The sequence below is a fragment of the Gallinula chloropus genome (genome assembly GCF_964237585.1).
Source record: "Gallinula chloropus genome assembly, chromosome: 10".
In the NCBI taxonomy this organism is placed as follows: Eukaryota; Metazoa; Chordata; class Aves; order Gruiformes; family Rallidae; genus Gallinula; species Gallinula chloropus.
Window position 1 is genome coordinate 22,972,705 of NC_140095.1, and position 111,894 is coordinate 23,084,598.

General features: G+C 42.8%; 4 protein-coding genes across 4 annotated transcripts in view; 3 read left to right on the forward strand and 1 right to left on the reverse strand.

Moving 5' to 3' along the window:
- The window catches only part of GFRA3 (GDNF family receptor alpha 3), a gene marked incomplete at both ends in the record, with an annotated part of 8,192 nt that extends 1,470 nt beyond the window's left edge, over positions 1-6,722 (reverse strand). The window contains 6 exons of the mRNA XM_084268920.1: positions 61-195; positions 1,420-1,529; positions 1,608-1,953; positions 2,363-2,455; positions 3,152-3,427; positions 6,680-6,722. Of these exons, the coding sequence (XP_084125046.1) occupies positions 61-195; positions 1,420-1,529; positions 1,608-1,953; positions 2,363-2,455; positions 3,152-3,427; positions 6,680-6,722 (1,003 nt within the window). The remainder of the gene's footprint in view (positions 1-60; positions 196-1,419; positions 1,530-1,607; positions 1,954-2,362; positions 2,456-3,151; positions 3,428-6,679) is intronic.
- An 8,968-nt stretch (positions 6,723-15,690) lies between these two features.
- On the forward strand, positions 15,691-23,292 carry LOC311195255 (C-terminal-binding protein 2; the record flags this gene model as incomplete). The annotated part of the gene is made up of 9 exons (XM_084268627.1): positions 15,691-15,751; positions 16,427-16,581; positions 16,686-16,830; positions 19,088-19,294; positions 19,902-20,116; positions 20,896-21,026; positions 21,187-21,314; positions 21,843-21,963; positions 23,121-23,292. The coding sequence occupies exons 1-9, from the start codon at positions 15,703-15,705 to the stop codon at positions 23,290-23,292; spliced, it is 1,323 nt and encodes a 440-aa protein (XP_084124753.1). The 5' UTR covers positions 15,691-15,702.
- A 5,487-nt stretch (positions 23,293-28,779) lies between these two features.
- Positions 28,780-84,532, forward strand: KDM3B (lysine demethylase 3B; the record flags this gene model as incomplete). Its single annotated transcript, XM_084268452.1, has 24 exons — positions 28,780-28,950; positions 43,932-44,099; positions 45,452-45,565; positions 46,025-46,130; positions 47,571-47,695; positions 49,110-49,178; positions 50,065-50,643; positions 53,709-54,954; positions 55,312-55,513; positions 56,855-57,069; positions 59,014-59,166; positions 60,647-60,754; positions 62,248-62,375; positions 62,985-63,255; positions 64,213-64,469; positions 66,320-66,586; positions 74,147-74,318; positions 77,301-77,391; positions 77,478-77,608; positions 79,356-79,475; positions 79,924-80,063; positions 80,376-80,552; positions 81,088-81,222; positions 83,186-84,532. The coding sequence occupies 24 exons, from the start codon at positions 28,780-28,782 to the stop codon at positions 83,264-83,266; spliced, it is 5,226 nt and encodes a 1,741-aa protein (XP_084124578.1). The 3' UTR covers positions 83,267-84,532.
- A 5,773-nt stretch (positions 84,533-90,305) lies between these two features.
- On the forward strand, positions 90,306-98,125 carry REEP2 (receptor accessory protein 2; the record flags this gene model as incomplete). The annotated part of the gene is made up of 9 exons (XM_084268503.1): positions 90,306-90,337; positions 90,739-90,811; positions 92,999-93,075; positions 94,490-94,558; positions 94,766-94,886; positions 95,452-95,565; positions 95,924-96,071; positions 96,384-96,541; positions 98,051-98,125. The coding sequence occupies 9 exons, from the start codon at positions 90,306-90,308 to the stop codon at positions 98,123-98,125; spliced, it is 867 nt and encodes a 288-aa protein (XP_084124629.1).
- Between the last annotated feature and the right edge of the window lie 13,769 nt (positions 98,126-111,894).

Here is a 111,894-nt window from a genome sequence, read left to right on the forward strand (position 1 = left end):
GGATTTGAGTTTCCCTGTGCTGAGCTGTTTCTCTGATTCTGTGATATGATTGATGCTTACCAAGGCATTTGTTGCTCTCAAACATGCCAAGTATCTGGTCACACTTCTCCTTCTGGTTGCCGCTGCTCTCACATGTACACCACAGGGAGATCTCCACGCTCGAGTTACTGATATAGTTGGGTGTCATGGGTGTGCCTGTCCCAAATCCCCAGAAACTGGAATCAGGATTTACTTCACCAAATGAAAGAAGCATAATGAGTCCTGTTACACTGAAGGGAACACTGTCATGGAGGCAGAAGCCTTTGACTGTGACATGCATCTTACACAGGGGAGGTCAGGAGCACCTGCAAGGTGACCTAGGCCTGGTGAATCTAAGTGAAGTCTGCTGGCTGTGAGAAAGTGCTTAGATTGCTACCCCTGACTCAGGCCATCTGATGGTGAGGTATGCTGGTAACTGAAGCTGGTGCAAGCATTAGATTGAAGAATGTGAAGCATCTGCTGGGACTGTACTGGCATATGGCAGCAAAAAGCGCTCTTTCCTGTGCAGTTGGAAACACTGTGTGGCCAAATGCCTTCTGCCAAGTGAGTGCTGCACACCTGCAGTGTAACATGCAGCCAGAGTCCATTGAGCACAAAACCAGCACAGACCTCTGGAAAACCAGAGGGCACAGTCTGGATTTGCAGCTGCTGAGCTTTTGCTCTGCTTGACAGCTCCTCTTTTGAGCTGCTCTGAGAAAGTACTAGTAGGTTGGAAGTGAATGCCTAAAACAAAACCAACCTTCCTTCCAACAGCTGGTAGTGGCTCTGAGAACATAGTGTGCACAATGCTAACAGACTATCAGGAGGCCAGAGGTCAGGCAGAGGGAATGTGTTTCATCCCTGCTGTGACTGGAATGTAGTTCCTGCAGCAAGAATGACAGGTTGCCCAGAGAGGCTGTGAAAGCCCCATCCCTGGGCACTTGTTCAAGGCCAGGTTAGATGGGGCTTTGGGCAACCTGATCTAGGGAAGGTGACCCTGCCCATGGGAGGGTTGGAACTAGATGATCTTGGAGATCCCTTCCAACCCGTAGCATTCTATGATGTTTCCATGACTCGGTGCATACAAACCCAGAGCACCCAGCTGGTCTGGTATTTAGAGCACTTTGCAGCAGTTGATGATGCAAATGTGTGTTCAGAAATCTCAAGCAAGTGCTGCTGAATTGACAGCAGATAACGGGACAAAGTATAGTGATAAATGCCATGGAAGAGTTGCCTTTGAGCTGCATTTACCTCAGAAGCAAGGGTGAGCACTAGCATCAATTAGGCTAAGGCATAATCCTTGGTATACTGAGCACTGTCTCGTGCAGGAGAGCAAGACAGTCCTTCACAGCATCAGAGTATGCCTGCGAGCTTGTGGCCTGAAAGCATCACGTCACTTACCGATCATCCCCATGTAAGCCTGCAGGCACGCAGCATGGTTGTGCTGAGAGCAACCATCTGGAGACATGTCTGCAGGTTGACAGTTTTGTTGGAAGTCAGCCAGTCGGGATCTGTAGGAAGGAAAATGAGACTATCAGTGTCTATACTGCTCTCTTCTTTCGGCTCATGCCCGCTGCTGCCAGACCTACTTGCAGATATGGTCTTCTAAGCAGGAGTCCAGAAGCCAGAGGCAGTTTGGTTTGGTGTTAGACTGAAAGGAACAGTCGGGAACAATAGTTTTCCGGCGGCGTTCTCCACAAAGTTCATCTTGACAGGGACAGAACAGGATCCTTTTGGTGAAATCCTCAGGCACTTTCTCAAAGAAATTTCTTAGCCCTCGGTGGCATTTGCGGCGGTCACAGGTGTCCTCATTCCCTGCTCCCCTGGTGCAGATAGAGGCGTAGTCGGTGCGCAGACGGACACACTTCTTGCTCAGATTACAGACGTGAGTTGCTTTCAAGCATGGATTTGTTGCATCTGCTGCTAACTGTGAGCCTAAAAAGCCAAAAGAAAACCAGAAAACAATGAAACGAGCCTCCAGAAGAGATTTTGTGTGGAAACAGGCATAGCCTTTACTTGATGGTCAGATTTGTCTAAAAGAACAAAGCAAAACAGTCCCACTATCTGCCTGTAGTATGACACTGCAGTTACATTAGTTACAAAACTGTATTTTTTATTGCCTCATGTTAAGGTGTTTGTTTCAGAGAGTGCATTGTTGTGGGTTACTCCCTGTTTCCTGGGCCTGGATCTGTGGCTTGGTTCAGGGGACAAATACAGGCAGGTATCCAGAGCAGGCATTCCTCCCATTAAAGGGGCCATTACCCCAATTTGTTCTTAATAATTTTCAGCCCCTGAAAAGATCAGAAAGGGCAGCATTATGTCATGTAACCATTATAATCCTTACCTGATAACAGAGCTGCCAGTTTATTATAATCTGTCTTCCAGTGTTCTTCATTTGCTGGATTCTCATAGGGAGAGGTCTCCAAATTTAAATAACCTGTGCAAGACACAAGGTATTTTATGCAGTGGCAGAAATGCTTTGTGACCAGGTTTTTTTCTTTTAATTGATTTTTTTTTTTCTTATTTGTGCCTGGCTGTTTCCTCAGGATGGGAGTTCAGAGATGCTCTGTCTTGCTCAAAGCCAATGCCAGGAATGGTTCTGCTGGAGATGCAAAGGTATTACTGTACAAAGACATTACACTTTGTCATCAGATTTCCTCTCGCTGGAACTTGGTATATGTTGTCATTTGGGGTTTTTTAGCATCAGTACTAGTGACAAGAAGGGTAGCACAGGTCGTCTTTAGTGGGAAGCCAAGTAGAAGCATCCCACTAAAGCTGGAAAGGACCAGCATGCTCAAGGATGCCATTGCAATGTGTCTAATAATCACATGTCTGTTTTCAGTGATGGACAGACCATTTCAAGGTAACTTTCACAGCAGTTTCCCCTCACAGCACTAACCATCTAGGAGTATCTATCTTTGTTTCTTAGGGTCCCTGGTGTATATGGGCTGGTCCCAAACCAGATCAGTTTTCTGTTTATCAAACAGAGCAGTAATGACTCCTCTTCATTAGGAGATGCGTTTCCAAAGCAATGCCTGCAGTGTTGGGAGGTGGCCTTTCATGGTTGTTTTCAGGTGAGGGGCAGGGCTGAGCCTTACTTAGAACCTTGTAAATTCGTATTATTTCATCTCACCATCTGTCATGCTGGAGTGAACGGTCCAGAACACACGTAAGCAGTGCTCCTGCCTCCTCATGCGCCGCTGACACTTGCAGTGCAGCAAAGAGCTGTTTCCTAGGTCTAGCTCTGCATTCAGACATCTGACCCTGCTATCTTGATCCAGTGGAAGAAAGCGAGTCTTGGCAAGGGCACAGTTTTCCAGGGTTCTGTAGGTGGCATTGCAGGTGGGATCTGAGAGGCACAGCTGTTCTGCTGCGATGCAGTCGCTCCTTGGCAGAGCCAGGAGGTCTCCTGGTCAAGGCGAGAAAAGGTTGTTAGGATTGCAGTCACAATGAATGCCATTACAACACCTTGTTACTGTCCTGCAGGCACCCTATAATCAGTAAGGACCCCTCTCAAGAGGCAGAACTGGTTGGGGTCCTTGCTTGGAGTAGCAAGGAACCAGAGCTGTCTCTATGTAGAAACAAAAGGATGAGTATTAATGTGAGAAAGAGGGAACAAAATGTTAAAGTCTAAAAAGTAATTCTGTTTAATAAAGCCTTTTTTTATCATCCTTAACTCTGAAGTTGGTCAGGATCAGAGATGGCTCCATATTTCATGGAGGAGTAAATCCCTGTGGAAATGTTGGTGTTGCTGAAGCCTGTGTTGAAGCTCTTCTGTCTGGGTAGTGAAAACCACAGTGCAGTAAGCACAAAGCAGCACCGTACTGTGTGCTGTGAGTCAGTGCTGCTGAAGTATATGCTGATCATTAGGAGATGTACTGAGAAAGCCATTTGTAGGGTGTAAAAACAACCACTTCACTGAGCCTGGAAACTTAAGAACGCGTGTTTTTTGCATAATAGAAAACCTTAACATAAGATGCAAGTAGTTTCATTTAGAAGTGCTGGTATGCAGCCAATTTAAGTATATAGAAACCAGTTTCTGAAATCCCTGCCAAAAATGCTGGGATGCAGGCTTGGCCTGCCAGCTTCATCTGTTGGTTGATTGTAAACTCTGACTGTATCTGTGTGTCTGTATTTGCATAACATATCCACTGATTTTATATATATATATATATATGTATGTACACATACACACACCCCCATGTGGAAGTGTTAAATAATCTGATTTAACAATATAATCTTTAAAACTAGACTTTTCTTCAGCTTTTTAATATTTTTCTATGGACTGTTGTCTTGTAAGGGTAATACAGGCACAATGCCTATCATTGTGTGTCACAGGTAGATGAATTCAGTCTGTAATTTATTTTCATTTCTGTAGTATGTGAATTTATGTTTACAGTACAATTACAATGAAGACCTGGCACAGGACTGTTTGCTAACAAAGTGTATATATATAAGCTAGTATGTTCCCTTCAGGACAATATGACTTGGCTGGTTTTAGGAAATGACTATGCTGAGCCTTACTTCTGCCTTCAATGTCATGATGGTATCTATCACTCTCTTGTTCAGCAGAAGTACTGTTTCAGTCTGCCTTCAGTGCAGATTAGGAAAAAATCTTGTGACAGCTCATATTACCTGGTACACCATCTTCAGCATCTGATCTGTTCTCTTGCTTCCTTCACTTATCAGATTACTTGCTGTAAGCAGTAGCTTCCATGATTCTATGCTACTCTGCTTCTCAAACTTCCTACTTTTCATACAGCCCAGTAATACCACCTGTGTGTCTCTGTCTCGCTTGTACAAAGGTCTTTGCTTTTCTAACAGTTTACTGTACTTTGTTGTTCTTCTGTTACCTGGAGACTGAAAATCAGAAATGCTTTGTCCCCAGCACAGTGGGGTTTGGTTATCCATCACACCTAGGCACAACCTTAATGAACACTCCCAAGCATGATTACATTTGCACTGGTGTAAGGTTACAACCAGTGCAAGTTCCACAGCAAATTGTTCTATTCTCTCCAGGTGTTTCTGGAACCCTAAACTGAGCAAACTGTTCTACCCCACCAGGCCAGACCAGAGTACCATCTCTCCAGTATCCCATCCCCAGTGGAGGCTTGCAGCAGCTGCTGTAGGAAGTTCATACAAGGACAGGACGTAGCTTCCTAACCTTAAGAATTCAGCTCAGCAAGCACCTGAGATTGAAGTGACATTTAAAGAATTTCAAAGTGATATGTTAATAGCCAGGATAGAGGAGAGCTGGGTGTGTGTCTCTGCCACATCTCTGTACCAGATGCTTCAAGTGAAGCTTCTGTAAATCTCAAATTTAAGACAGTCCTCCTCTACAGATATCATTTAATAGCTTTGCACTGTCTTAAGCCCTAATACTTGACATGTTCTTTTGTTTTAAAAACCTTGTCCTAGTATTCCAGATGCTAATGTGAAGGAATGAGAAAGCTAATTCCTTCCTAGACCTATGGCCTGAGATGCAGAACATGTTAAAGGTGCATGTGTTGGGAGTCCCTTCTGTAGTGTAAAAATGAAGGTTAAAATAATCCAGACTATGATTATTTACACATTAGAAAAAAAAAGACATAGATAATACAATACCCCTTCATCCTCCCTTTTCACTCCATGTCCTCCATATGTGTATATATATATATATATATATAAAGTATACATATTATTTTGATGCCCTGGTGCACCAAGCAATTATGGAGAGGATGACTGCAAAAAGGAAACCTTTATTAAGCACAGTTATCAAAGAGGCATTAGTATTTGGACGTGGGTAATTGTGGGAAACGTGGCTGCCAGAGCTCCTGAGGTCTCAGTGCAGTGGTCTGTTTTTGTAGCAGTCACTGCAACATTCAGCAGCGGCAGCATTTGGAATGTAAAGCACTGACATCCCACAGCCAGGGTCTGTGAGTGCTTCAGCCCGGTTGTGCCGTTTTTGCATCTCTAGTCACATCGGCCATGAAGACTGAGCAGAGGTGAACTGGGGAAAGGAGGGGTTTCTAACCTCGGCTCTTGTGACTTAGCAGGCGTGGATGGCAGAGGAGGACAATCAGCTGCATCTTTGCAGGAGTTTCTTGGGTTCGTCTCTGCAAACTGAGCCTCAGGAACACCTCAGCCTGAAGCATCCCGGAGGGGTGAACGCGTGGAAGGCAGGTGCCGAACCAAGCTCCCCCGAGTCAGGGTGAGGGGTCACCTCCTTGAGCCTCCAGGACAATCGGTTCCCCTCCCCAGCGCGTCCCCCGGTTTGCTCGTAGCCACGGCTGCCGTTCGCGTTCTAGGGCGAAGCGGCACCAGCACCCCGGTCTGAACAGCGGGGTCGCCCCGCCGCGCGCGCCCGGGGCAGCCGGGAGACGCGGGCAGCGGCCGGGAGCCCGAGCTCGGGACGCAGCTGGGCCCGCCCGGCACCGCGGGAAAGCGCCGGCCGGCCGGACGCGAGGGGCGCCGACCCGCGACCCCGGCGCCGCCTCTGCCCTCCGCTGTCGTGCCGCGGCGGGCACGGGTCGCGGGCGTTCCCTGGGGGCGGCGGTGCGGGTGCCGCCCTGCGAGAGAGGGACGGGGAGGGAGGACGCGCCACCCTGCCCCGCCGCACCCCCCACCCGTCCCGACCCCAGCGCCTGCCCCGTCCGCCGCCCCGCGCTCCGGGCGCTGTTACCGGCTCGGGAGAGGAGGAGCCCCAGGAGCAGGGCGAGCCCCATGCTGCAGCCCAGCGCCGGCCGTCGGTCGGTCGCTCCGTGCTCTGGGACGGCGGCTCACATACTGCGCGCTGCCCGCCGGCGTGTGAGCGGCCGCCGCCCCGGCCCGGCGCGGCCCCGGCCGGCCCGCCCCGTCGAGGTGCGGGTGGCGAGCGCCGCCCCGCGGCTCCGCCCACCCCCGGGAGCCGGCTGCGGGGGCCGCGCTGCCCCGCCGAGCGCTCGGTGCTCCCGCCTGCGGGGCCGCGGTCGCACTCCTGGCCGCGGCGGGCGGGGAGGGGTCACGGCCGTCGGGCCGGTGGCGGGATGGGGTGCGGCGGCGGGGCGGCTGTCCCCGGGGTGTCCGAGGGAGCGGCTGCTCCCCGCGGTGCAGGGACACGCTGCCCAGGAAAGGTTTGTGAGGGCGCTTCAAAAAGGGCGCTGTCGAAAGGGGTCGTAGAGGAGTTGGCTGTCTCGGAGGGCAAGGCGGCGACTGCTCCGTGAGGAGCACCCGCGGAGGCGCGCTTTGGTGAAAGAAAGGAAGCCTTAAACAGGGGGTGTTCTCTAGGGAACAGGTGCTGAACGGCTTTTGAAGAAATTCCCTTGGTGCTTCTTTCGTCTGCAGGAGGGATGAGCGAGCTTCTGGCTTCTTCCTATTGACTTTGTTGTGAAAGGTCTTATTTCAGTATCTTCCCTGTTGCTGGCTCCGCCTCGGTTGAGCTATTGGCTGTATCCACACTAGGCTGGCGTTTCTGAGAGCCCGTCCAGCATTTAAGCAGCTCAGCTTCTTTTCGAACAGACCCTTCTTTTTCATTTGCATCCTAAGGTCAAATTAACAAATGCAAAAAAATAACAGCCTGACATGCACATCAAACCTCAGTCCATGACAACGGGGCAAACCTGCTGTAGGGTGGTTGTTTGCACAAGTTGGGCCACCTACCCCATCCGCCCAGAAAGCCCAACAGAAAGGGTAATAACTGCAAACACATTGAGTATTCACAATCCAATTCAGTGGTGCCCTCCTCTTGTTGGGGTTTAAAAACCAGCACTCCTTCAGCTTACTGCAGGGAGCTGCCGTGAGGGAACTCTGATTGGGAACAAATTGTTCATGAACACCAGAGGTTCTTCATACTTAATGAGGAGAGAAAAATAATTCTTACCATGACTCAAAGTCTAATCAAAGTTTAATATTCAGAGGAGTTTAAGGGAAATGGTGGATGGGATGCACCATTTGGGAGGAAGAGACATAGTTAGATTGAAGAAAATAAAGGACCAAAAAGGTTTGCTTATAATGAAGACATGAAAAAACAAGAAGTGTCTTGATCCTGTGAACTTCTCTGGTTTTGTGAGAAATTACAAGAACAAAGAAATGGCACAGTAGAGACCTGATTGGATTATCACTATGTCCAGAATATTAATACAGTAATGTACAATTTGCAAGAAACATCCGGCAGAAGAAGAAGAGATGTGGCCTTCTATGTCATGGATTTGTATACTGTCTTTGAGACTGTAGGAGGATCTTTTCTAAGCAATTTGAGTGACTGTTTAAGGGGAAGAAAACTGTTTATGTTCCAGGCTGCCTGGCAGTAAAACCAAGCAGAATCATCCAGGATCATAGAATCATAGAATAGAATAGAATCACAGACCGGTCTGGGTTGGAAGGGACCCCAAGGGTCCCAGCGCTCCAACCCCCTGCCACAGACAGGGACACCAACCTCCCGGCCTGGAGCTACACAAGGTTGCCCAGGGCCCCTTCCAACCTGGCCTTGAACACCCCCAGGGATGGGGCACCCACCCCCTCTCTGAGCAGCCTATTCCAGTCCTTCATCTCTCTCTCTGTAAAGAGCTTCCCCCTAATATCTCATCTCACCCTTCCCTCCTCCAGCTTCACTCCATCCCCCTTGTCCTTCCAGTCTCTGCCCTTTAACAAGCTGATTCCCCTCCTGTTCCTCTGCTCCCTTCAGGGATGGGAGGCTTCAATGAGGTCCCCCCACAGCCTTCTCTTCTGCAGGCTGAACCAGCCCAGCTCCCTCAGCCTCTCCTCACAGGGGAGCTGCTCCAGCCCTCTGATCATCTTTGTGGCTCCTCTGACCCCTCTCCAACAGCCCCACATCTTCCTTGTGTTGGGCCCCAGCTCTGGACACAGGACTCCAGCTGGGGAGGGCAGAGCAGAGAGGGACAATCCCCTCCCTGTCCCTGCTGCCACCCCTCTGCTGATGAAGCCCAGGATCCCATCACCTTTCTGAGCTGCAAGAGCACACTGCTGCCTCATGTTGAGTTCCTCATCCTTCTCAGCAGGGCTGCTCTCAAGGATCATCCAGTGCACAGTGGTGGGAGATTGCAACTGCCCCAGCATCCCTTGCTACAGGAGTACTGGTGCTGTGGGAAGTTTGTGGAACACAGTGCTGACTGTCTCAGTACAGAAGATGATGACAACCACAGGAAGGGAAGCTCCACTAGACCTGATGGTAGCTGACAGCTATAGCTCTTTGAGAATATTAAAGGGTGATTTGGATGGTAGTGGTTGTCAGTCTGTGATCCTTATTCTGCTGCTCCTAAGCAAAGACAGATTTCACCAAACTCCGTGAACTGACAGGCAACATCTCACAGAAAAGCCTGGAGAAGAGAAAAAAGTGTGTGTGCCTTGAGAAAGAGTGTAAACAAGTAATCTTAACTTCAAGCTCTAGGAAAATTCTGGAACGCATAAACTGTTACTGTGTGGAAAATAGCAGGCCTGCTATTTGTCTCCCAGATGGATTTTTCAAGAACCAGCACAATTTATTCTACAACAGGATTGCAGCTTCTGTGGGGAGAGGAAAAAAAAAAAAGCTCATATGTACTGGGAATCTGGAAGAACAGCTCTACACAGGTCAGTCCAGCTTGCTATGAGAGAACAGTTTAGAGCATCTTCCAACTTCTTTTACGCTCTTTTTTTCTGGTTTTGTGATTAGAAAACTTTACCCAAACCCCACTGAAATTATTCATTAACTCAGCTTTGAATTATGCTTTGCTGCAGATTGAAAAAAAGTAAAACTCTTCCATGTTGAGGCTGAATGCTGTAGCAGTGTGTGCAGGCTGCCTGGCACATGGCCATTAATGAGGGGCTGGCCAACTCATTACACTTCACTAGCCAGCAGAGCCAACAAATGCAGTGGAATGGTCCCTTTCTCGATTTTTGCATACTAGTCTGTATCTTTGCCTGGGACCCATGGAATACAAGGTTATCTGGTTATTTCCCCTCCCCCCACACAGGCAGAGGAGCACTGTAACCTCATTACATGTCTCAGAGTTGGATAATTACCAGACTCTCACAGAGCTTTCATCACTCTTTCCATTTGAAATTGTATAGGCCAACTCTGACCTGTGGAGATCATCTACCAGTGTCATGTATGAGATCTCAGGAATCAGTTTCTCTAATTCCATGCAGGGTCCAGGCCTTTGACCTTCTCTAACAGCTGCAGAAACTGTGATCAACTCTGATCTGATTTCCTCAGCTTTTAGCACCAGATCTGTGGTCTGTGTTGGCTTTGTTGCTCTTTGCAGGTTCATACAGATCCTGGCTGATTTGGGGTTAGTGTTGTCAGCAGGTTCTGTGATGAAATAGATATGTGACTAAATTCTTGACAGATATTTTGTCAGTACCTTGTTTTACCCAAAATTGAAGTGTTAACCTTGTGCATGAAGGTTGCATGGAGTGTAAACACATACAAAAATTGGACACCTTTTTCCTTTCCTCCCTGCCCTGACAGATGTGTCCATAGCTTCTTGTCGACACCTACTGCAGTCAGCACCATTCTATTCACAAGGCTAAGCAGCACCTGCATCACCATTTATTACTTAAACACAAGCTCCTGAGAACCGTTACCATTTACATGTGGGATCTTGAGGCACAGAGTTTCCCAGTCTCATCAAGGAAGTCAATTTGCATGCAGATTTTCTGAGTCCACAGCTCTGCAGTCACATTATGTGACCACACTCTTTGCCTAGCATCTAAAGAGAGTTTCCTCCACAGCAACTGGTTGGAGGGTGTCACTCCTGCACATGTATGATGTTTGTTCCCTCAAAACAGCTGAGGGAGACATTCAGTAAAGTAGTCTGTCATGGTCAAGTATGCAGTTACCTCACAGAACCAGAGCCAATGTTATTACAGAGCTGCCCTTCCTTCCTGCTGAATCGCATGAAGATAGAACCTGCGCTTTCATTCTGGTGTGAACCATATTCCTCTGCTTTTATTCCCTGAGCTAAATGCTGCTCTGCCTGATGTGCATTCATTGACAAAAGCAGCTGTGTGCAAGGTGATCAGGCATCAGGTTTGCATTGTCTGCTTCATTATTTCATCCTTGTCGTGTAGTTTTGACAGGTATGCTAAGACTCATCAGCCGAAGGGAGCAACTGCTTCTGCAGCAGCCATAGGAACAGTCTCTTCCTCCCAGTACATTACAAGCAGCATGACCAGTACAGATTTGTACACTTCCTCCCCTCACTGCTCCCCCCTCCCCACCCATGGAAGATGGCCTTTACTTTTTGTTCTATCATTCATCAGTCTAACTCTTCTGGTCCTTGCAATGCAGAGTGCAACCCAGCTGCCTCTAATGAAAAAGACTGGCACCAAACCAGATGGTCTTGAAACTCACCAGAGCCATTGCAGTTCATATTGCTTTCAAGCTAGGAAGGACTTGATACAGTGCATGCCAGTTTTTTCCTCTAGCACATTAATAATTCACTGGCCAGGTTTGGACACATGGCAGGCCACATCTGTGCGATGTCTTAGCAGAGCTGGTGTGGGAGGAGTATGCGGAGTCCTCTGTGAAATAAGAAATCCTTTACCATGATGGTGCTCTTTCATCATACGTTGTTCTGCTCTTTGGTGGAAGGAAGATCCCTACAGTATCTGCAGGAGGATGGTTTCAGTTTCCTCTTCTGTTCCAATCAACAGCAATGGATAGTCATTTCCATTACTGTGGAGCCTTTCAGAACAAACCAAGAGCCCAAAGCATTAGTTTCTCTCTGAAACGATTGTATGTCACTGTATTAAAGCAAGGAATGGTTCCAGTGATGTTCTAGGCACTTCTCTACACCTGTGACTGCCACAGCCAGTGAGGAGTAGGTTTGACCAAGCAAGGATTTTGTTTGCAGTATGTGCTGTTACTCATTTGTACCTTATCTTGAGTAGTACTGAGCTTATGAAGATTATAGCACACTAGTGCTTCTGCTGCTTTTTTCAGGATTTGATCACTACAACCCTTCCTAAGTCAAAACCACAGCACGTTATTGAGCAATGCAGAAGGTTCTGAGGCTGTTACTGCTGCGCCTGGGTCATTTGTAAGGAGTACTATCAGAGTACTACTGCAGGAGGCAGCACAGAGGAGGACTGTGCAAACACTTCCCTGCCTGGGCTAATATTTACAGCGCCACACTCCGCTCTTTACAGGGCTGGAGACAGACAGCGGACACTCATGCCTCATATTAACACCTGTACACTACAGAAATATTAACCTAATGCAAACAGCCCAGCAGAAGTTAATGTCTATATTCACAGAAAACCAAACAAAACCCTCTTTCATTTCCTAGCATGAGTGCTAGTGCCCTGAACAGCTCTGGCTGCTCATTGCCATAGCAGCTTCCCATAATATTTGGCTACTTCTGGCTCAGTTTTATTCCTCTGTTCCTATGATTAAGCCTGCTCTTGTATTTTAGCCTCAGTGTGGTTTGCAACAGGAGGATCAGAGACATTTAGGTGTCTGGATAGGTACAGTCATATAGCTTAATGAATAGACTGTATCTTTGGTAAGAATAACTGTAAGTCATCCTACAGAAAAAAGGAACTAGTAAATTTATAATGGTGAAAATTTAGGGTGAGCAATTGACATGCTGAAGAGCTTCAATCCAGAGGGACTCTAAGAAATGACAGGACTCGGTCAACAGGCACTTTATGAAGTTTAAGGAGGAGAGTGGAGTTCTGTAACAAGGCAAAGTGGCCCCAGGCATCTGTTCTGGCTGGGGGCTGACTGGCTGAGGAGCAGCCCCACTGAAAGGACCTGGAAGTTGCTGTGGATACCAGCAAACTCTAATCATGGATAAGACAACCCACACACCCCACCGTATTAGGAAGAACATGGCCAGCCAGTGAAGGACGTTATTCCTGTCTACTTAGCAGTGGTGTAGCCACACCTGGGCTGCTGCGTGCAGCTCCTGCCCCTGAAGTTCAAGGGGGATGTGGAGGAACTAAAGAGGATCCAGTGGAGGGCTACCAAGAGGGCAGCACGTGGTCTACAAAGAAATTAACAGAGCTGGGCTTGGTTGCTTGGCAAAGAGAACGTTCAGAGGCAACCTCTTACCACCTCTTACCAGTTTAGAGCTACCTGAAAATGAGTTGCAAAGACGACAAATCCAAGCTCACGTTGGCAATGGCAGATGACATGAAAAGTGATGATGGCCACAATTTCTGCCTTGGGTTGTTCAGGTTGGAGACTATGAAAACAGTTTCACTAAGAAGTGGGTGCAGTGCTAGAACAGGTAATCCAGACACGTGTTGGAGTCTGTATCCAAACTTTTAGAAAGCCACAGTTGACCCACTTTTGTGTTGGTGGTAGTACTGCCTACCAGTCAGGTTTCACGTTAGAGACTCTCTCTTCCCACCAACTAGTCAAGGCAATGGTTAGCGTGCCCATGCTTGGATGACAGCTTCAGAAGCAATCCGAGTCACAAGCGGCTTAGAAGAAAAGTTATTTGGAAAAGGAAAGCCAAAATATTTCTTGAAGATGAGAAAGGAGGAGCTCCTTACAACAGCGCTGCTCTACTACCTCAAGTCTAGTTTTTTTCAGACACAAGAACATAGCAAAAGTAGCTTTAATAATGCATGAACATTAGATTTTGATTCAAAGACATTGAAGTGATGTGAGCACATTGTTCTGATCCTGGTGTACCTATGATGCATACTGTCAGAGCAGCTACTTGCTCTCTCCTTGTCACATGAAGCTGAATTGGCATGCAGGACAGTGGGTCTGGCAGTGGCAAGACAGCCCCAGGCCTTAGGGGTAGCAGCTGTTCAGAGGCAGGTACTACACTGAACGTGGTAACAGACATAAAACCTATGAAACAGAAAACAAGACCCTACTGTTCCTGAAGGTTGGCAAGGTGCTTGAACAGGTCTGAGAGCAATCCAGTTACAGAACGTGCATCAGATTATTTCCCTTTGATTCTGCAGCAGCCCTAAAGCTGTTCTCCACAGTGAAATGGGGTGGGTTTCCCTTCATTCAACCCATGATACAGAGGTCTCTGGGGCACACTGGGCAGCAAAAATCAGTGGTCCCTGCTGCCACCTTCACTACCTTTCAGTGCTATGGAAGACAGAGCTGGAGGCAGTAGGCTCCAGCTGCTTGCAGTAGTTTTTTATTTTAATCCCCTCCTTGTACATTTTCTCCTGTTTGCTTGTAAAAGAGATGGGCACATGGCTGGGCAGCAGCATAGGGGCTGTTTACTTTACATCTTATCAGCAGCATGAGGTGCTTTAGAGACTAACAGGAAAGACCCAGGTACGAGCTGCTCCCACATGGCAGGACTTTGGACCAAAGCATAGAGCTTCTGTATCCAGATGGATGAGGCTTTCTCTGCTGCTTCTGCCCCTGGCAACAAGGTTTCTAGGATTTCCAGTTTCTTTGTCCTCAGAATAACCTTCTCTTCCTGTTCTTTTTAAGCATCCAACAAAGTACTTGCCTTAAAAGCCATCAGGAAGATACTGTTGACTGTCCAGGATACCTCACTGTGCTTAGAGAGGTTTTAACTGAGGCTTTTATACAGACATTAAGGTCAGTTGCCATAAACGTAAAGGGAGACTCCATGTGCCACCCAGAGTTGTGCTCTGTAACACTAAGGCTGTTTGGCTAATAGATGGGAAGGTAAAACTTGCCTCTGAGATTTTGCATGCAAGACAAATGGGTAAAGCTGCCTCCAGTTTGGTGTTTTGGTTTTGTTTAGGTTTGGTTTTTTAAGTAGCAGTGTACAGACACTGCTGTGGTGGTTTCTCCCAATTTTCATAACTCATGCTTAAGGGAAGCTTTGCCAACAGCAGAGGCACCTCACAGGTGTGCTCATGCACCTCTTCTGAGATGAGATCATGATTGAGATAATTTGTAATAAAAAGCAAGATGTTCTAGCTAGATCCCCAGGCCCTGCTCTGTGGTAGGTCACGTGGTTGGGGAGGCAGAATGGCTGGGAGTTACACAAAGGAGTACAGCATCATCTCTCTGCGATAAAGTCATAGACAAAGGGGCTACCGTACTGAGTCTATGGCCCACCTAATACCCTGGGGTGATAAAAAGAAACCTTCATGCAGGCGTAAGAAAGCTCAGGACCATTAGATACTCTGCAGTGTCTGTTCGTGCCACCCCTCAGGGGAGACCTGTCCTAATCCCCTTTTCCTCGGATACAGATGTGCTGGAAAAGCAGCTTGTAGTACCAGGCTGTGGCCTTGGTGCCTGGTGGTGCTGCAGGAGTGGCACCCAGTGTGTCCCCTCCTCACACCATGCCCTGGAGAGACCCCCGGGGCACGGGGGATGCACCCTGTCTCACCGCTGGGCCGGCGCGTTCGGCCCAGCTCCGTGCCCCCTCGCTGCCCGGCAGCCCTGCGGAGGAGCGCAGAGCCCGGCGCGGCGCCTGCAAGGGCACGCCACTCCCGCAGGACCCAGACTGCCCGGATCCGGCTACGGCCAAGGCGAGCTGGGGCCCGGCGGCCCACGGGAGGATCGAGAGGCCCCAGGGCGGCGGCCTCCGGCTGTCCGACTCCCCGCCAGCAACCGCTGCCGGGCCTCGCTCCCTGCCGCGCCGCAAAGGCTTGTGGGGCTGGGCGGAAGCGGAAACGAGCGGCGTCCCAAGCTGCGGCTGCTCGGTGGCGGCTGGCCCGCTCGGCGCGGGGCTGCAGCCCGGCCCTTCCGCTTCCTCCGGGAGCCGGCGGCGGCGAGTGACGGCGTGTCCCTCCGCAGCGCTGAGGGGCGGCGCGGCGCGGCCCATGGACCGGCACAAAGTGAAGCGGCAGCGGCTGGACCGGATCTGCGAAGGTGAGGCGGGGCGCGCGCCCCTCGGCCGCGCCGCGCGAGGCCGCGCCCAGCAGCGGCCCAGCGCCCGGGCGGCGGCCAGCGGCGCCCGCCGCGGCAGCGTGCCCTCGCGCGGCGGGGACTCCGGGCCGGCCGCTGCTCGCCCGGCCGAGCCAAGGCGCCCGTCCAGCCGGCTGCGAGCGCACCCGCCGCAGCCCGCCCTGGGCTTCCACCCAGCTCCTGCGGCACGCCGCCCGCGGCCCTGTTGCTGGGGGCTCGTTCGTCCGGAAAGGGCCGCTGGCGGAGACTAGCAGGAGCCCTGTGGGGGTGCGAGCTCCCTGGTCGCTTAAGGAGGAAATAGGCTTCGTATCTCGGCGCGGGGGGCGGGGGCAGATAGGCCTGAAGTGGCTTTAGAACTCGTCTGAGCAGCCCGTGGCCAGCCGGTACGCTTCTGAATAGACCGCATCTATTGTTTCGTTATTTACAACGAGCTTTATTTTTCTTTACGTAGTGGTGGCAGAGAGGAGCTTTTTCCCCCAGCTTCATTTCTCTGTGTTTGTTTCCTGTTTGTTTCTGATTTGACTAATTCCATCCTAAATGCTGTAGAACTCTAACAGAACTAGTGGCTTGTTGAACTAACAAATGAGGGTCCAGAATTCTTGTCTTTCATTTAATTGCTCATGGTGACTTCCTTACTAGGCATACGTCCTCCTATTGTGAATGGCCCGATGCCAGCACGGCCGCTGGTTGCGCTCCTGGATGGACGGGATTGCACTGTGGAGATGCCCATCCTGAAGGATGTTGCTACAGTGGCATTTTGTGATGCTCAGTCAACTCAGGAAATCCATGAAAAGGTAGGCAAGAAAACATGCAGGCACTTGAACACAGAGTTCTGCCTCTTAGAGTAACCAAAGCAGAGATTGATTTGGACTGGTTTTGGGTGGTTTTTTTGTTGTAGGTGCTGAATGAGGCAGTAGGAGCCCTGATGTATCACACCATTACCCTTTCTCGTCAGGACCTGGAGAAATTCAAAGCCCTCAGGGTCATTGTGCGTATTGGCAGTGGCTATGACAATGTTGACATCAAATCTGCTGCAGAATTAGGTATGATGATGCCGTTAAGGCTTTGTTGCGATGAGAACTGAATGTGAAGTGGAACACTGCACATGTTTTTCTGTTGCATACCTAAGTGCTGTTAAAACCTTTTAAGTAAAAAGATCTGGAGCTGCTTAGTATCAGGCATCTTTAGGAAGCTGAGTGATATGGGAGCTGGTATGTGGCTTGATTCTCAGTTCTCACGTTACTCTGCTATAGGTGTCAGTGTCTTTGCTATTGTTTGGGATTCAGAAACCTGAACGTGGTGTCTAACTTTTGGTGAGGCGACTGTGAGTTGTTCGTGGGGAAAGAATTGAGCCGACTGATGTCTGAAAGTAGCTTGCAAATGCTGATGCAGGATAAACTCACTGAAAATGATAAGTTTTTCTTGTTATTTTTTTTTTATGTACAGTTAGGTTGTCATTCAACACTTTATTGATTCCTTTAGAGCCCTAGGTGTGTGAAGAGTCTCTGGATCAGGTTACCACAAGCTGCTCTTTATTAAATATATAACAGGGAGATTTTTTGGACCTTGGAGTCTCCTAGGTGAGGTGGATCATCCAAGTGCTCTCCCCTTTGTTGTTGTTGATGAAGTTTAAATCAAATGCAAGTATTTATATATAAAATTTAAATAGTCATCACAATTTCCAGATCTGTAAGAACAGAAACAGTGCAAATAAATGAAGAGTGCATATTTATCTGGTGTTTGAATTGGGTCTAAAGAGTCTTCTCATCTGAATGATTCAACAGGATAGTCTCAAGAGTTCCTGGCAAGGTCCTTGGCTCTCATTCAGTCATTGCATTTTTGGGCTGAATTGGAAACTACTCTACTCTAGGGTTCTCCACATAGTCACCATCCATGGCTTTGACTCAAAGCTTTCCCTTTCCCTTTCTTTCCCTTTCCCTTTCCCTCCCACTCCATACTCATTAACCCAAGGAGGTTAACCATCAGGCTGCTGCTTGCAGCTTTTGCTTTAGAGTAATAGTAGGATGACCCTCACACATGGCCAGATGTGCTTTTTCATGGACAATTAATTACTATTTTCATGCTTAGCCAGGCTCTTTAATTTTGAGGTAAGATACTGTTTCTTAGATGTTCCAAGTGTTCAAATCAGACCAAAGGGCTGTTGTGTGGGTTTGTGTTTTCTTACATTTAGGCACAATACTGCGTGTATACACAAATTTGTGCCTAGTTGTGTCAAAGATGAATACATGTGGCTTGTCTGAAGTTGAACGAGATGGTAACCTGTGAGATGAAATGAAGTTAGGTTCCCTTGTCTTCCCATCTCACATCTTTGAGTTGTGTGTGGCATTGTGGCACAATTGCAAAGGATTTGGTGGAGAAAAGGACTAAGGTATCTGGGATTGTGTGTGGCCATTGCTCTCCTAGCTCTCTGAGTTTAGTTGAATGCCTCTTACAAGAGTAATGCGTTGCTGAATTTTATTGCTTTCAACCATTGCTTAGATTTTTTTTTCTAGTTTTCTGATAGGAGGAAAGTTTTCCTTGGTTTTGCAAGTGGCTTAGGGTTACATTTAGGAAGAGACCAATTTTCCATCTTGTTACTCTTACTTCTTGGCTGGTTTGTTGACTGACAGAAAGCAGCACTGAAAAGGTATATTCCCAGCCCGCTTGCCCCCCCACTCCCTTTATTTTGTTTTTAATAATGGGCTGATCAGGAATTACCAGATTTACTACAGTGTTTCATCTTTTTCCTGACAGTAATTTGTGCTTCCAGGACTTCAGCTCTGTTTGCATGGGCACTATACCTGAGAATTCTAGCCCAGGGTTTTATAGTCCCTTAGTGGTTGCCCGTTATTCTAGAGTGGGACTGTTTATGTGTTGTTATTTTAAAGTGTAACTTCAGATGGATTTAGAGAGGCTTCCGTGGCTTCTCTTTGTGTTCAATGAGTTAATTACTTATTGTTGCTCCTGGGAAAGCTGATGCTTGCAGTGAGCATCTGGACTGTGAGGTATGAAAGAGCTCAACCATCTGTCTTAATTCTTTTACAGTCTGCCAGTTAATCTGTCAGGAGTATCTCTGGGATGAGTGGTTGGTTGGTGGGTTTGCTTTTTTTTTTTTTTGATGCAGATATTCTAAACCAGTCAGTTTCTTGGATCACTGGTATGACCCAGTTTTCTCATTTCAGCCTTTTTTTTCCCCTTCCATGTAGTATGTCAATCAAATGGGTATTTATGCAACTGAAGATCTATGTTGGTTTAACGTTGTGATGCTAAAAATCTTCTATGACCTCTATGGCTTTGTAGGCATTGCAGTTTGCAACATCCCTTCCTCTTCGGTAGAGGAGACTGCTGACTCCACCCTCTGCCACATCTTGAACCTTTACCGCCGTGTTACTTGGCTCCATCAGGCTATGCGGGAGGGGAACCGCGCCTCCAGCGTAGAGCAGATTCGGGAGGTGGCTGGAGGCGCTGTGCGTATCCGTGGGGAGACTTTGGGCATCATTGGGCTCGGTAAGTGGTGGGAATTGCTAAACTGAAAAGTAAACTGGGAGCATAAGTGTCACAGGCTGAAAACAGCGATAACTTTACAGCTGTACATTGTGAAACACACTGACTCATAAGGAGTGCTAGTGCCCTATTCTGTGATGCTGGATATCTTCAGGAGTTGGGTTTATGTCATGGGATTGGGGACTTTTTTTCCATATTCAAGTAGCTAGAAGAATTGGAACATTCAGACAGCTCTTCTTGGTGACTGTTGCCCTGTGTGCTAGGCTCTGTATCAGTAACAAAGCCGCCTGAAACATACAAATTCCTTCTCCCAAGTTCTCATAATCAGATTATTACTGCCTCTGACTCAGGATCCAGATTTCATTTGAAAAAGCAGAGCTCCTTCTAGGCTAAGCTCTGTCTATTGCATGGGGAAGGACTAGAATTAGGAACGTGGGATCAGCATTGAATAACCTCCTCTGGATCCCTATGGCAATCCCAGGGGTTTCGAGGGCTGCAGTACCTTGGGCCCTGGCAGTAACACCAGTGTAGGCTCCCAGTCTACCCCAGTATCTTGTCTTTAAAGTTTGTTTTACCTTTCCTTGATGATTGTGGGTTTTCTTTTGTGAAGGCCGAGTTGGACAGGCAGTGGCTCTGCGAGCCAAGTCCTTTGGCTTCAACGTGATTTTCTATGATCCCTATCTGCCGGATGGAGTGGAGCGATCCTTGGGTTTACAACGAGTAGGAACCCTGCAGGATCTACTAATGCACAGCGATTGCATCACATTGCACTGCAGCCTGAATGAACATAACCATCACCTCATCAATGACTTCACTATTAAACAGGTGCAGCAGGAGCTTGATTTCCCCCACAGAGCACTGTGGAAATGAATGCAAACAGAACTGCTGCTTTCACAGAGGCTGAGAGCGTGTGAATCCTGCTGCCTCTGTCGTGTGCCTCCTGCTGCCTTTGGAGGCTGGGAGCGTGTGGATCCGGGTGCCTGCGCTTTGTGCTGTATAGAATTTCATGTTGAGAGAAGAGTAGGATTGGCTCTTTTTGCCAAGTAATTTCATTTATAAAGAATGTTGTAAGTGATTCAGTAATGTCAAATTGCCTTAAAATGCATAATTGACTCTGCTGGTTAAAGCCAGGTGTGGTGTGGCTGAGGCTGTGTAAGATTCTTTACACAGCTCTGCCAAAACCTCTCTGCCCAAGCCCACTGCAAAGTCAGTCTCGGGCTGTACTCTGCTAGTCTATGAATACTTTTCAGTGCTTTCGTTAGAGACATCTGGACGTTGTAGTCCAGTTTTGTATAGCTGGATACTTGGTTCATGTCCTCTTTCTTTTTTAATATAGTAGGATGAATATGGAGTGCAGAACTTGAGAGTTCCACTTTTGCCCTTGTTGTCTTGTGGTTTTGTTTGTTCATTTTTAAAGCAATTTCTCAAGCATCACTTGCAGGCATTTCCCCTGTGGTTAGCTTTGCAGTGAGAGCACTCCTAGTTCGTCCAGGCCTCATCTAATCACTGCAGGCTCCTGCTTATTTCCAGTAGACTTCCCAAGATTCACTTAGCCTCCATGAAAAGTCTCATTCTCAACCCACTTAATGTTTTTCTTCTTCTAGATGCGCCAGGGCTGCTTCTTAGTGAACACAGCCCGAGGAGGGCTGGTAGATGAGAAAGCCTTAGCACAAGCCCTGAAAGAGGGGAGAATCAGAGGAACAGCATTGGATGTGCATGAGTCTGAGCCTTTCAGGTAATGTTGCACCTGCATGTCTGCTCCTATTTGGAGTGATTCTTTGTTTTGGGGTTGTTTTTTGTTTCGTTATCAGAGTTACAGTGATATCTCACAGGACCAATGAAATTATCTCTTCTAGAGAGAAATAATGTTTTTCCCTCCTCCCCCCTCCCCACAGCTTTGCTCAGGGGCCCTTAAAAGATGCACCCAATGTGATCTGCACCCCTCACACTGCCTGGTACAGTGAGCAGGCTTCCATTGAATCCAGAGAAGATGCAGCTAAAGAGATCCGCAGAGCTATTACAGGTAATGAGGAAGACTGTGTGCTCTGCAGCTGTTGCAGAATTAGTATTCTGTTGTTAGTTCACTGCAAGGATTATGCTGATTATTCTGAAAACTTAGTAGCTGGTTTCTGGAACTGGAGTGTAAGTTGATAATTGCTCTCTGAGAATCTTGTAACTAATGCTAGAGTGGCACTTTTCCTCCCTGGGAAAGTCTTGTACCTGCAACATCTTCCAAATCCTTTGCAATAATTCTTTTGACAGTTATATTGTACACATTTTTCTGGAGTAGTACATGCTGTCTCTTGTGGAAGGTGATGCATAGCAATTGCAGTTTGTGGCCAGTAATTTGCACAGGATGACAGAAGTGGAGAAGAACGATCAGTTTCTTGTCTTCTACAAAGATCAGTTGGTCAGGGGAGTGTCTCCCCTATGCAGTGTTATCATGGAGGTAGATGGAAAGGTGTTGTGCTTCCCTTGTAAATGCTTCATGGAACTAGCCCCTCCTACTTGTGTCCTGGGGTGTTTTTTGTCATTCTTGTCACTCTTGCAGGCCACATACCTGATGCTTTGAGGAACTGTGTCAACAAGGAGTACTTGCTGTTAGCAGCTCAGTGGTCCAGTATTGATCCTGCAACTGTCCACCCAGAACTCAATGGAGCTGCAGCATACAGGTGAGATATGTAGGTTGTCCATGTTACTGCTTCCAAGCCTATCTTCCTACTGAAGTAGGCCAGCATCCCTCTTTAGGTTTGAGATCTGCCTGTACCTGCAAGCAGATGTTTCTGTTCCTACATACTCACCTGTGCTAACTCAGCTCCCCTGCACTGACTGCTTGGGGATGTTAACTCTGGCTTGGCCAGGACCAGGACATCTGTATACAAGCTCTTTACAGGAACTTAACTGCAGCACTGCTGAAGATGTACTAGGATTTAGCATTTACTTGGTCATGCTTAGTTCCAGCTGCATTCTGGTTATTTTTTTCCAAATCCTTGCAAGACCTGCCCAAGAGATAATATAAAGAGTCTGCTGGGTGCCTGAGAAGTTGGATCTTAACATTTAGAAGTTGTGAGTATGATTAGAGCTGTATAAACAAAGCACAGTTCCTATCTGTAGCCCAAGTATGGGCTATTAAAGAGACAGTGTCCAGTGGATTTAGGCAGTGGCATAAATAGGGTATATTTCAGTTTATGTGTCAGGTACAGACCTGCCAAGTGACTGTGGTCAGGTTGCTTCCCTTGTGTTTTTCTCCCGTTTGCAAAGTAGGAAATACCTTCTCTTCCCCCTCTGGGAGATCTACAGAGATTCAGATCTCTTTATGGAGAAGGCACTGGGGGACAGAATGGAAGTAATGGAAGAATGGTTCATTAGCAATTGATGAGCATTGCTCTCCTGTTTTTCATCTTACACGTAGCTGTTTTATTAGTTGAGCTCCTTAACTTTCTCTGTCTTAGAGCCCAGTGAAGGATAATTGGCAGCTTGCATTCCTCATAATTGGCAGCTTGCATTCCTCCTGCTGATGTGGAGGGAGTTTCCAGTCCTTCAGGGTATCTCCATACAGTGCCTCCCACTGCTTCCCACTGGAGATAACTTTGTGCCTTTTATCCAAGTGCTCAGTACGTGACCTGAGACACTCTCTGGCAGTCTGAGAACACCTGCTATTTGGTTTTGGGATATAACTGCTGCTCTTCAATTCTGGACACTTTGCCTGTGTTCTGTCTCAGAGCATTTCTGTCAGAAAGAGGGATTTGTCAGGTACCTAAGGGGCTCCCTTCCCCTTGCCTAATGCTTTTGGACAAGCTTTTAATTTCTGTGTTTCTGTTGGTTTTAGGTTTCCTCCAGGAGTAGTGGGAGTAGCCACCCCTGGGCTACCAGAGCCACCAGTAGTGGAAGGGATTGTAGCTCATGGGATCCCTTCTGTTTCTCACTCTGCACCACGTACCCCTTCCCCAGGAGAGACGAGCAAACTGGATGCAGACAGAGAGATTCCCGCTGACCAATAGCAGCATCTTTCTTTCCTCTGGCAGCAGATAAAGGAAGGGTATCTCCTCCTAGGACCTTCTTTAACACCCTACAAAGACTGTTTCCTGTTCATACAGGATGGGAGAATGCATTTCATTACGGGCAAACTTTAGCTCTTGCCTTTATTTTGTAACCCTTTAGTTTTAATCTCTCAATGAATCTTTCTCCTCCGGGGCAGGGCAGTGGTCACCTTGCCTCCCCTCAGAAATACTTGGTTTAACCAGTGACTTTTCCCATATATCTGCCTTGGGTGTGTGTGACAAGGAACTGTCCTTGTGCACTTGCAAACAGAAGTGCTGCCTGATCAGGGATGGCCCTCAATGTTCCTAACACAAGACTTCAGTGCACACTTTTCAGTTGTGACTTGTAGCTTAAATTTAATTTGGCTGAACCTTTCTAGTGTGGCCATGGGGAATATTTGAAAAACATTAGTGAACTGGAGAAGTTGTGACTGTTGTCCTTAATATGCCCCTGGTGGAATGCAGCCCAGGCTCAGCTCTGTGTATTATTTTCCTTGTTATTAAGGTTTCCTATGAGAACAGACGTAGCACAGGCATTGCTAGTTCTTGACCATACAAAGTTTTGTCTATGCAGTACTAGACCTGAAGGTAAAAGTAAGTCTCAAAGCCAGCTTTGTAAATAATTCAGAAGGGGTTCAGATGTCATCAGATGTGTTCTGGTGGCCACTGTGTGTGTGAGGATTTGGAACAGTCACCCGGAGTCTCTGTAACTTAGGGACAGCAAGTAGCAGTAACTTGCCGAGGCAGTTGCTGGTTCCTCACACGTGTACCTCATAGTCTGATGGTGGTGTTATCTACAAGGTATCTGTCATGTTAGAATTGTAAGCTTTGTGCTGCAGAATTATTTTTTTTTTTCTAACTGCATCAACCAGAGGTGGCACACCAGTGCAGGGACTTGTCTGTCCTGATGGAGAAGGCAGCTTTCAACAGTTGACCAAATTACTGTACTTTTGCTCTGCGAGCATATACTGCATCTCCAGTAGTGGGCAGGGCAAGGCAGTGGCTTTTTACATGAATAAGCTTTGTGATACTAAAGGAGAAAGAACATTCTTAGCTTGTCACCTGAAGCCAAGACGCGCTTGTTGCTCTCAAGTCATTTCCCATTCTCCAAGTGACTGAATATGAATCGCTGCTTTGAAGGGGTGTGGAGTCTTCAGCAAAATGGGTTCCACACACCTTCCTTAATCCCAAATGTTCCTTTAATCTGGTTGCACTTCAGTTAGAACCTTTCCATGCACAAGATGCAACGATTCCTTGTTGATCTATGTTGTGTGGATATATTAAAGTAGGTGCTATGTCGGAGGCACATCCTATGTGTGGGTTTGTCTGCCTGCCTCCACTCTTCCTTCTGTTATGTGTCTGTGACTGGAAGTTGAACAGCTGGGAACAGACTGGAAGTACACCTAGAGGTGTGGACAAAATCTTCTGATTAGGCTGTTTGCTGGGAAGCTGAGGAAAGCTTTTCTCCAATCCTGCCTTCATGTAATGGCTTACTACTGATACAGTGAAGTGATTCATTCCTTTCCTTCCCCTGCCTGTCCTGGCCTCCTCCCCACCCCTCTTCCCCAGCGATTCAAGAAAGGAAAATAGGCGAGAAGTAAACTTCAGGTGTTTTCTTACAGATTTTACACTTCAACTGTTTAGCATTAGTAAGATGATGTTAGTTTTCCAGTGCTGAGTGTCTTTTGGTAAGTTATTTGTCTTGGTGAAGGTTCTTGGCTTCTGTGTTTTCATGGATGATGCTGATTAAAATTCATATACCTCCTTGGCTGCTCAGGTTTAGCAGATCAGACTGGGACTGGTGGTAGGCACAAGTTACAGGAGAACTTTTTCTGAACAAAGCCCTAGAGCTTGGAAGGACTTTGACTGCAGCTGTACCTAAAATAACCAGCAGCACTTTCCAGAGTTCTCTAATCTCTAGGAAACCTAAATTTTACATGCTTCTCAGAAAGCTGGTGTTCTGACAGGTAGTTTCAGAGACTGAGAGTTCATTTTCTGTCTGTTGCCATGTTGAGGAAGCAGTCTGTCAATAACTACTCTTACGTGCTGCTGAAAACTCTTGCCCTGCTTAGAGGTTCAGGTCTGAGATGATTTTGCGGTAAGGGGTTTCTTGTTCTGAGCTTTGTGAATACAGAGGATCAGAGTGCATTGACCTTGTCTCTTCTAGAACACGATGCAAGATAGATTTATTTTTTTAAAAGAGGAAGCAATTTTTTTTTCTTCGTAACTGCAGGTATCTCTGTGTCTCTACCTGAGCAGAGGATGAGTGGAAGGGTCTCCTTTGGGGGGGATATTTCAGTTTCTCAGTTCTTATTTTGGTGCCTAGATACACGGGTGACTAGTAAGCATAGGAATTAAACTGCTATCGTCAGTTACGGGTACTAAGGAGTTGAAGCTTATGGCATTGGTAGTGGCTCTGTTCTCTCCAATACTGCTCCTGATTGGATATTTAGGCAATTTTCCCCTTGATTTAAAGCCACAGCAAAAACTGTTGATGTAAAAGTGAGCAGAACCCTTATCATGACCCCAAAGAAGGACTCTCTTTGTGCTTATAGGATTACTCTGCTTGTATGCCATTTGTATCTCTGCTTATAGACTGAACCTGTTATTACCAGATGAAGGCTGTTCTAAACAGCTCAAAGAAAAAATTACCAGTACTAAAGTACCCTGTGGTCTTCATCCCTTGAGTGCCAAGTCCTTTGTTAGCACTCTCTTCTGTGTGATACACTGACTTGCATCTCCCCCTCCCAAGCTTAGTGCAGTATACAGAAGTGGAAGGATTTTTTTTTTTAATGCCTTCCTTCAGAACTAGTGCAGAGCTTTAATCCCAAAGAACAGAAGTCTCCCAGGGTGAGGCAGGAGTGCCCTAGCTGCACTAATCTGCTTACAGGAGGTGCTTACACTGTCCCAAGGTACATTCTGTTTGTCAGGGTCGCTGCTGCTGACCAGCTTTTTTTAATAGAGGATTCAGAGTTTCAGAAATATATTTTTGTAGACGATGACTAAACTGTGAAACATTGAAATAAAGCATGTAAACAAAAACTTAAAGCACTGTCCTCTGTACAGGTGTTTTTCTCACTTAAGTTCTCTCCTCACTCATTCTAAAATGTTTGATTACTACTTGGATATATTTTAATAAAGTTCTCCTAAGAACATGGCTGCTGTTTATGGAAGGGGTGGCTTTAGATCAAACATTGAAGGGGAGGGTTGAAAAACTGTACAGGTGAGCGTCTGCGTCCGTTCTGCTTATCGGGTAAGTTGCATCTTCCACACATTCAGTCCCTGGATCAGCCACTCTGGCAAGTTACTTTGGATTCTGCAGCACTGACCCTCAGTCAAGGCTGTGAAGGTGGCAGACTGGCAGAAATGCTGTTTTCAAGGGGCAGCTTGGGATGTAGCCTGGCCTTTACTCGTGTGACTTCTCACAAGTTGAAATGGTGGTAACTGGTTTTGCAGCCTTTTAAATGGGTAGTTTAAATGTGAAAAAAGCATTAACTGTCTTTGCCTTTTTACAGTAAAACAGTAATTCAAATTACACACAAAATTAGCCTGTGAAACTAATTTAACATAGTAAAAGTCAGTGCAATAGAATTAGCATAGGAAAGTTAATTCATGTTTCATGCCCTGTGTTCCCTATGTCGATCACTAAGGAAAGTCAGGAAAAACCCTTGTATTCTTGGTGCATTATGTCACTGCTTGCAGAGCTAGTGCTGCACACGTTTGGCACATCTAGCAGCATGGTCAGGAGCTGGGAACTGATGGCCTGCTTTATCATGGCACTTTCAGTCTTGGAGCTGATGGAATGGGAAGGGGCTGTAGGACCCTATTGGACCCTTTCACATCATGGTACTATTTCTAATTCACATTTGATAACCTTACTGTTTCAGTAAAGGAATTTAAGACATTAGAGCAAACCCTGGTCTTCAAAGAATGTACTAATCATCTGGGATTTACTTTGGGAATCAAACACAAGATGTAACAGCTCTGCTACCCTTCAGTAATGTTTCATGCAGATACTGGCTCGTGGACCTTTTAAGAAAAACAAACGTGAGGGAGGGATTAGTAAAGCCAGTGGTGTATAGTGAATCAAAAGTCACAGAGGCTGCACAGCAGAGGAAAGAACAGAGTTCTAATGCCACTAATATTCTCAAGTTCTGTGTTCAAAAGGCAAAGCCTGCCTGCAAAAAGAAAAGAAAAAATCTTGAGCATCTGGATGTAATAATCTGTTCAGTATTTTGTGTGCCACCTTGGGACTAAAATCCCACCCAAAAGAGCAGAGATAAGGGAATGAAATGAAATGCACTTTTGAGGACAAGGCATATTGTACAAACTGGTCTTAGGCATTGCCCTACCCATCTCCAAGTCCAGTAAATTGCATGCATCTAACTAGAAAGTAACAGATTAAATGATGTCACCTATTCAAAACAACCTAGCACAGTCATTTTGAATAAATGAAAGTGAAAGCAAGTAATGTGCCTTGGCTGCTGCTGGTCAAATCCTACTCCCTCAGAGCAAACAGTACATGCACAAGAAGAAAAACCCCTTATTTCCACAAGAATATCTTTATTTTCTGGGTAGAATCTGCTCCTCATTTGAGGTTCTACCAGTTACACAGTGTCTTTACTGCACACTTCATTTCTCTAGCAGTGTAGGATTCTGAAGAGCTTTGTGGTTGTTCCAGCACAGTGCACAGGAGCAGGTTGAGGGCACTGCACCGCTCTACACGAGAACCACTCAGGTGTATCAATTAATCGTGACAGTGGCGTTCTGTGAGCACAATGACCGTGTGTCCTACCCCCTACCTAAACGCCGCCTCAGATCCGCCTCGCTGACAAGCAGAGCACCTACACCTGCGCCCTGCGTCCCCTCCTTTCAGCACGGCACTGAAAACCACCGCTCTGATCCTGCACAGCTCAAGCTGCCACTGCGCTGCTCTGTGTGTGTCTACCTCGACATTCAGGTCAGAACTCCTTACTCTTGGCGATGATTTCAGATCTTGAGCTCGGCGTCAATCACGAGCCCTGCCACGGGAGGCCCTTCTGCTCCCGTTCTCCCCCCACCGACCGGCTTCCCTGCCCCGTCGCGGGGCCTGTCCCTCCCGGCGGCCCCTCGGCTGTGCGACTGCTCCGGCTTCCCTTCGCGGCCGCCGCGAGGCTCGTCCCGGGGCTGCAGCCCTCCCAGGCCCGTCGCTGTCGTGCCCCAGGGCCGGTGCCGTACCGCTCCCCTCCTGCCCGCGCCTCCGCTGCTCACGGTGCCAGGCGGGACGGGCGGTGCGGGGCATTGTGGGGCAGAGGAAGGTGGGGGCAGACTGTGCGACGAGGTGCATGCCGGGATCGGGGCGGGCGCCGCTCGGAGGCCCAGCGCGGGGCAGTCGCTTGCTCGGTATCTCGGGGCGTCGACGGCGACCGGTGGGCTCGGGCCGGCGGCAGAGGCTCCTGCCCGTCGGGGATGGCGGACGCGGCGGCCTCCCCCGTGGGGAAGCGGCTTCTGCTGCTACTGGCGGCGGGGCCGGGCGAGGGCGAGGCGGCGGGGCCGGAGCCGGGGCCTGCGCTGCCCTCCCGGGCCTGGCGGAGCGGCACGGTGCGGGCCATGAGTGGAGCCGTGCCCCAAGACCTGGCGGTGAGGCCCCGGTGGCGGGAAGAGGGGTCGGGGGCTGGACGGGGGCGGCGGGGAGCCGGGGACGTGGGCGCCGCGAGTCTAGTCGCCCGCGTGGGCCGCGGCCTCCGGTGCGGGCCGCTGCCGGGCAGGGTTGCGGGGCGGCGGGGGCTGCGGGGCGCCGCCTGGCCCGGGCGGGTCGCGGCAGCGTCGTGTGAGCCACCCGCGCCCTCCCCGCAGCGCGCTGTCCGCCGCTGGGCCTGCCGGGACGCGCTCCGGGCCGATGGGTGGCGGGCCTGGCCTGCGGCGAGTGCGGTGCAGGAGCGGCCCGCGAGCTGCCGGGGCAGGGCTCTTCGGGGTCTGCAGCCGGAGGCGCGGCCGCTGGGAATAACTCAGGTGTGAAACTAACGCTTGCGGGACGTGTCAGCTTCCCGGCGCTGATGCGTCGGTGTAGAACTCCGAGTGCGTTAGGTGTTTTCTGGGAAGATGTGAACTGTTCCCAGTCAGTTGAGGGGTGCCCCGGTTGGAAGGCGTGATTCCGAGCGGGGATTGCCGATTTTATTCTGGTTTCGATTTTGGGTTCAGCTGTAGGAATCTGTGCTCCGTGTTTAAACACCATTTAGTATTTGTTTGGTTTATTTATAGTACAGGTTAGCGAGATGCTCGGGTGGAGATCTTAGAAAGAGCTCCTGAAAGATACCTGTGCTGTTTCTCTTTGCACGTATCAGTTCTGCAAGTGTTCGCCGTAAGTAATTGCACCCTGGGGAACTGATGGCATGTTTCTGAGAACGGCTACTGTTAAAAGGACCCATGTTACAGAGAGTAAGTTTCTGTATTGGTGAAGAGTTTTGTTAGTTCTCTTACTAATAGCTTTTTAAAAAAGATATTGTTGCTATGATAAATTCTTGGGGCTTCTTTGCAGAGTTCCAACTTTGAGAAGTTTCCTGCACAGTGATGCTGCTTTCTTTGGCCTTGCTGTAGAACTGCAACTGGCACTGACAGTATAAAGTAGCGTGCTGGTTTTAGCTTTGCAAACCCAGGTGCCCTGGCACCCCGTGTCTGCAGTTGAGACCTGTGGTGATGCACTCTAGCTTCTCCCTTATTTGTGTGAGGAGGAGGAAAAATAAACCAAAACCAACAACACACAGAAAGGGCATCTTCAAAAGGAAAACAGAACAAGTCTTTGAGACTCTTATCTGAAACATGGCAGTGCACTGGGGCCATCTAAGACCTTACGTGGAGAGCTACACTTGTAGCAGACTGCTTTTGACACGTATATCATCACCTTGTACCTTGCATTGTGAAATCCCCCACCTCAAATATGAGTATAATGTAAAAAATTTTTGGCATGTGCCTCATCTTAATGCTATTTTGGTGGTAGAACTGGTGGAGTGTTGCTTTGGGTTTTTTGGTTTGGGTTTTGGGGATTTTTTTGGTAGATCTTTGTCCAGTAGAAGGTAGTCACTTTTTTCCTTGCTACTGTTACTGTCCAACCATGACACCTGATAGACTAACAAAGTAAAAGGAAACTTCTGTGTTTGGTAGTGTGGGAAGAATAGGAATATTTTTGTGTGTGTGTGTAGTAATCACCTTTGCTCAGCACTGTGGTTCTCACCCCAGGTCCTTTCATCGATAACCTTCCACTTAGCACAGTTTCAGTGTTGCAGCTGTCTCTAAATGGTATATTTTCCAAATATCCACAAGAACTCTTAAGTGTGAACTGTTTAAAATACTCAAGGCAGATTTTGTCAGAGTCCTGTAATGTGGAATACTTAGTGTTGTCATGGAACCTTCCACGCATGATGAACACTGCTTTTACAATTGTAATGATATACTATCAGAAAAATAAGTGTTTTTAAACTCATTCTGCCAGAAGTGCTGGGTCGGCACCAGGCAGTCAACCACAGTTGAGAAAATACTCATCTAAGGTAAAGTAATACTGTGGACTAGGTCTGGAAAAGGCTAGAAAAAAAGTCTGTTTGGAAGTCTGTGCTTTCTAGTTGTCTCCTGTAAGGATGGTTTGTTTCATTTACTAGCCCATAATCTGATGTTAGGAATACAAAACTGCAGTCCAGTGTCTGCACCTTCCTGAGGCAGAAAACTGAAAAATAGACAAGAAGTATAGGCCTTAAAGTGTTTCAGAAAGCAGCTGAAATAGGTTGCTGCTTTTATTTTTGGGTTTTTTGTTAAATATTGAAATTCTAGGAGACTTACTTTTTCTGGTGGGGTAAAGCGTCTGAAAATGAAGGTTTTGCTTTTTTCCACGTGTAAATTTGCTTACAGACAGTAGCTGTTAGTCTTCTTTTGGTAAAATGTGGCACTACCAAATTATGATTAGTCCACACAAAATACATGTAATGGTCTGTCCTTGTTGTGCCATCTTCAGCGTGCCTAGAGGCAATCCCATGGGAGAAAATACCCAACTATGTTAAGAGAGCAGTTTTGCCCCTTCTAACTAGAAACAGATCTTACCCTTTTTCTCAAAGTGTCTATCAGGACAGAATCGTAAGAGACCTGTCAAGCTTTAGATCCGTATTGTCATAATATTGTAAAAGGAAACGTTAGAGGTTAACGTCAAAGTGTGTTGTTTGCAGGACAGTGCTCTTGTTTACATGAGATGACTAACGCATGGACAAACTGTATGAGTACCATGGAAGTTAGGAGGCTTGGGACACAAGGTATTTTGAGTAGGACTGTTTTAGAATAGTCCACACATACCTCTTTATGGTAGAAAAAGGGTTGTTGGTGTTTTTGTTTTGGGGTGTTTCTTTCCTCCCCTTTATGGATAGTAAGGTGTGTCACACACAAGTTTTTTTATGTCTGAGTTTTTAATATATTTCCTACAGCAATCTACATGTATAATTCAGTGTATTCTGAAAATGTTTTCACTTGAGCATGATACTTCAGATTGATGCAGCTTTTTGTTAAGGTGATAATCTACATAAATTATTCATAAGGGATTTAATTGAATGAAGTTGATGATTTCTAAATATCTGAATTGTGGAATCAGAACTGTGTGAGTTAATAAATTTCAGGGTATTTTAGCTAGTTTTTCCAGCTAGGTCCCATTGGAAAAGAACATCTTCCTGTCTGGAGTGTGGATGTAGTAGAAAAGGGTGCTAGAACCCTATGAGATTTGATTTTGACTTAGACTCACCAGGCAGTTTTTGGATGCCGCTTGAAAGTCACCTTGACAGTAGATGTGGGAAAATGTGCATATACTGTCTGTTTGGGATAGGGTGTTTGGAGGTTCTTGCTAGCTGTGCGTATGTGTCTGCGGCAGAATTGAAGTTATCTCTGGTTAGAACTCAATGGAGGTTATGTAGATGCTTTCGAAGAGCAGTAGACTTGGAAAGAGGAGTTTCCAGTCAGGGAGATGAAACTGGTAGCTGTGGAAGTTGTAGGAAGGTTCACAACAAGCTGAGGCTGTATGAGCCTGGGATATCCAGACTGCTTTCTGTGCAGCTCTGCTTGTCTTCATTACCATCTGACGTGCAGAGGTGATCATATTCTTCAATTACTCTACCTGTCTACAAGACACTCGTGTGCATTTGCATGTTGAACGCGTGTCTAAGAGAAATGGACCACAGAAAGTGGTCTAGGCTTTGTCTCACACCCTAAGTGAGTCCTATTGCTGCTCTTGAAAGCAGAATACTAGGATGGATGGATGGGGGTAAGGCCAGTAAACGTACATCATCTTGTTGTAAAGGAGATACTAAGAGCAAATAGAATGTTGAACATTTTTTTCAAATAATTTTTTACTTACTTTGCAAGTAAAACTTTTCTTTGACAGAGATCTGACTGTAAAACTAGTGGAAGTACATTTCTGCACTTAACACTGTGATAATTGATTTGTGGCCGAAGTACAAAGTACTATGAATGTTAGTTATGCCACAGTTTGGTTTTCATTTTTAATCCTTTCTGCCTTCCAATTCATGAAAGACAGACATTCACACTGACAAATTTGGATTCATACAGTGAGCAGTATCTTCTGTGGCTCCACTGATTACTTTTCTCAGGGCTCAACAGGGTCATGAGGGATTCTGTAACCGTTTCTACTGCTGAGGGACATGGAGTGGGGATGGCAGGAGGGGGATGGAATACATCTGGTTTTGTAGCTTATGTACATCTAAGTTTTTACGTGATTTGTTTAAATAAAAAAAAAAAAAAGTCTTGTTGGCTTTGGTGGTGTAACTGCAGTAGAGGAAATTGTGATTTGCAAAATTCTCAAAAGGATCTTGGCAGGTCTAAAGTGGCTATCAAGTTATAGGTGAGGAATAGGATGGAGACTCAGGCTAATGAGCCTTCCCAGTCTTGTGCCATCTCTGGTGTCCCTGTGTCATGCTCACCCAGTAGTAAGGGGCAGGGCTGGTGGTGGCCATGGAAGGAATTGGTAGGACTGATCTCAGCAGTGGTGTTTTCAGGGATGACAATGGCACTGGGAGGTGAAGGGCCCTTCCTCCAAAATACAGGTTATGGAGAAATAACAGTAGCAAAATTTGTGTAGTAGTATGAGAGGGAGGGTTATTAACCTGCATGTGTTTGGTTAAACCTTTTGCAGATCCGTCCTTACACAACGCTGATGGGGATCTTCTCACCCTTCTGACTTCTCTGTTTCTGTTAACCAAGACACTCCCAAGTTTCTATCTTTTCCTCCCTTTTCCTTCTTTGAGGATACTTGTTTTAATTTCTTAACACTTGGTAGCAATGACTGTACACGTGTAGGAGCTTCAGTTAAACTGCTTTATTCCTGGGGATTATGGAAATGCCACCTTTGTTCACTGTGCCTACATGTATGCAGTGTTTCTGATATTTTAGGAAGTGTCATGCTGTTGAACGTGTGCTATGCTGATCTGCACGTGTACAGTAATTTCAATATGTTTTAAACTTATTGGACTTGAGTAAAATACATTTTGGGCAGGTCAAAGTAGAAATATGGAAGTGCTAGATTGAGCAGGTAAGCTTCTGAGAGAGAAATGCTGCCTTTAATGCACCACTCCAAGTATTTTCCACTTGTGTCAGTAAAAACAGCTGTACTGGACAAGGTCAAAGGTCCACCTAGTCTCCTGTCTCCATCCATCCATGCCTTCATCCTGTCCTGCTCTGGTCAGATGTGGGTGTCCCTACACAGATGTTGAAGGAGTCATATTGTTAGGCCTTCCACCCGTCAGCTGCCTGGCAGGAGTTTTCTGAAATGCTGCTTGTCTGTGGAGTCACATACAACATGGCTGCTGTCTATTCGCATCAGGGAAGGGCTATGAAATAAAGTTTTGCTCATCTGATAGTGGGTGCTCTGTAGAGCTCACTGACTTTGGAGGGTCAGTCTCTTCCTCCTTCTCTGTGGTGTTTGATGCAGCAGAATCAAAAAGTTCAGATTCCCAAGTTCAGAGCTAGTGAGCCATGCTTATTTGACTTTGGACAATTCCTACTCAAATAGGCTTACTCCTTGAAATGTATGTTTGAGGAATATTTTACTAGAGTTAACCCATCTTCTTCATGTTTAGTGGTAATTGTGTCGACAAATTTTATTGGATATATGCGATGCAAAACATTGTAGTGTTCTTGCATGTGAAAACTGTGAAAGCTACTGTGTGCTGCAAAGTCAGTCGGCAGGAAGCTCCTTGGTGTTTGCCTTCATAAATCAAACTGTTTGCCTTTGAAGATCTTGAATGTTCCAATTACAGGTAGAAGAGATGAAGAGTTTTCATTAAAATTAGTTATTTTTACCTTTTTGAACATTGTTTTGTAGAGTTGAAGTATAGCTACTGAATCAAGAAAAAAAGGCTAGAAAAATAAAATGTACTTTGACAAGACCTTAAGAGTAGTTTTTTCCCTATAATTGTCAAAGCATAGCATATTTTTCCTTTGGCAATTTATTTTCTTGGGAGGACAGTGCTGACGTAGTATGTACAGGACTTTCTTTTTACCAAATAAAATGCCATAAGCCAGGGAAGTAGAAATCATATGCTTTTATTCTGACTGGTGAATATATACCCTGAATTTTTAGTTATGGCTGCAGAATGCCATCGTCTCAGTAACAGCTGTGCATTTAGAGTAAAATTTAGCAAGCTGAATACAGTTTATTTAATCTAGGTCCCTGTCTTGACACATTTGTTGGTGTGTTTTTCTGTATGACAGTTGTGTGTGTCACACTTCAAATGAAAAAGGAAAGACTGAATCATGTGCTGGTAAGGGCAGTAGTTCAGCGCTGTGACTGGGACGGTGTTTGAGCCACAGGTTGGCAGCTGGGAGTCCCTTTTGTCATCCAAACGGTTGCAGAAAGTCAGGTTTCTGTAATGTGTACTAAGATGTTTTCTCCATTTTCAGTAGAGATGCTAGAAGCTTGAAAGGTTTGTTTTGTTTCTAAGTGTGACCGCTGGGCCATGCCTGATGCAGAAGTTCCCTTGCAGTGCTGGCAGTTGCATGCTTTTTTGTATCAGGTTTCAAATGGAAGACTGACAGTTTTGTAGGAGGTGAAAACACGTGAACTTGTGTATATATGATTATGACAAAGTTGTTCAGGGTTTTTGTATTGAGTTATTACTGTTTTATATCTCCGCTTTGATGGCAGTACATTTCCTAAACATTTTGAGTGAAAAAGGTAGGCCAGTATTTTGACCCAGCAACTACTGCAAGAAATGTTTTGTAGTTTTCACTTGTTAAGGTACAAGGCACTTAGTTTTTTCTGTAGGAAAACAATCTTCTGCATGCAGTAGGTATATACATATTACTTGGGCGAGCTGTGTGAGCTGAGTATCTGGGGTGTTTTTTGGCTGATCTTGTCTGTGCTTCAGTGAATTCTGTATTGATTAGAGTGGCCATTCTTTTTCTTCTTCAAGGTCTGTCTTATGATTGTTCACATTTCTGAGGGTTTTTTTCTGTGCACATATTTTGACTTTTCCATGTTGCCATCACATGCAGGACTTTTTTTACATCGCTCCCCCTTTCTTATAACCAACTTGCAAGTTGATGGTGGCTTCACAAATATTTCTATATAAACACGTGTAACACATTTGGAGAAACATTTTGTCTTCCCAATGAGACTTAGCCAGTGTAATGAAAGTGTATCATGTTCGTTTGGTTGTTGAATAGCTCTTTTGTGGGGTCATAAAATGCACTCGGTCATACAGTTAGTTGCTTTCCTTGATAGTGTTAGAGTGCTTTTTGAATAGTCTTAATGCTTCCAGTTTGAACTGCTGATTACTGAACCAAAACAAAAATCTCTATGTAGTTATTGTCCAGAGGTCACTGTGACTCCAGTTACTTGAGCAATGCTTCATGCTTTTCCTGTGAAGCCAGTGGTGTCTGTATCTAACAAGTTGTGCTACCATGTCTTGGTTAGATACTCTTATCAAGGCAGCTAACTTTTCAATCTGTGGCATATTAATTTTCTTCTGTAGTTTCTAAGTATGTTTTGTTTTTAAACTGTTCTTATTGCAGGCTTATCTGCAGTTGGGAAGAATCTTACTACTTCTGTCTCGTTATCGTTGATTAACTGATCATGCTCTTCTGAGGTAGTGCAGCTTGGTAGCAACTGCCTTGTTGCTAGTACTCACTGTTGGAGTCCTGTTTTAGTATCTCACCTAGACAAGGTGGTGATTGCTCCGATTGCAAAACACAAAGGTGGGGAAGTTTTTCCTGTATAGTTTCAATATTTTCTGAAACAACCTTCCTCTTAAAAACAAAGCATAGCGATTTAAGGTGTTTGGCTCTGTGTGGTGTGAAGTACACCACAGTTACTGGATTTCAGAGCGTGAGGGATGTTTCCTCACTGGCTTGAGATACAGCTTGCATAAAAAGGTACTGTGTCTAATACACATGGCATTGGAGGTTGTGATTCACTTGGTGTCGGAGACTCATGTTTATGCTGCAGGCGCAGGGCTATGAAGTCACTGTTAGATCCCAAATTTGACTTGGATAGCATTTGTTATCCTAGAGAGATACACGGCACAGGCATTTTCTTGCTTGGCATAAACCAAAGCTGTCCAAATCAGCTCATGTCTGGAAGTATTCAGCTGCTTGATTGTTACCTTACTGGATAAAGTGGAAAAAAAGCAGCGCAACATGTGAGAGAGATGATAATCCAACTATATGTTTCTGCTCTTTGTGTGTAAGAAGAAACTTGTTGATAAAGACTTCAGTAGAAGAATTTGGTCTGTAAGTCAAGATAGTAGCTGTTACTGTCAAAAAAACCCCCACCCAAAATTCCCTTCCTATCTCTTGTGCATGGTGCTTTGCTTCATTGGACCCTTAAGCGAGCAACATGCAGGAAGATTGCAGGAAATTAACAGTTTTCAGGCCAAGTATTCCCTAGATGTACCCACCACAGTGTCAGCTGGGTTGGTTGTTCAAGGGACAGCAATGGGACTGTGTAAAGACAGTGGTGAGGCAACATCCTGGTGCTTTCAGTGAAAGCGAGCTGCTAGAGGGTGATTTGATCAGGTCTGTACTGATCTAAGGGCTTTTTCTGAAACACTTACTGCATTGCCTGACCACAAAGAATCTCCAGCATTTTCTCAGAGTGCTGTTTTGAAAGTAGCATCTCAAAGATACTTTGTATGCAGAATTAAAAGGCATGTTTTTGTTACTTGCAGTGTATATCAGGGATTTTGGATTATTGCTTTGCTTCAAGTAATGATCTAGTTTGCATGGTGGCTGAATCTCACAGGAAAGGGGCAGAAGCATCGAGGCCACTCTCCACCTGTCTTTTGCATTTGGGTTAAGTGGAGTGTTTGACATTACAGACTCAATGTAAATCTGCCTGTACTTTGTAAACAAAACTGTACATCTGTCTTGTTACAAGGATGGTGTAGCACTGAGCAAGGCCAAACTAGATTGCTGTCGCATCCATACCTGTGTAACTAAGGTTACGAACTGCCTCTGTGCCACAGAGGCACCATTGGGGCTGATTGTGCAGGGCTCAGAGTGTTCCTCCTTTGTGTTACAGCAGGAGTGTGGTGGCTGCAGTGCTGTAAAACGACTGGAGTTTGGTGCAAAATGGGGCAGGGCCTTTCCAAAGATGAGACTTCTTTCCTTGCCTCCTGTGGTTTGTGTGGAGCTTCCAGCACTGCTCTTGAGCTGCGATGGTCATATGATGCATGTGTGGCCAGCGCTAGGGTCAGTAGTGATACTGAAGCTGGAAATGCTGTAATACTGAAAGAAACAGGATACTGAGCGCTGTGGTGGATTCTGTTTGCTTTGGCACTTTGTTGTTCTTGCTCTCCTACCTCCTTAACCCAACTCATCTGAATACATACATACAATGCTGGCATGTCAGTATTTTCAGGAGTAGCTTTCTCGGCTTTTTTTTTTTTTTTTCTGTTAAATACTTTGTGCTGTGGAGAGAGGTTTTTTTCCTCTTTTAAAGAGCTTATTAAGCCAGGTCCTGCCTGGAGCTGTCAAGAATTTTAGGAGAATTACAGAATTTAACTATGGAGTTCTTGTTCTGCAGTTGTTCCTGATTGCCTCTATAGTTCTTTTACTTAGTAATCTTGCAAACCAAATCATCCCAAACCAAACAAGAAACAAACATAAAACCTATATCATCAATGTAGTGTCAAATGAATAAACTAAACAAACTCCTATTTTTCAGATACACTGTATCTGGGTACTTCAAGTTCCAGATTTTACTGTAGAGTTTGCTGTATTTCAGTGTGGTGTCAGACCATCACACAAACTTCAAATGCATTAATCATAATGCCAGCCAAGACAGATCTAAACTCGAGGAAGCTATTTTGATTCAATAGTTGTTTGACATAGCTGTACAACTTATTTCTGTATTGGCCCCAACAACTTGGTTGTATAAAGAGTGTCCCGGAAAGGCGCCCAACGTTGGTTTGAGTCTCCATATCATACTGTATTATGTCACTTTTTTTTGGTGTAAGTGATCGCCTTTGAATAATAATTATACATTCCTCCTGCTCTCTCTATGCAAGACTTGAAGCAAGTGTTACAAGTCTAAATTCAAGGTGAAAGCTGTGTATTTCTCTTCTTGGAAGACCCTGATATTCTTTCTTCAGAGAGTGCAGGCCTTTTAAATACATGATCTCTATCTGCCCATGAATGTTTTTAATTAACTTTTATGTAGGAAAGTTACAAGTTACTGCTCTTTCTTCACAGCAGTGGAGTAACAAAGCTTCAATAGTAAAGTGATGTGAAATTGTTATTTGTGTTGTATGTAAATGAAGATTATTAAAACTGTATTTTGCAAGAAAAAAGTTCTGTTCATTTAAAGTGAATTGCTCACATCTGTTGAATACTACAGATGCATTGCTTCTTAGGGTTTGTTCTGACTATGTTTAATATTTTATAACAAAGAAATAGGCTACTGATTTCTGACTGGCACCGATAGTGCTAAAAATGTATTTTGTGATGCCATCAGCCAACCAGAAAAAATGAGGTAGGGCTGTTACCTGGAATCTGATGATTCATAAACATGTTCATTTTTATTAAAATTGTTAAATATTGTTGTAGATTACTGTGCTTGTTAAATATTGACTCATGTGATACCAATGCTCCAATGCACATATTCAGTTGCAAGACAGAAATACTTATGATAACTATTTGTGACCATTTATGAGCAGCTTATTCTACTAAAAGTAATGGCTTTAGCAGAGTTATGATTTCTCTAACTCCTGCTGCTTTAGTACTATTTCTGCTCTAGATTCTGTCAGAGTGGTTTTGATTGTTTTGCTTAATTATCATTATTTGTTATAAGCATAGTAAAGTGCCAAGGAAATTCAAAAACTATATATATTTTCTAATTTTTAGTAATTTATTTAGTGTCTTCATTGAATGCTTAATCAGATCAGCCTTTAAGCATAATTTTCTGCCTAATAACTGTGGTTTCTTCCTTATATGATGAAATCTACCTTTTTGTCTGGCTTGATAGACATTATTTCATAGGAGGATTTTTTTCTCTTCCCCCTCCTCCTTCCCACCCCCAAATTTTTGTGGCTTCAGGAATCAGCTGGAGTAAAACACCTACTGTGCATGTATATATTTAAGGGTTTTTTTGCCTTTACTTGGAAGGAAGTTTGAAACATGATTGCTGGCTTGGAAGCTAAACGTTTTCTAAGCATTGGTGTGTTTGTCACACAGTGGATTCCAAAATAATACTTAGAATGCATTAGAAAAAAACATTAAGCTACAGTAGTTCTCAAATCTCATTTAAGGGTGGTACTAGCTGCATGAAGTCTCAGATGTGTATCTCCCAAGTTGAAATATCAGTATCTACCATCCCTTCTTTCAACATGAGTAAGAGGTCATGGACCAGTTTGTTACCCAGTTTTACTTGGCAGTCTGCAACAGATTCCTATCAGTGCCTCCTTTCTGGGCATAAGTACTATTATTCCAATTTACAGATGGGAAACTCAGCCAGTGAGATTAAATGGCTTGACCAAGGTCATGCAGGAAGCCTCTGATGAAGCAGGGAATTGAACCTGGGTCTCTGGCTACTCTCTAGCAACTGATGGACCATCCTTCCTTTCAGAACTAGCTAAAATTTAAGACCATTTTAAGGGATATCTTTGCACTTGGATTTTTTGCCATCTCTGCTTTTTATAATATATAAAACACTAAAAAGTAAACATTTTATATTCTTCGTAGATGGCATCTAAATTAGACCTTTGTGCGAGTTCTAATGCAATTGTAGTATTTTTTTTTTCTATTATAAATCGTGTTTAGAGCCTGTGTGTCATGTGGTGAGAAAGACAGATGTATCTGTCTTACCTACACTATGGTCTTCCTATTGTTGTTGGTTTTATATTGGAACTGACGTTGGAAAACTGTAGAGGAAGTTCCATTTGAACCAGACTATAATTTTCTGTAGTGTATTAAGGCCTGAATTTTAGGGTAGTAGTTCGACAAGAATGTTATCTACTGGGAAAAATGCTTCAGACTGTCTGTATATCAAATATAGCAGAGCAACAGTTCTGCTTTCCAGTGTTGCTTTTTATTGTGACAAGCAAAAAAAAGAAAAAAAGGGGTGGGAGTGAGAGGGGAAAATTACAGGTGTGTATCCACCCTCTATATTTTGTGTTGGAAAAAAACCCTGAGACCACCAAAATATATATTTTTAAAATATTGTTTACAGTTAGATATTACTTAGGGAATTGGAGGTTTTTTTTCTTATAGGAGAACTTGGGAAATCCCGCAGGTATGTTTTTGTCAAAGCATCATCATTTTTTAATATGATAGACATATCTGCACTAAGTATCTAACTAGTTGCTGTCGTCCATACCACTGTTCAAAAATGTTGATATTGAAAAAGCACCATTGCTGTTATTAATAGCTTGTCTAAACTGATTTTGAGCGATGTTACTGGATTGGCAGAAAATATAGTTGGTTGATGTGACTCTAATAATTGTAGGGCCATTGATATTTTTGAGAGGTAATTTTTTCTGATGTAGCCAAGGATTTAGCATACAGACATTTCCCTTTTGACTCAAAACTACACAATTTTCAAATTAAGATGAGGAAAAAACCTCAGGGAATTCTCACTTATAATGCAGCTCCTTTGCTTAAGGCTTCTGGGTTTTTCAAAAAAGGTAGAATATTTCTTTTACCACTTTAAGTATCTACAGGAAATATGTTTACTCTCAAGTCTGTTTCATCTTTCCTTGCCTTGAGGCATCTATTTCAGGATTACCTGTTTTCTCGGAGAATCTAAGCAGATTTGGCATCAGGTCATGAATATGCTGTAGTTATTTTCTGTAATTATACAGAGTAGTATCTGCACAAACACTTCGTGTGCTCTGCAAGTCAGCTTCTGCTTCTTGCACACCCAGGACACAAAGTGAAACTGAGAACATAGCTGCTTATGTTGAGGCTTTCGTCCTTTGTGTTGCTGTGCGATCTGTTGGAAACTACTGACAGTTCTGACAGTGTTAAGTGTGGTGGGGCCTGGATCTGGAACGGCTGCCCTACATGTCTCTGTGTAGGAAAATACTCTGTTGGGTATTGACTTAGAATTAGTAGCACCTTTTTTAATGGTTGTAAATCAAAGTTTGGCTGGACTCTGTTGCTGGTTATGCAAAGATGGAAGAAAACTGGATGTCAAGTGTATAAAACAAATTTGCCACGACTTCTCTGTTTAGCAGGGGAGAGAGATGATCTTAACATTGTAAGTATTTTCTCTCCTTTTGACCCACTTTGTGAGTCTGGGGTTTTAGAATGGAAAACTGTAAGGTTTTGTGAGTTCAGTGATGAAATGGAGTATTTCAGTTGAAAGGGACCTACAGCGATCTTCTAATCCAACTGCCTGACCACTTCAGGGCTGACCAAAAGCTAGCATGTGTTAAGGGCACTGTCCAAACGCCTCCTAAACGCTGACAGGCCCGGGGCCTGGGCCACCTCTCTGGAAGCCTGCTCCAGGATTTGACCACCCTCTCGGTAAAGAAATGCTCCCTCATGTCCAGTCTGAGCTCCCCTGATGGACCCAGCTTTGAGCCATTCCCAGGTGTTCTGTCCCTGGATCCAAGGGGGAAGAGCTCAGCACCGCCCTCTCCGTGTCTCCTCCTGAGGAAGCTGCAGAGCGTGATGTCGGCCCTCAGCCTCTCCCTCTGCAAACCAGACAAACCCTGAGCACTCAGCTGCTGTTCACAGGACATGGCCTGCCGGCCTTTTGCCAGCTTGGTTGCCCTCCTCTAGGCCCATTGAGGGCCTTCTTGACCTCCTTGAGCAGCAGGCCCCATCACTACACATGATATTCCAGGTGAGGCTGCACCACTGAAGGCAGTGAGCCAGTCCCCTCTCTGGACTGTCCGTGGTTGATGCCCCCAGGATGTGGTTTGCCTTCTGGGCTGCCAGGGTACACTGTGGGCTCCTGTTGAGCCTGTTGCCTCCAGGACCTCAGGCTCCATTCTAACGGGCTGCCCTCCAGCCACTTCTCTCCCTGTTTACACTTGTGTCTGATATTACTCTGTCCCCATTGCAGAACTGAGCATTTGTTTTTGTTAGGTTTTATACTATTGATGATTGCCCAGTGCTACAATCCATCTAAATTCCTCTACAAAGTCTCTTTTCCTGTGAGAGAGGGCCTCTGGAATGGAAAAATGTGTTCTGTCCCATTTCTGCTATATTGCCGACATTGATGAATTGGAGGAATGATATCTTGAGAGGTCCAGTGGTCTTTCTCTGTGGGGGAGCTTAAGCAGTAATGGAGTTCAAGAATTCATCAGGAGTGTTGCTTCATATTCTTCCCTTTCCCCTTGAAGCTTTTGAGTCGAGAGGAGGAGTGGGAAAGAGGAGTGTATGAGTGGTCTCTGATACCTCTTTTAATAAAGATGCTGGTAAAGCAGAGAGCTGTCTGTCTGTGGTTAATGCTCTGTTATCCTCAGCGATTTTGTAACTACATTACAAAAGTCTGTTTTGACTGTCCAAGGTTTTTCCTAACTTTTGAGGGATTTCTTGCCATGCATAGTAGATAAGTTCTGTAGATGAGAGGTTGGGATGCAACTGTGTTCTAATGTTTAATAGCCCTAGTTGTTAGGATGTGGAATGAGACTTGTAACTTGTGGTCTGTTCTTAGTATTATTGCTACATTATTTCAGGCAACTGTAGCACTTGTCATTTGTGACAGAATTAAAGAGGATACTTAGAATAGAGATTGAGAATTGTAGTGTGGTTTATATTGTCGTGCTTGGAAATAAAGTAATGAAAGAAATCTATTGAGTGGCTATTTCTGCATGATCTCGTGCTATCCAAAATGTTTGCATTTGGCCAGGGAGTTTAATAGTGTACAATACAGCACAAAAATTCTGATTTAGAGTCCATTTCACAGATGCAAGCTTTCTGGGCTGAAGGATTTAATTCTCTGAATGTCACTTAACTGTACTGATACAGGCCATCTGTTGAAGTGCCAAGTAAGAGTGTCTAAATTCTCTAGAAAATTCCCATCTTAGAATCACAGGGATCATAGGGATTGTAAGAATGTCTTTGGTTTTTTCTATTTGGTGTAGGAGAAGTGCTGAAATGCCTTATTTTATTTTTTCTTTTTTAATCAGATCTTTGTGGAATTTGATGGCTGTAACTGGAAACAACATGCTTGGGTGAAAGTCCACGCTGAAGAGGTTATAGTATTACTGCTGGAAGGATCATTAGTTTGGGCACCTCGAAATGATCCAGTTGTGCTTCAGGGGACTCGAGTCTCACTGGCACAGTGGCCTGCATTGGTGAGTATCTTCATATCCTCAGAGATTTGCATCAGCTCTACTGTGAAACACAAGGCTTGGATGTCATGCAGGGTACCATTATGCAGGTCTGAAAAATTGCTTGGGGATGTTGGTTTTTTTATGATGGTAAATAGGAGAGCGGTTAACTGGGTGTTCCAGTATCTTTGGAAAGGCATGAAAGGCTGGTTCCTGTCTCAGAAATTGAGAGCCGTTACCCCACAGAGATGAGATATTGTTTACCAATGGGTCTCTGAAGAAATGTGGTATGTATCTGAAAAGATTGTTTTTTCATGTCTTTTAACTTTGTGTTGGACTTTTCTGAATTGTGACAATAAGCCTTTTGGTCTTATGGATCCTCTAGAGCTCTCTACAGTAGAAGGTTACTGCATCATATTAACAGGTATTTCTGAAGGCACGTTGGGGAGAGAACAGACTGTTTGCTTTGCCTTACCTGTAAGCCATAAGTTGGCCACTCCTAATATAAACAAAAAATTCAATTTCAGTGATGATGTCAGCAAAAACTTCCTTGCATCCTTCTATTTCCTTTTCTGAAGAGGAATAGTTGTTACCTAATATAATGACATGATATAATGAGGAAAGGTCATTCTATGTAAGAAATATTACCCTTGTTTTCATGCTAATTATTGATTTACCCTTTTGTTTCTTCTCCTGCAGTCCTTGGAGTCTGCTTTTTAATAACACACTTTGTGCATGGGCACATTGAAATGTTTTTTTCCAATCAAGGACCTTGCGACTTGGTAGGATTTGAAAGTAGTGTTTTAAATTGACAGTTGGGTTCAAAGCAACAAATTCAGCACTGCATCTTTTTCTGAGAGATTCTTTTAGTTTTACCATAAAGCAGAAGAAACCCAGGATTTTACAGCAGAGAATTCTGTATAGAGTGCTTTTCCCATAGGTGGAGTTTTTCTTTAGTGTATTTCCACCTTGTCTCCAAGATTGAACTCCAGTTCACCTGACAAGCTGTTTTATATAATTTCTCTTAGATTATTTTCAAGTATCTTTATCTCAGTGATTTGGAGGTGTTACCATAGTCTGCACACACACCGGTTGTGTAATGAGTTGTGTCAGAACTTTGTTAGAGACTGTTGGAAGCAAATACTGAGTATTTCCACTATAACTCAAGCTTTTATCTGTGGACTTGCTGAAAGAAGTTTCCATCTCCTGAACTTTGGACAGCCACATTATCACTCAAGCTCAAATGACTGCATGGGAATACAGACTGCCAAAGCACCAGTACCTATGGGCAATGTGAACAGTACTAGGAGTAAACTGTCATTGGCCTGTATGTGTGCTCAGTCACTTTTATAACCTTTGTGTTTTGTTCATCACAGACCTTCACTCCCCTAGTAGATAAGCTGGGTTTAGGCTCTGTCGTCCCAGTGGAGTTTCTTCTGGACAGACATTTACGTTTCCTGTCTGATGCCAGTGGATTACGTTTGTTTCAGGTATTTGAACTGTATTCAGTTAAAGTGCAAATTTATCTTTATGCTATGATTGTCAATTTTTTTTTTTTACACTATTCCACTTCCATATCATTGCAGTCTTTGTTTCACTACCCTTTAATGTTATTTGTGTTTTCCACCCCCCCTGCTTTTCCAGGTGCTTACACTAACCTCCATCTGCATTTGAAAAAGTCCTAGTTGCTCTCTGCAGGTGAAGAGCTAGCCATCAAGCATCTTGTCCCTGATAGTTGCAATGGAAGATTTGCAACAGCTTTTGCATAGTTAGTTCTGTTCTGTTCTTTTTTTTTTTACCCCTCCTGGCTTGTTTGGCACTGCTTTTCTTAATTTTACTTTGTTTGTCAGTCTCTGAGAGCAGACAAAGCAAATCTGTCCCTTAAAAACTAATTATTTGGTTACCTTAAAAGACTATATTTGTGTGTTAAAACTGTTCATTCTTGGCAGGTGGGAACAGAGAGTCAAAATCAGATTCTGCAGGACCAGCCTTTACTAAGAGAATCTGTCAACACATTGATCAGTGACCAGAAGCTTCAGGAGATATTTAGTAGAGGTGAGACTGTTTTTCCGTCTCAGAGCTACTTTATCGTGGAACAATTAGACTATGCTGGGATTTGTGAAGGAGAATAGTAATACTATATGTTACTGTTTGATTTGGAAGGTGAATTTTCTGTATTGTTTTGCACATTCTTTACAAAGAAGCATTATTTTGTCAAGATGCAGGTAAGTGGATGCTGAGATAGAACCAGAAATACCTACTGTGAGTGATCACTGGAGATGTGGTTGAAGTAGGACAACATATTATTGATAATGTCCATGTATTTACAATTTTTTTTTTATTTTAAGGTTGGAATTTTAAAGTTTTGGTCCTGTCCTGTGGTTTTGTTCTATAGTTGAAGTGAGGTTACGCTGTAGTTACTGATCTTTAGAATAATTTCTCTTGCTATATCAAATTCAAATTTTGGCATTTTGATGATTAATACAGTAATAGTTTAAGTTGAAAATATGGTGTGGCCATGGGTGCTCAGCACAGGATTAGTATCTTAAGTGTTGTCTGAATTGTGCATTACAATTAAGCCTGATTGCAGCTTTTGTTGTCAGATTGGCATCTTCTAGTTCAACTGCTAGAACAGTTTTTCTGTCCAGAGTTTGGGTTTATGGGTTGGGTGACCACCCTAGAGGTAGACCACTGTATAGCATTTAAAGGATGATACAATTCTTAATGTGGATTTGGTGCGTTTTGGTTAAACAAAATGTTGATTGATAAAAATGCTTTGAGGACAATACTTTTTATGTGAGCAGGTAGCTTCAGAGAATTGTCCAGTGTGGAGCTGCCTTCTGAAGCACATAGTGTGACTTGGGTCAGATACAGGCTATTGCATCATGTGGATTTAGATGATCTAATATTAACAAAGTTGTTTTTGTCAGGACTTAGGGTAGGAGGAAAGCTCTGCATGCTGATGTGGAGAGTGAGGGCAGGATCACTGGACTGAGTCAGAGTGCTATAATTGCCCAGTGGACTGATGCTTCATAATTACTGAGCCATAGGTTAGAAAGCAAAAAAGCTAAGCTAGCAAGGAGCCTCTGTGAAGCTTTGATTTTTTTCTTTTTTTTTTTTTAACTTGTAAACTTTTTTTTTAAACTTGTCTTTACAGTACTTTTGAGTTACAGCAATGAGGGCTTACTGACTTTTTACAATAGCATGTTTGGCCTATGCAGGATGCGCAGCAGAAGCCTTAACGTTTTAATTTCTTTCCACCTGAAAGATGACACTTTAAGCCCTTATTCTGTGCACAGATCTCTTTGTGTGTGTGTGTGTGTGTGTGTGTGTGTGTGTGTTGGGGGGAGGATCGGTTGGTTGGCGTTTCTCTTTTGGTGGTGGTGTGTATGAGTTTGGAGGTTCCCCGCCTCCCCCCTTTTACTTATTGTATGACTGAACTAGTATGACATAAACCTTGTCTGGAAAATGCACTCAGAGTCCTCCTTTTTCCAGGTCCTTACAGTGTCCAAGGCCAAAGAGTTAAGATTTACCAACCAGAGGATGAAAATAGCTGGCTCTGTGGTGTTGTGAGCCATCAAGACCCGATAACTCGCCTTATGGAAGTGTCTATTACTGAGGTAAAAATATGAAGCACTGTTTTGGTATTCCTAAAATACTATTCCTCAATATCTTGCAGAGAATCTCAACTTCAACAGAATTTGAACATTTGGTTCTTTATTTTATGCTTTAAAATGTAATTATCCATGTTGTGATTTGCAGTATATTTATTTATTTTTCCTGTTATGGTGACTTTCCACAATAATTAGTGATAGACAAGCCACTTTTATAAAACAAGCTAGAAAAATTTCAGTGGACATGAGGCTACATGAAAAAATACTGGGAGTAGCTGTCTGAAGGAGAGAGTGTGCTGGTGTACAGAAAGCTGCCTTCTGAATCTGTTACGCTGTGGTCTTCCTATGCCTCCTGTCAGCTTCTATCTGACAGGTTATATGGGTGGTTTGAAGGAAGTGTAGCATAGAAGATGAAGTTTTAGTCTCAATGTGGCTTAGTCTAAATGTATTTTAGCTTGCGTTGTTTACTTTTGCCCTGCTACTGTCAGCTAACCTAGTAAGTCCTGGAAACAGCAGAGAAAGTCTGTGCACTGCTAGAGTTACCTGGTTTGTATTACAAGCTTCCATGAGACCTGAACAGGTAGTTTAGTCTTACCAGCAGCTTGCTGCTAATGACTTTCTCCTTCCGGAACAACTAGGAACAGGTTTGTGGTGCTGTATGTAAATTACTGTAATAGCAGTACTCTTCTCATTTTTTTGGGGCCTGTCCCATGCCCCTTGCTTTCATAACCTTTTCCATGTCCCATAAAATATGTGCCCAGTGAGTTCTGTGTACAGTAAACCCTGCACTCTTTGACTACTAGGTATGTTGCTGATGCTGAGGAAAAAAAAAAACAACTGTGTATGGTAAATAAGTATAGTACTTAGGAGAGGCTTTGATGTTTTAGAGTGTATGTTTTCAGCAGATACATGCCAGAAGCATCCAACTTACTGTGTGTCTACTGTGAAATAAGAATCTCCAAGTACAGTTACAGAGATTAGGTATTCATTCCTACTTCTGAGGAGACGCGGATGAGCATAGTTAGCGTAAATTGGTGTGCTTCCTTCCTGTAGTCTTTTCCACATCTAGCAGAGTGAATGTACAGCAAGTTAGAACAACAGTGAATCAAATTTAAGCAAAGCTGTGTTTAATGCAGTGAATAAATCTAGAGATGCTCAGTAGAACAAGCATACAAGGAAACAGTAGTGTGAATCAAATTTGAAAGTTTTTTGAAATAGAGAGGATACAGAAAGATAGAAGGTAAACTGGAAGGGTATAGTCTTACTAAGGAAGTGGAGCAGAAAGAAGATGCAAATGGGAGAGAGGCAGAAGAGTAACCCTGTGTTTATGGTCTCTTCTGTTGATTCTGTATGCTCTAAATTAAAAACTAACCTCTTTTCTTCCTCTTACCTCCTCAATATCAATCTGCATAAAAACTAGAGTGGTGAAATAAAGTCGGTGGATCCTCGACTGATTCATGTGGTGATGGATAACACTTCTCCCAGCGAGGTACTGCAACGGTTCAGGTCTTGTATATACAGTGTGAAACTTCATAGATTTAGATGTAAGCAATCTAAAACGTGGAAACAACTAAAAGGCAATGCTCTCTTAACTGGGAGCTCTTGATAATGTAAATAGAAGAGGGAAATTTTCTTTCCCACTTTGAGAGTTGGTCATAGCTTTCTTTAAACAATATATTCCCTTTTCGTTCAGGCTGGTTCTGTTGAGTTCAGCATGGCTCTTGCGGGTGGGCTCAATAAATGTGGTTGTGCTCCATATTAAAGCATAGTGCTCTGACAAAGAATGTCTCTGTGCTCAGTGCCTTTATATAACAAGATTGCTCTGTGCTGCTTCAGCAGTTGTCTTAAGCATTTCTAAAGCTTACCATCTGGCTTTTCTGAAGCAGGCTTGTATGCTTATGACACTTCATTGCTTCAGTTGAGAGGTTCAGTGATAACATCTGAACCTGTGTTTTACCCCAGGCTGAAGGGCAAGCTATCTCCTGTAGTTAAATATTGCAAGCTTTGGATTGTGGACAGAAAGTGGGCCCTTCAAGAGAAACGTGGGCATTAGACTTACAGTGAAAATTAGTGTGTAAATATAGTTCTTACAAGTGTATGAAGACTGTTGCAGTATGGCTGTTGCGTGTAGCTCCAATAAAAATCTGACTGTGCAGATTCTATCCTCATACAAAAAAGACAAGAATGCACTTAGGCTTGTGTTCTATATTCACATAGTGTTTTTCCTTAGATAATCTGTCTCAATTTGTGGTTAAAAGAAATGTTATTAAGCTTAAGAGTAGTGCAACGTATTCTGTGTTCTAAGAGAAAAATGTTCTTTGAGTGGGCCTTCCTGAGTGTTCTGTTTAGTGATTGCATGGTTTTGTCTATTATAGGGAGGGGGAATAAAAGCAGCGAAATCATCTAAAGGGAAAAAGAAGAAAGAAAGCGTGGAGGGAAAGGATGGACGGAGGAGGAAAAATGCTTCGGATTCTGGGTGTGATCCTGTAACAAAGAAGCTAAAGGAGAGGGGTGAGGTGGATAGCAATGGTAGTGATGGAGGTGAGGCAAGCAGAGGACCTTGGAAAGGAGGCTCCAATAGTGAAACAGGACAGGATTCAAGGGCCAAACAGTTGCCTTCATTCATTCCTCAGATTAACCGCAATATTCGCTTTGCCACTTACACCAAAGAGAATGGCCGAACACTTGTAGTCCAAGATGAGCCAGTTGGTGGTGACACACCATTGTCCTTCGCACCATTTTCCTCTGTGGCTGGACAAGTGTTACTAGCTGGATCTGGATGTAAAGAGGCAGGAAAATCACTGGAACAAGTTGGCCAAGGCACAGTGACTTCTGCAGCTGCAGTTACTACAACTGCTTTGACACCAACAACTATGAGAATCTCTGACACAAGTTTGCCAGCTCTTACTGGACAAGAGAAACTGAAAACAGGGCGATCACAAGCCCAGGGAGAGGTGAGTAGCTCGAGATCCAGCATATTCAAGACGTGTATTTACAACAGATGTTCTGCGACATGTTCCAGTTACAAAGTGTGTCCATGTAATTGAGAAAACTACTCTTACTCTGTTGAATCCCTCCTCTCCTGAAGGAAAGTTCTAAGACACAGCTCTTACTTTATTCAGCCGTAATCTGAGAAATGCAGCCTTGTCAGTACAAGCACTATGTATTAATATCAATCATTATGTTGTGTCAGAGTTGGGCTTTTTCAGCTTGGGGAAGAGACGGCTCTGGGGGGACCTCACAGTGGCCTTCCAGTCCCTGAAAGGTGCCTGTAAGAAAGCTGGGGGAGAGCCGCTCACAAGGACATGGATGAACAAGGCGAGGGGTGATGGTTTTAAACTAGAAAAGCTTTAGGTTGGATATTAAATTCCTCAATATGCGTGAGGGTGGGGGATCGCTGGAACAGGTTGCCCAGAGAGGTAGTGGAGGTCCCATCCCTTCAGATGGTCAGGCTGGATGGGGCTCTGAGCAACCTGATCTAGTGAAGGTGTCCCTGCTTACTGCAGGAGTTTGGACTAAATGACTTTTAAAGGTCCCTTCCAACGTTATACATTCTATGATAGAAGATAACCTCCTTAATATCTCTTGTCTTTGTATAATTAAATATGCATAAGAAAGTACACTGATTTGAGCATTTAAGTTACTTTAAAAAACAAAACCAGCATCAAAACCAGAAAACAATGAAGATATATTTCAAGGGCCTTTTATAGATGCCCAGCTTGTCTGTTACAGCCGGGATATCTCCTTAGTGGAAAAAATAAGCCACTTGTATCATATACTATATAGGGCTGAAAACGATGAAATAATTAATACATTTGAGATGAGTGCCTTTAGAACAAATTTTAGTAAAGACGACCTTTTAGTTGTGTCTCTGTTTTCAATGGAAAAAGCAGAAGGGAAAATCTGTTAAAATAGAAAACTCAAGTAATCAAAAAGGCTAATAAAGGCTAATAAAAACAAAGTCTCACCTCAATAACTACAGCAAAAATTAATAAACTTTTAGTTTACTGTTTATAAAAAGAAGTGGAGAAAATGGGAGATATGTTAGAGAGTCCAAGGTGATTGCTGGGAAAGTAAACTGATTACTTTCATCCCTGTCTTTTGTGTAGCTAGTGGAACAGGAGAGAAGGCAGGATGTTTTCCTTGGGATAAGGATTCCTAGATGGTAAGGTGTAAAGGAGAAATAGAATTGTGGAAGAAAGGAGTGTGTTACATAATGAAATTGTTATATAATGTTATATAACGTTGTATGATATAACCTGCTCTCTCTCTCACTTCACCTCAAAAAAAAAAAAGAGTCAAGTCAGCAACAACTGCAAATTGTTTAGGTAAACCATCAAAATTATGTCTCTCATCAATTGTATTAAGGAAGAACAAATTGTACTGAGAAGTTTTGGTACCACCTTTCCATCTCTTCCTCTCTGCAAGCCCACATCACTTCTTAAAAATAGTTTTTTAATAAACTGGCTTCAGAATTTGCAGGTGGAAAACTGTATTTTCCTTGAAGGAGGGAACCTGTCATAAATCCGTAAGTGTTCTAGATAGTTCACATGTGTTACTGCTTCAGACCGTCCACTTTATCGTAGTGTGATTTGGTCCTTGAGATTACTTAACACACATGGTTTGCATTCATAGGCATATGCTTTTTAAAGCCATTAGAACTCAGTTAATGAGAATTACTTTGGCTCTAAAAAGAATTATCTGAAATTCTAATATCTGGAAAACCTATCATGGGGGACATGATTATGTTGTTAAAGTTGTTACAGCTGGAAGGTGATAATGAGGAGCAAGCTAACCATTAGTTTGTGGTGTAGTAGGTGTGCAGTGACACTAAGGACCAGGAAAACGTGTTGCACAGAGATTGTGGCTGTATTTAACATGACACTGAAATACAAGTATATTAATCATGAGTATTCTTCATGAGAAGATTTCTAAGTGGAAACTCTTAAGGAATAGAATTGATGGGTTAGTCACAGTCTAACCAGCTACAGTAGGACAGAAAATTGGAAAATCTCATTAAGTATAAATTGATAAGAGAGCAAGTGAATATTCCATGTCACAGTTATGGGTCTAGTAGAAGTCTGCAAGTCAGAAAAATTTCTAGTATTTGAAGATAAGAAGAATTAAGCCCTTGGTGCTTAACTTCTATTGAGTAATCCCCTGGAAGGCACCACTACTTAGGCATCTGTCAGCAGATGTGACATGCTGTGATAAGGAACAGTTTCTTCACTAACTGATAGAAGGCTTTCTTTGTTTAATTAACTTTTCTGACTAAGTTAATTGGGGTGCTGGTTGGGTAGGAGAAGCTTGTCAGGATGATCACAGGTCATCTCTCTCTAGGAACCAGGGATAGGACCAGAGGGAACAGCAAGAATACGCGGCAAGGGAGGTTTAGGTTGAATGTTAAGGAAGAGATTCTGTGCTGGGAGGGGGGTCGTGTGCTGGCACAGGCTCCCCAGGGAAGGCATCACAGTCCCAGGCTGGGCTGAGGGCAAGAAGCATCTGGACAATGCACTCAGTCCCATTTTCTGACTGGCTGGGCCTGTGTGGAGCCAGGAGTTGGACTGATAATCCCTATGGATCCCTTCCAACTCAGGAGATTCGGTGATCTTGGAGAGAAGATGAGGGATGGGAGATTATTGAAAAGCAGTTTCTACCAAGGTTCTCTTCTTGCTGATTTGAAGTAAAACAGTCAGCAGTTTAAATAATTTTCTGTGACTTAGGTCACCTTGTCTTGTGTCTCACATCTGTTCTAAAGCAAAAGACATTGCGTTCATCTTCTCCATCCGTCTTTAGTATGTAATGGTCACTGATAGCTCATTAGTTTCAGTACCTTGTAGGTAGGAAAAATTAGTCTAGCAGAACCTTAAAAAAAGTTTCTTCATTGTAAATAATTCTGCTGAAAGTTTCTATTACAGGTGCATAAGTAGAATGCTAATTGTACAATTAGGTGAACCAGAGCACTGCTGAATCAAACAAGAATCCATTAATAGGCTAATGTTTTTTAATTTTGTTTCAGAATTCCCGAAATTCACTTTCGGCTGCTTCTGGATTTGGAGTCTCTCTCCCAAGTGCTTCTCAGCCCTTGGTATTTGGGGGTGGAAGAAGCCAATCAAATGGAGTAGTGACTCCAGAAAGCAAACCTTCTGGATTTCCTTTTGGCTATAGTACTGGACAAGAGGCTCAGAAAGATTCTGATCTGTCAAAGAACTTGTTTTTTCAATGCATGTCGCAAAATCTACCTTCCAGTAACTACTTCACAGTCATTTCAGAGAGCTTGACTGAAGATGCCTCTAGTCGGGACTCATTCAAGCAGTGTACAGAGAGTGTAGGAGCTGGGACCTGTAAAGGTAAAATTCTTTCAGCGGACACTAAACCAGGAACCCAGCCTGGCAGCTCTGCAGAGCGGAAACTGCCTGTGGAATCTATGCCTACCCTTACTCCAGCCTTTTCACGAAGTCTCTTGAATACTCGCCCCACAGATAGTCATGAAAACCTGTTTCTGCAGCCCCCAAAACTATCAAGAGAGGAGCCCTCAAACCCTTTCCTGGCATTTGCTGAGAAAGTAGAACTTAGTCCTTTCAGTGGCTTTGCATCTTCATCTCAGGCAGGGGTTTCTACTCCCTCTACACCTGTGGGTCATAAAGCCAATTCTGCCTGGCCAGAATCACTCACCTCTACAGACTCTTCGCTAGCTAAGAAGAAAGCCTTGTTTATAACAACGGATTCCTCAAAGATGATCTCTGGTACTCCTGGTTCAGCAGTTACTGTTGGTGTTCAGAGCCATTCCACTGTAGGGAATGGCCGTTCCACCTCACCGACCAGCAACCTGACACAGCCTATTGAGATGCCCACGCTTTCTTCCAGTCCAACAGAAGAAAAACCATCTGTTGGGCCTGGGCAGCAGGACAATCCTCTTCTGAAAACTTTTTCTAACGTGTTTGGCAGACATCCACCTGGCTTTTTCTCTTCACAGGCAGAGTTTCCACAGGAGAACAAAGCCCCTTTTGAAGCTGTGAAAAGGTTCTCTCTAGATGAGCGGAGCCTAACATCTAAACAGGACTCAGATTCTAGTACCAATAGTGACCTGTCAGATTTGAGTGACTCTGAAGACCAGTTGCAGGCCAAGGCTTGTATGAAGGGAATCCCAGACCACTTGATGGCAAAGCTGGGCCCCAATGCAGAGCGCAATGCTGAATTGCTGCTGGGGAAAGGAAAAGGGAAACAAGCCCCAAAGGGCCGGCCTCGCACAGCTCCCCTAAAAGGTGATGATTTGAATGCAGGGTGTCTTGGAAGCACAAGGAGGTGGGATACTGGGATATGTCCTGTGTGATGAACTATGTGAACTAACCATAGGTGTAAACAGCATTTATGCAGTACATGGGATATTTACAAGGCTAAAACTTAAACCATCTTGTATGTGAATTAAAATGTTCACTTTGAGAAATGTTTAAGCATATATGTGTCAGGACAAAAGTGTGGTATGCTACAGGTTTGAACAGTCTTACTGATTTTGCATGTGTGCAAGCATACAGATCTCTGACAACATGTATACTGGGGCCAGTATCCTTTTGCGGTTGCAGTTAACTAATGAATTTTTAATTCTACTTTGCGTCACCCAGTTGGCCAGTCTGTGCTGAAAGATATGAGTAAGGTGAGGAAGCTGAAACAATCAGGTGAGCCTTTTCTCCAGGATGGCTCTTGCATCAATGTAGCTCCACATCTGCACAAGTGCCGGGAGTGCCGTCTGGAGAGATACCGCAAATTTAAGGAGCAAGAACAGGATGACTCAACTGTGGCATGTCGCTTCTTCCATTTCCGGAGGTGCTCAGATCCTTCCTTCCTTCATATGTAGTCTGTGTGCAAAACTTGGACCATGTCCAAGCACAAAGGAATTGTTTTACTTATTTAACCTGCTTGTGTACCATTATGAAGGTTTGTAGTGTCCTGCATTTCCCTGTGTCACCTGACTGGATTTCTCTCACTGGGGTGGGAAGAGCTGTAGTTGGAAGACACAGCCCTATAATAAATAAGCCTCTGGGTCCAACTACGGGAGATTGAATTTTCTTTGAGTAGAACGTTACCACTGGAGAGCAGTTTGTATCTCATAACTGTTCTCTCCCCCTTTCATAAGGAGCTTGGAATAGAGATAAAATTTTTATTCTGTCAACAAGTAACTAAACGTTGCCAGCATGAGGCTAATGTTTGACTAGGTTTTGTTGAGTACAGAGCTGATTTCTAGGAGTAGAACACCACCTGTGTTTTCTCTGTGTTGTGTACACGTCTAAGTTCTCTGACCTGTTGTGCTTCCCTTCATCTTCCTTAACTGCCTGTTTTCTAGCAAGTGCTCTGCATCTTTTTCCAAAAAGATGTTTGTTCACTTTCTGGCACATAAAATATGAAGTGAATTTTTAGTATGTGCCACCAATTCAGTAAGGCTTATAGCTGCTTTTCCTCCTGACCTTGTGAAAAATTAATCCAGCTTTGAGATTAAAGACAAGATTGGTTTTGCTTGAAAATGAAGTTATCTTAATATTGGCGGGAGACATTCAGGGTTTCGTAGCTTATGGTTTTTTACCACACAAAGACTTGGAGGCTCAGCAGCTGCTGATAAAACAATTTTGACTCTTCTCTGGAGGACAGTGGCAAGGATAGTAGGTACAATAAGGAATTTTGTGTGTCTTGTAATGTGAACTGTTAGAAGAGTTGCCCAGTGCTAGCAGCCTAGCCAGAACTGAAATACCAGTTTCCTAACAGTTGGGGAATTACTTAGTTGGGGAGTTATAGAGAATGAGAACTGTGCACAGTATTACAAGCAGCATCATACAGCAGCCTAAATAATTTGAATTTTGTCATCTCCTTCTATTGATAGTACAGAGAGATGTGACCTACCAAGCTGTAGCAGTTTTCTGTATCTGGAATTTCCCACCAATGCTTACTGGGATGCAGGGATTCACTCTAGTGGATTTTGCAGCCATTGCTTTAGTTTACTTTATTTTCTGTGTTATTTGGATTTGCATAATCATAGTACGAACTGTGGAGTACAGCTCTCTAGCTCAAGCCTTTTTTTCCCCTTTCTGCATTTATGTTCTGACATAGATGGCTTTTTAAGTTGATCAGATGCAGTTGAGCAGCTTCTCAATTACTCCATCCTGTTTTCTGCAGGCTGGTATTTACCCGGAAAGGTATTCTACGAGTAGAGGGTTTCTTGAACCCACAACAGAGTGACCCTGATGCCATGAGTCTGTGGATTCCTTCCTCCTCCCCTGCAGAGGGGATTGATCTGGAAACTTCCAAATACATCTTGGCCAATGTTGGGGACCAGTTCTGCCAGCTTGTCATGTCAGAGAAGGAGGCAATGATGATGGTGGAGCCACATCGTAAGCTGGGCTTTTGATGTGTTTTCTTTTTTTGTCTATCTTCTCTGCGTAATGTGTGTACAATGCAGTGGAGTAGAGTGGAAAGTGTAATAGAATTCCTTGTTAAAATGCTTTTCCCTTTCTTCTGAGGAGAAGGCTATATTCACTTCTTTGGGGTGTGTATAACTGGGAGACCAGTGTTTGGGATTTTTATTTTGTATCAGTGCAATATTACTGCCAAGGAAGCTAACAGTAACTTTCCCAGGTGTGATTCAATTATTTTTTCAATAAATATAGCTGACCCAGGCTCCTCAGAAAAATATAATTAAGTCCAGCATGCTTTAATGAGCAGCTCTTCTTACATATTGCTCTCCTGTTATGCTCAAAGGGACATCATCCAAAAGCTCGGGGTTTTCTAGGGAGGGAGCAGCACCTGCATTCAGTCTTCAAGGACTCAGCTGAGGGACTAGTTTACAGCATTGCCACTACAAGAGGAGTGGGTTTGGAAGGAATTTTCTAAAGGTATCCAGTTCAGCTTTATCATGTGGATAGCTCTGACTGTCTGGTTTTACCCTTTAGCTTCTGGAATGTTCAGGGGTAGCCATCTGGAGAGGATTTCCCCTTCCTCAGTGGATGTGTTGATTTAGAATCCAGAGAGTTTACAAGCATGCAATTGAGAAAACTAAATATGCCCTCTTTACAGTTTTATAAGGTCATGTTATTTGTTAGCAGAAGTTTTTTCATTTTGCTCTAAGTTCCATAAATGCTTCTTGAAATTCATAGAATCATAGAATGGTCTGGGTTGGAAGGGACCCCAAGGATCATAGAGCTCCAACCCCCCTGCCACAGGCAGGGACACCAACCTCCAGGCCTGGAGCTGCCCAGGGCCCCATCCAACCTGGCCTTGAACACCTCCAGGGACGGGGAATCCACTACCTCTCTGGGCAGCCTGTTCCAGCACCTCACCACTCTTTCTGTAAAAAACTTCCCCCTAATATCTAATCTAAACCTTCCCTCCTTTAGCTTTAGTCCATTCCCCCTTGTCCTGCCATTATCTGCTCTTTCCCCTCCTGCCTATAAGCTCCCTTCAGGGACTGGAAGGCTGCAATGAGGTCCCCCCGCAGCCTTCTCTTCTCTAGGCTGAACAAGCCCAGTTCCCTCAGCCTCTCTTTGTAGGGCAGGTGCTCCAGCCCTCTAATCATCCTTGTGGCCCTCCTCTGAACCCTCTCCAACAGTTCCACATCCTTCTTGTATTGGGGGCCCCAGATCTGGACACAGTACTCCAGATGGGGCCTCACGAGGGCAGAGTAGAGAGGGACAATCACCTCCCTGTCCCTGCTGCCACTCCTCTCCTGATGGAGCCCAGGATACCATTGGCCCTACGAGCTGCCAGAGCACACTGCTGGCTCATGTCAAGCTTCTCATCCACCACAATCCCCAAGTCCTTCTCAGCAGGGCTACTCTCAAGAAGCTCTTCTCCCAGTCTGTATCTGTGTCTGGGATTCTTCCGGCCCAAGTGCAACACCTGACACTGGGCAGTGTTGAACCTCATTAGGTTCCCCCGGGCCCATCTTTCCAGCCTGTCAAGATCCCTCTGGATGGCTTCCTTTCCTTCTGGGGTGTCGACCACACCACTCAGCTTGGTGTCATCCGCAAACTTGCTGAGGGTGCACTCAATTCCAAAAATTCAGTTACTACAAAGCTCTCTGGGGTGCTCCATTTCCTTGTAGTGTGTGCATTTTGGGACTTGATCTTACCCACTTCTAGAAGTGGGGATTTTAATAGTGTCACACGACCGGCAACTTAAGCAACGTATCTCTGGATATACAAAGTATGTTTCTCTATATTCTGCCCTCAAGTCATGTTTCTGTGGATTGTTTCTTTATCAATGTTATTGTGACATTACCAGGTAGGAGAAATGCAGAATGTCAAAGCAATAATTCCTGATTTTGCTTCTGTTTATAGAGAAAGTGGCATGGAAACGAGCAGTGCGTGGCGTGAGGGAAATGTGTGACGTGTGTGAAACAACACTCTTCAATATCCACTGGGTTTGTCGCAAGTGTGGCTTTGGGGTCTGTCTGGACTGTTACCGGCTGAGGAAAAGTCGTCCACGTAGTGGTTAGTCCTGGGTTTTTCTTTCCCACTGCTGTGGTCTTTGCACTGGCTGGCTTTCAGCGGGGATATTTCCTGGGGAGTTGAACATTTTGTGGGAGAGTTAGCAAGTGTCAGTATGGGAGGCTGGAGGTTGAAATTTTGTCATTGTTGCCTTTCATGCTACTGTTCTGTTCTTTGTCCCCCCAGATACCTGTGTTTTATCTGTTTGGTTAAAATTTTTATGTTAGAATTACAACATCAGCAGGCACAGGCTGTGTACTGAGATAGACTATCATATAGTTCTATCTTTTCCTCTGAGTATATAAAAGACTTCTTAACAGTTTGGAGCCATCACAAGAAGAGCTAGCAGACATCATAGAGAACTCCTTTCTGTAGGAAGGAGGTAGATCAGAAAGTTTGTTTGGTTTTGGTTTTTTGGGGTTTTTTTATTCCTTACCACACTGGAGTGTGCGCTACACACTGTAGCACACGATGTGTTTGATAAAATCATTTGAGACTGAATATATCGCTGACAGAATATAGTATCAAGATGTTCATGAGTCAAGGGCAGTAGTCTCTTCACCCATTTTCTTCTCACATCAAGGAAATAAATATGATAGTTTTAACCTTGCATAGGTAAAGTTAAGAGATGTCCTGGGCATATGAGTTTTTACTCACTGGTGTACAGAGGAGGGTCAATAGTGAAAAGATTGGTATTTTACAATGTCAAATGCTACTGAAGTGTGTGTGAATTGCTTATCAGTGATGTCTTTCTGAAAATGATATTGTAATTATGAATTATTAGTCCAGTCTGAAATTTTGGAATGGGATGTAGAACCAAGGCATTACTTAAATACAATTACTTGCCTCAAGAGGCTTCTGAACTTTGTGCTATAGAAACAATCTATGCAGATACCAGCTCTAAAGCACCCTGAAATTAAGTTTTATATGATCCTTCTCATATTGTACTCCACTCATCCTCCTCCCCCCTTCCTTTTTAAACAAAGAGAATGTCACATAGCTTGTAGGCCCAACTGGATTTAAAATCTGAAGAAGTATAAATCGATCAGGCTACTTTTCAAACTGTTACTGTGCTGCTTGTTAACTGTTTAAGTAGATATGCTAGAAGGAGAGCTTAGTTTTCTCTTCCTGAAACTGATCTGCTGATGCTTACTGTTGAAAAAGCTTAGGAGATGATAAGAAATGGAAATATAATGAGAACAAGAGTATGATATTCAAAAATGGAGGCTAGAAGTTGAGATTTTTAGGTGATGAAAATAGCAAGCTAGTAGATATGAAGGGAAAATGACACTGATAGTTTTATAACCTGGAGGGAAAAAAATTGTTGTAGATCCTGTATTTCTAGTTTATTTCTGAGATCACCAGGTTAATTCCCTGTATTGTACAGGATCTAAAGAAACAATATTGATACAGAAACATTCTGTACTGTAAAGTTCCAGTGACTTCTGTTCACAATTTTACTTTTTTGGTGTCTTTATTCCAGAGACAGAAGAGATTGGTGATGAGGAGGTCTTCTCATGGCTGAAGTGTGCAAAGGGTCAGTCTCACGAACCAGAGAATCTTATGCCAACACAGATCATTCCTGGTACAGGTAATGCCTGAAACCTGAAAGGAAGAATTCCATGGGTTGAGGGTTGGGGTTTTTTTCCACCCCTCGATTTTGAGCAAGCAAGTGAAAAAAAAATACTAAGATTGTTGATGGGCTATGTTCTAGCATGGACTTTCACTTGGTTCAGTGGAAGGGTTGAAGAGAAGTCAAGCTGTGGGTTTGAAGTGAACACCCTTCTGATACTAGATATGACTACTTGTACTTAGTTGTTTTTAGTTGTATCAGTAAATTTGGTTAAGTTATGAGACCATCGAATCGTAGGGGTTGGAAAGGACCTCAGGAGATGATCAGATCCAACCACCCTGCCAGACGGACATCTTTTTTGTTAGGAAAGGGAAAAAGAGTGGTCAGTGCTGACCATTTACTTGATTCTTTTTTTTTTTTTTTTTTTTTTACATGACTGGTCACAAAATGAAAAATCACAGAATTATAGAAGGGTTTGGGTTGGAAGGGATCTTTAAAGATCATTGAATCCAACCACTAGACTAGGTTGTTCAAAACTCCAGTCACCATGACCTTGTACGCTGCCAGGGTTGGGATATCCACAACTTCTCTGGGCAATGTGCTCTGGAGTTTCACCACCCTCATCATAAAAAATATCTTCCTTATGTCTAATCTAAACCTACCCCCTTTCAGTTTAAAGCCATTGCCCCTTGTCCTGTCTCTATAGGCCCTGATAAAAAGTCTCTCTCTGCCTTTCTTGTGATCCTCCTTTAAATATCAACAAGCCACAGTAAGGTCTCCCCAGAGCCTTCCCTTCTCCAGGCTGCACCACACCAACTCTCTCAGTTTTCATCAGAGAGGTGCTCCTGTCCTCTCATTTTTGTGGCCCTCCTCTGGACCCATGGTAACAGGCCCATGTCTGGCTTGTCCTGGGCACCCCAGAGCTAGACACAAGGCTCCAAGGAGGGTGAGAGTAGAGGGGGAGAGTCATCTCTCTCGACATGCTGGCCATGCTTCTTTTTGTGCAGCCCAGGATACGACATGGCTTTCTGGGCTGAAGGGCATGTTACCAGCTCGTGTTCAAGTTTTCATCTACCAGTACACCCCAGTCTGTTTCCACAGGGCTGCTCTTGACTCATTCATGACCCAGTCTGTATTGATATTAGGGGTTGTCCCAACCCAGATGTGGGACCTTGCACTTGGCCCTGTTGAACTTCATGAGCTTCATGTGGGGCTGCTCCTTAGGCCTGTCAGGGTCCCTCTGGACAGCATCCTTTCCCTCTAGTGGGTCTAGCTTGGTGTCACCTGCAAACTTGCTGTGGGTGTACTCAATCCTACTGTCTGTGTAATTAATAAAGATAGTGAAGAGTACCAGTCCCAATGCAGACACAGCTCTCCACACTATTCAGAGAAGATTGTCTTGTAGCATGTGATAATAAAGATACTTAACAGTAATACTAAATATCTATAGTTAACGCCTCATTTTTAGATTTCTTTACATGGGTTATTAAAGATTTTAACTTTATTTCCAGCGCTTTACAATATTGGAGATATGGTTCATGCAGCACGAGGCAAATGGGGTATTAAAGCAAATTGTCCATGTATTAACCGGCAGAATAAATCAGTGTTGAGACCGGCTGTCACTAATGGAATATCGCAGGTATGCAATTTGAGGCTGAACTTGCCTTGTTTGACATGACTTTTTAAAGTTCTATTTAAATAGTAGATCCTTCAGATTAATCTGTGGAAAACAAACTATTTTCTCTGTATATATTCAGAGTGTTTTAGCTTAAAAATCTTCTGGGACAGTTTTTGAGGACGTGAGCTGCAGCTTTTATTTACCACGTGGATATTTGGGCAAATACTCTTACGTAGAAATTGGTAGGAAGCCATTCATGCTGATACTGTACTTCTAAAACAAACCACTGTGAGTAGATTACAGTGTATGCATTTATTGTATTACAGTTCCTAAATGTTATGCTCAATCTGGAGCAGTTCTGTTCACACAAAATGTCCTCCTGTAAAAAATGAAATCAAAAAGCCTGGGCCTGTGGTGAACATGATTAAAAGACTGCTTGCCAAGAGTTTACACCACAATGCAAGGCCTAATGTACACAGAGAAGAAACTCCTGTGCTAAGCTTAAAGGAGCTGTACTGTGTGCTTAAAGCAAATAAACAAGCTTAATGGATTGGATAACTACAATATCTCCCAAGTTTAACTCTTCTCTTTAATCAACATTTATCAGTTGTATTTTTATTTTTATTTAAGCTTCCAACTGTAAATCCTAGTGCATCAGTCTCTGGAAATGAGAGCACCTTTACCACTGGAGCAGGAATGGGGCAACTAGAAATGGACAGTGTTCCAAAATCTGAAACAACTGATAGCAGGATAGAAGAATCTGCAAAAACAGAGACATTACCAAACAATAACACTGGTGAAATAAAGACTAACAGACCACTTTGTCCAGAAACAGCTCCATCATCAGCCTTGCACTGGCTTGCAGATTTAGCAACACAAAAAGCAAAAGAAGAAACAAAAGGTGAGCAGAAGACATGCCCTCTGGGATTGGGATTAAATAACAACATACTGCTCGGTTGCTGTTCTTTGAGAGCGCCTAGCTCTAAATTGAAAAGAATGTGGTTGTTTTTCTTCTTCTGCCTCTTAGAACCAGTTCTCTTTTTACAGAATAGGAATATGCAAAGCTAGAAAGGTGATGATACAGCTGAAAATTAAAATACTGTCTTGTCATTCCCAGTTTGTTTCAGTACCAGTTCTTGTATTTATTTTCTAATAAGTATCTCATATCCTAATGTAAACTAATTATTTTAATTAATTTCAGGTACAGCTTTGCCACTTTATAATTATTGAAGTAAGTAAAGTCAGTTTGTGTGCTATGTGAAGAGTACATTTCCAAAGAATTGAGAAGGTAGAGCCTACTTGGAGGGTCAGATGAAAGCTTAGAACTTCTTTAATACTCAATAGTTTGAGTGTGATTCTCAATTGAAATAACTGCTTATAGAATACTCCTCCTCAGTTGTCAGAGGTAGCATGACTAACACAGGATTTTATTCTTTTCTGTATATTTAGCATGAGCCACTCCGTGTAAATGTTAAATGTTTGTTAATTTTTCACTAGTTTTACGGGCCTTAGCCACTTTAATATTTTGACTAGAGTTGAAAGTTGAATTATTTCATATTGAAATGCTAGTTCAAAAAGTCAATGAAATGTTTTTTAATCGAGTCTATTACAAAGTTGTGGTATCAAGGGCTTTCAGATCAGATGTAGTCAAAAACGTTAACTGACAGCATACTAAGGGTAAAATCAATGTTCCTTGTGTCTTTGATCCTCTTTGAGTTGCCTCATTCAGTGTTGCAGTGATAATTTATCTGTATCATGAGATCCTGTCGGTATCCCATTTAATGCAAAAGCAAATAATGTCAGAGATCTTTGTGATCATTTTAACTTTTTCCCCACAATATTGTTATTTATCTTGCAGAATCAGGATCACTGCGGTCAGTGCTCAATAAAGAATCCCATTCACCCTTTGGATTGGATTCCTTCAACTCTAATACAAAGGTTTCCCCACTAACCCCAAAACTGTTTAATAGCCTCTTGTTGGGCCCAGTGACATCCAGCAACAAAGCCGAAGGCTCCAGCCTCAGAGATCTGCTACACACAGGGCCAGGAAAGCTTCCTCAGGTTCCGTTAGACACGGGAGTCCCTTTTCCTCCAGTCTTTTCTGCAGCTTCTACGGTAAATAATTGGGTATTCTTGCAATGATATCTCTTCTAGAGAAAATAATTATTACAATCTAACAGTTTTCATCTAACTGTTTTTGTTGTATTGTGTCCTTGAATGTTGCATTTCTTGCAACATCTCACCAAAACTCACAATACCACAAAGTTGTAGAGAATTTTAATCACAGAATCATAGAATTGTAGGGGTTGGAAGGGACCTCAAGAGATCATCGGGTCCAACCCCCCTGCCAAAGCAGGCTCCCTAGGTCATATCTCTCAGGCGTCCAGACGGGTCTTGAATATCTCCAGGGATTTAATGCTAATCGTTAGTTTGTAGTTTGGTTTTCTACTGCTGTGGAAAAGCTATTCCTTGCAAGAGACCAAGAAGGCAAGCCTTTTGACAGATAATTGATAATCAGCATCCCTGTAAAAGTTCAATTTAAATTCAACACCTTTAAAAACATTGAAAGAGACATACCACAGAAAAAGACAAACAGCTCCTTAAAAAAGCTTACTTATACTTGAAAGGTATTTAAGATAAAATATGAATTTAAAAATGTAAGGTGTAGTTGCTATTTCTGGACACATTTTCTGGAATAACAATACTTTGTTTCTCTTTAATCCCTTATGGAGGAAATAACCTTAAAAAACCCCAAACCCTGGACAAATCAATGATACTTGAAATAGCTAAGAGCATTTAGTTTAAGAGAAGGATAACTTCTGTGAAATTTATCAAGGCTTAGCTACTCTTGGAGAATATTTTCTCCAAAAGCTTAGGCAGATAGAATGAAGATCATGAGATGGTTTCTCTTCTAACAGGTTTTTTTTTCATCTCTGTCAGGTGAAACCTTAATAATAGTTCATGTTGTTTGTTTTCACTAGAGGGAACTGTATAGGAAAATATGTTGCTGCTATAGGGAAATGAATACAATAATACTTCGCCCCCCCATCACTGGGAACAGGCAAAGAAATCTTGATCACTTGTTTTTAAAGCAGGTTATTCCTTTAAGGCTTGAGAGGGCTTGTCTCAACTTGTATCCAGTCCTTGGGTTTGGTTTGGGTATTTTGGATTTATTTTGGGGTGGAGATTTGGGTTTGTTGATTTTTTTTTTTTTTTTTTGGCTAGAATGAGAAGCTTCTTGTTACCAGAAATCATCATACCCTTGCCCCTCCATAGATATCTTGTGAATAATTATCCAGTTAGTGTTTATCTTTCGTTGACTGTATACATTATTCTCTTCACTGTCTTGCTACAGGCAAACATGTTTTTTTTTATTGTTAAGAGCACAATTTAAGATTGCATTGTGAATCTCTTGTGGACTTTAAACATCCCTTGAGGAGTTTTAAATATCCTTTGAGGAGCATGGATGCTACATCCAGAGAGGCTGTGTACTAATGGTTCTATGTATAATGTTATACATGTAGGAAGCACTTTGTCCTCTGTCAGTGTTTACTTAAAGTTCCCGTATTTGTCAGCTTACTCATGCTGGGGTTGAATTCACTTCCTTAGTAACTGAATGAGGGAAATGGGTAAATAAAGTTGAGATATTAATGAAATTAAGAAAAACTTTGAACCATTTTTACCATTACAGTAACAGATCACTTAGGTTTCCTATTCCATGATTGCCTCTGTGGTGTTTTTCTGGATAGTCTGTAGCAGGTGGTTTTAAATTTTACTGCTATAAATCAGGGGCACAGCTGTTTCTGTTCTCACTGGATGTGTGCAGGTCTCTGAGCTGATTTGTTTACTGTTGCATGTTCTTCTGATAGCAAGGTGTCTGTGACGAAAATCTGAATGACAGCAGATATGCATTAACATGTATGCCGTTGCAGGACTACACTAACCTCTGAATTTGCATCTTCCAGGGTGCCAAAGGTAAAGCCAGCCTGCCTAACTTCTTAGACCATATCATTGCTTCTGTGGTGGAAAACAAGAAGACTTCTGATGCTGCAAAACGAGCTAGTAATTTAGCTGACACACAGAGAGAGGTGAAGGAAATGGTAATGGGCCTAAATGTGCTGGATCCACACACTTCCCACTCATGGCTGTGTGATGGTAGACTCCTTTGCCTTCATGATCCTAGCAACAAAAACAACTGGAAAATCTTCAGGGAGTGCTGGAAACAAGGCCAGGTGGGTGATGACAACACTTACTGCTTTTAAGTCTCCTGAAGTTTTAACTTGTACCATGGTTACTGACAAGTCCATTCAAAGTTTGGCCAGTTGCTCCTGCATGAATATGACAAAGATCTCAGTGTAGCGCTATAAACAGGGGATGTAGTGTCCCTGTCCGCTCCATGATCTGCTGACTCAAGCCCATGTCTCTTGCACACTGAGCTTTTCCCAGCTTACCAGTATGAGGGTGTTTTCTGTCACAGCCTTTTTAGTTGTGTGGTTGGTGCTGAAGCTTCTGTACTACAGCCTAGTAGTGAATCCACTATGATTTCCTGCATGCATCCTAGCATCTACCCTGTACTCGGTGCCTTATATCCTTAAAGAAAAGATCCATTCCTTCCAGATGCAGCATGTAAGGAATAAAACTGCTGAATGCAGTAATTGCTGATGAATTGCTGCTGAAATTTTTGCATGTGCTTGATGCATTGTCTCATTCAGAGCCTACAACCTGTGTGAACCCAAGTATTGTTTTGTTTTGAACCCAGCATCTCATGTATTAAGCACTCTTCTGGCTTCTCTGAGGGGTCATCAACCAATTAGACTTTCAGTCAAGAGAGACTGGACTTTAGACCAGCTGCCAGTGTAGCCACTTTTTCAAATCTCAGTCCAGAGTGCTACAACTTCGGCTTCTCCAGAGATTCATAAAGATCGGTGTAGTTAGACAAGCTGAATCTTACAAGATAGGTAGCTGCTGTTTCTGCGGAGTAAGTGCACACATAACTTAACAGAATATGATGTCCTTCAGCATTCAAATTGTTCTTGGCACTTGGTGTCAGAAGTAACTGCAGAACCATTACCTTCACTGAGTACTCAGAATTGTGGCCAGGGGTGCTAGACAGTTATGTCCTTCATCACCTTTTCTGGAGAAGACCTTGTTGTCAGCTGTTCTGTTGTCATTGTGCCGATGCTTTTGGCAGTCACATTCCATACTTATTTGTGCTTGCTCACAAAACATTCAGAGTGCCACACTGTGGTGGAAGAACAGATCAGTCTATATGTTCCTCTTCTGGCATTCAGGGTCTGTTCCTGCCAGAAGGAGAGAGGTTTTCAGTTAAGTTTAGCATGTTCGTGGGACTGCACATTCTCTGAGTCCACTGGGCACAAACATAACTAACACGTAGCCTTGAGAACTGTGGAGAGGGTTGTGGCATCACCAACCACAGGGTTAACAGTCCCTGTTTCTGACTCCCCTAGCCAGCTTCTAGTGGGTGGAAGAGGTTACTACTGTGCAGCACACCCTGGCTTGTTTGACTAGAAACTTAGCTTGCTGCTGGTATTGCCAGCTTTCGATCTAACTGCATTTGTCTTACTGCTGTATCTTTTGAGTGCACAGGGGGTTGTTCTTCTTGTTGTGAGTTTTGTTTTGGGTTTTTTTAACCTGTTGCATCTTTGAAGATGATCAGAGGGCTGGAGCATCTCTCCTGTGAAGACAGGCTGAAAGAGTTGAGGTTGTTCTTCCTGGAGAAGAGAAGGCTCCAGGGAGACCTTATACCAGCATTCCAGTGCCTAAAGAGGGGGACCTTCAGGAAAGATGGGGAGAGACTGTGTTTCAGGGAGTGTGCTGATAGGGTGAGGGGTAAGAGTATTGAGTATTGAGAAAGGGTATATTTAGCTTGGGTATTAGGAAGAAATTCTTTACTGTGAGGGTGGTGAGGCACTGCAACAGGTTGCCTAGGGCAATTGTGTATGTCCCATCCTTGGCATTGTTCAAGGGCAGGTTGGATGGAGCTTTGGGCAACCTGGTCTAGTGGAGGGTGTCCTGGCCCAGTGGAGGGGAGTTGGAACTAGATGGTCTTTTAAGGTGCCTTCCAACCCACCCCAGTCTGTGATTCTGTCTTTCTGATTTATGAAGGATTTCAGATTGTTCTTACGCAGTGCTGTGGTATCAGTCATCTGCCTGACTTGGTAAAGAGTTCCTTAGTTTCTGGGCAGTATACTCTGATAATTTTCTCAACCCTCTCTGTCATCAAATAATACTGTCTCACTGAGAAGGATCCTAAATATTTTGGGAGCTATTTAGAAGAGATGTGCTTGTCAGTTTCTCTGCAGATGAGACTGGTTAGTCATCAGGTGCAAGATGCTGCACTTGGCCCTGGGGTTCTTAACTGTTAATGAATCCTATGAGGCTCCTTATGCAGTCCAGAGATGTGATTACCAGTCTTCTGACAGATGTGTAGTTTTCAGTATGCATTGCCTTCCAAGTTGATGCACACTCAGGCTCTGAACGCAACTGTCATGTTCATATACTATTTGTGACCCTCTTATTTTAGGCTTTGTCCCAAGATTTGCTATTGATGCTTTTGGATGACTTTGTCATTCAGAGGACCCCTTGTATAGCAACAGACTGGGTGAGTCCCTTGCTTATTCAAGGATTCTCCAGTGCTTTTGCACTCACTTGTGTTTCCTGATGACTTGGGGAAAGCATTCTAACTGAACCTTTGTCATTCCTGCATGAGAGAGAGCAGGTGACCCAGGCAGGCATTGCTATCTTGACAAGGCTGTTCTAAAGAGAATTTCTTCAAGCAGATATTCTTTTCAACATCCTTCGCTCTGTCATAGTTCTCCCTTGGCTGCTATCCTCGTGTACATCCCAGATGCACCTTTAAAAGTGAAGTCAAAGAACATTAATTTGGCCATTGTCTACCAGATGGTCTTCCCTCTCCCATTTTGTGGGCTGGAAAAGATTAGTTGGAAAGCTCCTAGCTACCCTCCCCAGCACAGTAAATGCTAGGAAGACTGCCAAAGCTTTTCTGTCACTCAGACATTTACCCCCTGCTGCTCTTCTGTGTCCTCCTGAACAGAACTATCAGGGAGACCCAGACAGTGTCAAGAGTGACTGTATGGCTCTGTGAATAGTGGTCAAGGCCATGGTGCCCATGTGGTTTTCTTAATGCTGCTGGTAAGGGGTAGAAGGATGACCTGCTTCCTTATGTTAGCCATTGTTTGCACAGCTGGTTTCCACAACAGGGGTTTAGGTTTTATGATTATGGGACCCTCTGAGGATTGAGGATTGCTTGGAAGAGGTCAGATCCATGTATATGATGCAATAGGCTGACTAGCATGACTTGGAGAACTATAAGGCAAGAACTACAAGGGAAGGAGAGTATGACTCGTGATCAAGAAAAGATTTAGTTCATTGGGTTGGCAAGCAATGGGGTTGGATGATATGAACAGGAGAAATCTCACTCTTGAGAAAACAGGGATGAAAGAATGTCCTCTTCAAGCATATGCACGTAAGCAAGGAACCATGTACCTGACAGCACTGTGAGGGACCTGCTCATACTGATTCTGGGAAATCAGCATGACGTATGTGCGTTTCTGAAGTGGCTGTACACTAATGCATAAAACACAAGGAGCAAACAGGAGCTGGTCTGCAGTTGCATGGCCACAGTCTCACTGGTGTGACGGAAGTGGTGCGATAGCTCATGCATCTGTAGTATGGCAGGGGATGGGTATAGGCTGTTCAGGAATGACAGGACAGGAGGGTGAGGAGGTAGCATTGTGGTTTACATGAAGAGCAGCTGGAATGCTTGAAACTATATGGGAACGGATGATGAGCCATTTGAGAGTTTGTGGGCCAGGATTAGCAAGCAGACTAGTGTGGGCAACGTTGTGGCGAGTAACTGCTACATACTACGTGATGAAGAAGCGATAAGGCCTTCTTGAGACAACTGGAGAAAGCCCGATGTTAATGTTTCCTGGGCCTCATGGGGCCACCCCGATACATGCTGGAGGACCAGCACAACAGGTAACAAGCACTCCTGTAGTTTTGTGACACAGTTTGCCAAGGAGTCAACTCAGGAAGGGTACTCTGCTAAAGATCATGCTAGCACACAAGGAAGAGCTGGCTGTTGATGTGAAGGTAAGGGGCAACTTTGACTACAGTGGCTATCAGATGGTGGGGATAGGTTCAGGAATATGAGAGGAGGAAACAAAACAAAAAAGCAATATTAGAAGCATGGGCTCCAGAAGAGCAGCCTTTCACCATTCAGATATCTACTTGGAAGAATCCTGTGGGATATGGTCTGAAGAAGAGGCTCAGAAATGCTGTTTGAGTCATGCTTAACCTGTTTCACAGCCTTCTGTGATAACTGATTTGGTGGATGAAGGGAGAATACCGGATGTTTTTATTTTTAATAAGGCTTTTGACACTATCATAATGTCATCAAAGTGATAAAGTACGGACTGGAGAAGTGTACAGTGTGGTGCATTTAAAATTGACCGAAATGCCATGCTCAGAGGGTTGTGATCACTAGAACAAAGTGTAGCTGGAGGTCGGTCACTGGTGGTGTACCCTAAGGGGTCATTATGGGGCCAAGGACTGTTTAACATCCTCATTAATGATCTAGGTTGGTCAGAGTTCATACACCCTCAGCCAGTTTACATATACAGAGAACTGTGGGGAAGGGCTGATAGACCAGATGGTTGTGCTGCTATTCAGAGGGACCTAGACAGGCTGGAACACTGGACTGAGAGGAATCTTGTGGTGTTCAGCAAGGGAAAATGTCAAGTAAGGCACCTCATGAAGCCTAACAGCTTGCAGTAGTACATGCTGGGAGGAGGAGGGAGCAGCTGGTTAGAAAGCAGCTTTGTCTGGAAGAACCTTGGGGTCCCTTTGGACAAGGAGGTGACTGAGCAAAGAATGCACCCTCATGACAAAAAAGGGCAGTAGCATTCTGGGCTGCATTAGGAGGAGCGTTTTCAGCACATCAAGGGAAGTGATCCTTCCCTTCTGCTTGGCATGAGCAGGGGCCTCACCTGAAGGACTATGTCCAGTTCTGTGGCCCCCCCACCGCAAGAAAGATGCGGTCTTATTGGAGCAAGTCCAGCGAAGGGCCACAAAGATGACTAAGGGACTGGAACATACTTCATATGAAGTGAGGCTGAGAGCTGGGACTGTTCAGCCTGGAGAAGAGAAGGCTTAGGAGAGTGTGTGTAGGAAACCTTACCAAAAAGTATAAATACCTGATGAGAGGGAATGAGGAAGGAACCAGACTCTTCTAAGCAGTGCTCACTGACAGGACAAGAGGCAAAGGGCACAAATTAAAACCAGGAAGTTCAACCTCAACAAAAGAAAACACTTTCTTTCTGTCTGAGTATGTCCCTTTCCACTCTAAATGGTTCTGTGAGGGGTTTAGGGGTTTTGTTTTCTATTTTTTTTTCTGAGGTTCAGAGGAGTAAAATAACCCCTTTTTGTTTGCTGAAACCTCACTCTCTGGAGTTAATATTTCATTGCTGCCTTCTAGAACATAAGGGCTAGGTTATGTTATATTTGAAAACCAAGGTCATTTCTGTTATCTGCAAAGTCATGTTTTGTTGGGGTTTTTTCCCTCTTTTGAGAGAATAGTTGTCCTCACTTGAGCTAAAATGGATATTGGTCCTGTTGGAGGCCATCGGGCAACTCAGGTGAAGCAGTGGTTAGTTACTGGAGTGTTTTTAAACAACCTAACTTTGGGCCTATAGCTACGTGAGAGGTGAGAGGTAATTTTGCCTAAGGATGCTGATACTGCTAGAACATCTAGGGGCTGTGCCCCCCACTCAGGGTTGTACTGAGCTGTTTGTGTGAATAAACACAAGATCCGCCTTCAGGTTGTTGTTAGGGCACAGCGTGGAATTGATTCAGACTTGCGGAGACATGTGAACTGTCACGTGAACATAAGTAGCAGTTACTGAATGTAGAGTTTTTCAGGTGGAAGAGTCCATGTGCAAGTTCCCTTTAAACCCTCTTCTCTCCAATCTTGTAACTCTCTAGAGATTGCAGAGTGAAAGGAACTGATGACAAGGTCTTGGCCAGCGTTGGGAGGATTATCCGGTATACCTTTTCCTTGTATTCTTAGTTTAGTAAGTGCTTTGAGCATTTATGGGGAGATGCCACTCTAATCTTGGTGTGCAATGTATGTATGTAGTTAGCCTAAACATCTTAAACACCTTAAAATGCCTTTTGCAAGGGATCAGTCACTTTTCTGCTTCTTGGTGTTTTGTTTTGGTTTTTTTTCTAGTTAATTAATGATTCTCCATAATTATACATAAAGAATTAGTGGAATAGCAAAAAATTTCGTAGGTGAATATAAAAATTTAATGTGAGAAGTCTTTACTACAAATGCTGTTTCTAATGTTAGTTACATTTGTGCTTAAAAAAAGGAGAGGTGATGAGACTGGACACCCACTGTACTTCCATAGACCCCTACCCAGCTGCTCTCTTGCTACCACATCTCAGTAGAACAGGGGGAGAAAACAAGGTGGAAAAGTTTGTGGGTCATGGTAAAAACAGGAGATCATTTGGCAATTGCTGTCACAGGCAAAACAAATTAAACTTTAGAAAAAGTATTTAATTTATTGCCAATTAAAAACAGAGTAGGATGGTGAGGAACAAGGACATCTTGCCCCCATCCACCCCTTCCTCCTCCTTTGTAATGGCTCAACTTTACTTCTTCATCCATGCCTCTGCTACATCCTTGCCCTGCTACCCACCTCGCCCTGAGTGGCATGCAGGGGATGGAGAATGGTGGAGCTTGTGGTCAGTTCATAACACTTTGTTTCTGCTGCTCCTTCCTCCTCATGCTTTTCCCCTGCTCCACTGTGGAGTCCCTCCCACAGGACACCATCCTTCATGAACTGTTCCATCTTGGGCCCTCTCCATGGGCTGCAATCCCTCAGGAATAGACTGCTCCTGATCTCAGTGGGCCACAGTTTATGCTGGAAAACTTGCTCCTGCGTGGGCTTCTCTCCAGGGGCCATATCTCCTGCCAGGAGCCTGCTCCAGCGTGGGCTCTCCGTGGGCTGCAGCTTCCTTCAGGGCATCTCTCTGCTGCAGTGCAGCATCTTCCACAGGCTGCAGTGTGGATATCTGCTCTATCATGGTCCTCCACAGGCTGCAGTGGATATCTGCTCTACCATGGTCCTCCACACAGGCTGCAGGTGGATATCTGCTCTACTATGGTCCTCCACAGGCTGCAGGAGGAAGCCTGCTTTTCCCATGGTCTCTTCCACATGCTGCAAGGGAATCTCTGGAGCACCTCCTCCTTCACTGACCTTGGTGCCTGCAAAGTTGTTTCACTTCCTCTCCCCTGCCTTCCCCCCTCTCCTAGCACTGCAGAGCACTTTTTATCCTTTCATATTGTCACAGAGGTGCCACCAGTGTCAGTTATGGGCTCAGCTTTGGCCAGCAAAGGTCTGTTGGAGCCAGGTGGAAACATCTGTGTCTAGCACAGGGGCAGTTCCCAGCCTCACCTCACTGAGCCCATCCCTGCTGCTAGCACCTTGCCATGTAGACCTTGTATGCTTGCCTTAGAAGTGGTATTGTATTAGACTTACCAAGGCAACTGCACATGGGCTGAGACTGAAGTTCGCTTTGACTCTGGTTATTTGTTTGATGTGCAAAAACCAGACATTGATGGAAACAGAATTGTGGTGTCTTTTGTATTATGGTAGCCAGGAGCCTCCGCTGTTACAAAAGTTTGGCTGCATGTGTAAGAAATTTGGTTATGGTGGAGTAAGCATTCATCTTTGTATTCTCAGCCCGTGCTGGTATCTGGTGTCCATAAGAAGTTGAAGTCAGAGCTTTGGAAACCAGAAGCTTTCAGCCTGGAATTTGGAGATCAAGATGTAGATTTGGTGAACTGCAGGAACTGTGCCATAATTTCAGACGTGAAAGTGCGTGACTTCTGGGATGGCTTTGAGATAATATCTAGTAAGTAATATCTATGGCTGACTAGTTTAACTGAGCAGTCTGTCTTGCTACTTTCAACTCCTCCTTTTCCACCTATTTTCTCAAAAAAAACCCAAACCCAATAATAAATAAAAAACTCCCAATACTGTTAGGCTCTCCCAAGGAGGCTGTTGCTCCCTAGATGTAGCACATTTTAGAAAATAACTTATTGGTGAAAATTAGGGTAGGGCTGTCCAAGAAAACTTCGTCTGTACTTACACTGTGTTGGTGTGTGTTATTTTCATATGTCAAAAGATGATCCATTTAACGGAATTCTTTTTAAGCTTTCCTCAATGAAATTAAGCATCAGTTTTTGTTAAGACAGTAAGTGATTTGACTGCCCTTACTCACCTTCCAACCTGAGCGTTGATTGTAAAACTAAAGGCAACCTGAAGAACTAAAACAGACAGGCTTTTGATCCTAAAATTCAGAATGCATCAACTAAGTAAACTTGACATTGCCAATTATAGTAGATCAGCTGCAAGTACAAATACATGTGTATGTGTATTATTAATAGTAATGCTGTATGTATGCCTCGTGATAACACATTGACTAATACTTCAGTTCTTTGAGAGAACCTCCTGTCAAGTGTGGCTGTGGAAGCTAGCCTATTAGAATTACTGGGGATATAACCGGTCAGATTATAGAACTTCTGAAAAGCAGAGTGCTCTGTTTTAGATTTTATATACCTAGATCAGAGTGGTCTTACACTTATGGATATTAGAGTTGTAATGGTTCATTGCAACGTTGCTGAATTTAGTGTATATAAAATGTTTTATGTTTTTATTGCTACGTGCACATAGCAGAAATGGTGAAGTATTGGATGACTTAATGGAATGTTTGTTCAACAGTGAAGAAAACTATAAATTTGTAGACCTAGAATATTTCCTTCCCTTCAAAGAGCTCTCAACTTTTGACTCGTTTTTATATGGTTCCAAATACAGTGTCTTGTATTTTACACTGTTAAATTTCTTACCATTTCTGTTATCACTAAAAAATAAATGGTCTGGAAGGATATAACTGTGTGGTCTTTCTGTGTATCAGCTGTAATTGGGAAATGTAATAAAGTCTTCGCTCCTGTGCTGGAGTCATTCATGGCAACAGTAAATTTGTATGGGCCAAGATATCTTTGAGAAATGTTACTTGTAGTTTGTCAACAAACAGATCTGCTTCTTTAGCAAAATGTCCTGCCTTTTCAACAATGCCTTTATTACACATTATGTGAGAAATGCTGGTGACCTACGTTGGAAAACCTGATCGCTTTTGCTAGTTTTTTTTTTTTTTTTAAATAAATTTTGTTTAATGTTCTTTCAGCCATGTGCAATCCTCAATTTAGAAGAGTATTATTTGCTGCTAGTCCTGGGTTTTCACACACTTACCACACATGAATACTGCAAATAACGTAATGACTGACTTCTCTGCCCTTACGCACCCTTGCATTAAGCTATTGAAGAGATGTAGAACAGCCACTGAATTTGGAGGTGATATTGAGATAATCTCTTAATTATTCTATATGATACTTTAGTTAATTTAAATCTTGTGCTGCTTTCTTCTGATGACTTTGAGCTATAAGTGGACTTTTGACAGGTCAAACTTTTTGTTTTGATCCTTCTTAGACCTGTTTTTCTTTGCCAGTTTCATGTGATTTCCTCCAGGTAGCTCTTCACTGTGTCCTTTCTGAACAGCCTTCCTACACGTTTCTTTTCCTTGCTTGATACAATGATCCTCGATGAGGTCAAAATCTTGACTACAGGAAGTTTTCAAACATCTTTAATTCAAGTCTTTGAGATTCTCAACTCGCTGCTCTAAAGTCCACAGCTTATCAAAATTTACTATCTTTAAACCAGTCACTTTGAATTACATATCTGCAGTTCTTAATTCCTTTTAATTTCAATAAAATGTTTTTTTGGGTTTTTTTATATTGCAAACTAAGGCTGTCTTCTGTAGCCTGTTGATGCGTAATGCAGATGCAGTTCACAGGTCTTCCAAGTCCTGGTTTCCTAGATACGCTTTCTCTTTTGGTGCTGTCAGCAGCTCTGTTAGATTTGTGTAAGATCAGTTGCTTTTTATTTGGCTGACAATCCTTGATGAAGTAGGAAGTGGTGAAGGATGTTGCTTTCTGGGCAAAAGGGGATGTGGAGGTGTCAGACTGCAGTACATCCCTTTTTCCAACTGATGGATTCATGTTGTTTTGAAGAATCTGATAGAAGAGTGAACTTTGTTCCTAAGTATTACGCTGAGTCTTCTAAACTCCTGCTTGTACAATCTCTGCATATACTCGCTCAGCCATTGTAACCTCTGAGGCACAACAGCAGTTGCTGTGGTTAGTGCTGTCATATCACACATCCACTGTTGTAGTTGTAATTTCATTTTTCTTGCTACCAGCTTTTTCCTGTTACTAGTCAGGACTCAATGTGTGAGTCTTGAAGTGAAGAACAAATGTTTGAATTCATACCCTGAATTTGAGTGCCTCCAGCAAAGAATTTAAAAACCAAAAGGCTCTTTTCCTCAGTAACCATCCGCTATTTAGATTTTTTTTGAGTGTGGTGTACCATGGTTTCTTGCTTTATACTGAGGTTAGGCTTGATTTCTGAGCATGAAACAGTAACTTCAATTTTATAGAAGCACCACTCTTCTTGAAATGAAAGATGAAACTGCAGCCGACTTTGGTAAATGTAGTGAGGCAGAACGCTTTGGAAAGGCTAGCTTTCCAAGTTGAATAAAAACTATTTTAACACTTAGCAGCTATGCAAGATCAGTCAAACTTCTGCTGTAGGTAATTTATATATATATAAAATTGTTAAACTGATGTTTGGTTATATTGTAGTAATGTTGAACACCCAAATTAAAATCAGGATCCTTTTTGCTGTGCAACGTAAGATGTCTTGGTACAAAAGACTTACCGAGGTAATGGCCTGTGGTAAAAAGATCCTACCTGAAGAAGCCTTGATTTGTTTCTTGCAGAGCGGCTCAGGTCAGATGATGGTCAGCCAATGGTACTGAAGTTAAAGGATTGGCCTCCGGGAGAGGACTTCAGAGATATGATGCCTACAAGGTAAGTAAACCTTAGTATTTGTGCTTACAGGACTCCTGTAGGCACTACAGGTGGGAAATATGCCTTTTTTCTCTTTCGCTCTCTAGGTTTGAGGACTTGATGGAAAATCTTCCTCTTCCTGAATATACCAAGAGGGATGGCAGACTGAATTTGGCTTCTAGACTGCCAAGCTACTTTGTCCGGCCTGACTTGGGTCCCAAAATGTACAATGCCTACGGTATGTGAGAACAGTTCTGCAGGTGTTAATTTATGTGACCCTTCTTACACTGTTACACTTAGGGCATATGCAAGGCTGTGGCATTAATCTAAACTCAGCCCTTATCCTAGATCACACCGTCATTATTTCTTAATTGGTCCTGTGATCTGTTCCTATGCGAATCCTCTCTGTCACATGTGCCCTTTTTTGCCTTGTTTTATATATATATATTTATATTTTTATATTTATATATATATCAATATATATTTATGTTTATATAAAGTGCCTGTCACCATATTGATAAACATTCTTTGGAACCACTCTGATGGCAGATGTAAGAACAGGAGCCAGCCTGTCAGTACCTCAGCGCTGCTGCTTCCAACTGATTTAAAATCAAGAAAACCAAAAAAAAAAAAAGCCCCAAGACTTTGCTGCCAGCTTGGTCAGCTGGTGTTTAATACTGTTTAATAGATGTACATATGATAAGTTTGAAAACAATTATTATTTAATACATATAATAAGCATAATAAAAATTTAATGTATTTTTGAGACCACTTGATGTATTTGAGAGGAAAAGTAGCCAGCTTCTGAGTACTTTGATCTGTGTGTTCATGTTTCCAACTAGAACTGTAATTTTCCTCATCCATGTTTAATAGCACAGACCACAGACAACAGGCAAGACAAACCTGTCACCATATTCAGCTACCTGAGTAGTTTTGTCTTAAGCCTGTAATTATATAGTAGGCAAATAGCACGGAAATGGAGGAAAGCCTTGTCTGAGCACATACCCTGTATTATGGGGCCATGAAGCATTAAACTTTCAAATGATTATCAGTATAATAGTGTGGAGGATATATGAACAATTAATGCACGTCTGCAATGGTGATCGTAAAACACGACCACTAGTCTTGTGGTCATACTTATGTTAGCGTGTGCTGATACAAAGATTTTCCAATCTTTGATTTTTTTTCCCCCGTGTTACTTGATAGAGAAAATATTAAATCAAAAGTAGAGTGAGTGACTGCTATTGAAGGGTCAGAGGAAGAGAGACAAATGTGTTATATGAGAAGGGGAAACAACTAAGCTGCAAATATTTTAAATATCTTTCTCCATTACTCGTAGCCACTTGAGAGGGGTAAGAGCATTAGGGTGTAAAGTGTATAAAGGTATAAATTCTTAAGAATCTGCAGGTGGTTTTCGTTATGCAGTTGTGATCTGAATTGTTAGTGATAAGTGAGCAACTGCTGTGAATTCAACTGATCACATGGATTTTTAGAGCTGAACTGCTGGAGGCTTATACTTCTAACTGTCCAATAACTTGCTGCACTCAGTATGATGCTAATGGCACGTAGAGCAGCCAGTGTTTCTCTGGTACCTTCAAGCAAAGGAAAAGAGTGACAAAGAATGCCTAGTGACTTTCTATTATGGCAGCTAAGTTCCTTGCTGCAGACTCTGTAAATGGCCCCAAGAGAGACCAAATTGTAAAGTACAAGTTCAGGCTTCGTTTTTAAAATGCTTATTTTCTCATTACTTGGGTGAACTCTATTTGCTGCTTCCACCTCCTGCAAGATAAAAATAGTAGTTACAGGTATGCCATCCGTACATATCACAAGTTTTTACTTATACCACGTATGATATAAAAATTAACTACTTCAGCAGCCCTTTGACACTGATTTCTGCTCTCATTGCTGTGTAAAGGTTGCATTCATGCAGGTTGTTTCTTTAAGAGTTTGAATAGAATATGATTTTATTTAACACTCTATTGTAGGCTTAATTACTGCAGAAGACAGACGAGTTGGTACCACAAACCTGCACTTGGATGTATCTGATGCTGTTAATGTCATGGTGTACGTTGGGATTCCCATTGGGGAAGGGACCCATGATGATGGTAATGTCTGAGGAAAGCTGTTTTCTGTCCACTGAAAATCAACTGTGTGTGTGAGAAAGCAAACTGCCTTGGGTTATATCTCACAGATGTGACAAGCTTAAACAATGAAAGGTAGTCTTCTATGTCTGCAGAAAACCTTCAGAAGTGCAATAATGTTTCATTGATTCCCAACTCTAAGCAATTTTTGCTAGGGATTAGGTATGTCCCTGAAAAAAGGAGAAGGGGTGATAAGTTACTCTTTCTTCTCCTTGTATTTGAATTAATAAAGAGCTTTGTGAGTACCTCTTAATTTCCTGAATTTTGTTAACCTGAAGCTTGATGTGCTTAGAAAGGGCACAGCAGTTTCAGTGTGACTGAATTTAGCAGCTCAGTATGCTCTTTCCTCTTGTATGTGTCAAAACTCAGAAACTTTGTAATCATACCACTCTTACGTGGATTCCCCTCGCAGAGGTTCTGAAAACAATTGATGAGGGAGACGCTGATGATGTAACAAAGCAGCGAATCCATGAAGGAAGAGAGAAACCTGGAGCATTATGGCACATCTATGCTGCCAAGGATGCTGAAAAGATACGGGAGCTTCTTCGGAAGGTATGTTGGTTACAAGTGAGGTTTGAGCCTACAGGATTCCTTGACTAGCTTGCTTTTACAGCAGCTGAATGATAGAAACTGCTATCAGCATCAAGTGCATAGGTAATCTAATGGTGCCTTTGAGGACAGTAGCAGCCTGGTCTAGAATCTGCATACTAATGCACAGGTCACAATTAATGAGCTTAATGAAAGTCATGTCCTACCTCGAAATAGTTTGGTTTTTGGTACAGAGCTTTTTGTGAGCCAGCAATATGAAGAGGATGTGTCATGGTTCCTGTGTTTCCCCTCCTCCCCCCTATATCTTGGCCCTAGGTTGGAGAAGAACAAGGACAAGAAAATCCCCCAGATCATGACCCCATTCATGACCAAAGTTGGTACCTGGACCAGACCTTACGTAAGCGATTGTATGATGAGTATGGTGTACAAGGCTGGGCAATAGTGCAGTTCCTTGGAGATGCTGTGTTCATTCCTGCAGGTGCTCCCCATCAGGTAAGTATGACAACTGTAGGCCACATAGAAAACAGAACTGAATTTGAGGTGCAACATAACTGCAACTTCAAAATAACTGTTAGTTAATATTGCTGGCTTAGGTTCCTTTTTCTACATATGCCGTTCTTAGAGGAACTATTTGTACTGGATCTTAGTCATTATGTTGGTAAAAATTTATATAAATACCCAGTGATGGAATTAAGAAAAAAAAATGGGGTGTATGGTAGGAAAACATTTCTGTGTAGTGAAACTTCAACCACAGGAACATAATTCAAAAAAACTGTGGAGGACAGTGGAGAACACATGTTAGGGAACACTGGTGTATGTGGGAGAACTGGGAACATATGAGATGTCAGCTAATTTGTTCTGGTTTTACCACTAGATGCAATTCTGTCTGAGATCAAATGGGCTTTGGTTCCTGTTTCTGATAAGTCCCTGTGGAATAAACAAACATACATGGAGATGGGTAGTATTTTTAATTTTGTTTGGTTCACTCAATCTTGATTATCTATCATTTGATGTGGGTTTTTTTTAGGTCCATAATTTGTATAGCTGCATTAAAGTGGCAGAAGATTTTGTATCACCAGAACATGTCAAGCACTGCTTCCGTTTGACCCAGGAGTTCAGGCATCTGTCTAATACACATACAAACCATGAAGATAAACTTCAGGTAACTATTTTATGACAGGAATCATTAAATACATCCTGTGTTTTGCCAGACTTGTTCAGTACTAGTTATGTGTGGCTAATGATTTAAGAAAAAAAAATAACAACTTACCACAGCTTTGGAGGTTTGCATTTGATAAGTTTTAAAAATAACTAATGCTCCTGTGTCAACAGTGTTATGTAAACAAGAAATGGTTACAATCTTACGGATTTCTAGACAACTTTCCCATTATGGGACTAGTGCATGTGTTGGTATTGGTAGATTTTTAAATGGCTGTATGCTGACTGAGAGTGAAGTATAGCAGAAAAGAAACCCCACCAAAACAGAAAACCCTATTAAAAAGGTAAAAGCAGTGCTTTGTTTTGAAGAGATACATTTATTTGACCAAAGTATCGGTTTCTTTATACCCTAAAGGAAAACTGCTTTGAAAGTGAAGGCTTGCTTATTTAAAGCAGGGATATGGTTCGGTGGTAGACTTGGCAGTGCTGGTTTATGGTTGGACTTGATCCTAAAGGTCTTTCTAACCTAAATGAATCTTTGATTTTAAATTAGTCCCAAACAAGAAAATGACGTGTTTTTGGTTTGAAAAAATGTGACTGCTTAAACTAGTAACTATGCAAAGAACATTATGCACTCTAGTAGTACACTGTGTATAAGACAGTAAGCTCTACAGGAGAGAAGACCATGGGAAACCTTTCTTGATTCCACCTCTGTATGCTTCTGAAGAGTTAGTGTGCAAATTTTGTCAGCATTTCTTGTATATTGGTAATCTCAGGCATGTAAAATGAAGGAAGGGGATCTGCAGAATGGCTGAAAAGTGAGTACTCGATGTGTAGCCATTCTCCAGTATGTCACCCAGGAATGTCAGAACTTATAATGTGAAAGGTTGCTGTAAGTTTCTCTGTGAATTTGCACAGGATTTTAAAGAGAAGCAGAAGTAGGATCCACTTTCATTGTGGGGATCTAACACTTCACCTCTTCAGTTGTAGTGATACAGATGTGGAAGCGTTTCTGTAAATTAATAGGTTACAAATAAATAATGCTTAGTATTTTAAAATTTAAAAAAAAGAAAAGAAAAAAGAAAGCAACTGCTGGCAAAGTAAACTCAGTACTCCTAAGGAATGGAGGAAATGGTTGTGGTTTTGCCTCGCAGCCAAACTTTATTGTTTTTCTTTTCATGTATATTTTAATAGTATTTTTATAAAAGCATCTGTATCTCTGCTTTTATGTAGATACAAAAATACACAGGGACAATAACTGTTGCATAAATGGTAGAAAACACTGAGATCATACGTATATCAGGAAAAAATGATGGTGTTTGGCAGTTAGTTGAGCAAGTCCATATTAAGCTACTCACTTAGAGGTGAAACTGTCCTATTCAATCCTAGAAACTGAATTTAAATAAACTGAGATCAGAAAAGTCAGAAACAAGACAGAGCTGTGTTAAACAGCTAAGCATAGAACAGGTTTTTGTGAGTACTAGTGGATTCTTCATCTCTGATCTTGCTTGCCTTTCTAAAAGATGCACAAGTTAGAAGAATTTCTAGCCTCTATACAAAGTCAACAGGATGATTTGTTGCATCATCTTAATCTACATAGGGTTAAACTATATGATTCTCTTGCCCCTTTTGGGCTTGATTATGTGAACCTGTGAGTGACTGGGAACACAAGGACTTTTGAAAATAAATTCCTATGCATGACTTCATCATGTGATTATCCCTAGCTGTTGTGAAGAAGAGACTTTATCTTAAAATAACCTAAATAAATGCATGTTGCAAGGGTGACCAGAAAATGAGTTGTTAAATCAGTACAGGTGTCTAAAATATGTCATCTAATATCCTGATGCAGTGATTGTGTATACTGTGTTGTATGCTTGCCAACTATTAGCGATTCAGAGTTGATTGCATAGATGTGTAAGACTCTCCTCCTAAGTCTGTAGAAGTTGATTTTTTTTTTTCTGTTACAGGTGAAGAACATTATCTATCATGCAGTGAAAGATGCTGTTGGCACACTGAAAGCTCATGAATCCAAACTAGCTAGATCATAGGAATTGCTAATTCCAAATGCCCTGTGAAGTAAGCCTTTTGCTCACGTTATATACAGGGACTGCACATGACTGCCTCTGCAGGAGCAGGGGCTTCTCACTAAGAGCTGGTGTGGTCAGTATTACACACACTCTTCAGCCACTGTTTTCTATGCTGCCTCAACACTGAAGGTCTAATGGAAGGTCGCACTGTCACATGCAGAATTCCAGATTCTATCAGAAGGTGCCATGTCCCTTTCCTGTGGCCTTTTGCAAATTGGAAGAATGTGGAAGCCTCTTGGTGTTCCTGAATATTATGATTAGAAATGGTATAAAGAGTGTGGATGGTTTTTGGTTTTTTTCCTCATGCCTAATTAGTCTCCACAAAGTTAGAAGGAATGTGTTGGAGGTGGGTTGTCCTACTGCAGACTTAGTTGATAGCTGCTGAAGGAGTGTGACCAACAGTAGCCCAACTGCGGAAATTTAAACAAACTTCCTATGTGAGATACAGGCCAAGGAAAGAATAAAGCTATTCTCTGCACTCCCCTTCTTGTAGCTGTTTCTCTATACACGGTAGAGTTGCAGAAATAAAGGGAGAACCCACTTTTTTCCCCAGGAGACTCCAGAAATAGGAGAATTGTGTATTTAGTGAAAAACTAGGTTTGTAGTGAAACAGTTAATATTTCATGAAAGTAGATATTTTTAGTATTTTTGAAGTACCACAACTGTTCTTGGATTTTCAAGGAAAGGCGCATTACATTTAGTCTTCCTTTCAATAAAATCAAGAAGTGATTTTTAGAAAGCAGTCCAAAATAGCACAAAAAACAGCCAAAGGAGAGTGAATAGAAATTAACACCCCACTTCCCTTGCCCGTATTCCTCACCCATCTTCTTCCCTCTCCCCGTGCCACCCTAATTCCTCAGAATGAGAAGTGAAAAGGAGTATAAACTCTGTTCTCACGTGGAGATGTTGTACATCTCTCAGTGCACTGGTGACTGCAGGCAATAGTTCATCCGACACCAGTGCTAGCTGCAAACATCTATCCTTTCCAAAGTGAAGGAAAAGTTAACTTTCAGTGTCAACTTTGTCCAGAACTATTTTAAGTAAAATGTTCCTGCTTGATAGAACTGTATTCAGAACTTAATAATGTCAGCATTGATGCAATGGATTTCATTGTCCGGGTACATGGGGAAATGTATCTACCTTATATCCAGCTGTACTGTAGAGCCACCTGCAGGCCTGTTAATATGTTCACGGTTATTTCATTTTTTAAAAAATAAAAGTCATTTACTGTAACAGCCTGAGCGGTTTATTTCAGACTTGTCGTACTTTTGAGTTTGTCTTAGCTTCTGTCTCCAGTGTAGGCTGCCTGTTAATTTCTTGTCTTGTGTCTGACAAGGGGATTTGGGTGTTTTACACCTGGTCTCCTAAGTAATGTACCAAGCTATCAGCAGATGCTTGATTCAAGGCGCTATCTTGTCATAAACAACATCTTTTGTGCTGCACTCACAACCTCTCACTCTCTTCATAACAGATTGGGGTTCAGACCTCCCCTCCCCACTAGAGATGTGGGTGGGGTGCTAAAGGTTCTCTGTTTCTTGACCTTGGAAGTTGTGATGGCAACAGCAGTTTTGTCCAGTGGCATCTGGCAGCCTTTCAAGTTGGTTAACAGGTACAAGTAGTTTGCCTCTGGGCTTTTGTTGCCTTCATACCCTTGCAGCTATTCTGTGAATATGGGTTAATTCCATCTGATTCAGTGGAAAATGATGGTCTCAGATCCATGAATGATTCAACTTCACCATATTCCTGTTGTGCAGAATTTCTTGTGCACTTCTGTGGTACTGGGTGCATTCTGCATGGCTGATTGTAGCTGAGATGTTTCCTCCTTTGTGTGTACATGTATATCAGCAACTAGATAAGGATCAAGAGGACAAAGACTTGGCTACGTGTAATGCAGTAGTTTGGTCATTTCCAGCGTGGTGACATACACGGAGTTCTGCATCTTATGCTGAACCTGTGGCATGTGTCTATCAAATGTTGTCTGCCTCTTACATTTCCTTGTTTATTAGTCATAGAGTACAATCAAACTAAAGCAATGTTCAGGCAAAATCAGAGGAATGATTTGCACAAAATTTACAGATTAAAATTAAGAAATATATAGCAGTCCAGATTTTAGACCAGATGAGGACAGGAAGAATTTGTAATGTGATCTGGCAAATTGGTTCCAGTACCTTACATTTGAAAACTTCCATCGTTCATCTGGATCGTAGGCATCAGGAGATGGAGACTACCACTTCCTTTTGGTGAGATTTTCCAAGTAAGTAATGTTTTGATATGGGGGACAAACTTGCATTTATATAAATTCAGAATACACTTCTTAATTCTTGCCTGATTCCCACCTAAGGCCTTCAGTTCATTGAAAGCTCTAAGTGTCAGCTTTTAGAATTCTGTCCAACTAATTAAAATGTAGCTGTTACTGCACAGCAATACAATATTCATATGTTTATGGATGTGTATATTGCATGTATTATGTCCTACATTTTATATGTGTATCTATAGAAAACCTAGACAACTGCAGGGGTCTGGTTTTGCTTTTGTTTTCTTTCAAATATACTTAGCTTCTGCTGTCTGCTGTACCCTGTAGTCAGGAATATTTTATGGTACTTGTGATTAGACTGTGAAGTTCACTGCAGGTCTGCCGTGTTGGTGCTGGAAATAATTGTATTTGGAGCTTCTACTACTTTCTTTGACAGAAGCTGCAAGATTTAATTATGTTTCATTTGAAAGTATGTCCCTTTGTTAGCTTTCAATCTAACTAGGCTCCAGAGCCTTTTTTTTTCCTCAAGAAGTTTGTTCTCTAATTACGCTTTTAACCATTTTCCTAGCTTTGTCGTTCTCTCGTGTGCCATTTCACTTTCTTGATGCATCTGTCTTCCAAGATGAACAATTTTGGACTATAGAATATTTGCACAGACTCAGCTCAGTGCTTCTCATTGTTCCTATTGACTTTCTTGTGCCTCCTTTTTGTTCAGCTAACCAGTTTCAGACATAAGATGGGTCGAGCTACATGCAGGCTTTTAATGTTTATTTACCACGCATTTCTCATCATTAATTTCTGAAACATTCCTGTTGCTGTGTTTCTTACTAATGCTAAGCATTGAGATTTCCAGTAGTGATGGCTGTATTGACTTTCCCGAGTAGTGACAGCTAATTTGGGGGCTGTCACACATACCTTTATACATGTATGGTTAGGGTCCTCTCAGGGGTAGAGTTTATGTGAAGGGTTAGTATAAGTGCTCATCCTCTGCCATACTTCATACAGAGCTTATAGCAAAAGCAGCCAAAGTGATTATAAAATCTGTTTCAAGATGTACAATGGTATTTTCTGGTTGCAAATTTTAAAGGGGCAGCTGATATGTTAGCTGGAACATAAACAGATTAAAGGAGACTTAAATCAGGGAGGGAAAATAAAAAGCTTCAGTTGCACATCCTAAAATTTATTTCACTGCAGTCATGACGTGTTCTACTGAATGCTGTCTTGCTAAATGTCTTAATGGAGCTGCACAAGATAGTGGGCAAGTCCAATATTTTAGTATTGGGTTTAAGTTCTGGCTGTCTTTTAGACAGCGTCCTTGGAACTGCAGACAAGTGGAAGCAGGAATTCAGGATTATATGGCTGTTGGCCTGCCTAAGTGAATTTGGACTGCATTTCACTCCTTTTCAACTCAACAGCTTCCTTTTCTTGATTAAAAATGTAACAATCTGCCAGTAGCAAACTGAACCAGGCAACATAAATGTGAGGAAAATTAACTACTTAATACATCAAAGGTTGTGATCCATTTGCTGGATTTCTGAAGGATTGGAGAAGTTAAATGTCAAACAGTAACTTGAATTTACCTGCAATACAAATAGGATGAAAGACATTGCCAGGTCAGGTACTCTTCAAAATTACTGTCCCTATATATGACTGCCCTCTCCTTCCTTAGTTCTCTTAGCCCTTCGATAGCTCTCAGACCTTCTGCAGTTAAGAGGTATTGATTGAGCTGAATGACACGTGCTAGTGACTTCTTCATGCATCAAGCATACCTTGCAAGTATTGCCTTGGTGAAACAGGAGTGTGAAGCTACACAGTATTTGAGTGAAGCATGCGGTTGAAGCACCTGGGGATAATGCATCTTACAGGCTCTGGTAACTGGTATGTAATCTGATAGTGAACTTCAGTGCATAGGCTTGCTTGTGGTCACTCTCTCCCAGTGCATCTCAGGATCTGAAACCAGCCCACAGCTTCCTTTCCTCTTAACTGGCAGTGTCTTTAAGATCCCTCTTCTCAACCTTTGAAAAAGAGCTGCATGCTCCCACCGGGCATTTGAACAATAACTAGGCAGAAATCACCTTCTCTCGCTCATCCCCCAGCTCTTTCTCTGCCTTTATCTGAGCTAATACAAAAATGGTAAGGTGAGTTTGAAGAGCTAGATATAACAAAATACACCTGCTTCTCCTACGAAGTTCTCTTATAACTAAAGACCTCACAATCACAAAGCAAAACAGGTAAAGAAGGAAAATGTTCTGAGAATAAATTCCTAGGGCCTGACCTCCCACAAGCTGTTTCAACTGTCAGCTCACATTTTTGCCACGTTTCCCTTATCCCTTTCGGTGTTTGATATGCTATAACCTGCACCTTTAAGCATCAGAGATGGTTTCCATTATGTTCTTCCATGTCATATTTCTTCCTAAGACCCTTATTTATTCTTCAAAAGAATTCCAGAATCACTTTTCTGTTCTTGAGCCCTGACTAATTGCTCTTCCTCTTCATCACAGCAACTTCCTCCTGTACCTCAGCTTCAATAGGATATTTAGATCTGACCTGGTGTTGTTCTAAAGGTAGCTTTGCTTAAGCTGTTCTGCTCAAGGAACAGTTAGTTTTGGTTCCTGTGCCTTATTGTTTAGGCCATAATAAATTGATAGACACTTGCTCACCTATTTGTAGAACACAAATTTGTTACACAAGTTATTTCAACAGTATCTGCTTGATAAATAGCCTTAATTTGAAAACTATCAATGGATTACTTTCCTAGGTAGATATTAAGATCTTAATTATATTACAAAATATTAGTAATAACTTAGTAAAAAATACTAATAAAGCATTCTATTTTAATTTGACCTGCAATTGACTTTGGAACAAAAATAGCCTTTCAGTACCAGTAGTTTCTCCTTGTGGGAAGGTAAGTTAATGAATTAATTTCTTTATGATATGGAAATAAATTGAGCTACTTATTGCTAACTGTAAATTGCCAACTTAAATTACTTTTCCTGAAGTTGTTCTGAAGCCTAATGAGCTGCTCAACAATGAGCTGCCACTTAGGATATTCACAAGACCATCTGCTCTACTAATGTTCATATTCTGTTGCTCTTACCACCATTATTTCTATGCATTGTGAATTTTCATACTGCTCTGCAGCACATTAAACAGATTAAAACACTAATGCATGTTTTATTTAGGTGCCACTTACCCATGCTGCAGTCATTTAGCACTCCCATGTTCTTCATATGTTACACTCACCAGGTCTCTGAATTTTCTCTCTTCTATCTGCATCTTCCACTCAGCTGAGTGAACACATTATTCAAGTACCAGAGCTGCTGCCATGCTGGTCCCTGATAGTAAACTGGTGTGGTTCGAAATAGAATAAATTCATTTGAGGGTGTTCTTGTGTATTATTTGGACGTGAAAGAGCAGATTCCTCTTACCCTGTTTGTAGGTCAGTTACACTGTCATTTGTGTGAGTTGTACAGTCCCTTTTGCAGTCATGGCCATTTGTATCCAAAAGCAGACTATGACAAGATGTTCTTTGTCACTGATTGTAGAGGCATTTGTGATTTCAACTCTTGCATGTAATGGAAAGATGCTAATGTTTTGTATTTTGTTGTCATTGCTCATTATTCTGAAGTTCATGCACTCATGAGAAAATTCTTCCCCAGTGGCTCTTTGTTTTTGCTCTGACTCTTTTCTTTGGTGTCTTTACTTTGAATAAAGGCTATTTGGCAAGTAATGAAACTGCCATAGTGCCATGCTTCAGGGCTTGTGGGTTGGTTTTGTGTTAGCTGAAGAACCTCAATAGTTTTCCCTATTTTTTTTTTTTTTTAGTAATTAAAAACCAGCTGATGTAATGGTCATCTTAGTGTGATCCAGAGGTCTGCACAGCAGGCCTTATCAATCCTTGACTGCAGTGTGCATGTAGAGGCTGAGGAGAGGGGAGGGCCCACTAACTACCTCTGGCTTTGACTGAGGAGGATTCTCTTCACAATGATCTTTGGTAAGTTGTTCCAGTTTCTGGTACTCTGGTATGCGTTCATCAGCCCCTCAGGTGGAACAGGAGCTATAGGTAGCACTGAATTATCCAGAAAACTACAACTAACTGCCTTCATCCCTTTGGTTTGATAAGCCCCAACCTCTGTGTGCACAAGTTGGTTTTGATTTATATGTGGTTTGGGGTGAGCCAGGTGCCGTGGGGCTTTGAAATGCTTTTAAACCTAACTAACCTGTTTGCAGCATTTAGTCGCTGCTGTCTTGAACTCCCTAGAGCCGCCAGCGTCACGGGAGATGGCTTCCGCCGCGGCCGCTGCCCCCCGCCCCCCCCAAGTATCCGTGATCTCGTTCAGCACTTCCTCGTCTCAGTCGGCATTACTCTCCTGCCCTCGTTCCAGGCGCCCCCCTTGCCGGCTCTGCTGTTGTTAGCCTCGTCTCCCCGCTGGCGGGGCTCCGGCCCCCGGCGCGTACTATTCCTCCAGGGCTCGGGTGGGTGCGGGGGCCCCTCCGGTGCCGTCGCTGGGCGCGTCTCCTGTGCGGGGCGGGCGCCCCGAGCCGCCGGGGACTCCGCAGCAGCGAAGGGCGGGATGCGCGGGACGCGCTGCGGCCCTTTCCCTCCGACGCGTCGGCTCCTCCCCTTCGAGTACCCGGGGCGGGGCTGCGCTTGCTGCAGGAATCTGCCCCTGAAGAGGCGCCTCCCGCAGCTGCTGAGCCTCCAGCCGCCGCCCGAGCCCGCCTTGCATCGCCGCCGCCGCCGCCATGGTCTCCTGGATCATCTCCCGCCTCGTGGTGTGAGTGTGAACGGCCGGGCCGGAGGGATGTATGGGCCGCCGCGCAGGGCCCTTCCGCGACAGGGGCGGCCTGGGGGACCCGGGCGCTGCCCGGACCGCGGCTGCAGCGGTGCCGCAGGTTCTGCACCGTGGGACCCCGCGCCTCGGAGGGGTGGCTGTGGGGACGGTGCTGTAGCGGAGGCGGCAGCGGCCGAATACCGGCGGGTACGCGCAGGCTGCCGCGGCCCAAGGGCGGTGCGGCGGTTGAGGGCGGGGGATGGGGGGCGGTGAGGCTGAGCCCCGCCTAGGGCGGTCGTGGGGGACCGGCATCCTGCGGGAGCCGCCGAGCAGCTGCCTGTGGTGGGCCGAGGCAGCTGACTGCAGGAAGCTGCAAGGCACTGAGGGCTCTGTTCTTCTCGCAGGCTGATCTTCGGCACCCTCTATCCCGCGTACTCCTCCTACAAGGCCGTAAAGACGAAAAACGTGAAGGAATATGTGAGTATGGGCTCGCCGTGCTGGCGCAGCGCCTGCCCTTGCCCCTCATAGCAGCCCCGCCGGCCCCCGGCCTGTTCCCGAGGCGAGGGCCCTCCGGCTCCGCAGGGGTGCGGGATCGGCCAGGCCGCCTGAGCAGCAGCCCCGACCGTCTCTGGAGAAGCTGCCGAGGAAAGGTTCTCACTAAAATAGGAGGCTTCAACCCATAAACGTGGGCTGAGTGAGGAAGGGAAAGCAGGGGAAACACTGCAGTCCAGAAGCATCTGAAAGTCCCGGACCAGTTTTTTTCCTCTAATTTTATCCTTTCTCTGTGTCCTTTTATTATGTTCTGGTGCCACTTTTTTTTTTTCTTAAAAAAAAAAAAAAAAGGAATAATTTTGCTTGGCTTGCATCTTCCCATCAACCTGACTTGTGAATTGGTGCTTTCTGTTGGTCAAGACTTCATCTTCCTTTCCAGAATTGTGCCACCATCGCTGTCTACACCATTGTGACAATTGCCATCTTTAAAATGCCAAATGCTTTTTAGTGATGTCGTGTATTGTTTTCTTAGAGAAGGAGTATTTTAAGTTGATCAGTGGAGGCAAGAGCTATTTAATATATGGGTGGGATGAGTTTATGTTTATCTAAAGCAAGGAATAATCTGGTGGAAGAGAGGTAATGTGTGAATAGGGTAGCTATTGCTTTGCGGTGCAGTCTGTGACTCTTCATCCAACTGACTCTGCTCCTTACAAAATGACACATCAGCAATAAATCTTGCAGCATATTGTCCTTTTTGCTTCATGCTGCTTCAATCTCCTCCAGAATTCCATGGGCCTTTCTTAGGTGTTTGCTTAAAATTCAGCCCACTGGTTTTTGAAGGAGGTGCCAGCTGAGTTGACGGTCTCCCTCATAGTGGACAGCGTTACAAATCACAACGTCTGGCTGAGGTTTTTTAGGTTTGGATTGTTGTTTTGGTTAGGTTTTTTTAATGCTGGTCTCAGCAGAGAAGTTCAAATGTGAATGCTCAGGAGGCATTGGTAACTGATACAGTGTTTTGAGATACAGTCAGAAATAAGATGACCCTTGCTAAACTTTATTTGTAATAACATTATAAACTGAAAAGAAAGCATGAAACTATCTGAATAACCACATGATAACCAAATTTTCCAATACGTGCAAAAATAGGAAAAATACCTGATTTTATAACTTAGTTTGCTGTAACAAAGACTGTCACTAAACAGTTAATGTAGTTTTAACGTATGAATTAATGTGTAGATTTAATATGTGGATTTTCCTTGATTCAGTTTACTTCTCCTGTCCCAATCTTGATGACACTAATAGTCTAAAGTTGCTTTTAGGAAAGGTGACCAATCCTTTCCATTTATCTGCCACTTACATCTATTTTCTTTTAACAGCATAGAAAACTGGCAATTTCCCTTTTAAGGTATCAACTTTTCTGTGTATCAGGTTTTTATAATTCAGCTGATTCCTCTTTAGGAATAATTGGCCTGTAGCTGAGAGACTTGTCATTAAAACAGTAGAGTGTGAATGAGTGTGTGTGTTAGGGGGAAATTATTTTATGTTTGCTTTGAAAGAAATGCCTACAGCTCCAAACAAAGGTGTGAGAAGCAGAGAGATAGATGATAAGCTCTTACTGAGCCTTTATTTAAAGAGAAGTACACAAGTAATTTCTGGGAGTAATGATCAAGGCAAAGAATACCTACTACTGAGTTAGAACAAAATACTGTGTCTGTTAGTTTGGGTGCAGGTTTTTTCTTGCCAAGAAAAAAACTTCAGTTTCAATGGTAGCCTTAGATTTTCTTTATTTATAGTCTTGCATATGTTTGTGTGTTTAATTACAATAATAACGATAACACCAAGGACTATAACTTCTTAAAGTGAACTGCTTAGTCTTTTTAGATAGCTTATTTGAGACTTTAGCACTGTCGCATGATGATACTGCTTCAGGGCCTGCACTCATCAGTATATCTGTGTGTGTTTATCAATGTAGAGCACATTAATCCTACATGCTTTCCCAAACTGTAATGTAACATCTGGTGTGTGACCATCCCCATTACTGGTTATATACACCACCTTATTGCTGAATTCACCTTAACGTGTCGACATGATGAGTCATTTTTACTGAGAAGACATTTTGCTTGTTTGGGGGGGGTTCTGATGAATCTCGATTGAGTGACTGTTCTTTTGCAGGTGAAGTGGATGATGTACTGGATTGTATTTGCCTTTTTCACCACTGCAGAAACACTCACAGACATTGTTCTTTCTTGGTGAGTTCCTTTGTGGCATAGGGGGTTTTATTGTGTTTGTACACAATAATTTGTTGTAAAAGGAGAGAGGGAGTAGTGTTGTTGGGTTGCTAAGAATAAACTGTCATTCCTTCAGGAGTTTTTCAATTCTTATGAAGAGTCTGCAGGTTTGTAGATACTGTGGGTAGTAGCTGCTGTCTTGGCTGTTTCATCTGTACTTGCAAACAGGATAAATACACAGTATCTGTAAGAGGAGCTTATCCATTCATAACGCAAACTATTTTTGAGCAGCTGTTAATGTGAACTGGTGAAGTTTGAAAAATGCTGTTCTAAAAGACACTTATATTTTATAAGTGGTAGAAGGAAGGGATGGACCTGTTTTGCTTTCTAAGCCAGTTGTGTGGAGAAGCATATCAGATACACTTCTTTGTGGTGTTTTGTATTATGAAATTGTCTTCCATTAGTGGGGTGGGATGGAGTGGAGTCCAGGGGAACAGGCTCTTCATCCTTTTGGTGCTGTGTGTCATGCTTGCCAAAATGGAGGTCTCCAAATGTGGCTAATCATTGTTACATAGAACCACAGACTGGTTTGGGTGAGAAGGGACCTGGAATACTGTCTAGTTCCAACCCCCCTGCACTGGGCAAGGACACACTCCACTAGCCCAGGTTGCCCAAAGCCCCATCCAACCTGTCCTTGAACACTCGTGGGGTTGAGGCACCCACAACCTCTCTGGGCGGTGTGTTCCAGTGCCTTGCTGCCCTCACAGGGAAGAATTTCTTACTAATATCTAGTATAAATCTACTCTCCTTACAGCTTAAAACCATTACCCCATGTCCTGTTATTACATAACCTTATAAACCGTGCCTATCTAGGTTTTTCATGTCTTTAGCTGAACACTTGGAACAGGGTATCTTCAATTTCTTCCTTGCTTTAGTGTTTGAGCTTTGCATACATCTCTGAAACAATATTAGTCAAGAGTTGCATCTCTTAGAAATGTGAAATGGCTACACATGCCTTACAAAAATGTGCAGTTTCCCCTCTTCGTGCATAAACATTGGACAGTAGACAAAGATCTAGTAGAGTACAAGAGCTTTGGCTTGTTCAGGTAGTTAAAGTGGACCACTGAAAGCAAGTCTCTTACTACTGATACAGTAGAAACTTTGCATTCAGTTGTTTCGGTCTCTGCTACTGTATCTTCACAGAGACTTTACTGAGGAGGTGTTAAGAGTTGAAAGACATGCTGCCTGCTCTCTCATTTTGTGTCAGAAACTGAGCCATGAGCTTTAGCAGGAACTTAAGATTCATTGAGATACCTAGTAGAGAACTTTGCAAAATGAGAGGAAAACTAATTACGTATTAACATCCAGTAGATAGTCTAAACAAACTTCAGAACCATGAGAGTAGCTATCAGATTGTAATTCGGTGTGTTTGCAGGGCTGAGAGATGCCCTGTTTATGGAGTTTTCATGGCTATGGATGAAAGACTAAATGAGACTCGAAGAAGGTATGTCCTAGGATTTCAAAGAGGGTTCTGCTATTCTGACCTGATGTATTGATTCTTGTTTCTGAGCCTTTATCTTGCTTTTGCTCTTTCTGCCTATGCTGCTGTCTACCAGTTATCTCCATCTATCTCTGTGCTGATCTTGATTCCAGTTCTCCATCTTTCTTTCTCTCTCTCTTTTTTTTTTTTCTCCTTCCCTCTTTCCCTCAGGTTTCCCTTTTATTTCGAGCTGAAAATCGCATTTGTGATTTGGCTGCTCTCCCCTTACACCAAGGGCTCCAGTGTCCTCTACAGGAAGTTTGTGCACCCAACGCTCTCCAATAAGGAGAAGGTACTTGCTTGTTGTTAGAAGATAACGACCTGTCTGGGAGCTAACTGACTTCTGGTTCAGTTATGCCACAATAAAAACTGAAATGTGTGAATCATGCTTGTGCTGACGCTAGTGGATGTAGGATGACTTTGTTCCTGACAACAATGTCATACTGCAGCTTACTGAAGATTGTAATGTAGCCAGTAGTTTGCCTAATGCTTAGAGGCCGTGTTTGGCTAACCTGGTGTTGTGAGCCCTTATAGTCACTGCCAGTAGTTAAGCTCTTTGAATCAAGATAGGAGCAGCATGTTCTGTAGCCATGCGTTTTTTCACACTGTCAGCATAAGAAACTGCTTTGTTTCAGTTGTTACAATTTGGAGATAACATGCTTTAAGTAAAAGTTGTATTTACAAACTTTCTGTAAGTAATCAAGAGACTGCAGTTATGTGATCAATGACAGCAGATGCTGGTAGCCTGGAAAAAAGTATCCAGGTGTGAGCTTTGGGTTTTTAAGGGTGATGGTGGGGAGACTTTGACCATGTTTGTAACAAGGAGCTAAATTCCATGTTCCACATTGCCTTCCTAGGAAATTGATGAATACATTACTCAGGCTCGTGACAAGAGCTATGAAACCATGATGCGAGTTGGCAAGAGAGGGTTAAACCTTGCTGCCAATGCAGCAGTTACTGCAGCTGCAAAGGTAATGCAACACCTTCTGTAACATTTAGGAATTCCCCGGCAGTTTAGTTTTGTGTGCCAGCAATTAGTGCTATGGGTCTGTTAGGGACACTGGTACTTGTTGGCACCATTCTACTTTTCCTTTCTTCTGGGTGCCTTGCTGTTAATCCCATCCTTTGATTTACAAAAAGTGGAGGGAGAGTGGAATGGATTTTGCTTTAATCTCTTCCCTGCTGGTCTTGGGAAAGTACTTTTTCCCCTTTTCTGTTTATTTCCATAGTGGGGAAGAGGCCATATTTCCTCTTCTTCTGAATGATTCCATGTGAGATGATCTTGGTGAAGGCAAAGTGCCTTTGACCCTAATATTAGTGTCCTTTTAGGGCCAGGGAGTTTTGTCTGAGAAGCTGCGAAGTTTCAGCATGCAGGATCTCACTCTGATCCGGGATGAAGATACTGTGCATATTCGAAGTCATGAGCCACCGCTGCACCCTTCTGGTGGGAGTCTTCTTGAAACCATTGAGGATTCAGGTACAGAGCACCTCTCCTGGGCCATTTTATGAGTCCTCATACAATGACCTGGGGGGGGGGAGGGTGTGCAAGTGTTCCCTGGACTTTTCATACATTCTCAGAAGGAATTCAAGATTCCAGACCAGATGGCAGAAGGTGTGTTGTCCTCCCTTGTCCCTTCTCTTCTACTAACATATCTCTGTAGTTCCTTGGTGGTTATTCCTAAGGATTGTTGGCATCTCCCTTTCATGTGGCCCTTCAGGATGGGCACTTTTAGACTTAATGTGATTTTACTCAAAAGTATTTGGTAAAACTTTCTCTTTTATTCCATAGCTTCCTGTTGCTCCTCAGGAGAAGAAAGCAGTGTGGCACAGAGGTCTAATGGAACCCCATTAGAGACTAGAACAGACCCATTAGATGAAGATGCAGGAGATAAACTTCCTAAACGTACCCAGAGTCTCAAAACTCCTAAGAAGATGATGAAAGCTGAGGTGAGCTGGTGTGTAAATTATTTCCAGCACGGAAGTTGATTTGTGTGCTTTGTTGGAAGCCTCTGGCTCAGTAGTCTCAGTCATTTAAAAGCTGTTCATATAAACTTTGTTGGACTAGATCTTTGCTAGCTGAGTTCTTGTCCTGGGTTCGGCTGGGGTAGAATTAATTTTCTCTCTAGTAGCTGGTGCTGTGTTTGGGATTAAGATGAGAACAATGTTGGTAACAGGAATGATTTTAGTTCTTGCCAAGCAGTCAAGGACTTTTCAGCTTCTCATGCTGCCCTACTAATGAGAAGGTGGGGGGGGCACCTAGGAAGCTGGGGGAGGACACAGCCTGGACAGGTGACCTAAACTGGCCAAAGGGCTATTCCATACCATGATGCTGTGCTCAGCATAAAGGGGAGCTGGAGAGGGGAGGAGTGCACGGCTCCAGTGTGCACAGTTTTGGGGATGGTCCAGCTTTGGGACAGCTCTGAGCTGTACAGTCTGCGTTGTGCAGTTAGATGAGAAGCTGCATTGTATATCATCAGTTTGAGATATTTTGCTATAAAGTCTTGTTATTTCTCCCTCCCTTTGCTCTCCCAGTAAACTATCCTTATCCCAACACACAAGGTTTGCCTTTGGTTTTCTTTTTCCCTCCCCACCAAGAGAGCAGCTGTGTGGTACTCAGCTGCCAGCTGGGGCAAAACCACAACAGTCCTACATCACAGAACTTGGCATCTACTTACTGTACTAGTCTCTAGCTTTTGTATTTTTATCCCAAGGCTTCTGAGTTGACTCCTGTTTTCTTCTCTAGCTTATTAGGTAGTAGCAAAGAAAGGAGGAACATAATTTGCTTCCAGGCTGCCTAAAGTGAAGTCATGAAAACACAGTAATGACTACAGAAATTCTGATAAAGACCTTTTTGGGCATATTGGGTTTTATGCTCAGTCTGTTTGGAACTTTGGTTTCAGATAAAGGAATTGCAGGAAGTTTTGACCAATCTGTGAGATTGCCCAGAAGGGCTGAATGCATCTTAGATCATAAATGCGCTCTTCTTGCCAGTACCTAGAATGAAAGATACTGGAGTAAAGTGTGCAAACTGGTTCAAGACGTTTCTACATCTTTCAGAGAACAGCACTGGGGATGGCAGTCAAGAAGCAGAAAAGTTCTAGCAGTGAAGTGTTATCTGAATGTTACCAGTTTGAAATACTGATATGCCTAATCTTTTGTTGAGACAGCTGCCTTTGATTTTATTTTATTTTTTATCACACTCTTCCTGTTTTAGAATGTATTCCTCTCCTGGTTGATCTTTGATGGATATGTTCAGAGTGATTTGTTTAATAACCAAAACCAAATGGAAAGGTTAAATAAGGTTTTTGAAATAATGGATGACATAAATAGGGTCATTGTGGTGTTGTCATTTTGTCCTATTTTCATTCTGTATTCTTGTATCTTTCTGTTTAACATGTAAGTGTTAAAGTAAACTAACCTTTAAAAAAAGATGCCTTTTTTCTTCTTTCTCCTCAGCTTCCAGTGAGAAGTGTGAAAGCCAGGCCTAAGAAGAAAGCTGCAGGCTCTCTTGCTTCTGGCGAGTCATCATAAGACCTCTCCCATCTCAGCACCTGTCTCTGTCCTGGGATTTGCCTGTCACTTTTGAAGGGAAACTCCCCAAAGGAAGGGAGCTGAGGTCCATGTACATAACAGATACTGCTTTGTAGAGCTCATTCCAAGGCAAGGGGGAGGCTAGGATTCAGAAAATAGAGTAGAGGATGCACATCCTCAGGAATTTTCTCCTTTTCATCTCTCTGTTGGAGGGAATGCTGATATGTTTGTACATAGCTTTGGAATTCCCACTGTTTAACCCTAGTTGTTGGGAATCTTTGCTGGAAGAACTGACTAGGGTTAGAGACATCTGTTGCTCAGAAGCTGGAAAAATATTAGCCACTGGAGTTCCACGGGGTGGGTGGCTCCCTAAAATGTCTTATCTTGCTCTGGGTATTCTTCTGCAGCTGTGTGTTGTTAAGAAGTGCCCATTGTGATTCATTCTCCTGATGAAAGAATGGACTACTTGTCATGTCCACCCCCTTTGAGAAGGTGACTGAAATGATAAATGCTGAGTGGATTTGAACATAAAGGACGATCTCATGGGAGGAGTATGTTGGATTCCTGTTACTAGTACTGGAAGATGAAGAGATTGGGTTTTATTTTATTTTTTTCTAGAAGGTGAAGGGAAGATAGTTGAAAAATGGAGTAATGAAGGCAATGTGCTATTATATGCACATGTGATAGAGTAGGTAGAGGGATCTGTAAGCGTTAACTATTGAGAAAGAAAGTTTGGCATCTGAAGGATTTTGGTTCCTTTTGAAGCTACTTGAATTTTATTTCAAGTTCTGTTGTTTACTTTGACTCCTGGGAGAACACCAGAGTCAGGCAAGCCCCATATAGTGGGAAAAGTTGACAGGGAGACTGTTGCTTTGCTATTTAGTGGTTGAACTCCTTGTCATCCTGATGCTTGTTACTACAAAGTCTTTCATTCTAGCAGATGTCTGGGGAAGTTCGGGCTCAATATAGTTTGGGGGCATACTTGAGAAGTTCAGAAGCGCTTATCTCACTTGGCTTTGGCAGATCCAATTCTCAGGACATGAGAACTAATAAATAGCCGATGTATGAATTTCACTAATTCCAGGATTCCATGTATGGAGGATAAAATGCAGGAGTAGGGCACAATACTGTGATTAATCAGTCCTCTTGCTTTATCCTGCTGCAGCCCTGGTACAAATTTTCTGTCTGACCATGTGCCATGTTTATCAATGTCCTGAGACTTAAGCAATATGTAACATCTGGGACAGAACTACATTGAATGTAGAATATGCATTGTGGGAGTGAAAGTGCAGCGCTGCTGGGAAAACTTGCATCGTGCCAAGCCATGCTGGAATCTGATTAGTTGAACATTGCTAAGGGGCGAACCCTCATATACATGCCAACAGAGTCAGTGGGACCTTATTAGATGAGTGAGGCTCCAGGTGTTGAGATCTATAATGGTGCTTCCCCATTATAGATGTGGCTGTCCAAATGCTTGACAAATGTAGTATTTACAGAAATTAGTTACCAAAGGAATCTGGTATTTGCTCCCCTACTGAAGACCATTCTTAGCTCTAGGTGCAGGCATTTGTATTTGCCAATGTCTTTTGCTGTCACATTTCTGAAATTACAGTGAATTTTTCTCAGAGCCTAATATTCTGCTGTTGATGATTGATAATGTATAGAAGCACTTCTGCAGGTCAAGTTCCACAAGTATTTCTGTCCTGAAAAATAGCCCTTCAGAAGTTTGTAAAGTTGAAGATTCAGACTGAATTTTTTTCTTGTTTCCTATTGTCTTTATGGCAAATTGTTATGAATTGACTAGTTATTTTAGGAAACCAATTCATTTGGTTTTACTTCAATTTGTAGCTTTTAAAATTTGAAATCTTGACAGACCACGTCAGAAACTTGCATCTTGACAGAAATACCTGTCCTAAATTATCCACAAGACCTTATTCGCAAGCCAGTAGAAAATCCTTGATTTGGCTTTGAGTTTCACAAAAAAAAAAAACCAAACCCAACCCATAATTATTTTGTTCCCCATTGGTTTGTTTGCAAGCATTGCATACATGTCTTACTAGTACATGCAAAGTTGTGTCCTGAAGTAGGAATTCTTTTTGTTTCCTAAGGAAATTCCCCTGTCCATATGAGGGATAAAAATCTTTACAGTTTGTATGGAAGTCAGTTGTGAGGAATCACTGTCCTGGATTTTACTGTACAGAACAAGATAGACCTATTATTCTCTATATATCAAGTATCTCCATGACCACATTTCTTGATTTATTTTTTTTTTAAACTAAAATTTTCCATAGCAAATTATTTATGTAAAGTGTTGTGGGGGACCTGATTTGAAAGCCAAGGATTGGTTAGTCTCCCCTTAGGCTGATCTTCATGCCTTTTACTTGTACATTATTCAGCTTTCATACGGTGACTTTCCAGAATGTTTTCTAGAATCCTTTCATTTGTAGTAGCTCTTCCTGCTTTGAATCACAGGAAGAATTTCTGAAGACTCATTTCTGGCATTTGGATTTACCTTTGTCTTCCTGAGCTAGGTCCTATGCTAGATATCTTTAACTTAGCATTGATGCTTGATGTCATTAGCCTGTAGGTAAGTATGGGTGGGTCTTACTGTGACTTTTGTAGTACAGGGGAATTAAATGGCTTCTGGATGTAAGAAAGTCTAGTAGAGTCAGGGACTATCATCTAGCATGTTATATGAAGCTTATGATGCCAAGCAGCAGAACTTACCCAGAGCAAGAACAATGTCGTGGAATGGATGCTCTTTTCTTCTTCTAGTGACTGCTAGATTGTGCTCTGCTTGATCAAAGCCTCCGCAGATCTGTCACCACCCACGTGATCTCTTAGTGAGTTTCTAGATACAGTTCTGCATTGGATGGCATGGTCTTGCATAGAAATTCTCTTGTTAATGAGAATGCTGAGTGTGCTGTTTGATAAAATGCTTTTATCAGCTGTTGTTCAGTGTTTTCAGCAGGAAATGCTGGAATGTAGTTTCTCTTCAGTATCATCTGTGGGCTTCAGTGTGCAAATACGCAAATGGTTAAATCACCACCTAGCTGTAAAATTCACTGTTCAGTAAGTGCTTATACCCCTTTTCTAATATGTCTGGGCAGAGAGAAACACAGTAAAAGAAAATGTTTCCTGAAGCTGGGGGGACTGCTGGGGATGCTACGTGTGCATCAAAGTGTGCCTAAAAATTATCCTAACAGATCTGTACCACAAGATACAAAGTGAAGCCATGGCTGCCTTTTGGAAAGAAATGTTGTTCCTCCACACTTTCTAATACTATGAGTCAGTTTTCTGGTGCTGGAAAAGAAAAAGTGAAATGTGGTTTCCCTTCTGAGAAACTTAATGATTTGCTGCATAAAAAGGAAAAATGCTTTCTTGCTTGGCAGCATCCAAGTACCCAGGTAAAACAGAGGAAAATACAGAGGAGACTACTGCCAGATTTTAAACCCTATGCTTCAACTGAACATCTTAATTTCTTTGATGTTCTTTCTCAAATTTCTGCTCCAGCCTTACTTTCTGAGTCAAGCTCTGATTTCTTTTAGAGTAGATTAACTTACTTGGTAGGTAGAGGGTGTGTTCAAGAAAGGGATGCTGGTGTTCTTAAAATTGAAAAGCTTATTCTGGGGAATCTACACTTTCCCCTGTTTTAGTGAACTGTCCTTTTGTAGTGCTGGACTTCGGGTTTTTTTACATCCCTCTTCAAAGTATGACTCCCTCGCAATATATAGCCAAGTCATTTTTGCCTTGAAAAGCAAGATTTCTAGAGGACCCAAACTTTCCAGATTATTTTTTTTTCCTTCATCTTAATCAGCAGGAAATACAGTGCCTTAGGAGGAAAGTGGGATAGCTTATGGAATACTCTGCTGGTTCTCTGATCTACACATAGCATTGTATCAAGGAGACTTGCATGTTAACTGTGAAGTGTCATTGTACGCTTGAGAGCAGCTGTTGAAGTAAGCCGACTTTTCTTGTCTTCCTAACTTGCATGTAATGCTGGAAAATGTGGCTTATTGCCTAAAAGAGAAATGGGAGGAGGGCTTGTGTGAATGGAATTATTCTTATCCTTCTTTTTGATGGGACACTATTGTCACATTACTCCGTTACTTGCTGGGTAGATGCTGAATCACATCTCTGTATGTAACTAGTTAGTACTACAGCTTTTTTTCTTTTACCCACTAAGAATCTGTAACGTGCCATCTGGCTGCTTCCTGAGTTGCTCTGTAAAATGAGATATGTGGGAAACCAGCAAAGTATTCTGAAGCTATATGAGCTCATGGAACCAGAGTTGTTGGAGTTGGAAGGGACCTCTGGAGGTCATCTAGTTCAACCTCCCTGCTGAAGCAGGGCCACCTAGAGCCAGTTGCCCAGGAACCTACAATTTAATATTAAAGAGCTGGTATGTGCAGAAATTTATATGGTGTATGAGGATATGCTTTAGTGTTACTGAGGAGAAAGTATTCCTGGTCACCTTTCATCTGGAATTTGGCACTATTAGAAGATGCAATAAACATTAACTCAGTCTTAAGTTTTTTATACATATTGCTAAGAAGCATAGAGGCATCAGAAGAGTTCTTAAGAGGTGTGCAGAGTAACTTAGGAGAACAACTGGTTTGAACACTAAATGAAGATAATAAACCTGCATACTACCTATGAACCTGTCTTTTGAGATAGAGTGGAAAATGGTCTGTGCACGGTATAGAGTTGTCCAGGAAACATTTTTGACTTTCTGATCCTCAAGCAATTCTTAAACTCTGTGCTCTACAGATTAAAGTCTGATTTCAATTAGAGCACCTCTTTCTCTATGTCTAAGCTGGGTTTGAGCTATATGCATTGAAATTCCTGAACCTTTCATCAATTCAGAACAATAAAGCTCGAATTTTACCTCAGCTGATCTGCAGTGAGGCCCCGATAAATACCAAGTATGATAATTTGTGGTAGATGGGTTATGCTGTAATACGAGGATGCATTCATCTGGGAAATTACTCCTGTGACTCAACCCCAAAACCTGTTTTTGGGTGAACCAAATGCTGGACTTAGCTGTGTATACTAGTGCAGCAATGTGTAGCATCCCATAATTCAGTGACATAATTGCCTGTGCTCTATTTCTGATGCGAAGTTAAATCAAAATACTATTAAGCGAAAAGAAGCAGTGGAAAATTGGTGGGGTGTTTTTCTGCAATTTTGCAGGTAAATTTAGATGTCTGATGCTTTTTTTTTTTTTTTGTTGGCCTAAAATCTTTATGTAACCCCCTTGTAAGCAAACCACTACTTCCTTGCACCATTTCTTAGTTCCTATCTTTTCATGACTCGGTTGTGTTTCTTATGTTTTCTCTTATTAAGCAAGGAAGGGCTTCCATTTTGTTGACTGTGGAGACATGAGAAGTACTGTCTTACAGAGCTGAAATACAGTCTTTTTACAGAGACCTATAATCATACAGCAAAGCCCCTGGCTGGATTCCCAAGCGGAATCTGGACATCTATTGCCAGTAGCATAGTTTGCTGTATTTCCCTTTTCTTGCAGCAGGTTCTAGCTGAAATACGCTTACTGCAGACCCTTTGGACAAGGGCATTCTGTCTGTATGTAGACAGATAATATTAGAAGTGATGTTTGTGGGAAGAATGCAAAAGTGAGTGACCCCTTAAGGAGCAAGAGTTCAAGTCTTCTGTAATATTTAATTGTCTGAGATTTATCTAACAGATTTGTGGCAGCAGCAGAAGTGCATCGCTATGCAGACTTACCGAAGATGGGACATTCAATCATGTTCTTTGCAGCGGGTCAAGGATGAGAATCAGACTAAATGCAGGCATGTAATTTTTTTACATAAGGCAACTAAGTTTTTAGCATTTGTAATGAAAACAAGTTTAATTTTTGTGTGACTTTATAGTATGAGGAAGTAAATTACCATGATCATCAAACCTAGTATTGAATACCTTTCGTATTCATGCTGGTGCCTTTTCAGGAAAGCACTGAGTTGATGGATTCCTCGCTTTTGACTTCTCTCTTAGATTGTTTCTCAAATGTTTTGAGTGTCACATAATTCTTTTATTTTGACGTGTGGCCATGAATTCATGTTTAAATTCAGGCATGTTGAGCTGTATATGAGAGAGTATTGGTTGAGTGGAAGGGTTGAACATCAGTATTCCCTGTGTATGAGAGTGAAGGTCCTGCTTAGAAAAGGAGGGCAAGGACCAACCGAGGCTCTAATGGAGAAATATGAACTAGTACTGCAGTTAATCCCTGACTAAAAAAGCTATTTAAGCTTGCTAGGCTTTCTGATTGAGCCTCTTTTCAGTGAGGCTCGGTGAGACAATAGTGTTAGAGAATAACTGTCCTCAAATCTTTTTGTTGTCCACTGAAACCCTTTTCTAGCTGCAGAAAGTAGCTCTGTAAATGGCAATGTTTGTGATTTATTCCCCAAATCTGCAATTTGCCAGTTGTTTGTGTTGCCCTAATTTATACTCTGAATTTTGTATGATCTCCTGGTAAGAATGAGTAGTTTCTTTCAATTGAATCTATATTCTGTGAAAAGAAAAGCAATTTTAATCTAGAAATACAGATGTATTTAATGGTTACTATGGTAATTTGTGGCCATGGCAACAGAGAGCATTCTGAAGAACAGGCAGTTCTTTTTCTCTCCTTTCTCTTTTCTTTCTGTGTTTTTTTTTCTTTTCCCTCATCCTTTTTTCTTTTTCTCTCCTCCTTGTTTCCCTTTTCTTTTCCTCCCGCCCCCTTGTTTTTTCTTTTCATTTTAATCAAAAACCTAACTAACAGTGCAAGCATTTCACGAACAAGCAGTCACATTTTTATTTCTTAACCATACAAGATCATATGGGTGCAAAGGTTTTTAACATTGTCTCACGCAAGATTTTTACAGAAAAGCTGGTGAAGTACAGGCTGGAAGAGCCTGTACTTTTTATCCAGTGAGGTGGATAAAAAACCAGCCCAGAGCATGGTGATCAGTCCCTCAAAGTCTTACAGGATACCAGCAGATAGCAGCATGCCCCAGGGCTCCGTACTGTTATCTAGTACTATTTAACATCTTCATTAATGATCTAGATGATGGGGCACAGTGTACCCTCAGCCAGTCTGCTGATAAAACTGGGAGACGTGGCTGATACGCCAGAAGATTGTGCAGGAGACAGAGATAGAGTATCTGACCTTGCATCTCAAAATATATGGAAATCCTAATAGGAATATAAGGAGACAGTCTAAGGTTCTTCCTGTTATTGAGAAAGAGATCTTTTATCTGGAACATCATATATAGAGAATGACAGACTGAAGAAAGGATGGGGACGTACCAGGAAAGTATACTGTGGGAAAGTATACTGCAGGAAAGAGAAACAGAATTTAGAATAGGGCTGGGGTTTCTTTATTGTCAGACTTTGAGAAGAAAAGAGAATTGATGTATTTCTGTTCTATTTTTCCATCATATAATCAGAGTTAAATAAGCAACATGGTGTTTTCATGCAGGTGCTAAATTTCAACTATGAGTAGTAGATTGCCCTGATGTAATTGAAACCCAAAGAGCATGTATATGACTAAGCCTCATATTTAGAACCATAGACCAGTCTGGTTTGGAAGGGGCCTCAAAGCCCATCCAGTTCCAGCCTCCCTGACATGGGTAGGGACACCCTCCACTAGCCCAGGTTGCCCAAAGCCCCATCCAACCTGCCCTTGAACACTGCCAGGCAGCTTTTCTGGGCAACATGTTCCAATGCCTCCCCCATCACAGTGAAGCATTTCTTCCTAATATGTAATCTGAATCTGTCCTCTTTCTGTTTAAAACCATTACCCCTTGTCCTGTGACTCCATGCTTTTGTAAACAGTCCCCAGCTTTCTTGAAGGCCCCTTTAGGTACTGGAAGGCTGCAATAATGTCTCCCTGGAGCCTTTGCTTCTCCAGGAAGCACAGCCCCCAACTCAGTCTGTCTTCATAGGAGAGATGTTCCAGCCCTCTGATCATCTTCCTGGCCTCTGGACTCGCTCCAACAGTTTTACTTTCTTATGTTGGGGGTCCCAGAGCCGGACACAGTACTCCAGGTGGGGTCTCACCAGACCAGAGGGGCAGAATCACCTCCCTCAACCTGCCGGTCGTGCTTTTTTTGTTGCAGCTGAGGACACGGTTGGCTTTCTGGGCTGCAAGTGTGCATTGGCGGCTCATGTCGAGCTTTTCATCAATCAAAACCCCAAATCCTTCTCAGAGCTGCTTTCAGTCCATTCCCAACCCAGCCTCCAGTTGTGCTTGGGATTGCCCCAACCCACGTGCAGGAGCTTGCACTTCTTGAACTTGATGCAGTTTGCATGTGCCCACCTCTCAAGCCTGTCAGGATCCCCCTGGATGGCATTCCTCTCCCAGGGTGTCAACTGCACCAGGCAGTTTTTAGGGAGAGGTGCTCTCTGACAGCACTGAGATAATGTAAAGGCACTCAACTAGCAACATTTGATGCCAATTTTGTAAGGAGATGTGCTGCATATAAGTTTAGCGAAAGCCAAATCACAGATTTTTCCAAGCTTCCTCTTTTTCCTCGGCTTTTATCAGGGAATCAAGCTATTGCACGTAAATTACAGCATTGCTGCTCTCACTTGCTAATTTGGGGCAACAAATAGCTTGATTTACGAAGAGTCCGAACTGCATTTAGAAGCCAGGTTCTGCAAAAGCCAGCTGTTGTGACTATTCTGTATTTGCCACAAGAATACGGTAACTAATCAGTGGAGACACTGTAGTGCTCCAAGGCTATTGCCTCAGAAAAAGGAAAAGAGAAGCAGCCAGCCCAAACTGAATTGGTTCAACTAGTCCAGTCTTTTTTAACTGACAGTGCTCAGTCTGTTGGATAACCAGTGGGCAGTCTGGAGTTAACACATGCTTTGGAAATGCCTTTTCCTGACGCTGACACCGTTTTACCCATGCTCTGATGCATGGTGATGCTCAGTGATTGCATTACTGACATTTTTTTTTTTCTGGGAGAAGTTGTTTGAATTGTTTCACTAGTTTGGGTTTTTTGTTTTTTTTTTTTTGTAGAATCCTTAAAAGTTTGGTTACCTGCTGCTGTATAATGATTTAAAAACCCTAAGGTATCCTAATCTTGTGTCTTGCTTGCTTTGTTACTCAGATTCTTTCTAGGTACCTTTTTACATTCTCTTTTGTGAAGACTATTAAAGAAAATTGTACGTTATCTCTTTGATATCTTGCTATTTTGCTCTTATTTTTCTCTTGTCTCAACGGACGTCTTGTTTTTTTTCCATTTCTCACCACAGTATGATACATAAGGCTTTATCGATGCAGATGGGCTTTCATTCCACAAGGTGGCAGCTAATCCTTATTTCCCTCTCAGTTATTTCAAAATCACTGCAAGAAGCAGATTTCCTGGCCAAGGTGCTCTCCGAGGCATAAGGATCATCAACCCTTAAAGTAATCTGTAAATACAGACCACCTTCTGGGGTTAAAAAGTTTGGAAAAGCTTATCATCTTGTGTCTGTTCAGACTGTATCAACTTCCTGAAGACTGTAGTAACTGACCAAAAAAAAAAAAAGCATCATCCAAGAACGAAGTTTTGAATATTACATATTGTTGCTGTTTTATGTGGGTCTCTCTTGTAAGTGGTGCTCCAAGTGTAACTGAACACAAGTATATGGTGCACCTCTAGGCAAAAGTTGCTTTGATAGAGGCTTAGTTATTGATGTGGGTTTGGGAGAGAGGTTCTACAAGGTCTGTTTTTTTTTTTTTTTTTTATTTCCAGTTGATTTTCACAGATTTCACCTCCAACAATTTGGACTGAAATCTCCATATGTCATTAGGATAGGTTTATGATTTGCAGGTATAGCCTTTTGTTCTTTGTTTCTGAATTTCTGTGGTTTCCTCCCATCCCGTCCCAGTTTCTTGCTATCTATCCCTGTGAATATTTTTCTTTAAAAGGCTGCTGTTCTGTTATCTTCTCAAACTGTGCTCCTAAATGGTTTTAATTTATTTATTTCTTATGTGTCTAGTCTCTTCTTCCTTCCCCCCCCCCCCCCATTGTTGAATAAAGATATGAAAATTAATACAGAGTCCTGCTATTTCTGCCATGTAAAAATCAAGGAAAACTTTGAGAATCTGGCTTGTCCTGACTTTGTTTTCTCACTTACATGTTGCATCTCAATTAGGTTGTGTCCACTTCAGAGTTAACTGAGGAATCAGTATACTGTTAAGTGGCCTTCTCGCTATTGCAGGTACAGATCTCTGTAGAATCTAATACTGTTCTTTTTACACATCTGGGAGATCTACCTAAATTGCTACTGCAAATGACTTCTGGAGAGGCCATAGGGGTGGAAAGAACTTATGTGTGTGAAGTTATAGAATGGTGAATATCTGTTTCTAGGTGCGTGTGCAGAAGCATGAACCTTTAGTCAGTACTACATAGCTACTATACCTAGATATAAAATATTAGATTGGTAAGGAAATAATTGCAGTCTTGCAGGGCAGGTAGCATGAACTCAGATTACTTACTGAAAAGCCTGTAGTGCAGACAACAGACACAGAAGGTGTGTGAAATTACAAGAAGAAAAAAGGGCTGTGAGAAGACTTTTCAGTGGTTATCATCAAGTTAGTCCTCCACAGGCCCTGCTAGTGACTAAAGTGGGTGGTCAGGGCTAGCAGTTGCAGTGACTGGGAATAAGGAATTCAGCTAGCAGGGCTCTGATGGCATTTTTTTATTTGGTGTTTTGGATGGTACCGAGGTCTCAAACTGATGGACTGGCAGCAGTGGAGTGAGTTTCTGGCTTTGATTTAGTTGAAAACCTTTTTGAATTAGAATTTGATCCTAGCTTCTCACATGCTTCCTCTAAATATTGTGGTTTTCCTTTGGGACTGTTGTGTAGGTGGAGCTTTCTCTTCCTAGCCCCCGTGCTGTCAGTTTTTCCTGCCAATGCTATGACTGTTAAACCTGTCAGCCTTCTGTCTCTATGGATGTCCTCATGAAAGAGGCAGATTTGATGCTGCTTCTGTTTCAGACAGCTCAGAGCTGACATTCCCAACCTCAGCAGTCAGAAGTTAAAATACCTACATGGCAAATAGAGTCAGTGTTTGTCTGTATTTCTGGGCATATGCAAAAAATCTTACAAGGTTATTTTGTTCTCTATGTGTCTCTGATGTTTTATATCCCCACTTTTCCCAGAGGATAAGTGTATATGCATGTATTTGTTGTACACTCAAGTATGGTATAACCACCTGACCAGTGCAGAATGATCACAGGACTAGTTAATGAGTTGCACGAACTTTGAATTTCCCTGTTTGTTAGATTACTGGCAATACATCTCCTCCTGTGGACTAGCAGGCTCAAGTTTAAAGTACCACTGACTTTCTGGGTTGTTGGTAATAGGTTAGAGTTGATTGGCAAGCAACTTAATCTGCTAGCACAGTGATGGAGTTAATCTTGTTGGATCCCAGAGATGATCTGGTCAGGAGCATTCGTTCTGGTTCATGATGTTGACTTACCAGAGCTGTCATTATTTAATAATGTGGATAAACATGAGGCTTTGGAACTGTTCTAGGCATTTGGTAGGAGATTTGTGCAACTCTCATCAGCCTAACTTCCCATGGGGTAAGATTACAGCTATCCACCCTGAGCTGGCATGCTTTTTTCTACCAGCTGGAGGGGAGAGGGGGGTAATTTATGTTCTAACATATAGAAACGATCAAACTTGTTTCCAAATCATAAATGTTAGTTGGCTACATAAGACAGGGATCTACCTGAAAACAAGGATACAAAGCAGTGAAGTGTTTTGAGGATGTTCTATTTGTGCTTCTGCCTTTGATTTTACATGTGAAACCAGGCCTTGTGTTCTTTCTAATGGACCGCAGCACAAGCAGTGATCCATGAAAGACTTTCATTTTACACCCTCTTAGTTTAGTGGCTGTGTGGTAGTGTCAGGGGTACAATGGTATATTCATGGGGTACCGTTTTTAGCCTTTAAAAGGCGTATAAGTTGTTACATTTCATCTAACTGTGCCCAGCCATTTGGCTGCTTTTTATCTGTTTTGGTTTGCTTGTGTGTACTTTATGAAAAGCTTTTCTTGGACAGTGTTGAGTGGGTGACAATCCTTTTGAAATGGGTACATGTAAAGAAAAAGGTTAGAGATTCTATGAGAAAAAATAAGAGCTACTTCAGAGAAGTCTGTTGAAACCCTCTAAATGCCTTTTGCATGTTTGTGTAAAACTTCCAGTTCCTTAACACCAAAGAAATATGGACACGCTAAATTTCAAGAAGTGTGGAACAATGAAACTTGTGCTATGTACAAATAAACACAGGGTTTTAGTTAAAACTTTATTCTCTTAATCAGAATAAATTATTCAGCACACAAACTAAACAACAGTGATTACACATATCAAAACAATTTTCCTGATAGTACAGGAGCAATGTGGTTCCATTAGGAATGCAAACATGCTGTTACTATGGAGCTCCTGTCATCATCATAGTAAAAGACACTGTAAATGCTGCCATACTCAGCTTGCAGAAAAAGAAGTCATAATCTTAATTGATTTTTATATCATTGATAAATTATATGTTCTAGCAGTGGAATAAAAGAAACAGTCCCTCCAAAGTAATTTGGAGAAATTTCAGAAAGTTAGCTAACTCATGTGGCTGGATTTATGGTAAATTTCCATGCAACAAGAAAGCAAAAGCCAGAAGCAGGGAAAGATGACCTTATCAATCAGCATGTAGGTACAACAAAGGCAGTGACCAAGAGCAGCATACATCAGTTGAATGACGTCATTGTTCATGTGTGGTAGGAGACACCCACTCAGAAGCAGCGACTTAAAGGAAGATGTTAAACAATTAGAACTCTGAAATCAGAAATATCCTGTTCTGTTTAGAACTAGTTCAAAATAGAAGAAAGAAGCAATTGAATGCATTATTTAGTTTGCTATTAATTTAATTCTAATTTGACGCTATCATTCCTATAGTACATGCATCTCAACTGTGCATCTCAGATGGATTTGTGGACATAAAAGTTTGTATTTTACTAAGCTTTATATAACTAAACCTTTACATATTGTCCTACGAAATACACTCTAATTTGAATTTTGTGTTTTCCCTGATTTTTTTTTTCTGCAGAAGTGTTCATCAAAGAATGTACACTTAAAAGTAGAATGACCTTCTCCCTGCATGCAAGGCTATGCAAATGAAGATATCATACAGTGTTCTTTTCTTGCTGCCATAATGTATATCAAATATTGATACAACAATTTCTTACTCCTCAGTAGGTCTTGTTTTCTGTAGTTCTTTCCAGGTGATGAAAGACATTTAATGATGATCTCCAGAGGTCCCTTCCAACACCTATCATTTTTTCTCGGAAGACAGTTCTTTCAGTTGCGCTTTTGTCTTTTTTTAAATTTATTTTTTCAATTAATTTATTGCCATGATTTTCCTTTAACCCTCTGATGATGTCATCCTGTACCCCTGAAATGAAAAGGAATTTCACTGTTAGATATCGTAGGTTCCTTTTGGTTTTCATATTTCTGTTCAACAGCTTTTACAGTGCATCTTAACTTGCATTATTTGTGGATTTAATACATGATTCACAAATGATGCCGAAGTGTATCAGGTTTTAAAGTATTCTACTCAATTCCTTTTCAACAACATTTCTCTTTTATTTCTAGGTCATTTGAAATTGCCTGGGAGGGAACTTAAACTGTGTAATTTTGTCATACATACTGTGTGTACCATGCATGTATCTCAGCATTCCCAAAAATAGGGGTTTTTTTCAGGTAGTAGGTGCTTATTAT